Source organism: Pleurodeles waltl, chromosome 6 (genome assembly GCF_031143425.1).
Source record: "Pleurodeles waltl isolate 20211129_DDA chromosome 6, aPleWal1.hap1.20221129, whole genome shotgun sequence".
NCBI lineage: Eukaryota > Metazoa > Chordata > Amphibia > Caudata > Salamandridae > Pleurodeles > Pleurodeles waltl.
This window is the reverse complement of record NC_090445.1, coordinates 1,709,449,572-1,709,551,802: the sequence shown is the minus strand read 5'-3', so window position 1 is coordinate 1,709,551,802 and position 102,231 is coordinate 1,709,449,572. Positions and strand designations below refer to the sequence as shown.

At 48.9% G+C, this 102,231-nt stretch overlaps 1 protein-coding gene across 2 annotated transcripts; it reads left to right on the top strand.

Annotated features, from left to right (window-relative positions):
* The first annotated feature begins 10,165 nt into the window (after positions 1 to 10,165).
* On the top strand, positions 10,166 to 85,499 carry HSD17B8 (hydroxysteroid 17-beta dehydrogenase 8). Of its 2 annotated transcripts, XM_069241891.1 has the most exons (9): positions 10,166 to 10,297; positions 27,193 to 27,395; positions 31,258 to 31,374; positions 36,137 to 36,232; positions 40,511 to 40,596; positions 41,920 to 42,004; positions 51,849 to 51,891; positions 61,334 to 61,408; positions 85,135 to 85,499. In XM_069241891.1, the coding sequence occupies exons 1-9, from the start codon at positions 10,252 to 10,254 to the stop codon at positions 85,149 to 85,151; spliced, it is 768 nt and encodes a 255-aa protein (XP_069097992.1). In that variant the 5' UTR covers positions 10,166 to 10,251; the 3' UTR covers positions 85,152 to 85,499. The 2 variants fall into 2 exon arrangements, with proteins under 2 accessions (XP_069097992.1, XP_069097994.1); XM_069241893.1 differs by lacking the exon at positions 51,849 to 51,891.
* The last annotated feature ends 16,732 nt before the right edge of the window (positions 85,500 to 102,231 follow it).

The following is a 102,231-nucleotide window of genomic DNA, read 5'->3' as shown; positions in this document are numbered from 1 at the left end:
CTCCTGGCTTCAAGGATCACCCCAGATCTCCCTCCTGAGTGAGATCAAGACTCAAGAAAAGCAAGTAAACCTCAAAAGACCCAGAAACCAGTGAAGGACACTTCACTGAATCGCCGATATTGCCGCAAACGGAAGTCACAGCTGGACCCAGTGACACACAGACGACAGTCCTGAAGTGCCCCAAACTGTACCAAGTTTGGTGGTGCTGCGGCCCCCAGTGGCCGAGACAGGGCAATACCCTGGGTCCTGGTCAGCTGACTTCGGACCAGGAGAAAAACCAGCTCCCCCGGAGCTGACCAAGGATCAGGAGGAAGCCCCAGTTGAGGCACTTCAGGAACACCAGGGACCTCCGACCAGAGTGCCTCCATTTTCCTGCAAGCGACCCCCAAAGAGACTTACCGCCAGCTCCAGTGGACTTTGTTGCGCACAGCATCCACGACCTCCAAAACACCCTGCATCTGGCCGCTCTGGGCCTTGCATCACGGGTTCCGCTGTGTGCCCCAGGTCCCCAACCCCTTGTGACCTCAACTGCCAAAGGGGACTCCCAGGCACAACTCTGAATTTGCAAACCAGCTCCTTTTCCAAGTGGCCCATCCACGTGGCCCTGTGCCAAGAACTTTTCCAACACTGCTCCTGCCGGAACCAGGATCTGCCCAAAGCTCACCAGCTGGCACAAGGTGCCCACCGACCACTGTGGCCACCCTGCAAAAGAAGAGACTGGTAACTCAACCGTACGATTTTTAATGCATTTTTAAAGGTGACTGTTTATTGATTCCAATGGTGCGTGATTACGCATAGAAAGACTAACTTTGCTAAAACTTCAAAAAGTCATAACAAGAAAAGTACTTAATCTACTCTAAAGATTTTGGTCTTAAAAATTATATAAAAGTCTGAAGTATTTTTATCAATTCTGGTCTTGAGTTATTCATTGAGTGTGTGTGGTGCATGATTAGATTTGTGAGTACAGCAAATACTTAGCACATCTCCTGGATTAGCCTAACTTCCCGAACAGCTGCCTTCAAAATTAGAGCATTAGGTGGTCTGATTTTTACCCCTGGAAACTAACATGTGGTTGTCCGGACCCTCTGTATAGTGCACTTGGTTTTGTACACTACATAGAGGGCCAGCCTCCAACACTGTGCGCTGCCTAAGCTCGACCTAAAAAGGTCAAATGTATCCAATTTATGCCCCAGGTGCCATAAAATAAAAGTGGATATTTTACCATATGATGCAGGAGTGTGTTCAGATCAGGCAATTTTGGGTACATACACACTCATATAAAAAATAACAGGCAAAAGACTGGAGCATCCTCCGACGCTCTGCCTACTGGGCATAATGCATGGACCAAGGGGGACAAAATACTGAATAAATCTGTAAGTTCATCCTTTTGACACAAATTATAGTCAAAAGAAATATAGCTATGAACTGGAAAGCAACCAATGTGAAGAAATGGACTATGGCTGAAGTTACAACCATTAAAACACAGCAGGGGAATCAAGGTGAGGATACTGCTGGTGGTGAGTGGGAAGATGTTATATTAGCTATAACAGTTGCATTCAGTGAGCGCCCACCAGGATACAGGTAGGTAGTGTACATAACAAGAGCAGCCCCCCTTGATCTTACACACTTAAGAAGATGTTTTCTGATAAACAACGAGGGAAGACCCAGTGGGTATTGGGCACTAAAATGCAGGAATAAGATGGAAGTGAACAAGGGCTGAACTGATCCGACGGAGATGTACCTGTGAACAACCTAAGAGGCTTGGATATTGTTCAGCATTATTTGTTATAATGAAAAGAAAGAAATGCCTTGTCTGGATATAAAGCTGATTTATAATAACTCTAAAACCTAATACGAAGAAGGTAAAAAGGTATTGAGATACCAAGTCACCAGGTATGGGTCTGCTTCAAGAAGCATGTCTTACAGTCGAAAAATGGAAACGTATTATGGTCTTGGTTCTTCCCAGGCCGGTGATGGTCCCTTCATGCATCACAGACTCAAAAAAAGTGGAGTAGCCAACCTCTTTAACAAGACTCCACCTATTCAACTGACCCTGGATGGGAGGTTTGTGTTAGTCAAACTCAAGTCGCAGAAAACTACATTGGTGGTAGGATTGATCAACACCCTCGAATGCTGTAAAACTGGCTGCACGAGCGAGTTGACTGCTGGCTGAGTTTGCTAATAATATCATTGTCATAGAAGGGGACTGTAACTTGGTTGTCAACCACATCTTTAGTTGATCCAGTAAATTAACCCGTATAGAGACCGAGATAGGGGAACGTTACATACTTCCCGATCATGCTCTACCAGACCGATGGGGGCTAACTCATCCGCAAGATTGAGTATACTTTGTTCTCCTGTGTTGCTGGAACTAGCACAACAACTGATCAGTTCCTAACCTCAGATGCTTTGCTGCCTGAGTTACTATACTGCTTTATCGCGGTCTGAGGTATCTCAGATCACTCGCCCATTCTCTTCCAGTTAGTCATGGGCCTGGTGACACCTACGGTCAAATTTTAGAGAATGAAAATTTCCAAATATCGGCAACCAAAGGGAAAAGATCGATGCAACAACATATTGTCAAATTTCTAGACATGAACGAGAGCTTGGTGTCCTCTAGCCAAACCCGCGGGGCAGCAGCTGAGGCATCCATACGAGGAAATACGATGAGCGACTCACCGTTGGTGAATAAATCAGACTCACAAAAACAGAAGCACAGTCCGTCACTCTCATCCTTTGGTACCACAGAAAACCCTTCCTCGACAATCATCAAAAGCAAAATAAGACCTGAACTTATCTAAAGAGTACTAGGTTCTGTTTCTACTCAAATGGAGGAATTATGAGTAGGGTGAGGGGGCTGGTCGGCTGCGGGCACCGCAGCTGGACCAGAGGAAGTCCGTGACTGCACTGCTGTGATTTAGAATGACAAGGACATTTGTTTAATCACCAAACTCAAATCATGAAAGAAATCCCATCCTCTACTTCTCCTTGTACACGCCAGAAGCAGCTTCTTTATAGATCAGAGGAGGTACCTTTTTGAGAACTTATCTTAAATCTCATCTAATGCACATGCAGCCTGGCAAGTGAATTTATGGGGGAGGTGATCAACAAAACCATTAAATCAATGTTCAGCGGAGAGGATCGATGGATAGAAAAGTACCCTGTTTCTTGGCATGGTTACCCCCATTTTTTTGCCTGCTGTGAGTATGTTTGACTGTTAACCAGAACCCCAGTGGTTATGCTCCCTCCCTTAACAATTGGTAACTGTACCTTTTTCTCCCCACATTTGACATACTGATTCCTCCACGTATGTCCCTAGTATATGGTACCCATGTACCCAGGGCATTGGGGTACCAGGTGATCCTTATGGGCAGCAGCATATATTATGCCACCCATAGGGAGCCTATGAAAAGTGTTCTGCAGGCCTGACATGTCAGCCTGCGTGAAACGAGTGCACGCAACTGTTTTCACTACTGGTCAGTGCACCAGGTCACCGTAAGTCACCCCTATAGCAGGCCCTCTCAGCCCAAAGGGCAGGGTGCAGGTACCTGTGTATGAGGGCACCCCTGCACTAGCAGAGGTGCCCCCACAAACTCCAGCTCCATTTTCCTGGACTTCGTGAGTGCGGGGACAACTCATTACGCATGTACTGGACATAGGTGACTACCTATGTCCAGCTACAGAATGGTAACTCTGAACCTGGGCATGTTTGGTATCAAACATGTTGGAATCACACCCCAATTGGAAGTATGACTCCATGCTCTCTGGGGGCTCCTTAGAAGACCCCCCAGCATTGCTACCACCAGTCTTCTAGGGTTTTCTGGGCAGCATAGCTGCTGCCACCCTCGGACAGGTTTCTGCCCTCCTGCTGCTTGATCTGAACAAGCGCAGGAAGGCAGAACAAAGGATTTCCCTTTGGAAATAGGTGTGACTGGCTTTTGAAGGGGTAGCCTCCCCAAGCCACTGGTCTGCTTTGAAGGGCACATTTGGTGCCCTTTGAGCATTAACCAGTCCACACAGGTTCAGGGACCCCCAGTCCTTGCTCTGGCACGAAACTGGGCAATGGAAAAGGGAGTGACAACTCCCTGTCCATCACTACCCCAGGGGTGGTGCTCAGAGCTCCTCCAGAGGGTCCCTAGGTTCTACCATCTTGAATCCAAGATTGGCAGGGACCTCTGAGAGCATCTGAGTGGCCAGGCAAGGCATGTGATGTCAGAACCCCCTCCTGATAGGTGGTCACCTGGCTAGGTGACCAATCTCCCTTTCAGGGCTATTTAGGGTCTTTCTCTTGGGTGGGTCCTCAGATTCGGCTTGCAAGATTCTAGCAGGAATCCTCTGCAACTTTACTTCGACTTCTAACCACTGGAACTGCGACTAGAACCTCAAGGAACCAACAATCTGCATCCACGAAGAAGACTCTTCCTGCAACTTTGTTTCCACGGCTCCTTCCATCTTCTGCAACATTTCCCCGGCTGTGCATCCTCTGAGGGCGGTAAGTCTTCAGCCTGCACGAGAAGGAAAAAGGAATCTCCTTTGGAGTGAAGGAATCACTCCCCTGCATCTATGTCACTGAGAGCCCTCTGACTCCTCCTTCTGGGTTGAGTCCTCCTGGGCCTTGCTGGTCCCCGGCAGCTCCACTTTTCGCCAACCGTGAAATTTGGCTTTGCCAAGGCTTGTTGGTGGAATTCCAGCACCAACACCCGACTACAATTCTTCTTCCGTCATGGGACGTTGTCTACATTCCTCAGGAACTCTTCACCGACTCCAGGGCTGCAGTGCTGACCTTCACATCACCATCGACCAACTCCTGCATCCACCGCTGGGTGGGTAGTAGTTCCTACTTCTCCTGGACTCTTCTGTGACTTCTGGACTTGGTCCCCTTTTTCCACAGGTCTTCCTCTTCAGGAATACACAGCTGGCTTCTTGCAGTCTTGTCTGGTTGCTGCATTTTCTTCATTTTAGTTCTTTTGGGTGGTTTGGGAAAAAAGCAGTAACTTACTCCTTTCTTCTTGGTCGCTCGTACGTACCTTTGGGTTTCTCTAGTATCCCCAGCTCCCCTCTACACCTTCCACTTACCTGGGTGGGGGTCCTGTGCTCGCATTCCATTTTTTAGTATATGGTTTGGGCTCCCCCTAGGGTCACTATTGCCTAATTGCATTTGCACTGTTTTCTATCACTTTCTATGCCTATTTCTAATAACTGGTGTATATAATTAGTGTGTTACTTATCTCCTATTGGAGGGTTGCCTCTGTAGAACTTTTGGTATTGTGTCACTAAAATAAAGTAGCCTTGACTCCGCATCCACAGCCACCTCTAGAGAACCTGGCTTCTAGACTCTGCCTACATTTCACTGAAAGGGGAATCCTGGACCTAGTTTAAGGTGTAAGTACCATAGGTACCCACCACAAACTAGGCCAGCTTCCTACAGTGGGAACTGTGCAAAATGAAAGATGAAAAATCTCACCCTCCTGCTGAGTATAGTTTTTAAAAAAAGCTGAAACTGTTGTTTGGTTAGATCAGAATATAACAAGGATGTTACCTTACTTCCTCAATCTGGCAAAGAACCCCTGTTGTGCACTGGTTACGGGAAAATATTGCTGATAATTTCGGACATGCCAGACTCATTCTGGACCTCCCTCGCTGAGAACACATCTCCCGACACCTGAGGACCCTCCACTGGCTACCGGTCGAGACGCGAATCACCTTCAAGGTTCTCACCCACACGTACAAGGCCATACACAATGCAGGGCCAGCCTACCTGAACCACCGCGTCTCCTTCCACACCATCTCCAGATCCCTCCGCTCTGCCCAGATGGTCCTGGCCACCGTCCCTCGCATCCGCAAAACCACCACCGGAAAACGATCTCTTACCTACACTGCAGCGAAGAGCTGGAACAACCTCACACCGAACCTCGGACAAAGTCCGTTGCTCACCATCTACAGGAAGAACCTCAAGGCATGGCTCTTCGGATGAGACCCCTCACCTCCTCCCAGCACCTTGAGACCCTCACGGGTGAGTAGCTTTGCTCTACAAATACTGATTGATTGATTGACATGCAAATTCTGGCCGAGGGGCTGGCCAAAAGTGCTCACTGCATTGACCTGTGGATCGAAGTGGAATTTCAACATGACAGGTTGTCCACAAATCACCACCTCCGCTTACGGCAAATCTACAGTGAACTGAAGCATAAAGTGCTGCTCTCATTAAATACAGAAAAGGTGTTTGACCAGGTTGAGTGAGGGCACATCTGTAAGAATCTTTCCTGAGTTGCTATGGGCCCGGATTTTATCACAAAATTCAAATAGCTATATCAAGATCCCTAAACTGAAGCAGCTTCCTACCTGATAAATTTGTATCCACTGAGGAACGCACCTGAGATGTGTGGAGTTTCCACCTTATTTGTGTATTGGTCCTTAAGCCATTTGCAACTGCAACTATGGCATCTAGATCAGCCCATGGTACAGAAACATGGGCAGGAGAAATTAAACTGCTACTATATGCCAATTACATAAAGGATACTCTTTCCAAACCATCTGACTCCATCCCTCCCTTATGAGTCTGATCTCTGAATTGTTCTCTTTTACAGAATCAAGAAATAACTGGATGAAGAGTGAGGCATTACTGAGGTCCAAACAGAAATAAACAATTTATAGCGTAATAAAAAGTGAGATAAAAAGAATAAGAAATACTGAGATGCCCTTCTTAAGTCTTGTAATCAACAAGGTACAGCACAGATAGTCTCCTCTTACTCTAAGACTATAACAGATTCTACTAAATGGAAATTATTGCAACTTTCCCATTGGAGTCGGCACCAACTGTGAGATGGTTGTGGCACTGAGATTCCATTACCTGTTTCATATGTTACCACTGAAAACCCAGGCTCAGACTGCAGGTGTAGACACGACAACAGGTGGATCAGGCATGCGTCACATCCAATCATACCATGAGGCCCATCATTGTCTCAAGAGCATCCTTTGCTTGCCCTGCCATGGATGCACCGGGGTGAGTTCTTACTGAGAGGTGTTTCTCCACAGCTGGGTATCTTTTACTACAGGAATACCCCCCATAAGAAACTGATACCCCAGTAACGCATGCAGTGTTACAGACATTACATACATCCATGAAAATCCACATAGAGAAGAACCTTACGTGCCAACGGGGCACAACATGTCACTTCTTAATGGAGGTGGGGGACACAAGTTTCATTGGCCACCCTGGAAGACGCAAGGATTTCCTCACTGAAGTGCTGAAGAAGGGTCAGCTAAGTCATTTGAGTCACTGCAGCAAGAATGCAAGAATTCCACCTGCCGGATATTTAAAAAATGGGAATACCAACAGGGGCTACACTGCCTGCAGCCTTGGGTGGTCCCTGATGACGACATCCTACCACATGCTGCGATTCTTGCCCACCTAACAACATGGCACAACGCCAACAGGTGGCATCTGGACGTCAGGGTACTCTTATTAGAGAATATCACCCCAAGTCAGTGGAAACTGAACTGCACTTAGGGAAGCAAGATGTCATTCTCCGAAGAGGATTGGTCTGAACTGATGATACGGCATGATCTGAGAGATGCCCACTTGAAGCTGATGCAAAGGTGGTACTGGTCACCGCATCGACTGCCCTCGGCAGCAACCAGGCTGCGATATTGTACACATGTTGTGGTCTTGCACCACTCTGAACCTATACTGGAAAATGATCTGGAACTAAGGATTTCAAGCGAACTGACCATAATATCAAGTGCCCCCCTGGCACTTCTGAATGACTGTGATACAAGCCCCAACCAATCATACACCCAGAAGAAGTTGCAACGATTGGTGCTTTACACAGTGGAAATCCAGAACCCTTTCAATTGCAGGCTGGAGGTAGGAAATGGTAGCTGTAGCTGCACATGAAAACTTGATTTACTGACTAAATATCTAGTCGTAAAAATTTCACGACATTTGTGGAGCACGGATGGCTCGGCAGATTCCAGTGAAAAATTCTGAGGAAGGGTAAGTTGTTGTAATTCGATATACTGTTGTTGTTATGTACTCATTACTATTCTGGTGTGTCAGAAGTCTGTAGAATGTGGCGTCCTCTGTAGCTTACTCTGTGTTACTGAAAATTCATAAACTTTGACTCTGATATCCTTGGAGATGTTCAAGGACTGACTTTTTGACCTTCAGTTTACTAAGTAGGTTCCACAATCTTACACATTCAGCTTTACCTTCCTTGTGTGGAGAACACTACTCTGTATAATTATTTTAAATCAATTTGAACTAAAATCCTCATTCCATATATTTTGATAATTAATTGTTCCTGTTTGTGCCGCTCAGTGCTGATGGGAGTCACAACTGTCAGTCAGTGTCCTGGAGCTATCCCCTCCCTCGGCTGACAGTTATAATCCAATCAATAGGGCATTCTCCCTATCTTTTGCCTTCCCCAGACTGGATTCTGTACCATGGCTCGGTTTTGTGAGGATGAGACTACTTATAGCACCTAGAATTGTGTTCTAACCAAAATATAACCTCTTCACCACGTCCTCTTTCTCTCCTTTAACCTCCCTTACCTTCATCCCAAAAGTGCAGCCATCTTCAACAAGTACCTTGTGAGCTACTGGTATCTCTCCTGCTACCCGTAAGTAGCCCTCCTGTGTGCAACCCCGCCTACTAAATTGGAGGATTTGTCCCTGTTGAATTAATAAATATAGACCAAAACTGAAAAGTGTGCATTTCAGGCAAAAAAATTGCTTTTTTTTTTTTAGAACTGGTAAGCGGATGTTTGGAGAAAATGGTTGAATTTCTAAAATGTATTTAAAGCTGATATTAAAGTGATAAATAATGCAGCATTGGGGAGGCCTTTAACATTCATTTTTTTCAGGCTCACTGTAGTTATGGTTGTTATGTGTTATCTATGTAGAGGCATTCCACATTGACAAAACCTTTTTTGCATTACTGCTGGCAACCTAGCATGATAATCTGAGGTGACTAATGCTGGTAATCGTGCATATTGTGGCTACTAATGTAATCTTGTCTGATGTGGCTACGATTACAACATTACTAATATTAGTAGCTCGGAATGATTTTCTTTGAACGTAAATAGCTCTTTTTACAGTACAGGTTGGAGACCCTGGATTTGCCGCATTTTCCATATAATTCAACATCTGCTGCATAATCTGCAGATCTTAACACAAAATTTTTGTAGCTCACACAGACCAGATGTTACTAAAACCCAGCAACACATACAGCCCTGCCAAGTTTCCCAGGTCCATGCGTGATGTGCTGCTCCAGTCCGGGTTTTGTCTTTGAATTCTTGTAGTCTTGTTTATTGCATTATAAAACAGGACTACAAGTCTCCCAATTCAAAGACAAAAATCTGAACTGGGGCAGCACATCATGCATGGGACCTGGGGAGCTTGGCTGCTCTGCGCATATTGGCTGATAGTGGGAGGCTTTTCAAGGGTTGACTGGTCATCTTGCTGTTGTTTATTGTTGCATTTGGGTTCAGACTGGTACTAATGCATACATGGCAACAGACTTGATTCAGGCAATATACTCCAGGTGTTTTTAATCCTACAAGGGCATTATTTCAGTTGTCTCCTTCCTAAAATCTCTTCTCTCCTTCAATGTAAGTCCAAGAAGAAAATCTTAGACAAACATGACAACATTTTAGAAGAGAAAAGTGGGAGATTTACAAAAAGATAATCGAGAGAATATAGTTCTCACATTGACGTCTATTGAAGCAGAGGAAACTTCAGACGAGAGACAGCCAAATTAAAGCCAATTTTGGCTACAAAAATCAAAGTCAACCGTCTGGATGGGGTCTATTGGGATGTATGTGCCTAAAAAGTGAAACCTTATGGCCAGCCAGTAAAATAGTGAAAAGGGCAAGGTAATACTGTCACACAATGTGCCACATTATGCGCATAATTTGCCTTTTGTGGATGCATGATTTAGTAGACCTGCCACATAATTTGTCCTCCACTGCCCTATAATTTCAGGGGCCCTGGTTATAAACCCCCCAGTTATCAATGCCCCCTTTCCACTGCAGTGAATGAAGGTCACCCCGCTCCAAGATGGCGTCGCCTTTGCTGGTTGAAAGGCGGGGAGCAGAGTGTGACCTTTGCAGGGTGATCAGGGCTCCAAGATGGCCGCCTTCTGCGCGCCTCTCCCGAAAGTGAACGGGAATAGCCCCGATCCAAGATGGCCGCCCGCTGACCTGTGCAAACAAAACCTGAGTCCAAAGATACTTTTAGGAGCTCCCGGGGATGGCGGCGCCGCTGAGGCTCGCGTCCAGGCTGGCCCTGGTGACCGGTGAGGAGAAGGCATCAGTGTGTGCGGGGGCCTTCCCTCCGAGGGCTGTGTCTGTCCTTCATGACACCAGTCTCTTTCAAGGGGGCGTTCTCTCCCCCCCCCCTCCACGGCTTCTCTTTCCTTGGAGGAGGGAGGGGGGCAGCCCTGGCACTGAGGGCTGATCCCCGAGACTCCCCTGGGAGGGCCCATGAACCTGGAGCAGCCCGTCTGGGATCTTTATAAGTCAGACAGGTGCATTATGGGACATGTAGTTTAGTGCTGATGGCGTCACCGGTGGCATGGGGGCTACTCAGTAGCTCTGGGTGGGCAGACTGTCACTTTTTGAACGTTGTGGGTCACTCCCTGAGGGTTATTCCACCTCTTCCTGAGGCCACTCGATTATGTGCTCCATACCCTGTAGGGCAGTGGTCTCCAAACTTTTTGATGTCCCCCCTCTCCCCCCCGCCCCAAGTTGAAAAATAAAAATCATTGCCCCCCCTCAGAATTGTTCACATTTATTTTTATAAAGATATTGTTTAAATATGTCTAGACCTATTTAAACATTGCAGTTAAGTACTGTTACCTGTTTAAAAATGCAATAACATGCTTCTTCTTAAACCAGTTACCTGTATAATGCTTCTTTTGGCCAGAGCCTGGAGCCCCCCTGGGATCACTTGAGGCCCCCCTAGGGGGGTCCACCTCCCAGTTTGAAGACCTCTGCTCTAGGGTGAGGCCTGTCACCTGATTGTCCCACTTTGGGATACCATTTTCTGGTGGCTACTGGATCACTGCTTGAGGGATGCTCTGTTACCTTCTGAGGTCTATCACATCGCTTCCTATGTGATTTTCTGAAGGTTACATAAATGCCATAATTTGAAATAGGAGAGAGAGCTTAGAAAAATAAAACATCAGGGTAATTAATTTCCCCTATTGACTTACATTGAAGTTGGGGCAGTTTTAGATGGAAGGCAGTTAATAAATAAAACGTTTTTTTTCTTAAAAATCTGGAGTCTCCCACCTTAATCTGCGTGCTGACATCTCCAAGGCTACCCTAGCTCTTGCTTCATTAAATTATTATTTTGACTAACACCACAGCCAGGACACCATCAGACTGCAGACTACGAACTGTTAAAAACAAAAAATAAAAACAAGACCAAGCAGGTAGGGCCGGGCTGCGAACCAAAAGCTGCTTTGGTAAATGTTGTCAGACCAGCCCTTATACTGCGCAGTGCAAGTAAGCCTGACCCCTGCAAGAGGTCTTGTGGGAGCTCTGCCACCCCCGCAAAATAATTTAAAAAAGTTGCAAATATGATGCATTTTACAATACATTTTTTCAATTTTATATCCTTGTCTAATCATTGAATGGATGGAGATTGGAGACATGGCTGCATGGCTCACTAAATGAATGAATAGTTGGATGGGTGACAAGTGGATGAAATAAATATTCAAGAGATAAATTCAAGAATGGATATCAATGAATCAAGACTTTTAGCTATTGTAGTAAATGAGCTCAATGCACTGACCAGTCATAATTGCTCTGCTTTTCATTTTAGCTTCTGCATTAAAACACCACCCTGCCTAAACATTACTAACACCAATCCTTGGGAGACATGCATAGCCCGGGTGCACTCAACACGGTGCACTGATTTATTGCCACAAAGAAATAAACACAAAGATCCAGCTTTGATATAAGCGAGAGAGAGAATGAGATAACCATGCAGTGGCCGAATTGCACAACATGAAACCAGGAAACCTTGCCTCACTCCCGGCTACCACCTGACCACATTTTGTGATCCTAGACAATGACTTTTTTCACAGATACTCCTTTTGTTTCATCATTGCAAGAGCACATTTAAGTTCAGGGTGTGTGCTGCACAAAAACAGAGTACTGTGATGCAATTCCATCTATGGTAACACCCTAGGCCACATATAGGCAAAAAGCAACTGACTTCCCTCTTGATTCACTAATAGCATCGTCTTCACAGCAAAGGCAAAGGAGCTTGAAAGTTTCGGTGTGCATGACTGTAATCACTTCTACAATTGTCACTCCATTCAATGATATAATGTAATACTTTAAACTGAAATTAATCGCAACAGTTACATTATAAAAAAATGCATTGTTTTGAATGTTGAAGAGTCTTTCTCATATATGTAGTACTTTCTCTGCAATAGGCATCAGCTGACCTCTTAGCTACTTTTCCTAAAGCCCTGAAGGTCAGCTCTGCTCCCGATGAGCCTGCAGGAGACTGCAACCAACCAAAAGCAAATGATTTTAAAGTAGGCGTGATCTGACTGGCACCTTTAAAACAATTTGTCTTGCATTGTATGTAGATCACCGAAGCACTGCAGGCAGGAAAAAATGCCACCCAGCCCCTACCCTTCTAGACCACCAAGAAAACACCCTTGACCATTATGTCCAGTGCAGAGCTGACAACAGTCCTTTTGCATCTACCAAGCCAGGATCTGGAGCAGCATTCTCCTATCCATCATGGCCGCCCCAACAATTCTCCAATTTAGGAAATCGTTGAAGGCTCATCTCTTTAAAGAACTCTATATCACAATACATCAACCGTCCTCAACCCAGCTATGTCTCCTAGTACTTATTGGATTTATGCTTGTCTTTGACAATGTACAGCACTCATTTGCCTTTTGGGTACGTTTGCGCTATAGAAATACTATATACATACATATATTATCCCTAGAGCTCTCGTCCTAGTCATCACTTACAAGGTGTTCTCACCTCAGGACAGGAGAAGTGTGCTGGTGTTTAGCTTTGCACACCCACATTGGCACTATGTTATTTTATGCTAATATAACTTGGATCACCCCGGGAGGGGTATCTCAGCACCAGATTGATCACCAACCTAGCAACAAGCGGTTACGCCACAAACAGCTCAGTTTTCAAGATTTTCCTGAATTTAAGGTGGTCCTTGCATTAGTGCATAAGTGTATAGCTTATCTAGCATCGTTCCTATTCTTGCACGGTCTCATGACTGATACAAGGACCTGCTTTATATGATTTTTGGACAGCTGGGTTCCTCATGTTTGCACTCATCGTCTGCTCAGTGCCGGGCACATAGTGGGTTGGGTTGTTCAGTGCTTTGAGCTGCAAGGCAGGAGACACTATACTGATCCCTGTTGTGCCAGGATTTTACTGCCTCGAACCTCGCAGAGGAGTCGGTAGGCTGCAGCATGTGTGTGTTTTTCTCTCTGTACAATGCTTGCTTGCCTGAGGCTGTGCGGCTGTAAGTGGAGTATGTTGAATACAGGCGCCGTAGCAGATAAACAGTGCTCTCTGCCATCCAGTTTCTTTGTCCTGCCAAGTAAGAAGTGAAATACTTGTACTGCTAAAAAAAAATTGAACGAATATTTCTGATTTATTTGAATGAAACAACTGTTGAAGATTCTTCTTATTCGTGCTCCAGATCCCCCTCCTGGAAAGCACTCAAGGATGTCTGGGGATTATTGGGAGAAGGATTTCGAAGATAGAATCCAGTATATAATTTCTGACACAGTCTGCTGTGCAGATTCATGCCCCTCCTGCTTCAGTCAATCAATCAATCAATATTTGTAAAGCAAGGGTACTCACCCGTGAGGGTCTCAAGGCGCGGGGTGCATCATCCGAAGAGCCATGTCTTGAGGTTCTTCCTGAAGATGGTTAGCGTCCAGACGTGAAGAATAGAATCACTCTGATTCATTTGCCCCATAGATGTTTCTGTGGTCCAAGCCTTGTCTGACTACTGTTCATGAAATCAGTCACAGTGGATCTACAAAGTGTAGAAGTATCCTGGGCAAAGATCCAAGGGGTGTTTGTCTCTGAGACTGGTTGAGCAGCCACCTCTCCTCTTACTTTATGACCCTTATTGCATTCAGGCTTCTGGTTTGGACGGCTTCTTTTGACAGGTAGTTTTGAGTTACCTCCTGTCCTAACATTTCAACATAATTGGGTATGTGTTTAATTTTGGACTTATTCACCAAGAGATGATTTGGTTTGGTCCTATGGGTGGTATGATATGTTTCTTTCTTTCATGTGCAGCTCGAAGGCCAGCGTGGCTCTGGTATTCCTTATAAGTTACGACTAAAACAAGAGTGAAGTATGTAGGACTAATGTCTTGATTCCGTACCAATATTCTAAGGATTATCCTTAGTCCTACCCAACCTTGTAACAGTCATGACAACCCACCCACCTGGCTGCTGGCCTTCGATTGGTCTTGTTATGGTCAGGAAGGATGTGGGGTAAGCTATAGATTTATATCACCCACGAGAGTAGGCGTAACCAACATCACCATACTTCAGGTTCTTTTCTCCTGTCCCGAGGGGAGACCTTCTCGTAAGTAATGACTAGGAAGAGTAGAACTACAATAATAAGGGTTACCAGTAAATAGTTAAGACTTGACTTCCTGTAGGCTTCAATGTCAGCTATCCAAGTCTACTCTAGTTCATTGGACCCAGTCGTATCCCTTCCATGGGTATTTCATCATTACTTAGGCACTTATTATATTCCTATGATGGTATATTCTACTACAGACAGAGCAGCTGGTTGTATTTCATCTCAACGGGTATTTTATTGCATCCAAAAAGGAAGGTTGAATTTGTGCCTCCATGAAGGGGGCTATTCTAAATGTTCTAAAAGAGCTTTTATGTGTCTTCCTCAGTTTAATCTGTTTCAGGAGCTGGAGGGCTGTTCTCTCACACCCATGGAGGAGTTCTAGTTATGCACCTTGATCAATGGGCAATTGTCACTTCTTGACCGATGCACCATCATGTTTCAAAGGTTATTACTTCTTTCACTTCGGGGCTGTTTAATCCCAGGGACTATTCCATAGCTTCTTGCTGGCTATTCTCCCAGTTCCATAGCAAGAGGGCTACTGAGGGTCCTGCTGAGAATTTTTCTCCTCCTAAGCTCTACTCCATCATTTGCCTGTTGCTAATCTATCACTTTAATGGGAAGAAGCTTGTTTTATTATTTCCATATGGTTAGTCTATCACTTATGGAGGGTGCTTCAAATACTTCCAGAGGGCTCTTCGATCACTTTCCGAGGGCTCTTCGATCACTTTCCGAGGGCCCTTCCATCACTTTCCGAGGGCCCTTCCATCACTTTCCGAGGGCCCTTCCATCTCTTTCCGAGGGCTGTTCATCTCTTCCTGAGGGCTCTTCCATCTCTTCCTGAGAGCACTTCCATCTCTTCCTGAGGGCCCATCGATCACTTTCCGAGGACCCTTTGATCACTTTCCGAGGGCCCTTCCATCACTTTCCGAGGGCTGTTCATCTCTTCCTGAGGGCTCTTCCATCTCTTTCTGAGTGCTGTTCATCTCTTCCTGAGGGTCCTTCCATCACTTTCCGAGGCACCCTTCCATCACTTTCCGAGGCACCCTTCCATCACTTTCCGAGGGCCCTTCCATCACTTTTCTGAGGGCCCTTCCATCACTTTTCTGAGGGCCCTTCCATCACTTTTCTGAGGGCCCTTCCATCACTTTTCTGAGGGCCCTTACAGCACTTTTCTGAGGGCCCTTACAGCACTTTCCGAGGGCCCTCACAGCACTTTCCGAGGGCCCTCACAGCACTTTCCGAGGGCCCTTCCATCACTTTCCAAAGGCCCTTCCATCACTTTCTGAGGGCTGTTCATCTCTTCCTAAGGGCCCTTCCATCACTTTCCGAGGGCCCTTCCATCACTTTCTGAAGGCTGTTCACCTCTTCCTGAGGGCCCATCCATCATTTTCCGAGGGCCCTTCCATCACTTTCCAAGGGCCCTTCCATCACTTTCTGAAGGCTGTTCACGTCTTCCTGAGGGCCCTTCCATCACTTTCCGAGGGCCCTTCCATCACTTTCCGAGAGCCCTTCCATCACTTTCCGAAGGCCCTTCCGGCCCTTCCATCACTTTCCGAAGGCCCTTCCATCACTTTCCGAGGACCCTCCCAGCACATTCTGAGCGCCCTCCCAGCACATTCCGAGCGCCCTCCCAGCACATTCCGAGCGCCCTCCCAGCACTTTCCGAGGGCCCTCCCAGTACTTTCCGAGGGCCCTCCCAGTACTTTCCGAGGGCCCTCCCAGTACTTTCCGAGGGCCCTCCCAGTACTTTCCGAGGGCCCTCCCAGTACTTTCCGAGGGCCCTCCCAGTACATTCCGAGGGCCCTTCTAGTACTTTCCGAGGGCTCTTCCATCACTTTCCGAGGACCCTTCTAGCACTTTCCGAGGGCTCTTCATCACTTTCCGAGGGCCTTTCCAGCACTTTCCGAGGGCTGTTCATCTCTTCCTGAGGGCTCTTCCATCACTTTCTGAGGGCTGTTCCATCTCTTCCTGAGGGCTGTTCCATCTCTTCCTGAGGGCTCTTCCATCTGTTCCTGAGGGCTCTTCCATCACTTTCTGAGTGCTGTTCATATCTTCCTGAGGGCTCTTCCATCACTGTCGGAGTTGAGTTCCGTTCCATCATTCCTAGGGTTTTCTACTGCTCAAACCCTTTGTAGGGCTGTTACATCCCTTCTCAGCAGCTCTTACTTCACTTTACCAGGGGCCCTTCCATCACTTTCCAGAGGGGATCGTCCTTCACTTTCTTCCCATGTTCTCTAGTAGGTCTCTCTTTGTTTCTGCTGGGGGTCGTCCATCACCTTCTGGTAGAATAATTCCATCACTCGTCGTAGGACTTTTCATTGCTATTTTGTGGGGCTTTTCCATCACTTCCTGGGGGCTTTCCGGTCTCTTTGTGGAGCTTCTTCTCTCTTCCCACATAGAATCTAGAATTGTCTGAGGACTCTTCTGTCACTCCTTGGAATTTGTACCAATTCCTTGGTGTCCGGTACAGGAATATTATTCTGTGTCATTTCCTCCGGAGCGCTTTCTTCAGTTTTGGGGGCTAGGAGAACTAGCCTGTCTTCCTAGGGGCAATCTATGACTTCTCTAAGGGTCATTCCTACATCCTCTCACCTCTCTTTCTCCTTGCGCTCATAATCTGGTTATTTGACTCTTCCATTCACCTTTTATTGATTTATATAACTGTCTTGGTATGCAGATGTGAAGTTAGTAATATGCACTCTACATCTCTTGCTAGGTATGTTTAAATAAATGTTTCCCATGTTAAACACTTGGTGTTCTGTCGGATATCTGCCTTATGAGAAAAGAAAATCCTGTGAAACTTTCCTCCACAGCTAGACTTTCTCCTACATCCTATCAGTCCTCGCTGGCTGCTGTTGTCTTGTCTTATACTATGCAACTCCTTCTGCATTTTGCTTAAATGTGTCTTCTGTCTGGCTGCTCCTTGCCTCTCTTCTCTTTTCCATCTCTAGATTCCTTCCTGTTCCCTACAATACGCCTCTCTGTTTGGGCTGCTTTCCCCTCTTTAAGCACGCCTTCTCGATTTAAATCATTTTCCCTTCCTAGCCCGTGCCGTGGAATTCATCACCTTTCTGTCCTCTCCTCCTCTTCCCTGATTTTTAAAATTCTTTCTGAATGCCTATCTTGTAAAAGATGATTTGCCAACGCATTTTAATGTCATTATTCTGACATAGCTTAACCACCTTTTAAGTGCTCCCATACCATGTTCTTTATCAGAAAGTGGCTCATGTTTGCTTCCTGTTTCTCATGTACGGGTGAGCACCTGCTGGAGGTGGCTGACCTGGTGCGAAAGGCTTTTGCTCAGTTAAATATGGATCAACATTTTGCTTCATCCCGAGTCAATCCTCATTGTTTTCTTTGAGTGTTGTCATAAAACGCTCTACCTCGCCATTGCGTTGAGGCTAACAAGTGATGATACGTCAACATTTGATGTTTATTGTCCTTTATCTTTTCTTTGTGTTGCCAGTATCGTTTCCTGATTAGGAATGACATTCTAAGAACAAGTGGGTTCTACAATTTCCTACTTTCTGTAGGTGTCTGTCGGGGCCAGCAAGCTGGCCAACCAAGGATGGCACGCAAATCAGATACCATTTTCATCCACTGTTCTGAAAACCATTCCTTAATGCTGATTGTCACTTTGGGCTCAGAAATTCCACAGACTTGGCACATATGTCATTGAGACATCAAATCCATCAGTAGCATGGCAAACGTGGGAAAGTCTGAGTTCTGGCAGAGGCAATCTTGGGTACTGGCCATTCCCTGGTGGCTGTTGTGAATTAGTTCTTTAACTTGATAAAGTTTCTATTACAGTACAGATACCTCTGCGGATGACCTCGTTCTCTGCTTGACCTAGTTCATGCCTGAACCCCCACATTGTGCCTCTGGTGAAGGAATTGTGGTGTTACTGCCCTTATGGAAACCACTTTCATTTATTCAGATTTAGATTCTCATTGTGGTGTGCAGCCATTTCTTCACTCTGGAGGTATCCCAGAGCTGCTTGTGCGATTAAGTGCGTACTGCTTTAACGTGTTTTGCTTAAAGTTGTTTTGCTTTGACGTGTGTCAGAAAGGTGGTCCTTGGGTTTGTTGACGCCATGTCGGTATGGGATGAGACAAACATCATTAACAACGTGGTCAATGCAACGTTATGCATTGACCATGCAGCCATTACCACGCATATTCTTTTTAGCATGCATGCCTTTACCACACCTATGCGTGGTAACGGCAGAGGGAGCAGTCCGGGTGGAACAGGAAGGAGTAGCGACCAGAGGAGAGAGGTAAGTGGGGCCAGGTTTGGGTGGGAGGTTGGAGTAACAGGACAGGGTAGGGTTTAGGGTGGAGTGGGGAGTAGGGGTAGTTTCTAGGGCGGGGTATGTTTTAGGACAGGGCGGGGTTAGGGTTCAGGGCAGGGGGTGGAAGGGGCAGTTTTAAGGGCTTGGGCGGGTGCAGTATAGTGTAGGGGGCAGGGCGGGGGACATTTACAACATATGCTCCTTTTCCAAACATGCTTTTGTAACAAAATCAGTTGTAAAGGGGCAGTCGTTGTAGAGACTGCATTGTACATCATGTAGCATCACATTGTTTGAGGCCAGGAAAGTATTGTCATGAAACTCCATCGATGATCACTCTATCTTGTGTTTTGTTTGCTCAGACAAGAATTCTGTTGGTTTGACTGGGTTGGGGATGAATCTCTCACTGTATCATCGTAGCAAGTCGGTTTATCGCTGTGATCTTCTTAAATGCTCTTACTGGACAGATGTCCTTACCTTGTGTGGTCTACACACGCACCTTCATGGTTGTACTCATACCCAATATAACTCTAACGTGGGTTGTAGGAATGCTCACTTCTGTCATAGAAGCATCAGCCTGCTCTCTTACAGGCGCCCATGGTGTTCTGGGATGGTGGTGGTATACACAAGAATATCGTCACACACATTCATGAGTCCCATCAGTTCAGTCAGGGACTCTCTAATGGCATTCTGGAAGAACTTTGGATTTAATAAGTTGCCAAAACTGTGCTGTTTCTGTCTCCCTACTTGACGTGGCTAGAGAAAGTGGCGGTGTAGGAGATTTCTTTATCTCGTGGCAGCTGGTGGGATGCAGCATTTAAACCTAGTTTAGAGAACCACTCTCTTTACTTAGGTCAGCATGCAGGTCCTCAAAGGATGACATGTGGTGCCATTCCTGATGGTTTTACTGGGCTCTCATGGCTTATGGTTGCTTTGGTTTTCAAGCGACAAGCATACAACATACCCTCAGAGTGGTTCCTTCCATATTTTATGACTCTGGGTGTTTTATGTTTTCCTAGGTCCCCCTTTATTTGCTGCCTTAAAAAGAAAGCTGGTTACATGGCACTATCAGTTATATCATAAGATCAATGGGAGATGTTCTAAAGAATGCCCTCAGATCAGGTTCACTTGTGTGCATGTGGTGTGTGCAATGTGCCACAAATGTTGATTGGAATTCACTGGTCTCCTACCTACTGGACTGGATGGACCAGCTCGCTATCCCCATCACCCTGCTCACTGTCCAGCAAACTCACTGAGGTCAATCCAAACCAGAACAAACCTTCAGGTCCCTCAGTGACCTCCCTGTGGCCACCTAACACCCAGGCTCCTCTCCCGGTCTGCCACCTCCACGCGTGACGATCACCCTTTCAAGCCACTTCAGTGTATTTCTGGAAAACCACGTGAGCACCCATGCTTCAACTAAAACATGCAAATGTAAACTCAACCGTTCAGCATCCTGGTACACTGAAACCTCACTGACAACAAATGCTCCATCTACAGACAAAAAACAAAGGGGAAGGACGATAGAACCACAGAAAATACTGTTATCCCTCCACACAAGTAACTAATCACACAAACCGGAGCCAAGTCCTGAGCCAGAACCATTAATATGACTCCCAGCAGAAGCAGAATACTGTTCAAGGCAATCAAGCCCTGCATCGTCTCCCAGCCTGAACCCATCGTCCCACGCTCTACAGTCAAATTCAATGACACCAGCCTAGTCAGTGAAAACGTTTAGACGATCCAACAGCATGTCAACAACACCCGACCTGCTTCTCCTCTAGCACCCACCGTTCTGTGCTTCATCCTTAAAACCCCTCCCTCTCGCAGACCTCATCCCACTCAATGCAACTTCCTGTTGAGATGGTGTCTCACAGTTGTCCTTCTCACAGCGTTATCTAGAGACTCCTTCTCTCCCCCCGTACTCACTATCTCCAATGCCTCTCCTGCTCAAGACATCTTCCCAGAAGCTCACAAGAGAGGCCGGGTCCTCCCACTCTTGAAGAAATCCACACAAGACCTGGAAGGCCTTGCTAACTACCTGCCAATCACTCATCTACTCTCCATCCTCAAGATCATTGAAAAAGCTGTCTATGCACAACTCCACGATGAAACCGCTGCCAACCATCTCCTACAGGCCTTCTGATCTGGCTTCAGATCATGCTGCGGCACGGAAAGAGCTACATTACGAATCACAGACCATACCCTCATGACCACAGATAACGGTGATCCCTTGGCCCCCAGTGTTCCTCTACATGACAAATTTGATCATCACACACTCAGCCACAACCTGAGGTCTCAAACTGGATCCACTGGAGCTGCCCTTTACTGGTTCCCCTCTAACCTACCTATCAGTTTATTCTCCTTGTCCCAGATGATCTCCATCAACACCAGAGTCCCCAGGGTTCCTTCCTCTACACCATACTGTAAATCTCTCTCTCTTTAATATAAGCATCTTCTGAAGTCGCTCACATTCTAGATAATAGGCCTGTGTTCTAATCTGGTTCTTTTAATGTTTTTTACTTTGTGTAAATATTTATATCTGTACACTGTACGTTCTCTAACTTTTTTCCTTTTTGGTTTTAAATAGTCCTGGCCTGGATTTTGTAGATACACTTTCCTTGGTCTTCTGTAGTATATTATCATATTCTGTCTTCTTGTGTCTTGTAATCGATTTCTTGAGACACAGTTCTCCTAATCCTTAGCAGTAGAGCATGGGAGATAACTGTGGAAGTTATAACTAGATTTGGTGTACAAATTGTTTACTTGAGAAAGATGCCGTCTGTGAATCAGACATATGTTATTAGATTGCTTCTCCATATGTCTTCTCTTTGGATGTTGTTTTATTCAGATTTATCATAAAGATTTTTACATGGCTAGATGCTGCCTAAAGTCCCACAGCGGTCCTGCTAATGTGGAAGTAGAAATTCTTCACATTTGGAAAAACTGGACAAAATCAAATAACCCTAGCAAAAATAATTTGGGCTTCCAGATGTCCTGAATTGAGTAATGCCAACTTCACAGCATCTATTCTCTCATTACGTGGGTAGGTGTGGTATAGGTGTGTAAAGACCTCCCACATCCACAGTACACATTGTGATGTCACAACCCTTTTTATATGAATTTTGTCCAATTCTTTCAGAGGAAGTCACTGGTGTATTTAACGTATGATGTGCTGTATTTAGGTCTTGGCTACTCTCATGCTGTCTGTCTGCAAGAGTCATTTCATGGGCTTACCAAAAACATACAGTGGCTTACAGCCCAGCGATTGCCTACCATTGGTTGGCCATATTATTCTCATATGCCTGCTTCTTGTTCAGTGGCTTGCCTTCCTCTTCTTATGCCTGCCCTTCTCCTGGAGTCCAGCCTTTGACCTTCCTTTTGATTGGCTGATTTGTATTTTCCAATTCTCACTTTCAGGAATCTGCTTTTTTTCTTTATGGTGTAACCACTCCACAAGAATGCATATGTTCTTGAGTTCTATCCAGCGAGTGCTCTACCCTGCAGCCAGATATTCACCCCGCTCTGTGTCCATGTGCTGCTTACTCTCTCCTGCGTTTCTTTCTGGCCAAAGTACCCCACGCTCTCTGTTGCTCCTTCCCTTGTGTACTTGTCCCCTCATCCTCTTGTTGCCCTCTCCCTTGTGTACTTGTCCCCTCATCCTCTTGTTGTTCTCTCCCTTGTGTACATGTCCCCTCATCCTCTTGTTGCCCTCTCCCTTGTGTACTTGTCCCCTCATCCTCTTGTTGCTCTCTCCCTTGTGTACATGTCCCCTCATCCTCTTGTTGCTCTCTCCCTTGTGTACTTGTCCCTTCATCCCCTTGTTGCTGTCTCCCTTGGGTACTTGTCTCCTCATCCTCTTGTTGCTCTCTCCCTTGTGTACATGTCCCCTCATCCTCTTGTTGCTCTCTCCCTGGTGTACTTGTCCCTTCATCCCCTTGTTGCTCTCTCCCTTGTGTACTTGTCCCCTCATCCTCTTGTTGCTCTCTCCCTTGTGTACTTGTCCCTTCATCCTCTTGTTGCCCTCTCCCTTGTGTACATGTCCCCTCATCCTCTTGTTGCCCTCTCCCTTGTGTACTTGTTCCCTCATCCTCTTGTTGCTCTCTGTGTACTTCCTGCCCGCCTTGTCTCACCGGTTTTATTTTATTTCATCCCCATTGCTTTATGCCAACACATTCTACTCTGTGATCCTGCACCCTGCAGTCATTATTTTTTATATTTACATTTTTTGGAGGACCAGACAGCAAATTGCTGTTGGACCTCCCACCTTTAAAAAAGAGCCTTCATGCTAGTGAAAATTTTGTCTTTTCAAACACTGATCCATCAGTAAATTCTCATCAAATCTTTAAATAGCATATGTATAAATAGCATGTTATGTTCTTTTGAATTTGTATAGTGCACTAATACCAGCAGGTCCTAGGTACTTCTGAAGCGTGTAGGAGCAATCCTTAACAAGTCAGCCATATGCCCGAATGAACATCCAAGTGCAGATCCCTCATCTGAAATGCTGCAGAGGAGGATGGGCTTGCAGGCGGGCTGGAGTCTGCTTATACAACTTTGGAGCGATGACTGAAAAAGTGCGCTCACCAGCACTGACATTACAGTGCCTGGGAAGTTGACATAAATGGCCCTGAGCCCACCTCAACCTTCTTATTGGCCTGTAACGGGAAAGCCGCCTTTTAAGAAACAAACGAGCACTGTCGTAGAAGTATTCATGAGTAAGGCAAGAGCCTTGACCTGGGTTCTTTGCTTAATCATCAGCTAGTGTAGGGGCTTCAAAACAGATAAATATGGAGACACATGTTACAAAGTGGCTGCTGAATCCTGCACTATCTGTAGTCCCTGCGTCAACAATAGGGGCGGAGGTAGGTGGTTTTAGTTAGTATAGTCCAACCGAAACCCTATTAGTGTTTGGTAGACTAAATGTCTGCTTTGAAAATCTGGGTAAGAAAAATTGTTCACAAAATGCGAAGTTGGTGACAGCGGGCGGAAACGGTGGAAGTCACCTGCTCGGCCATTGTTACCTAGGTGTCAATCTTTACCCCAAACGTATTTTTCACCGCTAGTGGTGGGAAGGGAGAAGACCCCAAGTCAGCAGGCTTAGGGCCTTCCCCTGCCCCAAAGGCCACACCCGCCTGAACCTCCGTCTATTACGCATTCAACTGCAGCATGTTGTTTCCCATCCAACTCCAAGTCAATTGAAGATTTTGTTGAAAGGACAAATGGAACACTTGCCGGTTGTCCAATATCTGCATTATATGCACATCTCCTGCATACAAGTTGAGAGGCTACTGGCTTCATATAGATATTGAAAAGGTGGAGGGAGTACATGAACCTTGAGGGACACAACAAGTATTGCTGACTCCATGTCAGTGGCAAGGCGGACTGCATGACAGTGGTCCTTTAAAAATGATCTAAACCATTGCAAGGCTGATCATTGCATCGCTACAGCCGGCTGATCATTGCATGTTTGAAAAGTTTAGGGACTGCGGCAGTCTCTAATGTTTCAAATGTTAATTATTCAGAATTGAATATGATAGATATTACTTGAAAAAGTCATCTAAACACAATTTCCATCAAATATCTGAAAACCTAACTACTGAGTATAGTTATCCATCAGTCATAGTATCTCCAGGAGGTTCTCGAACCAGTTACCCACCTTCTCCCCTACCCCCCGTCAGCGGTCGCTATTGGCCTCATGGTCTCCAAGTATTGAGAAGAACGTTGTATTAACTTTGAATTAACAAGCAGAGTCTTTGAGGGAGATGCATGTAGGACTGACTCCTACTGCTAATGCTAGCACACTTTCTGGTCAGAAATGTTCCATACAGGAATTTGTGCCACTCCCTCAGTTCTTGCACTGATGTAGCCTCAGACACAATGATTTTGACTTTTAGAGATTTATTCTCAGGACCAGCTGTTCTCTGGTTTATTCCATGCACATATGTTTAAGACCTTTCTTCCCAAGGGTCTTCCAGTTATTTGCGAGGTTTCTACATACATTTAAGAGGTCAAGCTCTGGCTCTGATATTGGGATCAGTTTTTTGTGTATAGTGTCACCTCTCACGGTCCTTCAAGTCTGCCAAATTAGGTCTCCTGCCGGTGTACTGGTCTCTCCTCCTTCAACAGTGGCTGGTTAGTGACAACGTGCATCTTGAAGGTTTCTTACCAACCGTCGCCACCAACCCCATGTGCCTAGGACTCTACATCAGCCCTTGGCTATCATTTAACCAGAAGATGAAGGAGAAAGCTCAGCCGGCCTGGGGGCCACAGTCTCTCCTGCATCAGATGAAATCATTGGTGCTAACATACATTCTCTGTTCCATAGCAGACGCACTTGTCTCGCACATCAATGAAAACTCACTGCTATCCTAATATCACCATGAAAGAGGTTTTTATGCTTCTACATTTCTCATCCCTCTGTTGCCCACCAACTGTGGGGCGGTTTTCTATTGCAGGACAGGCCTAATAAAGTTTTTTATCAGCGTGTGACAACCATTTACCGTCAACTCATTCATTTTATTAGACCTTAATTGAAAATCCAGATCTAGGTCAGTACATAGTACACAGTAGGGATAACCTACAACTGCTTCCAAAATCATATCACTGATGGTGACAACCTTGTAATGTTGTTATAAAAGAAGACTTCTCTGCTCCTCACGTGGGTTTGTACTAACCACAGCCTCTGGCCTCTGGCTGACAGCTACGTGAAGACTGGTGGTTGCAGAGTTATCTGAAAATATATAAAATAATAATCACATGAAGGGAGACACCGCTCTTGAGATGATCATATGTTCTCTCTGGCTTAGCTGCAGAGATGGAGAGGGACCGAGAGGGAGGAGGTGAAAGCCGGGCCAATGATGTTGGATCTTTGAGATAAAGGGAGTGGTGCACTATCCAGGTTTTAATTGTTGGTAGATAAAAGGGTTCAAGGGGCTGAGCTGTGAGAGAAGGAAAGGAAGAGAAAATCTATGAATATGCTAGGAATCTCAAAAAAGTAATCACTTAAGCAAGTAGCTAAAGCTGCAAGAAGAGGGCTGAACGCTGAGCCTTGAAGGTCTCCACAGAAGTGAAAGAGAGGGAAATTGAGGTCTTTCGAACTGACGGTTAAGTGTGTCCGGATGGATCAGCCAAGCTGCATCCAGGTGGTACCCAAAATCTCAAAGCAAGAAAAAGCAGAAGAAGAGAGTTCAATCAACTACGACAAAAGCAGCTGCTGAATTGAAAAGAACCAGGAAGAAGCATCTGAGGAACCACTGGGCGAAGAATAACCAGAAGACACGCGTCTAAGTGAAAGCCTTCAGGTGGAGCGACACCGAAGACGAGAAATAAGGAAGAAGGTTAAGATAGAATTATTCTTTCCAAGATGCTGAGAACATAATGGGACAGTACCGAGAGATCTTCGAGGGATCTAGCAAACGTTTTTCAAAGAAGGAGATTTAAAAGATGCATAGAAGCCTTGAATCCATCTGACCTCAGGTGTGAGTGATTTGAGTACAGTTTTACATCGTATGATGCTGCTTCGAGTGAGACCTGCTCTGGACTTTTGCTGACCTGGGCTATGATTCTGCCCTACTGAAGCTGCCTCAAATGAGGCTTCTTCTGGCGACGTTTACTCGGTTGTGATTGTGAATCACGTGTAGCTTTTGGGATGAGATTCTACGTCATATGTGACTTATTCTAGTGGTATGGTTCTACTTATATGATGTTTTGGTGGGGGTTCTGCTACAGTGCTGACTTGCTCCAGTGTGATTCCACTGCAGGTATTGTTTGCCTGAGCGTGGTTCTACCTTAGCTGTGATTTGCTCAGATGTGAGTCCATATTTGATAAATTTTCTTTGGGGTGAGAGTATGTTGAGTATAACTTGTTTGAGTGTTTCTGTCCAAGTGCAATTTCGCATTTGACTACCACAATAATGTGACCAGTGTGACGTGTTTGTGTGTGATCATGCATTAGATGTCACTGTGTGTGTGATACTGTCTTCGTTGTGGGTTGTTTGCATGTGACTTGTAGTACAGCTTTGGAAATTGTACTTGACTTGTTCCATTGTGATACTTAGTCTCAAGTTATATGTTGCGAATGGGAAGTAGTGCACAGCAAGCGTGCAGCGTGTACTAATGCCGTGCACTGGTCTCTTGGTGTTTGTAGCTTTTGCTACCAGCATGACAGAAGACCACCCTGCTTAGGGACAGATGTGCTAGCGCTTTGTGTCACTGTCTGAGGCCTGCCCGGATCCGCTCCTGCTTGTTCTAGTCTCCCGGTAACTTTAGTCCTAAAGCATCATCTTGTCTTTCCAGGTGGTGGTAGCGGGATCGGTCGAGCTGTATGTCAGAGGTTCGCCCGAGAAGGTGCGTCTGTTGCAGTTGTGGACATCAATGAGTCAGCAGCCAATGACACTGTACAGGCGCTGACACGTGACCAGCAGGGGCAGGAGCACGTCGCCTTTCCAGCCGACATCAGTTCCTTGAAGCATGTGACGCGCCTCATGTCCAAGATTCAGGTGATAGCCAGAGTGGACAACTCAATGGGATCTGGGCAGAAGGAAGGCTGTGTGGGACATCAGGATGGATCCAATGAAGATGAGGGGGGGGAGGGTCTAAGGAGGCTGAAAGTTATATATAATGCGCCCTTTAAAACTTGTGTGTATGGTAGGATACTCATGATGAGGCAAGATGCACAGTTAAAGCTCTCAATTCTGCCTCATTGCCTCTCATATTGAAAGAAGCCTTGCTTGTTCTGCTGCTGAAAAAACCTTCAGTACACCCTGTTAATATTAAGTAACTACCATTCTATTTGTCTTCTTCCTTTCACTTCTCAGATCTTTGAAAAGTAAGTAATCGTGCAACTTTCAGCCTTCGGAAAGAGTGATCCCATCCTGGCCTCTTTGCAGGCTGAGCTCACACTCCATGTCACTAAGATGCCTCCAGTAGATGCCATGAATCATATATGCCTGATGCTAGACAGGGAAGAGAGCGCAGAAATGGTGTTCAGATCTTAGAGACACTTTGGATGCCGCCTCCCACTCCAGATGTTGCCAGTGGTTACATTCTGTAGGTTTGCAAGACGAGGCATTTGAGTCTCTCCTCCTTTCTGGAAGATCACTTCCAATCTGTTGCTCTGGGCCCGTCGCTTGTTCTAAGCCATTTGTTTGTCAGATGCCACAAGGCTTTTCATTGAGCCGGGCATCTGTTTTCTCTTGTGTCACTGCGTGGTACACACAGATTGTCACCTCTTTGGTAGATCAGTCTTCTGCCAGAAACATCCACGCTTATCGGCTGTGGCTTCTTGGATGAGAACGAACTCACTGAAATTAAATTAATGAGAGACAAACTGATCTGCCTAGTTTTGTTGGGGCCTCTCTTATCTGGTCTCACTCATAGTGGCCTATTCAACTTGACGCTTTCCCTTATGCATGGAATTTGGGAGTCACTCTCGATGTTTCCTTGCCCTTCATAAGGGATTCATTGTCTATACCATGTCTCACTTACGCATGTTACGCAAGACACTTTCTTTGGACTCTTGTGGTGAAGTGGTCCAAGCAGTTGTCCTATTGCACATTGATTACTTCAAGTCTTGCATGTAGATATTCCTCAAATGCTGATACACTGACTGCAGCTGGTCCTCGGTTTAGCAGGCCGGCTCCTACTGGGCCTCCTGCAACACTGCTCCATTTCTGTATATCTCAGGGAACCTCACTGGTTACCTGCGCAGAAGGACCTGGGGCGATCTGGCTAATGCATCTGTCGCGGATCCCCTCATAGTAGGTCCTGGTGTAAGTAAATCTACACCTTAAAATGGAAAACTGCCCTCTGCTGATGCTTCTTTGGCAGAAGCCTGTCAAGTTGATTAATCCCCACTGGGAGGGAAAACCTTTTACTGTTTTTCCCCCCTTAAGTAGTGGAATAACCTTCCCCTCGATCTTCAACAAGATCTGATATTACCTTAAGTTTTGCAAGGGCTGGAAGATGGGCCATCCCTTAGAAACTCCAGTGTCAGCGTGAGCACTCCCACCATTGGTTGGCTGTTTGCCCTTTTTAAATATTCATTATCATCAAAGCCTAGTGTAAAAACCTCAGCGTACTCAGTTATTTCTTTAAGGCCAGTAGAGTTTTGCTTGATGGATCTCATCATTCTTTGCTTAACCATGTCCTTATTGGCGTTATAGCCACACAAGTGATAAAGGGCAATCAGGAACGTAATTGTCCAGCCTCCAGTAAAACTAAATTTGTCATATTATGAAAAAATAACCAGAGTCTAGTCTGTTTCCTCAAGGATGGTGTGAGTGGTAGACAAGACTGCTCAGCAGGTCCCCTCCCACCACAGTAAGGGGGTGTATATGTCTGCCATGGCTTTTAGGAAACCTGGTATTAGTGGAGAGAGGTGATTAAAGGCTGGGCAGGATTTACTTAGATCACCAAATAAAGGGGGCGTAAGTGCATGAATGGGGCAATGGTGCAACAATAGAATCGGGCCTCCACGCCTGAAGCTGTTTGAAGGGTCGGTGGAACATGGGATTACTACTGTGGATGGATCGCATAATATCTAAGTAACAGCCATAGGTTCAATACTAATGTTGTTCCTCAAAGCCCCTCAGAGGGCATTTAAAATAGCCCAAACCAGTCAAAGGGCACACATGGTCCTTGAAAAAGTGATTGTTTCCTACAAATTGAAAAGGTTCAGGTTCACCAGCAGACTGGACTACGGCAACGCACTCTATGCCGGCATCACTAAACAACTCTTACAAAGACTCCAGACGCCACACCGGATTCATCTTCAGCATCCCATCAACGCACACATCACGCACCACCTGAGAAAGCTACTTTGGCTGCTAGTCGAGAAATGATGCAAATTCAAACTGGTCACCCACGCATACAAAGCCCTCCACAACATCCGACCTCCCTACCTCCCTACCTCTACCTCAACCACTTCCTCACATTCACCAACCCACCAGGCAACTGCGCAGGACAGACCCATTTGGTGTCCTGGATAAAGCAGTATGGGGCCAGTCTGTCCATGAAGACCCTGCCTCTGATTGAGGCATTGGGACATCCTGGACAGAATGACCCACTGCCTCGGTCAGGAGGACACGGACGGCAGGCCAAGGATTTGGATCCGTCAATCCAGGGAGAAATCTGCCATTGTCCTTATCAAGGCAGTGGGCCAGATTGTCCTCGGAGGCCTTAAGTCAGTGTCCTGCTGTTCAGGGCAGTGAACCAGTCTGTCCAACGAGATCTACTGCCGGTGCCCTGACCAAAGCAGCATGATCAGTCAGCACGATCAGCCTATCCAGGGAGACCACTTTACCAGTGTCCCCCTGGCCAAGGCAGCGGGTCAGCCTGTCCATGGAGATCACACTGCTAGTGTCTTCCTGACCACGCAAGAAAGATCAGTCTGTCCAGGGATCCCACTGCTGGAGTCCTCCTGACTAAGGAGCATGGTCATTCAGTACAGGGGTGGCCCCTCCAGTGTTCTTACCAAGGCAGAGTGTCGATCAGTGCATTGAGACCCCACTGTCAGTGTCTTCCTGACTAGGGATCTGTCTTGCGAGGGAGACCTGCTGCCGGTGTCCGGCCAAGGCATCGGGACATGTCTGTGCAATGAGATCTCCTGCTGGAGTCCTGCGAAGGACGGCCTACCAGAATCCAGCCCCGCTGCCTCGGAGAGCCCATCAGACACCACCTGCCTGCCCCTTTTTCATCCTCTCAGTGACTTTTGGCATTCAGAGACTTCTAGACACTATCTCTCCTGAGCCTACTAGCTGCACCAAAGAATGAGTGAGCTATGAAACCATGAGAAAAAGGACAACCATTTGTAGCCTGAAATTTCCCAGTTTCAAAAGCCTAGATACCATTCAGGACCATTCACAGCATTACAGAAGCTTCCCAGATAGAAGCAAAGGGTTCTAGAGCTGGCACTGGGCAGGTCTACTCTGTATTGCATCCTTTGCCTCCATTTCTTGGGTTTTTCATCCGCGGTGGTGAACCCTACAGGGGCCAGATTATTTTCCTTACATATGTGTTTTACAGTGTATGTTATTTTTAACATAATTATGTGCTTACTTCACATAGAAAGGCCTCTGAGGACCTTGACGATTTGGATCAAGGGAAGCAAACCACTACCACAACACCCAGAGTGCATTGCGTTGTCCCATGAGTCTAGTACTGGAACCAAGCTATTCTGACAACATGGAGCCAGGCCATAAGGGAGGAGTTACCCAGCTCTCACTTCTATTTGTAGGCGGTGACAGATCTCACCCTTCCTCTGTGTTTCTGTGCAGCACATGTCCCTTTACCCTCTCTGTGTCCCTTGGGCTCTCCTACCATCTCTGTATCCCTAAGGTCCTCTCTCTCTTCCTCTCTCAGGCCCAATACTCCCGCCCTCCCTGCATCTCGGTGAATAGTGCTGGCATCACCCGTGACGAGTTCCTGCTAAAACTCACAGAAGAGGCGCTTGACGCGGTCTTAAAGGTGAACGTGAAGGTAAAGTTGTGATCCTTGCACTCAATGATCATAGCTGTCTGCGCGCCAGGACCCTGCCTTTATATGCGTGGACTTTGTCTCAGCAAGGATGCTGGTTTTCGCTGGTTAGATTCTGGCTTTATCTAGCTGTATACTATCAATCGTCTGTGGTTCTCTCTCTGATGTGAATCTGATTCTTCTCTACCCCTGACTATCTTGTCTCTTGTCCTGACTAAGATGTGCCCCTGACTCTTGTCCTGATTGCAATGTGCCCTTGACACTCTTACCCTGATTCTAATGTGCCCCAGACTGTCTTATGCAGACTCTGATGTGCCCCTGACTCTCTTACCCTGACTCAGATGTGCTTCTGATTTTTATGTTCAGTCTGATGTGCCTCTGACTCTCTTACCCTGACTCTGATGTGTCCCTGACTCTCTTATCCTTACTCTGATGTGCCCCTGATTCTCTTACCCTGACTCTGATATACCCCTGATTCTCTTACCCTGACTCTGATGTGCCCCTGACTATATTACCCTGACTCTGATGTGACCCTGACTCTCTTATCCTTACTCTGATGTGCCTCTGACTCTGATGTGCCCCTTACTATATTACCCTGACTCTTATGTGCCCCTGACTCTCTTACCCTGACTCTGATGTCCCTCAGACTCTCTTACCCTGACTCTGATGTGCCCCTGACTCTGATGTGCCCCTGACTCTGATGTGCCCTTGACTCTCTTATCCTGACTGTGATGTCCCTCGGACTCTCTTACCCTGACACTGATGTGCCCATGACTCTGGTGTGGCGCTGACTATATTACCCTGACTCTGATATGCCTCTGACTCTCTTATCTGGACTCTGATGTGCCCCCTGACTCTCTAATATTGACTCTGATGTGCCTCTGACTCTGGTCCAGACTCTGATGTGCCCCTGACTCTCGTCTTTGGTCCTGACTCTGATGTGCCCGTGACTCTCTTATCCCAACTCTGATGTGCCCCTTACTCTCTTATCCTGACTTAATGTGCTTCTGACTCTCGTCATTGGTCCTGCCTCTGATGTGCCCCTTACTCTCTTATCCTGACTGTAATGTGCCCCTGACACTTGTCTTTGGTCCTGACGTACATGTGCCTTTGACTCTCTTAACCTGATGCAGATGTGGCCCTGTCTCTCTTACCCTGACTCTGATGTGCCACTGACTCTCCTACCCTGACGTGCCCCTGAATCTCTCACTCTGACGTGCCCCCGACTCCCTAATACTGACTCTGATGTGCCTCTGACTCTGGTCTTTGGTCCTGACTCTGATGTGCCCCTGGCTCTTACCCTGACTCTGATTTGCCCCTGACTCTCGTCTTTGGTCCTGACTCTGATGTGCCACTGACTCTCTTACCCTGACGTGCCTCTGACTCTCTTACCCTGCCTCCTATGTGTCCCTGTCTCTCTTACCCTGACTTGGATGTGCCCCTAACTCTCCTACCCTGATGTGCCCCTGACTCGCGCATCCTGACTCTGATGTGCCCTAACTTTCTTACCCTGACTCTGATGTGGCCCTGACTCTCTTACCCTGACTTTGATGTGCTCCTCACTCTCTTACCCTGACTTTGATGTGCTCCTCACTCTCTTACCTTGACTCTGATGTGCTCCTGAATCTCTTACCCTGACTCTGATGTGCCCCTGACTCCGATGTGCCTCTGACTCACTTATCCTGACTCTCATTTGCTCCTGAATCTCTTACCCTGACTTTGATGTGCCCCTGACTCTTGTCCTGACTCTGTGCCCCTGTCTCTGATGTGCTCCTGACTCTCTTACCCTGACTCTGATGTGATCCTGAATCTCTTACCCTGACTCTGATGTGCCCCTGACTCTGGTGTGCCTCTGACTCACTTATCCTGACACTCATGTCCCCTTGACTCTCTTATCCTGACTCTGATGTGCTTCTGACTCTCTTACCCTGACTCTGATGTGCTCCTGACTATGTGCCCCTGACTCTGATGTGCCTCTGACTCTCTTACTCTGACTCTGATGTGCCCCTGACTCTGATGTGCCTCTGACTATCTTACCCTGACTCTGATGTTCCTCTGACTCACTTATCCTGACTCTCATGTGCCCTCGACTCTCTTATCCTGACTCTCATGTGCCCTTGACTCTCTTATCCTGACTCGGATGTAGCCCTGACTCTCTTACCCTGATTCTGATGTGCCTCTGACTCTCTCATACTGACTCTGATGTGCCTCTGATTCTCTTACCCTGACTCTGATGTGCTCCTGAATCTCTTACCCTGACTCTGATGTGCCCCTGACTTTGATGTGCCTCTGACTCACTTATTCTGACTCTCATGTGCCCTTGACTCTCTTATCCTGACTCTGATGTGCTTCTGACTCTCTTACCCTGACTCTGATGTGCTCCTGAATCTCTTCCTGACTCTGATGTGCCCCTGATTCTGATGTGCCTCTGACTCTCTTACCCTGACTCTGATGTGCCTCTGACTTTCTTACCCTGACTCTGATGTGCCTCTGACTCACTTATCCTGACTCTCATGCGTCTTCGACTCTCTTATACTGACTCGGATGTAGCCCTTACTCTCTTACCCTGATTCTGATGTGCCTCTGACTCTCTAATACTGACTCTGATGTGCCTCTGATTCTCTTACCCTGACTCTGATGTGCCCCTGACTCTTGTCTTTGGTCCCAACTCTTTTGTGCTCCTGACTCTCTTATCCTCACTCTGATTTGCTGTTCCCCAGCTTTGATGTGCCCATGACTCGCTTATCCTGATTCTCTTACCCTGACTCTGATGTCCCCATGACTCTTACTCTGATGTGCCCCTGACTCTGTTATCCTGACTCTGATGTGCCCCTGACTCTGTTATCCTGACTCTAATGTGCCCCTGACTCTGTTATCCTGACACTGATGTGCCCCCTGGCTCTCTTATCCTCACTCTGATGTGCCCCTGACTATCTCACCCTGACTCTGATGTGCCACTGACTCTCCTACCCTGACATGCCCCTGACTCTTGTATCCGGACTCTGGTGTGCACCTGACTCTCGTATCTTGACTGTCTTATCCCTGGTTCTGACTCCAGTGTGCACTTGACCCTTTTCCTGGATGCAATGCATCTCTGACTGTCTTTTCCTGACTCTGATGTGCCTCTAACTCCCTTATCTCTTGGTCTGATTTTAACTCCAGTGTCTCTGGGTCTGTCTCTGACATGCCCCTGGCTTCAGTCTTTCTGGTTCTTGTTCTGACTCTGACATGTCCCTGATTACAGTGACTCTGGTTCTGACTGTGACATGACCCGGACTCCAGTGTCTCTGGTTCTGACTCTGACATGCCCCTGGCTTCAGTGTCTCTGGTTCTGACTCTGACATGCCCCTGATTCCAATGTCTCTGGTTCTGACATGCCCCTGACTCCAGTGTCTCTGGTTGTGACATGCCCCTGACCGCAATGTCTCTAGTTCTGACTGTGACATGTTTCTGACTCTCTTGTCTCTGGTTCTGTCACTGACATGCCTATGGCTCACGTGTCTCTGGTTCTGGCATGCCCCTGACCCCAATGTCTCTGGTTCTGATGTGCCCCTGACCCCCATGTCTCAGGTTCTGACGTGCCCTTACCCCAATGTCTCTGGTTCTGACAAGCCCATGACTCCTGTGTCTCTAATTCTGACTCTGGCATGGCTCTTACGCCCTTGTCTCTGACTCTGACATGCCCCTAACTTCAGTGACTCTGTTTCTGACTCTGACATGCCTCTGACTCCTTTGTCTCTGGATCTGACTCAGCATGCCCCTGACTCAAGGGTCTCTGGTTCGGACTCTCACATGCCTCTGACCCCAGTGTCTGTGGTTCTGACTCTTACATGTCTCTGACTCCCTTGTCTCTGGTTCTGACAAGCCCCTACCCCCAATGTCTCTAGTTCTGACTGCGAAATGTTTCTGACTCCCTTGTCTCTGACCCTGATATGCCCCTGACTCCTGTGTCTCTGGTTCTGACTGTGACATGACCTGGACTCCAGTGTCTCTGGTTCTGACTCTGACATGCCCCTGAGCCCAATGTCTCTGGTTCTGACATGCCCCTGACTCCAGTGTCTCTGGTTGTGACATGCCCCTGACCGCAATGTCTCTAGTTCTGACTGTGACATGGTTCTGACTCCCTTGTCTCTGGTTCTGACTCTGACATGCCTATGGCTCACGTGTCTCTGGTTCTGATGTGCCCCTGACCCCAATGTCTCTGGTTCTGATGTGCCCCTGACCCCCATGTCTCTGGTTCTGACGTGCCCTGACCCCAATGTCTCTGGTTCTGACAAGCCCATGACTCCTGTGTCTCTAATTCTGACTCTGACATGGCTCTTACGCCCTTGTCTCTGACTCTGACATGCCCCTAACTTCAGTGACTCTGGTTCTGACTCTGACATGCCTCTGACTCCTTTGTCTCTGGTTCTGACAGGCCTCTGACCCCAGTGTCTCTAGTTCTGACTGTGACATGTTTCTGACTCCCTTGTCTCTGGTTCTTGCATGCTCCTGACCCCAATGCCCCTGGCTCTGCCTCTGACCTGCCTCTGACTCCCTTGTCACTGATCCTGACCCCCTCTGCTCCTGGCTCTCTTATCTCTTGTTCAGACTCTGACATGCTCCTGACCCCAATGCCCCTGGCTCTGCCTCTGACATGCCTCTGACTCCCTTGTCGCTGGTACTGACCCCCTCTGCTCCTGGCTCTCTTGTCTCTGGTTCTGGTTTTGGTTTGGATCCTAAGGTAATTAGTACTTGATTTCATTTTTTTCATCCTCTCTCCTAGGGCACATTCTTCATCACACAAGCCGTGGCCAGGGCACTTGTTGCCAGCGGTGCCAGCAGTGGTTCCATCATCAACATGGGCAGCATTGTAGGAAAGGTAAGCTCAGAGGTCACGTGGAATGTCAGAGGTAACCAGAAATGGAAGGTGGTGGGTGCTCGTGCTGCAGAGGGACTGGTGCAGTCCAAGGGCAGGCCACCCTTTCATGGGTTCAAATGTGAGGGGAGACAGTACCCCCTAAGTTACTGTACATCATAGATCAGGGGGTTCAGATCAGGCAAGGTCAGAGGTGAAAGTTCAAGAGGTCACAGTCAATATAGGCTAGAAATGGCACCTTGTCCTGGTTTTCAGTTTTTGACAATTAGCGAATGATTCCTGTTTGATGCAACTTAAGAAGTATCTTCATTGCAGCAGGCGAGGGACTGCTTTACATAGGAAAGGTCGCCGCTCATCCCACTTGTCACATTTAGTTCTTTACTCATGCAGTCATTTGTCTAAAAAGTTTTATTTTTTATTTTTTGACTGCAAGACACCCTGATTCACTTTACAGCCACACCAATGAATTGCTGTGGGTGCCAAGGGCTGTTTATCTAATTATTTGCACTAGGGAAAGTCCTTAGAGGAGTCAAAGTGAAACAAAATCTTTATTCAGCCAATATTTTGTAACCATTAAAAATGGCATAAAATACCATAAAAGACATTCAGACTATAAATATAAAATCAAATACAAGCGGCTTGCGAAGTTGGCAAAAAAATCCTAACTCTCACAGCATCATTTACAAAACTGACCACAGCTTGGCAAGCAGGTAAGGACTGCAGAGACTGTAAATATAGGAGCCCAGGTCTGCATTGTTTAAAATGTAGTAAGAATTGTTTTTAAAAACGAGATCGTGGATATTTATAGAACTTGCAAAAAAACAGTGTGTAAAGTGCTTTGTGCAGACAATCCATCACATGGGCACACTCTAGGATCCTTGAACCAGAGCCCTGGTGTGGGATGAGCCGACATAAAATGGATTGTACGAGAACGAGTTAAAATACTTCATTGATGTTAAAATCATAAAAAGATAAAACTGTAAGGGAGTAAGGCGTGGACTTTCACAGAGCTCTTGACAATTCCACGATGGTCTCTAGCCAGAGTCATCTTGGCTATCAAATTCTCCTTAAGCTGGGTTTTTGTACGTTTCATAACCGTGGGGAAAATGCTTTCTTGCGAATAACCTGGCATCAAGCTCAAAAATTGATCGGTCGATCTAATAAGTTCCAACCATGGAATTTTGTAAAAACAGTCAAGTGATAGACAAACTGCAATTAAAGCTCTATTTAGGGGGGTTTCGTCGTCACCCTAGAGTGCCATGGCTGCACCTGGTTCCCATCGTCCACAATGTCCGTAGACCCAGCTCCTTGTCACACACAAGCCTGGGGACTTACCAAGAGCCTACTAATGGATTTATGTTCAGCCGTTGAAAGCACCAGTCGCGAGCCCCAGATGCCAGCTCTGTAGGCGGCACATGAGATGCTGTTCCCATGACATATTGTAAGCATCTCTTTAAAAGGCCTGGACCCTGGTTTAGAAGCATCTCCGACTACAGAGGTAGCCAGAAGAGCTGCATCGTCTGCAAATAGCAAGGCAGGTATGAGTCGAGATCTCATCAGTGGGCTGCAAAGAGGGCTTTTCCAGGCTGTTTATATACAGAATAAATAACAATGGGGCCAGAACACACCCCAGAATCCCTACTTCACACAAAAAGGACTAGGACACCCCCCGCCCCCCAAGGCTGATCTGGACCCTCTCAGTGACTTTCTGATTAAGGTGGCCAAGTAAACTAATTACCTGAACATCAGCACCCATTGTATACATAATTTGCCACCATTTAGTATGGTCAGTACAGTCAGACACAGTGCCAAGGTCTACGAAGGCCATAAATACGAAGCCTTCCTTAACCTTTGTGCTCGCGGGCAGTTCCAGAGTCAGGCTCAGCTGTGAAGTTCCTAGCCACTTCCTAAACCCAGATTGCAGATCAGAAATAATAGAATGTTCCTCTGCCCATTTTGAAACCTCTGCAGTACCCAGACCTTTAACCGACCTGTCGGGCAAGGATATTGGCCCGTAGCATTGAGGGTCAGTTCTAGCCCCTGTTTAAAAATGGGGACATCGTTGTCACTGACCAGGTAGAATGGAAATCACCCCTACTAATGATATTAAACACATTAATTAAAGGAGTAGCCCAGGGTGTAAGGTTGTATTAAACTAATCATCAGGTACAGCATCAGGGCCTACCTCCTCAGCCATGTGACCTCTCCCCACAGCCCTTAGAGGAGTCACTTAGCAACCACATTCAGTCACCATAGCTCTGACAAGATTCAGTGTGTCTGACAGCTTTCCTGATCCTGCCACCGAGTGCTGCAGAATACAAGTTTGGCTAACCAAGTAAATCTGGGTCTCGACTGAAATTAGAAGCCAATCCTATTGACTTTGCCATTGCTTGCTTGATCAAATCACCTCCTGCAACGCTTTCTACAAGAGATAAAATTATATTTACAGTACTCAGGAACCTAGTATACCATAGTTCTAAGACAGGAAGGACAGAGGGTAAAAAAAACAAAGAGAAAGGATTTCTTAGGTCAGCGCTTCCCAAACTTTTTAGAACCACGACTTGCTTTGTAGAACGCCAGACTGTTGCTACCCTCCTAGCTCTAATGGACACGAAACAAGCGTTCTTGTTTTTTAATGTAACTAAAGCATTGTGGGGTTGCATTTGGTCGTTTATACAGCAGACTCTTCATTGAAATGGCCACTACATTTGCACAAACCTACAGTTTTATAGATAACACAATATGGTGCAGAAATGATAATGTGTGGAAATCAGGTTTCATTTCAGTTAATATTATTTGTTTTTCAACAAGGAAAGTGTCTCGATTTGTTTTGATCCCTCTCCATCTTTGTCTCTCTCACGATAAAGAATTAAAAAAAAATCTGCTACATTTGTTTTCCCGACCGCTGAATGTGTACAGTTCGTTTAAAGTTTGTTGTGCCTTAAAAAAATCACATCCTACAGCCTTTCCTTTCACACTCCCTGTGCCCCACCAAGATTGTGACAAAATCCACTTTACTTTTCTTTCTCTGGCTGCAAAGTGAGAGGAGTTGTAAACACCAGTCCCCATGTTAATAAAATAAGCAGCAGGAGACATAGCTTGATATTTGACCCTTATCTTTCAAGTGCAGCAAATGTGACGAGATAAATACAGAATTTAAAGGCATCTTTATTTATTGCTTGGACTTCAGAATCCCGTTCCCAACCCCACCCAGAAAAACAGCTCATGACCCACAGTCTGGGAAACGCTGCCTTAGAGAAGAGATTTAATGAAACCTTAGACTGGTTATATTCCAGTCTTGTGAATCAAAGAATGCCGCAGTGTTTTGGAAGTCCACAGTAAGTGACTATCATGACCACATACGCTCGGCGCCAGTACGGTGTGTATTGCAAGCTCCAGGCTGGTTCAGTTATGATGCAGAAATGGCAGGTGTCATGTTCCATTTCATTTCTATTCAGTATGAACCAAACTCAGATGATGGTTCTGCTCTTGGGAAAGCCATTCCTGCTTTTACCCCAATTGGTCATTTAATCTCAAGCAGACTGAAGTCTAAACTGCGCTATCGGTATACCTCTAAATGTATAAAATCTTATTATTGAAGGGTTAGCAATCCTAAAAGAGGCAATTACCAAACACAGGAAGGATGGGCGAGTCCTGGAGGACGCGACGTGCTACGAGGATAATAGTATCCTGTCCAAGAAACTCCCCAAGCTGAAGAGGCGTCTTTAAAGGAAACTTTCTGTTGCTTGTCGTCTCTATTAAATTACAGTACGTTTCATTAATTTTTAACATAGCACGTTAGGGTTTACTAGTGAAGTTCAGAGGTTACAGTGGAGGTCGGGAGGTACTTTAAACGGAGGGCTCTAACTTAAAGTGCTGTGGAGCTTCCCTTTGACCGTGTACAGCGATACGCCGCCTTTTGGCTCGGTTCGCACTATAGAAATACCGTATACATACAGGAGGTCCCAGTAGCTTCAGTGCATCCTTCCTCTTCTACCCATCCCATGTAGTCCACTCATCTCCTACATGTTCTTGTGAGATGTTCTACAGGGAAGGGCAGAGGTTTGTCTCCCGCCACATTCTACTCTTCCTGTTGACGCTCCTCTCGTGTGATGGTCCCCAGGGTTCCGTGCAGGTTATGAAACAGGTAGGCCGAAGGTTCTGTCTCTTGTGCAGTCATTCATCTTCCTTAACCACCTTCCTGATGAAATACTGTCAAAGGAGTGGTCAATACGCTGAAGGTCTCACTTATGTTTTTTTCGCTCTTGTTTCCATCCCTAGGTGGGGAACCTTGGGCAGGCGAACTATGCAGCATCCAAAGCAGCTGTAGAAGGGTTAACGAAGACGGCGGCAAAGGAGCTGGCCAAGTATGAACAGGGAGGAGTCATTTTTGGAGTATGGGACTCTTGAATATGTGTTGTGGACCAGGGAAAGGTGTCTTTGCCCTATGCAGCAGGGATTTGTGGTGGTTTTAGAGGGTCTTCACAGGGCACCTCAGGGATTCATGGTGGTTTTAGGTCTTTGCAGGAAACCGTGGGATTTGGTGTTGGTTTCAAGAGGTGATCTGAGGACACAGCAGAATTGGTGGTAGTTTTAGGTCTTCACAGGACACTGCAGAGATTGGCGGTGGTTTCAGGAGGTCTTCACAGTACACCCCACTTTCCTACAGGGCCACACTTTTGATGCGTGTGGCAATGAGTCCACCGGAACTTAGTGCAGGCTCTTGGTATGCGTCAGGACTTGTGCTACTCAGCTTCTGAAGACCGGTCAGATCACCCAAGCATACGCATGCTTGTCCTGCAGCAGGGCAGGTCGTTACTTGTCACTGAGAAGTCTGAGAGATAGAAGCCTGGAGTCCTCTTCTTGCCATCCTCCTCTGTCCTCCTTCTCTACCAGTGTCTCACTTGCACCCCTTCTGTCTGCTCTCTGACCTCCCCAGTTGGAGACCTCCATTACAGGCAGCCCCTCTCCTTGCCCCCAACCGCTTCTAGTCCCCCCCACGTATGTCTGGCTGTCCGTCCTGTAAGGACCAGTCTGCTCCAAACGATTCAGGTTTGACTCTTCAGACACCTGCCTGGAAATATTGTTTGCTCTTTCAGCCTCCCACAGCTGGGCTCTCTGGCCTTCAGGAAGTCTCCGCTGCTTCATAGCGCATGTTCTGTGTAGGGAAAGGGTATTTAAGCCGCACTTGCATTGATTGCATTTTCCCGGTGCGAGCAAGGATTCATGATGCAGGGAGTTGGCCAGTCAGGGGTCCTGCGGTTACCTGCTCAGTCTTTGGAGTGTGAGGTCTTGGAAGGGGCAATACATTGATATGGGGAGTCGTGGGGATGTCTTAGCATACTTGTGGTAGAGAGCTACGGATCGTAATGTATGGAGGTCGTATGTCCTGGAGTAGGGGCAACTCTAGAATTTTGGATGGTGTGTGTCGGAGTTAGAATTGGAGATAGCCCATCAGGCATTGGGCAAAGGTCTTCTGTGTTGTGAGCAGAGGGGGTCATTTGGTGGGGGCAGAGGTTCAGTGACTGGGAGCCACAGAGTAGAGGTCCAGGTTAGTGGAATGTGAGGGCGATAGTGAGCTGGAGGGAGGGAGGGATAGGCAAATTTGGGGCTGCATCACTAAGTGCAGGTGACCTCTGACCCCTCTCTACTACCTGACATTCTCTCTTGTGCTTTCTTTCTCTCCACAGGTTCGGGATTCGCTGTAACACTGTCATCCCTGGGTTCATTGCTACTCCAATGACTGCCGCCGTCCCACAGAAGGTTCTAGACAAGGTACTTGATGTGTCGGATGGTGTGGTCAGGCCCTAGCATAGTGCTGAATAAATGCACTTGCACATTGCATTGTGTCTGGGGCTGCATGAGTGCTTGTGGACATGCACTGCATCTTTTATTAGACTCATGGCTTAGCATCAGGTCAAACCACTATAACCACAAACTAAGCGGGGAACCCCCGGGACGTGCCAGTTACCGTCATGCATGTCTGTCACTACAGTAACCCGGGCTTCTTAGCTAGTGGAATCTGCCCCCTTCCCCCCACAAGTCCTGAGGCAAGCCAGCTCTGTGCCGCAATGTATCCCTGTGGTGGAAACTGCACCTCATTCCTTCCCCAGGGCTGTAACTGATCCCTGTGGTGGAAACTGCACCTCACCCCCTTCCCCCAGGGCTGTTACTGATCCCTGCGGGTAAACTGCACCTCGCCCCCTCCCCCAGGGCTGTTACTGATCCCTGCGTGTAAACTGCACCTCGCCCCCTCCCCCAGGGCTGTTACTGATCCCTGTGGTGTAAACTGCACCTCGCCCCCTCCCCCAGGGCTGTAACTGATCCCTGTGGTGGAAACTGCACCTCACCCCTACTCCAGGGCTGTTACTGATCCCTGTGGTATAAACTGCACCTCGCCCCCTTCCCCCAGGGCTGTAACTGATCCCTGCGGTGTAAACTGCACCTCGCCCCCTCCCCCAGGACTGTAACTGATCCCTGCGGTGTAAACTGCACCTCGCCCCCTCCCCCAGGGCTGTTACTGATCCCTGTGGTGTAAACTGCACCTCGCCCCCTCCCCCAGGGCTGTTACTGATCCCTGTGGTGTAAACTGAACCTCACCCTCTTCCCCAGGGCTGTTACTGATCCCTGTGGTGTAAACTGCACCTCGCCCCCTCCCCAGGGCTGTTACTGATCCCTGTGGTGTAAACTGCACCTCGCCCCCTCCCCCCAGGGCTGTAACTGATCCCTGTGGTGTAAACTGCACCTCGCCCCCTCCCCAGGGCTGTTACTGATCCCTGTGGTGTAAACTGCACCTCGCCCCCTCCCCCAGGGCTGTAACTGATCCCTGTGGTGTAAACTGCACCTCGCCCCCTTCCCCAGGGCTGTAACTGATCCCTGTGGTGTAAACTGCACCTCGCCCCCTCCCCCGGGGCTGTAACTGATCCCTGTGGTGTAAACTGCACCTCCCCCCCACTCCAGGGCTGTAACTGATCCCTGTGGTGTAAACTGCACCTCGCCCCCTCCCCCAGGGCTGTAACTGATCCCTGCTGCACCTCCCCCCCTCCCCCCAGGGCTGTTACTGATCCCTGTGGTGTAAACTGCACCTCCCCCCTCCCCCCAGGGCTGTTACTGATCCCTGTGGTGTAAACTGCACCTCGCCCCCTCCCCCAGGGTTGTTACTGATCCCTGTGGTGTAAACTGCACCTCGCCCCCTTCCCCAGGGCTGTAACTGATCCCTGTGGTGTAAACTGCACCTCCCCCCTCCCCCCAGGGCTGTTACTGATCCCTGTGGTGTAAACTGCACCTCCCCCCTCCCCCCAGGGCTGTTACTGATCCCTGCGGTGTAAACTGCACCTCGCCCCTCCCCCAGGGCTGTTACTGATCCCTGTGGTGTAAACTGCACCTCCCCCCTCCCCCCAGGGCTGTAACTGATCCCTGTGGTGTAAACTGCACCTCGCCCCCTCCCCCAGGGTTGTTACTGATCCCTGTGGTGTAAACTGCACCTCACCCCTACTCCAGGGCTGTTACTGATCCCTGTGGTGTAAACTGCACCTCCCCCCCTCCCCCCAGGGCTGTAACTGATCCCTGTGGTGTAAACTGCACCTCGCCCCCTCCCCCAGGGCTGTTACTGATCCCTGTGGTGTAAACTGCACCTCGCCCCCTTCCCCAGGGCTGTAACTGATCCCTGTGGTATAAACTGCACCTCGCCCCCTTCCCCAGGGCTGTAACTGATCCCTGTGGTGTAAACTGCACCTCGCCCCCTCCCCCAGGGCTGTTACTGATCCCTGTGGTGTAAACTGCACCTCGCCCCCTCCCCCAGGGCTGTAACTGATCCCTGTGGTGTAAACCGCACCTCGCCCCTCCCCCCAGGGCTGTAACTGATCCCTGTGGTGTAAACTGCACCTCGCCCCCTCCCCCAGGGCTGTAACTGATCCCTGTGGTGTAAACTGCACCTCCCCCCCTTCCCCAGGGCTGTAACTGATCCCTGTGGTGTAAACTGCACCTCCCCCCCTCCCCCCAGGGCTGTAACTGATCCCTGTGGTGTAAACTGCACCTCGCCCCCTCCCCCAGGGCTGTAACTGATCCCTGTGGTGTAAACTGCACCTCGCCCCCTCCCCCAGGGCTGTTACTGATCCCTGTGGTGTAAACTGCACCTCGCCCCCTCCCCCAGGGCTGTAACTGATCCCTGTGGTGTAAACTGCACCTCGCCCCCTCCCCCAGGGCTGTAACTGATCCCTGTGGTGGAAACTGCACCTCACGCCCTTCTCCCAGGGCTGTAACTGATCCCTGTGGTGTAAACTGCACCTCGCCCCCTCCCCAGGGCTGTAACTGATCCCTGTGGTGTAAACTGCACCTCGCCCCCTCCCCAGGGCTGTTACTGATCCCTGTGGTGTAAACTACACCTCGCCCCCTTCCCCCAGGGCTGTAACTGATCCCTGTGGTGTAAACTGCACCTCCCCCCTCCCCCCAGGGCTGTAACTGATCCCTGTGGTGTAAACTGCACCTCGCCCCCTCCCCCAGGGCTGTAACTGATCCCTGTGGTGTAAACTGCACCTCGCCCCCTCCCCCAGGGCTGTGTCTGATCCCTGTGGTGTAAACTGCACCTCATTCCTTCCCCCAGGGCTGTTACTGATCCCTGTGGTGTAAACTGCACCTCGCCCCCTCCCCCAGGGCTGTTACTGATCCCTGTGGTGTAAACTGCACCTCATTCCTTCCTCCAGGGGTGTTACTGATCCCTGTGGTGTAAACTGCACCTCGCCCCCTTCCCCAGGGCTGTAACTGATCCCTGTGGTGTAAACTGCACCTCGCCCCCTTCCCCCAGGGCTGTAACTGATCCCTGTGGTGTAAACTGCACCTCGCCCCCTTCCCCCAGGGCTGTAACTGATCCCTGTGGTGTAAACTGCACCTCGCCCCCTCCCCCAGGGCTGTAACTGATCCCTGTGGTGTAAACTGCACCTCCCCCAGGGCTGTAACTGATCCCTGTGGTGTAAACTGCACCTCGCCCCCTCCCCCAGGGCTGTAACTGATCCCTGTGGTGTAAACTGCACCTCGCCCCCTCCCCCAGGGCTGTTACTGATCCCTGCGGTGTAAACTGCACCTCGCCCCTCCCCCAGGGCTGTTACTGATCCCTGTGGTGTAAACTGCACCTCACCCCCTCCCCCAGGGCTGTTACTGATCCCTGTGGTGTAAACTGCACCTCGCCCCCTTCCCCAGGGCTGTAACTGATCCCTGTGGTGTAAACTGCACCTCGCCCCCTCCCCCAGGGCTGTAACTGATCCCTGCGGTGTAAACTGCACCTCGCCCCCTCCCCAGGGCTGTTACTGATCCCTGTGGTGTAAACTGCACCTCGCCCCCTCCCCCAGGGCTGTTACTGATCCCTGGGGTGTAAACTGCACCTCGCCACCTCCCCCAGGGCTGTTACTGATCCCTGTGGTGTAAACTGCACCTCACGCCCTTCCCCCAGGGCTGTAACTGATCCCTGTGGTGTAAACTGCACCTCGCCCCCTCCCCCCAGGGCTGTTACTGATCCCTGTGGTGTAAACTGCACCTCGCCCCCTCCCCCAGGGCTGTTACTGATCCCTGTGGTGTAAACTGCACCTCGCCCCCTCCCCCAGGGCTGTAACTGATCCCTGTGGTGGAAACTGCACCTCGCCCCCTCCCCCAGGGTTGTAACTGATCCCTGTGGTGTAAACTGCACCTCCCCCCTCCCCCAGGGCTGTAACTGATCCCTGTGGTGTAAACTGCACCTCCCCCCCTTCCCCCAGGGCTGTAACTGATCCCTGTGGTGGAAACTGCACCTCGCCCCCTCCCCCAGGGTTGTAACTGATCCCTGTGGTGTAAACTGCACCTCCCCCCTCCCCCAGGGCTGTAACTGATCCCTGTGGTGTAAACTGCACCTCGCCCCCTCCCCCCAGGGCTGTAACTGATCCCTGTGGTGTAAACCGCACCTCACCCCTACTCCAGGGCTGTTACTGATTCCTGTGGTGTAAACTGCACCTCGCCCCCTCCCCCCAGGGCTGTAACTGATCCCTGTGGTGTAAACTGCACCTCGCCCCCTCCCCCAGGGCTGTTACTGATCCCTGTGGTGTAAACTGCACCTCGCCCCCTTCCCCAGGGTTGTAACTGATCCCTGTGGTGTAAACTGCACCTCCCCCCTCCCCCAGGGCTGTAACTGATCCCTGTGGTGGAAACTGCACCTCGCCCCCTCCCCCCAGGGCTGTAACTGATCCCTGTGGTGTAAACCGCACCTCACCCCTACTCCAGGGCTGTTACTGATCCCTGTGGTGTAAACTGCACCTCGCCCCCTCCCCCCAGGGCTGTAACTGATCCCTGTGGTGTAAACTGCACCTCGCCCCCTCCCCCAGGGCTGTTACTGATCCCTGCAGTGTAAACTGCACCTCGCCCCCTCCCCCAGGGCTGTTACTGATCCCTGTGGTGTAAACTGCACCTCGCCCCCTTCCCCAGGGCTGTAACTGATCCCTGTGTTATAAACTGCACCTCGCCCCTTCCCCCAGGGCTGTAACTGATCCCTGTGGTGTAAACTGCACCTCACGCCCTTCCCCCAGGGCTGTTACTGATCCCTGTGGTGTAAACTGCACCTCGCCCCCTCCCCCAGGGCTGTTACTGATCCCTGTGGTGGAAACTGCACCTCCCCCCCTCCCCCAGGGTTGTAACTGATCCCTGTGGTGTAAACTGCACCTCCCCCCTCCCCCAGGGCTGTTACTGATCCCTGCGGTGTAAACTGTACCTCGCCCCCTCCCCCAGGGCTGTTACTGATCCTTGTGGTGTAAACTGCACCTCGCCCCCTTCCCCAGGGCTGTAACTGATCCCTGTGGTATAAACTGCACCTCGCCCCTTCCCCCAGGGCTGTAACTGATCCCTGCGGTGTAAACTGCACCTCGCCCCCTCCCCCAGGGCTGTTACTGATCCCTGTGGTGTAAACTGCACCTCGCCCCCTTCCCCCAGGGCTGTTACTGATCCCTGTGGTGGAAACTGCACCTCCCCCCCCTCCCCCAGGGTTGTAACTGATCCCTGTGGTGTAAACTGCACCTCCCCCCTCCCCCAGGGCTGATACTGATCCCTGTGGTGTAAACTGCACCTCGCCCCTCCCCCAGGGCTGATACTGATCCCTGTGGTGTAAACTGCACCTCACCCCCTCCTCCAGGGCTGTAACTGATCCCTGTGGTGTAAACTGCACCTCGCCCCCTCCCCCAGGGCTGTAACTGATCCCTGTGGTGTAAACTGCACCTCCCCCCTCCCCCAGGGCTGTTACTGATCCCTGTGGTGTAAACTGCACCTCGCCCCCTCCCCCAGGGCTGTAACTGATCCCTGTGGTGTAAACTGCACCTCACCCCCTCCCCCAGGGCTGTTACTGATCCCTGCGGTGTAAACTGCACCTCGTCCCCTCCCCCAGGGCTGTAACTGATCCCTGTGGTGTAAACTGCACCTCGCCCCCTCCCCCAGGGCTGTAACTGATCCCTGTGGTGTAAACTGCACCTCGCCCCCTCCCCAGGGCTGTAACTGATCCCTGTGGTGTAAACTGCACCTCGCCCCCTCCCCCCAGGGCTGTAACTGATCCCTGTGGTGTAAACTGCACCTCGCCCCCTCCCCCCAGGGCTGTTACTGATCCCTGTGGTGTAAACTACACCTCGCCCCCTTCCCCCAGGGCTGTAACTGATCCCTGTGGTGTAAACTGCACCTCGCCCCCCTCCCCCAGGGCTGTAACTGATCCCTGTGGTGTAAACTGCACCTCCCCCCCTCCCCCAGGGCTGTAACTGATCCCTGTGGTGTAAACTACACCTCGCCCCCTCCCCCAGGGCTGTAACTGATCCCTGTGGTGTAAACTGCACCTCGCCCCTTCCCCAGGGCTGTAACTGATCCCTGTGGTGTAAACTGCACCTCGCCCCCTTCCCCAGGGCTGTAACTGATCCCTGTGGTGTAAACTGCACCTCCCCCCCTCCCCCCAGGGCTGTAACTGATCCCTGTGGTGTAAACTGCACCTCGCCCCTTCCCCAGGGCTGTAACTGATCCCTGTGGTGTAAACTGCACCTCGCCCCCTCCCCCCAGGGCTGTTACTGATCCCTGCGGTGTAAACTGCACCTCGCCCCCTTCCCCAGGGCTGTAACTGATCCCTGTGGTGTACAGTACACCTCGCCCCCTCCCCCAGGGCTGTAACTGATCCCTGTGGTGTAAACTGCACCTCGCCCCCTCCCCCAGGGCTGTAACTGATCCCTGTGGTGGAAACTGCACCTCGCCCCTTCCCCCAGGGCTGTAACTGATCCCTGCGGTGTAAACTGCACCTCGCCCCCTCCCCCCAGGGCTGTAACTGATCCCTGTGGTGTAAACTGCACCTCGCCCCCTCCCCCCAGGGCTGTAACTGATCCCTGTGGTGTAAACTACACCTCGCCCCCTTCCCCAGGGTTGTAACTGATCCCTGTGGTGTAAACTGCACCTCCCCCCCACTCCAGGGCTGTAACTGATCCCTGTGGTGTAAACTGCACCTCACCCCCTCCCCCCAGGGCTGTAGCTGATCCCTGTGGTGTAAACTGCACCTCACCCCCTCCCCCCAGGGCTGTAACTGATCCCTGTGGTGTAAACTACACCTCGCCCCCTCCCCCAGGGCTGTTACTGATCCCTGTGGTGTAAACTGCACCTCGCCCCCTCCCCCCAGGGCTGTAACTGATCCCTGTGGTGTAAACTGCACCTCACCCCCTCCTCCAGGGCTGTAACTGATCCCTGTGGTGTAAACTGCACCTCGCCCCCTCCCCCCAGGGCTGTAACTGATCCCTGTGGTGTAAACTGCACCTCTCCCCCTCCCCCAGGGCTGTTACTGATCCCTGTGGTGTAAACTGCACCTCGCCCCCTCCCCCAGGGCTGTAACTGATCCCTGTGGTGTAAACTGCACCTCGCCCCCTTCCCCAGGGCTGTAACTGATCCCTGTGGTGTAAACTGCACCTCGCCCCCTCCCCCAGGGCTGTTACTGATCCCTGTGGTGTAAACTGCACCTCCCCCCCTACTCCAGGGCTGTAACTGATCCCTGTGGTGTAAACTGCACCTCACCCCCTCCCCCAGGGCTGTAACTGATCCCTGTGGTGTAAACTGCACCTCGCCCCCTCCCCCAGGGCTGTTACTGATCCCTGCGTGTAAACTGCACCTCGCCCCCTCCCCCAGGGCTGTTACTGATCCCTGTGGTGTAAACTGCACCTCGCCCCCTCCCCCAGGGCTGTTACTGATCCCTGCGTGTAAACTGCACCTCACCCCCTCCCCCAGGGCTGTAACTGATCCCTGTGGTGTAAACTACACCTCGCCCCCTCCCCCAGGGCTGTAACTGATCCCTGTGGTGTAAACTGCACCTCGCCCCTTCCCCAGGGCTGTAACTGATCCCTGTGGTGTAAACTGCACCTCGCCCCCTTCCCCAGGGCTGTAACTGATCCCTGTGGTGTAAACTGCACCTCCCCCCCTCCCCCCCAGGGCTGTAACTGATCCCTGTGGTGTAAACTGCACCTCGCCCCTTCCCCAGGGCTGTAACTGATCCCTGTGGTGTAAACTGCACCTCGCCCCCTCCCCCCAGGGCTGTTACTGATCCCTGCGGTGTAAACTGCACCTCGCCCCCTTCCCCAGCGCTGTAACTGATCCCTGTGGTGTACAGTACACCTCGCCCCCTCCCCCAGGGCTGTAACTGATCCCTGTGGTGTAAACTGCACCTCGCCCCCTCCCCCAGGGCTGTAACTGATCCCTGTGGTGGAAACTGCACCTCGCCCCTTCCCCCAGGGCTGTAACTGATCCCTGCGGTGTAAACTGCACCTCGCCCCCTCCCCCCAGGGCTGTAACTGATCCCTGTGGTGTAAACTGCACCTCGCCCCCCTCCCCCCAGGGCTGTAACTGATCCCTGTGGTGTAAACTACACCTCGCCCCCTTCCCCAGGGTTGTAACTGATCCCTGTGGTGTAAACTGCACCTCCCCCCCACTCCAGGGCTGTAACTGATCCCTGTGGTGTAAACTGCACCTCCCCCCCTCCCCCCAGGGCTGTAACTGATCCCTGTGGTGTAAACTGCACCTCACCCCCTCCCCCCAGGGCTGTAACTGATCCCTGTGGTGTAAACTACACCTCGCCCCCTCCCCCAGGGCTGTTACTGATCCCTGTGGTGTAAACTGCACCTCGCCCCCTCCCCCCAGGGCTGTAACTGATCCCTGTGGTGTAAACTGCACCTCACCCCCTCCTCCAGGGCTGTAACTGATCCCTGCGGTGTAAACTGCACCTCACCCCCTCCCCCAGGGCTGTAACTGATCCCTGTGGTGTAAACTGCACCTCGCCCCCTCCCCCAGGGCTGTTACTGATCCCTGCGTGTAAACTGCACCTCGCCCCCTCCCCCAGGGCTGTTACTGATCCCTGTGGTGTAAACTGCACCTCGCCCCCTCCCCCAGGGCTGTTACTGATCCCTGCGGTGTAAACTGCACCTCGCCCCCTCCCCCAGGGCTGTAACTGATCCCTGTGGTGTAAACTGCACCTCGCCCCCTCCCCCAGGGCTGTTATTGACTCCTGTGCCTCATACCTGCCTCCGCCACACAGTAGTGGACCTCTCTGCAATGTATCTGCCACCCTCATGCTGTTTCTCATCTTCACCCCTGTTCTCTACCCCCAGTGGTCTCCTCTTTCCTCAGCTGTTACTGTCACCCGCACTCCCTCTGGCTGTTGCTTGCAGCTCCTGTCTGTGCCCTGCTCCTCTTCTAAACTACCTTCACCACAGACTATAACATTTCCACGGGCTTTACGTTCCCGCCCGCTTTCAGCCTCTTCACCTCGGGCTAGAATCCTCTTACTCTGGAGAGAACATGTTCCTTCAACATGCAATTTGACCCTCACTCTTACTTAGTAACCCTATAACTTATATTTCAGACCCCTTTTCCCCTCCCCCTGGCCCTCACACACTGACTCTGATTTTCTCTTCTAAGCTCTAACGTTCCCCTCTGGCCCCAACCTGCTGTTCTGATCTGTAAATAGCCCCCGGCAACTCATTTGTCCCTGTAGGCTCTCACCTGCCCCACAGGTATCTTCACCGCCTGTCTACACTCTACTTGCCTTCCCCAGCTCATTTTCTGTGCCACCCACTCTGACTTGTTTCTCTAGACTGGATAGTAACTTACTTCCTTTCGACTGCAACTTGCTCCCCTAGCCTGCATCTTACTCATTTTATTTGTAACCTGTCTCTTTGTTGCCCCTTCGGGCTGTAATATGCCCCTCTCTCCCCACCAGTATCTTAGGTGCCCTTCTAGAATCTAACTTGCCTTCCCTCGCTCTTTTTTTGTGCCTCTTGCTCTGACTTGTCCCTCTAGACTGGGTTGTAACTTACCTCCTTTCACTGTAACTTACCTCTCTACCCTGAGTCTTATCCCTCCTATTTGTAACCTGGCTCCGTGTTGCCCCTCTGGGCTGTAATTTGCCCCTCCAGGCCTGTCTGCCCCCCTTACCTTGCCACTGAGGGAACCATGTTGTCTGCTGTGGTCAGATCTGGCAGGTGCCAGGTGGCAGTGGGGAGGGTGTAGCAGTCGCTCTGTAGTTGGCACACTAGTTGGCACACTCCCAGCAGCTCTGATCCATGCTCCTGTTCCTGGCGCTCACTCTCGTCTCTTCTATTAGTTTGCAGGGATGGTGCCTCTGGGACGTCTCGGGGACCCCTCAGGTGAGTGAGGTGCTCATAGGGTCTTAAAACCTCTGATGCTGGATGAGTGTGAGGGGTATGAGATGTTATAAGAAACGGTATGTGTTATGTTGTGTTATGTCATGCTGAATGTTATGTCAAATGTATATTATGTATTGATAGTTCCTTGTTAACCACTTGCCGTAGCTCTCAGTCCTTCAAAGTGCCCCGGGAGGCTGAATGGAGAGCGAAGGGGCTATGGGAGATGGAATGCATTATGGGAAACCAATCTGATTCACAGAATTGGACCCTTTACAAATGCAAAAGGGCTTTTTCCAATTTATCAAACCCTTATTGGGTTTCCGTAGCAATACGAAGTTGCAATTTGGGTTTGCACCCAAATACCGATACAGGATTTGGAAGGAACGTGTTTAGGGCATCCTTTCCAAATAGCAAATTGTAGTGGTATGTATTAATGTTTTGCGACTAAAATGCAGTCACAAAATATTCGTATTTTATTGATACCTCAAAGGAGATGGAACCCTTTCCCTTTGAGAATGTTAAAAAAACAAAACAAAAAAAAAACATTTTTAAGAGCAGGCAGTGGTCCCGCGGGCCAGTCCCTACTCATACAAACTGAAAGTTAAACATTTAAATTTCCTTTTTTTACCTCATTCCTTTAAGGAAAACAGGCAGCATTTAAAAAAAAAAAAAAATTATCCATACGAAATCACAGCAGGCCAGCGTCCTTGTGATAGCCATCATTCCTTATGGGTTGCAAAGTACGACGTACCTCATTAATATTCATGAGGTTAGTCGATTTGCATCCCAGTAGGAATCGCTAATAAGAAAAGAAAGGTTTCATACATTAGAAATAGCGCTCTCCGGACTGTGATTCGCAGAAAATTGCAATTGAAAAATCGCTGTTGCCAGTGCTAGTCCATGTGGCCCGTTGCTCCCTAATTCTCATGGTTTTCAGGGCGCTACGCTTTCACTGCAATATCTTTGTATAGCTCTTAAAGCAAGAATGCCCTATGAATTCATGAAGGAGGGGCTAACAGAACTAAGATCACACGACTGTGCCTAATTCTGGTCCTGCTCGGCTGACTCTTGCTCTGCAGGGCATTATCTTTTCAACGCTTTGCACAGATCCTCATCATATGTGGGACCCTCTTGAGTTTGTTGACAGGGGCCCCACAAAAACATCAGAAAAGCTTGACCAACAGTTTGGAGCTGTTGCAGGTTTTCTAAGTGTTCTGCACGCAACTTAGTGAGGTTTTGTGTAAAAACTTTGCAGACTTTCTTTTAAGTCATCCACAAAGCAGCAACTTGTGAACAGAAGTCTACACCAGTTATAACCTTACGGTTGTGAAGTTTAGTGACCATTGTGCCAAGTTTTCATACTTTAAAACACATTTGTTTAAATATGCTCTACATATGCTGCCTCCTGCCAGCCTCCTCTCCAGTAATGATCTGGCTGATCGTGCCTCCCATCATATGCCATGGTGCCAGTGGGCCAGGGTGGGGAGGTAGGCCGAGCCAGAGTCTGCGCCTTGGCCTTGCGTCAACATCATGGTGTGCACAACTGCGTCGGGAAACGGAGCTGAACGGGCTTGTCTGCACCCCCTTCCCTGTCTCACCTGTCACTTTTGCCTTCCACCAGCAATAGCTGTCCTGGCACAAGCCATGGACAGACAGGACCTAACTGGGCCTTGGTTCCCCGACCACGAAGGTCCCAAAGGATGCTGCACCTGAAGGCATGAAGCACCCCTGCTTCCCCTGAGCCGGAGGAACCACCCTGCACTCTGTGTGCCAACGCACCTTCATCTGTCTTCAGGCAACGGTGATAGGTGAGGACCAAAGATCTGGTCCTCTGCAACACAGAGGAGACGCGCCAGCTGCTGCTCCTTCTCCTCCCTGGACCACATTAAACCACAGAGAAGACGCGCCAGCCGCTGCTCCTGCTCCTCCCAGGACCACATTAAACCACAGACAAGACGCGCCAGCCGCTGCTCCTTCTCCTCCCTGGACCACATTAAACCACAGAGGAGATGCGCCAGCCGCTGCTCCTTCTCCTTTCTGGACCACATTACACCACAGAGGAGATGCGCCAGCCGCTGCTCCTTCTGCTCCCTGGACCACATTAAACCACAGACAAGACGCGCCAGCCGCTGCTCCTTCTCCTCTCTGGACCACATTAAACCACAGAGGAGCCGCGCCAGTCGCTGCTCCTTCTACTCCCTGGACCGCATTAAACCACAGAGAAGACACGCCAGCCGCTGCTCCTTCTCCTTTCTGGACCACATTACACCACAGAGGAGACGCGCCAGCTGCTGCTCCTTCTCCTCCCTGGACCACATTACACCACAGAGCAGACGCGCCAGCCGCTGCTCCTTCTACTCCCCGGACCGCATTAAACCACAGAGAAGACGCGCCAGGCGCTTCTCCTTCTTCTTTCTGGACCACATTACACCACAGAGGAGACGCGCCAGCCGCTGCTCCTTCTCCTCCCTGGACCACATTAAACCACAGACAAGACGCGCCTGCCGCTGCTCCTTCTCCTCTCTGGACCACATTACACCACAGAGGAGACGCGCCAGCCGCTGCTCCATCTCCTCCCTGGACCACATTAAACCACAGAGGAGACGTGCCAGACCCTGCTCCTTCTCCTCTCCGGACCGCAGTAAACCACAGAGGAGACGCGCCAGCCGCTGCTCCTCCTCCTCCTCCTCCCCAGACCGCATTAAACCACAGAGGGGACGCGCCAGCCGCTTCTCCTCCCTGGACCACATTAAACCACAGAGGAGATGCACCAGCCGCTGCTCCTTCTCCTCTCCGGACCGCATTAAACCACAGAGGAGACGCGCCAGCCGCTGCTCCTCCTCCCCAGACCCCATTAAACCACAGAGGGGATGCGCCAGCTGCTGCTCCTTCTCCTCCCTTGACCGCATTAAACCACCGAGGAGACGTGTGAGAAAGTAGCCTCTTTCTAGCCTTGTTACCCCCACTTTTGGCCTGTTTGTGAGTATATGTCAGGGTGTTTTCACTGTCTCACTGGGATCCTGCTAGCCAGGGCCCAGTGCTCATAGTGAAAACCCTATGTTTTCAGTATGTTTGTTATGTGTCACTGGGACCCTGCTAGTCAGGACCCCAGTGCTCATAAGTTTGCGGCCTATATGTATGTGTTCCCTGTGTGGTGCCTAACTGTCTCACTGAGGCTCTGCTAACCAGAACCTCAGTGGTTATGCTCTCTCATTTCTTTCAATTTGTCACTAACAGGCTAGTGACCAATTTTACCAATTTACATTGGCTTACTGGAACACCCTTATAATTCCCTAGTATATGGTACTGAGGTACCCAGGGTATTGGGGTTCCAGGAGATCCCTATGGGCTGCAGCATTTCTTTTGCCACCCATAGGGAGCTCTGACAATTCTTACACAGGCCTGCCACTGCAGCCTGAGTGAAATAACGTCCACGTTATTTTACAGCCATTTTACACTGCACTTAAGTAACTTATAAGTCACCTATATGTCTAACCTTTACCTGGTAAAGGTTAGGTGCAAAGTTACTTAGTGTGAGGGCACCCTGGCACTAGCCAAGGTGCCCCCACATTGTTCAGGGCCAATTCCCCGGACTTTGTGAGTGCGGGGACACCATTACATGCGTGCACTACATATAGGTCACTACCTATAAGTAGCTTCACAATGGTAACTCCGAATATGGCCATGTAACATGTCTATGATCATGGAATTGCCCCCTCTATGCCATCCTGGCATAGTTGGCACAATCCCATGATCCCAGTGGTCTGTAGCACAGACCCTGGTACTGCCAAACTGCCTTTCCTGGGGTTTCACTGCAGCTGCTGCCAACCCCTCAGACAGGTTTCTGCCCCCCTGGGGTCAAGCCAGGCTTGTCCCAGGATGGCAGAACAAAGGACTTCCTCTGAGAGAGGGTGTTACACCCTCTCCCTTTGGAAAATGGTGTGAAGGCAGGGGAGGAGTAGCCTCCCCCAGCCTCTGGAAATGCTTTCATGGGCACAGATGTGCCCAATTCTGCATAAGCTAGTCTACACCGGTTCAGAGGAACCCTTAGCCCTGCTCTGGAGCGAAACTGGACAAAGGAAAGGGGAGTGACCACTCTCCTGACCTGCACCTTCCCTGGAAGGTGTCCAGAGCTCCTCCAGTGTGCTCCAGACCTCTGCCATCTTGGAAACAGAGGTGCTGCTGGCACACTGGACTGCTCTGAGTGGCCAGTGCCACCAGGTGACGTCAGAGACTCCTTCTGATAGGCTCCTTCAGGTGTTGCTAGCCTATCCTCTCTCCTAGGTAGCCAAACCCTCTTTTCTGGCTATTTAGGGTCTCTGTCTCTGGGGAAACTTTAGATAACGAATGCAAGAGCTCATCAGAGTTCCTCTGCATCTCTCTCTTCACCTTCTGCCAAGGAATCGACTGCTGATCGCGCTGGAAGCCTGCAAAACTGCAACATAGTAGCAAAGACGACTACTGCAACTCTGTAACACTGATCCTGCCGCCTTCTCGACTGTTTTCCTGGTGGTGCATGCTGTGGGGGTAGTCTGCCTCCTCTCTGCACTAGAAGCTCCGAAGAAATCTCCCGTGGGTCGACGGAATCTTCCCCCTGCAACCACAGGCACCAAAAAGCTGCATTACCGGTCCCTTGGGTCTCCTCTCAGCACGACGAGCGAGGTCCCTCGAATCCAGCAACTGTGTCCAAGTGACCCCCACAGTCCAGTGACTCTTCAGTCCAAGTTTGGTGGAGGTAAGTCCTTGCCTCCCCACGCCAGACTGCATTGCTGGGAACTGCGACTTTTGCAGCTACTCTGGCCCCTGTGCACTTCCGGCGGAAATCCTTTGTGCACAGCCAAGCCTGGGTCCACAGCACTCTAACCTGCATTGCTCGACTTTCTAAGTTGGTCTCCGGCGACGTGGGACTCCTTTGTGTAACTTCGGGTGAGCACCGTTTCACGCATCCTCGTAGTGCCTGTTTCTGGCACTTCTCCGGGTGCTACCTGCTGCTGAGAGGGCTCCTTGTCTTGCTCGACGTCCCCTCTCTCTCCTGACGCAATTTGCGACATCCTGGTCCCTCCTGGGCCATAGCAGCATCCAAAAACGCTTACCGCACGATTTGCAGCTAGCAAGGCTTGTTGGCGGTCTTTCGGCGGGAAAACACTTCTGCACGACTCTCCACGGCGTGAGGGATCCGTCCTCCAAAGGGGAAGTCTCTAGCCCTTGTCGTTCTTGCTGAAACCTCAGCTTCTTCTGTCCAGTAGAAGCTTCTTTGCACCCACAGCTGGCATTTCCTGGGCATCTGCCCATCTCCGACTTGCTTGTGACTTTTGGAGTTGGTCCCCTTGTTCCACAGGTACCCTCGACTGGAAATCCATAGTTGTTGCATTGCTGGTTTGTGTCTTTCCTGCAGTATTCCCCTATCACGACTTCTTTGTCCTTTGGGGAACTTTAGTGCACTTTGCACTCACTTCTCAGGGTCTTGGGGTGGGCTATTTTTCTAACCCTCACTATTTTCTAATAGTCCCAGCGACCCTCTACAAGGTCACATAGGTTTGGGGTCCATTCGTGGTTCGCATTCCACTTTTGGAGTATATGGTTTGTGTTGCCCCTATCCCTATGTGTCCCCATTGCATCCTATTGTAACTATACATTGTTTGCACTGTTTTCTAAGACTATACTGCATATTTTTTGGTATTGTGTACATATAACTTGTGTATATTTGCTATCCTCACTCTGAGGGTACACTCTGAGATACTTTGGCATATTGTCATAAAAATAAAGTACCTTTATTTTTAGTATATCTGTGTATTGTGTTTTCTTATGATAGTGTGCATATGACACTAGTGGTACTGTAGGAGCTTCACGCGTCTCCTAGTTCAGCCTAAGCTGCTCTGCTAAGCTACCATTATCTATCAGCCTAAGTTGCTAGACACCCTATACACTAATAAGGGATACCTGGGCCTGGTGCACGGTGCAAGTACCCCTTGGTACTCACTACAAGCCAGTCCAGCCTCCTACAAGACGCGCCAGCCGCTGCTCCTTCTCCTCCCTGGACCGCATTAAACCACAGAGGAGACGCGCCAGCCGCTGCTCCTTGTCCCTGGACCACATTACACCACAGAGGAGCCGCGCCAGCCGCTGCTCCATCTCCTCCCTGGACCACATTACACCATTGAGGAGACGCGCCAGCCGCTGCTCCTTCTCCTCCCTGGACCACATTAAACCACTGAGGAGACGCGCCAGCCGCTGCTCCATCTCCTCCCTGGACCACATTACACCACTGAGGAGACGCGCCAGCCACTGCTCCTTCTCCTCCCTGGACCACATTACACCACAGAGCAGCTGCTGTGGGGCCCGGGGACTCCTCTGGTTATCCTCATTGTCCCATCTGGTGCCACAGTCCCACGGGTGAGGCGGGTTCTGCCTGGAGCTTGTCAGGAGCTGCACCTTGGACATCTAGACAGATTTTGTGAAATAAACCTCCCGCTTTAGCAGCACCCATGACCCCGGGAGGTTGTTTCCTTCTGTGAAGAGATTGACTCCTCTTCGTCAAGTAAAGTTACTCTCCAGGTAATCCTCTCATTCTGGGTGGCTCTGAAGGTAACAACCATGTCGGCCTTTAAGTGACACGTTCGCACAACGGCGCCAACAGTCATAGACGCACAAACTCACATTTCACACGTGAGGATACAGTCACTCATTTGTAGTCACTGCAGACACCTGTGGCCTTGAAAGAGCGCAGACGGCGAAGGCAGGCCGTGGCCATCTCTGTATTTTGTGGGTTCCCTCAGGGGTGGACGTGGGTCTTCCAGAGCACTTCTTGGAACGGTAGCTATGACCTTTCACCCCGAAAGCGACCATATCCTCAAACCTTCTGGTGGAGTCTGCCTACCGAGCCCCCTCCCAGAAGACCTCCCCCGGGCAGTACCCAGACCCATTAGTGCCAAACTACAAAGGCAAGACGCGAACCTAAAAATAACCTGTGAGCTCTCAGTCACGGCTCGCGGCGTAAAATGAGTTTCCGTGAGTGAACTAGACCGGCCTAAGTGCAGCGGAAGTCACCAGTGGACATCAGAGGCAAGCTCGGTTCGTGGAGCTCTGCTACATGGTCCTGTAACCTGGTAAACTGAAAGCCGTACGTCAGTGCAAGCCCTCCCGCCCCGACCCCCTGGGGGCAGCGTTGGAAGGGGAGGACCCACCTCTGAATCCACCCTGGTGCTGGTCTGAGCCTCTCCAGACCCATGGCACAGCCCTAGGGCACAGAGACATGCTGGCCAGGCGTTGGCAGGGGTGGACCCACCTCTGAATCCACCCTGTACCATTGGAGGAACCATGGTGATGGCCTGAGCCTCTCCAGGCCCATGGCACAGCCCTAGGGCACAGAGCCATGCTGGCCAGGCGTTGGCAGGGGTGGGCTCATCCTCTGGATCCACCCTGGTGTTCCAGGCCCATGGCACAGCCCTAGGGCACAGAGACATGCTGGCCAGGCGTTGGCAGGGGTGGACCCACCTCTGAATCCACCCTGTACCATTGGAGGAACCATGGTGATGGCCTGAGCCTCTCCAGGCCCATGGCACAGCCCTAGGGCACAGAGCCATGCTGGCCAGGCGTTGGCAGGGGTGGGCTCATCCTCTGGATCCACCCTGGTGTTCCAGGCCCATGGCACAGCCCTAGGGCACAGAGACATGCTGGCCAGGCGTTGGCAGGGGTGGACCCACCTCTGAATCCACCCTGTACCATTGGAGGAACCATGGTGATGGCCTGAGCCTCTCCAGGCCCATGGCACAGCCCTAGGGCACAGAGCCATGCTGGCCAGGCGTTGGCAGGGGTGGGCTCATCCTCTGGATCCACCCTGGTGTTCCAGGCCCATGGCACAGCCCTAGGGCACAGAGACATGCTGGCCAGGCGTTGGCAGGGGTGGACCCACCTCTGAATCCACCCTGTACCATTGGAGGAACCATGGTGATGGCCTGAGCCTCTCCAGGCCCATGGCACAGCCCTAGGGCACAGAGCCATGCTGGCCAGGCGTCGGCAGGGTGAGACCTCGTGTGCCCGGTCCATCTCTGGGTTTGGTTTTATTTCTGGAGGGGCCCAGGGTGTCTTTGTAAGGACTCTGACTGCTCAGCTGCCTCCATGGTGGACTGTCCCAGGACTGTGGAGAGATGGAATTATACAGACACCACCCTTAGGCAGCATGGTTTGTGTAAGTTACTGTGATGGTGCCCGTTACACACGAGTATGTTTTCCAGTGGGCGGGGCACACCCTCGCCGAGCCCCCTTCCGGGGCTGTTGTTTACTCGGGCGCTGTCCTGATCACGGTTCTGGATTCCTCCATTTCTAGGACCTCGTCTTGTGGCCCCTGCATTGGGCTGTCGTGAGGGCCCCGGAGACCTGTTTATGTCCCATTTCTTGGCCACTTTCTTGATGCTGTGTGAGATGCGCGTCAATAAATCAGTGTACACGGAATGCACTGGTGCAGTCAGTGCACAGGGCTCTCGGGCTCCCTCCCCAGACCGGGATGTGATCATAGGCTGCATCGCATGTGCCACATATGACCTCCAGCAGGACTCACTCCGGCCCCGTCTGGGCTTCAGAGATAGGTGGTCGTCCCCGAAATATCCGAAAGATGCCTCCGTGATGGGGGCGTGAGCTCTCCACGCCCTCCGCCCGCCGCCCTCCTGCCCGGCGCTACAGTAAAGCAAGTCAAGGCAGCTGCCTTACTGCACCGCGCTATCAGTCGCCACAAGGGGGCGCCATACTGCGAGCCGCTCCTCGCTTTGGAAATCACAGGTGCCTGGAGCTGCCAAGTTTCCCAGACCCACCCCTGATGTGCTGCTCCAGCCCAGGTGAATTATGGGACTTGTAGTTATTTTTTTATTTTATTTTATCAAGCTACAAGTCCCAGAATTCAAAGAAAAAATGACTTGGGCTGTAGCAGCACAAAGTGCTTGGACCCGGGAGCGTTGGCAGCGCTGCCTGATTGGCACGTGTGCCCTGGTGGGCACAGCTCTCTTGCACTGGAGGCAGCGCGTGGGATCAGCTGCTTTGCCCACGTGCCCGAGCCACGGGGGATACAGTATTTCAAAGAAATCACAAGGTAGACGCATGCAGACTTCTAGCGCTGGTGCGCTTCGGAGCGCTTCACTCGTGACGGTGGGGGCCTAAAGGACTGCAGTGGGCACTGACACGAAAATACCTTCAAACAACTCTGCTTTAAAGCAGGGGGTGCAGGAGTAAAGCTTCTCACAGCTCTTGTGTATGTGAGGTGACTGTGTGTGGGGGGGTGGGGGGGGTACATTTATGTGACACAATCATGCCAATGGCTGCTTCAGTGTTTCCAAAGTTAGAAAGTCTGATAGATGTGAACTTTGCCAACGAAGATGCCACTTTACCGCGACTATAGCGCGTCTCCTGTACCCTCGCACCAGCACTTACCCATGATCCTCTCTGCCTCCAGATGTGGCCGATGTCTGCGCCTTCCTGGCCTCCGATGACAGCGCCTACATCACGGGCGCCTGCATAGAAGTCACAGGTACGTAGGCGCACTCCCGCGGTGGCCACCGGGGGGCGGCAGAGCTCCGCGGAAGGGGCCGCACCGGCTTCAGGGGGGTTGCATCAGGATGGGGGTGATGTGACCGCATTTCTGCACTCCTTGGATGGGCCATGGTGCCGCATGTAGGGTGCCCTTCCTTAAGGGTCGGCCATCTGGACACCATAGAGCAGGGTGTTACCGCCCCCAGACGCGAGTGCAAGGGCTTAAACAGCGCTTCCGAGGCACTTTCTGGAAGCAACTCTTCCACTCTCTGTACAAGAGAGAGTCTTGCATTTTTGGCAGCCTCTGTTCTTTGAGGGTGAAGTTGCTGTTCAGGAAGAATCTAAGTGACTTTGCATTGAGTGAAAGTTGAGGTTTGAAGCCGTCAAGGTTCAGGTCATTGTGTCAAGTTTGGATTACCTCCTGTTTGTTGCTGTTAACAAATGAAACAGATTGTCTTGGTTGGGCTCAGCTCCAAGTGGGGGCCAGATATCCAGCTCTAGATTATGTGCAGGTACTGCCTGAGGTGTGGGTGTCTATCAGAGGAGACTTTCAAGCAGAGGTCTGTATTCACATCATATCAATCAGTGGGTATTTGTATAGCGCTGCTAATCACCCGAGAGGGTATCCAGGAGCTCAGTAGCAGGGCTCAGTGGAAAAGACAAGTCTGAAGTCTGTTCCTCAATTCTTCTTACGAGGGTGATGTCCGCAGGTGGAGATGAAGGCTGTTCCAGGACTTGGCAGTGAGATGGGGGGAGGAATGGCCTCTGCTGTGACTTCAGCATATGCACAGTTTTCAGTTTTCTGGACTGTGAGGAATAGGTGGGTCAAGCATGGGGCTGAGGCAGTGCTTGATTGTCTTGAAAAATTATGTTCTTCTGTTGGCTGTTATGTTAACGGACTTGGCAAGGGGTGCAAAGGGGGATGAGGCGAGATGAGTTCTCTCTATGTTGCATGGAGGGATTTTAGCATCATGAGATCTTCAGAAGTTCTGTGTTTGTTCCATTTTCTTTCCTGTCTTTGGACGGATCATTTATTGTCAGCAAGCTCTTTAGAGTGCCAGGCTGCTGCAAGTTTTGAGTTGCCCTTGTACATTTTTGTTGGACCATGGATGTTAGCATAGTTTTCCAAAAAACAGTTGAAGTTGTTTAAAAAGGTGTTGGTGCTGGATGTGGAGTTGATAGGGTGAGGGAAGTGTTCAGCGTTAGGTTGTTGATGAAGAGGGCTTTGAAGGATCTGATGGTTTTGAATTCCTTTTTGAGTTGACATTGGTTTGCTGGAGGACGTTAAGCAGGGAAATAGGGATGCCAAGGTGGTTGGTTAAATCCAGGAGTCTGGTGGTTTGCATTGCTTTGTTGGTGATGATGAGAAGATGTGGTTGAGAATGCAGCCTTTGGGATGCGTTGGTTTGGTGGCTTTGAGTGCGCTCCTGACATCGAGGAGGGTGCGCTTGTGTTGTTTGGGAGGTTGAAGTCACCCAAGATGGTGGCGTAGGCCTGTCAGATGGATGAGGTGGCAAGAAGATCCGAGAATTCACAAATGAAGTCATTGTTCTGCCCAGGAGGCCTACAGGTGAGATGGAAGGTGGCGATCTGAGTTGCAGAGAGTGGGAAATGGCACGCCAGCATCTCTGCAGATGTGAGTGTTACTTGCTTGCCTATGGTATAGGACAAGGAGGACGTATGGATGACACTAAGACCTCCTTCCTTCTTATCCACAGTCCACACGGTGCATGATGTTGCCTGTGGGAAGGACAGCTAGATCGTGGGAGTGATCACTGTGGATGTAGTGATGAGTGCTTCAAGCTTGCGGTAGGTGATGAGGTCTGGAGCGCAGGGTGCTGTGAAGTGAGCACTAAAGGGCACGAGTCTGTGGTAGTTAGAGACATGTATGTGAGATTGGATGTTTGTGTTGTGAGGATGCAATTTGTGAGATCTAGGTCTTTGTGTGATTGTGGGTTTATGTGAAACGGTTCTAGCCAAAGGCACTTCCTGGCCCTAACAGGCCCGGACTGGCAGTAGCTTTGCTTGTGTCCATGCGTAGCTGGGGATGGCCGGGCAGTGGGACACCCTTACAGAGCTGATTGAAGTGAGTACAGGCATGAAGACATGTTAGTTCCTGTGCAGATGGATGCTAGGAAGTGCAGTAATGTCACTTCCTGTGGAGATGGATGACAGGGAATGAAGTCAGCTTGTCTGGAGTATTTTAAAAATGGTTTTGGTGGGAAATCATTAATGGCACTTTCAGTGCAGATGGCTTCTGAGAAATAAAGTGGTGTCATGAGGAAACATATCACCGCTCCCATGAGTATGAGTAACATTTCTCTACACAGTCAAGAATATGGAGTTGTCCTCTTCCACAACCAGGTTTATCTCTAGTTCCATCCCCACAGCCGGGAGCATGGTTTCTTGTTCTCGCCACAGCCTGATTTATTGATTGCCTTTCTTTCTTCAACCAGGATTATGGGTCATAGCCCTCTCCACAGCCAAATTAAAGGGCAGGATTGCCCTGCACAGCGAGTATTACTAGTGAGCCCGCTCTACACAGCCTGGTTTATGGTGGTATCTCCCTCCACAGCGAGTATTTCTGGTGAGCTCGCTCTCCACAGCTAGGTTTACGAGTTGTATTCCTCCCCCCCCCCCCCCAGCCAGTATTTCTGGTTAGCCCCCTCTTCACAGCCGGGGTTATGGGCTGTACCCCTCTCCACAGCTAGTATACTGGTGAGCTCCCTCTCCAAAGCCAGGATTGTGGGCTGTATCCCTCTCCACAGCTAGCATTACTGGTGAGCTCCCTCTCCAGAGCCAGGATTGTGGGCTGTATCCCTCTCCACAGCTGGTATTACTGGTGAGCTCCTCTTCACAGCCAGGGTTATGGGCTGTATCCCTCTCCACAGCTGGTATACTGGTGAGCTCCCTCTCCAAAGCCAGGGTTATGGGCTGTATCCCTCTCCAAAGCCAGGGTTATGGGCTGTATCCCTCTCCACAGCTATTATTACTGCTGAGCTCCCTCTCCAAAGCCAGGAATGTGGGTTGTATCCCTCTCCACAGCTAGTATTACTGGTGAGCTCCCTCCCCACATCCAGGGTTATGGGCTGTATCCCTCTCCAAAGCCAGGAGTGTGGTCTGTATCCCTCTCCACAGCTGGTATTACTGGTGAGCTCCCTCTCCAGAGCCAGGATTGTGGGTTGTATCTCTCTCCACAGCTAGTATACTGGTAAGCTCCCTCTCCAAAGCCAGGATTGTGGGTTGTATCCCTCTCCACAGCTAGTATACTGGTGAGCTCCCTTTCCAGAGCCAGGATTGTGGGCTGTATCCCTCTCCACAGCTAGTATACTGGTGAGCTCCCGCTCCAAAGCCAGGATTGTGGGCTGTATCCCTCTCCACAGCTAGTATACTGGTGAGCTCCTCTTCACAGCCAGGGTTATGGGCTGTATCCCTCTCCACAGCTAGCATTACTGGTGAGCTCCCTCTCCAGAGCCAGGATTGTGGGTTGTATCCCTCTCCACAGCTATTATTACTGCTGAGCTCCCTCTCCAGAGCCAGGATTGTGGGTTGTATCCCTCTCCACAGCTATTATTACTGCTGAGCTCCCTCTCCAAAGCCAGGATTATTGGTAAAATCCCTCTCCACACCATGATTACGGTTAAAATCCCTGTCCACAGCCAGGAGTGCGGGGAACCCCCATTTCCAGAGGCAGGATTGTGGGTGAGCTCCCTCTCCAAAGCCAGGATTATGGGCTGTATCCCTCTCCACAGCTAGTATACTGGTGAGCTCCCGCTCCAGAGCCAGGATTGTGGGTTGTAACCCTCTCCACAGCTAGTATACTGGTGAGCTCCTCTTCACAGCCAGGGTTATGGGCTGTATCCCTCTCCACAGCTGGTATACTGGTGAGCTCCCTCTCCAGAGCCAGGATTGTGGGTTGTATCCCTCTCCACAGCTGGTATACTGGTGAGCTCCCGCTCCAAAGCCAGGATTATTGGTAAAATCCCTCCCCACAGCCAGGAGTGTGGGGAACCCCCTTTCCAGAGGCAGGATTGTGGGTGAGCTCCTCCTCCAAAGCCGCCAGGATTGTGGGTAGGCCCCCTCTCCACAGCCAAGCTTTAGTTGGTCCCAGTTCTCAGGTGGAAGCGGTGTCTGTCAGGAGGTTTTGAAGCCTGTGGCTTGGTTTCCTCAGTGAAGCTTGGGGATTGCTGGACCCACCTGTACTTGGAGCATGTTGTGTGAGGCTCAGGGTACGGGGTGAGGTATAGCGCGTTCAGAGAGGAGCAGCGCACAGCAACACAGGGCCATATCACTTATGTTAACATTTCATTTATAGAGCCTGGTTGTACCAGAGGCTCCTTAGTGCTTTAGAGAAACCGATAGAAAACCTTTGAGGCGAGTGGTTTAAATATAGAGTAGAAGTTGCAGCTACCGGGTCTGGAGAGGGCAGACACAGTGTACACGCGGAGCAGTGTGTACAGCAAGATCTAGTGAGCAGGGACTGGAGAGGACAATGTGAGGGCCCTTGTAATATGGCTCAAGGGATGGCAAGGCTCACCCCACCGCCCCGGCCCCTTACAGGTAGTCCAACTCCCTGTATCGGAATCCACAAACATAGGGAGCACCTAGTGGCACTCAGGGGAAGAGGTGCGAAGGGGCGAGCGAGAGGGACTGGAAGGCCCCTGTGTCCTGCACGAATGATATTAGAAGATGTGGACTGGCCCCTGTGAGGTACAGGATGGCACAGGATTGCAGAGGTGTAATGTGACTGTCGATAAGAGAAACGAAGAGGGAGTGAAGATTTCCGTAACTGTACAGAACTCTGTAAGAAGTAAGTGTATTGTGTGATGGGTGAGCGGCTTATCCGGGATGTGAAGCTCCATTGCTGTGACGAGCCACCAGGCAAGCCAGGAAACTTGCCCGAGAACCGAAGATGAAATGCACATCCTTCTACTGTAAGGTAGAGTCCGAATTCCCAAAGCCAGAAAGGGGAGTTTTTTTTAGCAAGGTACCTATAACCTGGTGTGGGTAGTCAAGCATAATCGCAGGAGAAGTCTGGAGTCTGTGAAAGGCTCTAGCTAAGTTGAAAACCAATCCTCAGACTGAGATAAAAACAAGGGAAGTACAGGGAGCAGTTAGGAGAGAAGCCAAGGGAACCAATAAAGTGGCAAAACAGAGGTGAGGGTTTGGAGGCACGGGTGAGCTGTGAAACGTAGAGAGAGAGTCAGATCAGCCAGTGTTGTTAGACAGAGTTTTCAACTTTCACTAACTGTTAATGGTGCTCTGCCCTCTCTGACCTGGAAGTCAAATCCTGGTCCTCAGGGGGCTGGGGCGGGTATATCGGACCCCATCCTGGAAGTTGTTGTCATCCGTGTTTGTAGTCTTGACCTCAGTCTCCTCAATACGGTACTCTTCCGGGCACTCCTGTGGTTTTATGTCGAAACGTGGCAGTGCCCCCTCCCAAAGGCCTACCCTCCTCTTAAGGCTGGACTTGTGAGTAAACGTTCTGGGAAGCATCGCTGGCAGTTTGGTGGCTTGGGCAAAAGCTGGTGGTTCCCAAGAGTTATCTGATGCATCCGATCCCTTCAGTGTCACTAGGTGCTGCAGTTGCCCTCTGATATCGTGAGTCAAGTGCATCATCTACTTCATACTCAGTTGTTCCAGCTACTAAAGGAGAAGGCCCAGAAGTAGTCGGGGTAGTCTTATTTATTCTGAGATTTGAACAAATGGAAGCATCTTCCAGGGATGTGTGAGTCTTACTTGTAATGCAGCTTTTACAAGTAATCTGATTGATTATGGAAACAAGTCCTAAACCTTTTGGTGCAAACATGGGATGAGCCGCCCAGATAAACAAGTAATCTGTCTACAATGACTTCATTTCCCCTGTCAGAGATACTGGCCCAGCACTGCCCTTCCTATCTGCAAACATTTTCTACTGAATCCTGGCCCTTCCCAGGTGAGTGAATGCTGAATCTTCGACCTTACCTGCGTCTTGGACAGAGTGTGAACTGATGGATCACAGGAGGAGGACGATGTAGGTGGCCAAATGTACAAAGGAAATCCTGTAGAGCAAGAAAACAGAGAATACCCCCGGGCGCACGTCAGGTGTTATTGTGTGAGAATCCCGAGTAGGATTCCACTACACACATTTTCTAAATGAGTCTTCATAAACCTAACCAATATTGTTCAAGGGTCCGAACACCTCAGATATTGTTCAACTGTCTTATTTAGGGCCTGATCTAGATATCGGTGGGCAGGTTACTCCATCTCAAAGATGACAGATGGCCCATCCGCTGAATTCTGAATCCCATTAAATCCTATATGGGACTTCCATTCCATCACAGGTGTGAGAGAGTAACCCGTCCGCCGATATCTAAATCAGGCCCTTTTAGTCTCTCCAGGGATGATAACTTGTCGATATAAAACACAGTATCCCAGCTCGTTGCAGCAATGTTTTCCAAAAAAGAAGCCATGAATTTAAATTCAAGTCTGTAATAATGACATGGGATATCCACGCAATCTGTTGACTTCTTGAGAAACTCTGATGCAAGGGTGGATGTGATGGGACCTTTTCCAACGGAATAAAGTGCCCTGTTTTAGTGAGACAGTCAACTGTTACTAGTAGCTCAGACCTTCCTTCTGACCAGGGTAAATCTGTAGTAAGGTCCCTTGATATCTGTGACCGTGATTGTTGCGGGGTTGACAATGGTTGCACCAGTCCCTTCTGTTTTTGTTGACAGATCTTACTCTGCGCAAATATGCTGCATTGTTTTACACATTTTTCAATGTCTCTCCTCATTTGTGACCCCCCAAAAGTGGCAGATTATCAAGTCTTGTGTCTTATCTATTTCCTGCTACTGGGGATGCATGTCCACATCTTAAGATTTATTAACTGGGTCTTTAAGTGAACATGTAGTTGAATCTGGAAAAAGAATAATGGAGACCACTTAGCCTGCCATGGGTTAACGCCTTCATTGACTCTGGATAGATTTTCCTTGAAGTAATCACATGAACCGTGTCCTCTTTTCCTGTTACTGTATAGATTTGCCCATGAGGAATTTTAGCTTCTGGCATCTTTCATCAGTCGGGCAGTCTTATGGGCACTGAGGTGGTTACTTGTCTGCCCCTTTCTTACTGAACACATGTTTAGAGCCTGAAGTCTTCACGTGATTCTTTGAAAGGGGTTCAGGGAGATTCCCTCTTCAGGGCTCCATGTTACGAACATTTCATGTCTCAGACCTTGATGTGGATACACTTCCTGTCGTCACATTGGGGAAAAAACAAGCTTCTGTGCCTTCCAGTTGATCTGAGGATTATGCTTGCAAAGCAATTGGTTCCTAAACTCACCCAGAAGGTATTAAGATCAACGTAATCAAAATATATCTTACCTATATGTTCTTTTTCTAGCCATTATCAAATCTGTCATTTTCCAACAAACACCTTCCTTTAGCAGAGCATTACTATCAATTTCCAAATTCGCATCTGGTTTCTTCTTTTCCTGTTTGCGAAGTCTGTGCACAGTATGAAATGACTGGTCCATAAAACATCCGAGCAGCCCATAAGGTGTTAAGATTTGTGTGAGTATCTGGAAATGGGATGTTGTTATTTCTGTAGGTCAAACCGCATGTCTTGGAAGGAACCGACCGGGGTTTGTCGCCTATTGTCAGGCCCTTCAGTTTCCTGCTAAACGTTTTCAAAGTGCCACGCGTTTCCATAGTACATACATAGCCCACGTTGCCATCTTTGTAATTTCTTCTTGGAAATGACAGTATTTTGGATATTCCTGATCTGCGTCAGATCTTCAGGAGACTTCACCAAATTTTCTGCATTAACCACTGGATTCTTTCTAAAGATGTTTTGGGTCAGAATAGTCTTTTTAGACATCTTTGCTTTTCCTGAATGCCGAGTTGCAGTGTTAAATCTATCAGTGCCACTGAGCTGGTGGGTCCTTTCACCTCCATAGCTAAAGCCGCCTTTTGTTCCTCTCTCATTCTTTGATAAAGTTCTGGCCTCAGCCACTAACTGCTGGTAACTGGTGGTACAAGCATTGGTCTATCCGCAACCTTGTACAGAGGGACCAGCCTAATATGTGCAGATAGTCTGTTTTCTGCCAAAAATCATTGCTATTGTTGTACAGATCCCTGCGGACTGGAAGGCCAGGGTCTTCGATTCATGGTTAGACGTGTGGCCCATGCTAATGCATCTTTAATCAATTACGATAACATGCGACATTGGGCTGCTATGAAGTGAACTGCAGTTCTTTACCCGGAAACGAAGATTACATTGGGCTGTCAAAGATTAAAACCAGTGAGGATGCCTGAGATTTTTTCAGTTGCTAGTACAGCTGGGTTAAGAGACAAAATATAGTAAAATACTGGTATGGAACTTCCAGGAACCTCTGGTTCTCTCCCTGGAGCTTCCAGCATTGCCGGCGGTGAGAGTACGGCCCCGTTGCCGGTGGAGTTGCCGCTAGTGATGCACTAGTTTGGTTTTCACCAAATAACTTAAAGGCCTCATTTAGAAGTCTGCGGACAGGTTACTCGTCACAACTGTGACGCATATCCCGTCCCCCGAAATGTAAATCTCATTATGTCCTATGGGATTTAGATTTTGGCGGACGGGATATCCATCAGCGTTGTGACAACGTAACCCATTCGCCGAGTTCTAAATCCTTAGTTTGTGCTGAGCTCTTCCCCATGAATTTTGTTCACTGCTTGTGCCCCCGCCTGTAGAGGGCTCGCGGGATAGTGACGCTCGTCCCCCCTTCTCCCCTTAGAAGAGGTCACCTCCCGGTGTTAGTATCCAGGAGAGACGTCGGGGGAAGAAGGGGTAAGGGATGATAGAGGGAGACAGGGAGACCATGGTTTCCCGCAGGATGGATGCTAGAAGGCCTCTCTGAGGTACAGGAGGGCACAGTGTTGGCGAGGCGTACTGTGGCGCACTGTCAAGAAGGAAAATGGAGGGAGAGTGAGAATTGGGGGGAACTGTAGCAAACTCGAGAATAGGTAAACTTATGGCCAGAAGTGTGAGCATCTTACTCGGTGTGTGAGGCAGCATCGTTGTAACAGGTCACTAGGCAAACCAGGAAACTTGCCTGAGAACCAAAGAAATGCAGGAGATGGCTCCAAGTCGCCAAAGCTAAAAAGGGCGTTTTATAGCAAGGTACAAAAGGCAGGTTCCAGGTAGTCAACCCTAATCACAGAGGAAGACTGGAGTCCATACAAAACTGCAGCTAAGTCGAAAAGCAGTGATCAGTCCAAGACAGAAGTAAGGGTGCGTACAGGGGGATGAAGGAAAACTGGGGAGCTGATAGAGAGAAAAAAACAACAAAGATGAAGGTATGGCGATACAGGTGCAAACTAAAGTGTCAAACAACAGGGTGTAAAAGAACCGATGCTGCCAGACGGAGCCTTCGGTGTCCACTAATGACTTCTAGTCCTCTGTCCTCTCTGACCTGGGAATGAAGACCTTGTCCTCAGGTGGGTGCGGTGGCATTTATCGGACCAGATACTGGAAGTGGTTGGTCTCTATGAATATAGTCCCCACTGCCCCTTCTCCATCTACTCCACAGGGTCCTCCTCCTGACCCTCTTATATGGTGTCTTATGTTGAAATACTACCGACTGATGTGCTGTACAGGTTGAGGCGGTGTGTCCAAGGAGACCTAGTGAGCAAAGGCGAGAGGGGATTGGTACACTGTACAGGCTGATGTGCTGTGTCCAGGGAGATCTGGTGAGCAAAGGTGAGAGAGGACAGATACACTGTACAGGCTGCGGTGCTGTGTCCAGGGAGATCTGGTGGGCAAAGGTGAGAGAGGACGGATACACTGTACAGGCTGAGGTGCTGTGTCCAGGGAGATCTAGGGCCGGATGTAGGAAATAATTTGCGACTCGCAAACGGCAAAAATTGCCGTTTGCGAGTCGCAAATCGGAGTTTCCAATGCAGAAATGCATTTTGCGAGTCGGGACCGACTCGCAAAATGCATTTCCGACTCACAAATAGGAAGGGGTGTTCCCTTCCTATTTGCGACTCGCAGTGGTATGCAATTCCATTTGCGACCGCGTATGCGGTCGCAAATGGAGTCGCAGTTACCATCCACTTGAAGTGGATGGTAACCCACTCGCAAATTGGAAGGGGTCCCCTAGGGACCCCTTCCCCTTTGTGAATGGACCACAAAATATTTTTTCAGGGCAGGTAGTGGTCCAAGGGCCCACTACCTGCCCTGAAAAAATACCGAAACAAAAGGTTTCGGATTTTTTTTTACGCACAGCACGTTTTCCTTTAAGGAAAACGGGCTACACTTGAAAAAAAAAAACTGCTTTATTTAGAAGCAGTCACGGACATGGAGGTCTGCTGTCTCCAGCAGGCCACCATATCTGCGAGTGCCCATAGTCGCTATGGGGCGGCAATTTGCGACCCACCTCATTAATATTAATGTGGTGGGTCTTTGCGACCCCATAGCGACTCGCAGACGGTGTCTGAGACACCTTTCTGCATTGCAAATTGCGAGTTGCAATTTGCAATATTGCTACATCTGGCCCCTAGTGAGCAAAGGTGAGAGAGGACGGATACACTGTACAGGCTGCAGTGCTGTGTCCAGGGAGATCTGGTGAGCAAAGGTGAGAGAGGACGGATACACTGTACAGGCTGAGGTGATGTGTCCATGGTGATCTGGTGAGCAAAGGTGAGAGAGGACGGATACACTGTACAGGCTGAGGTGCTGTGTCAGGGAGATCTAGTGAGCAAAGGTGAGAGAGGACGGATACACTGTACAGGCTGCGGTGCTGTGTCCAGAGAGATCTGGTGAGCAAAGGTGAGAGAGGACGGATACACTGTACAGGCTGAGGTGATGTGTCCAGGGAGATCTGGTGAGCAAAGGTGAGAGAGGACGGATACACTGTACAGGCTGAGGTGCTGTGTCCAGGGAGATCTGGTGAGCAAAGGTGAGAGAGGACGGATACACTGTACAGGCTGAGGTGCTGTGTCCAGGGAGATCTGGTGAGCAAAGGTGAGAGAGGACGGATACACTGTACAGGCTGAGGTGATGTGTCCAGGGAGATCTGGTGAGCAAAGGTGAGAGAGGACGGATACACTGTACAGGCTGAGGTGCTGTGTCCAGGGAGATCTGGTGAGCAAAGGTGAGAGAGGACGGATACACTGTACAGGCTGAGGTGCTGTGTCCAGGGAGATCTGGTGAGCAAAGGTGAGAGAGGACGGATACACTGTACAGGCTGAGGTGCTGTGTCCAGGGAGATCTGGTGAGCAAAGGTGAGAGAGGACGGATACACTGTACAGGCTGAGGTGCTGTGTCAAGGGAGACCTGGTGAGCAAAGGTGAGAGAGGACGGATACACTGTACAGGCTGAGGTGCTGTGTCCATGGAGATCTGGTGAGCAAAGGTGAGAGAGGACGGATACACTGTACAGGCTGAGGTGCTGTGTCCAGGGAGATCTGGTGAGCAAAGGTGAGAGAGGACGGATACACTGTACAGGCTGAGGTGCTGTGTCCAGGGAGATCTGGTGAGCAAAGGTGAGAGAGGACGGATACACTGTACAGGCTGCGGTGCTGTGTCCAGGGAGATCTAGTGAGCAAAGGTGAGAGAGATGCTGTGTCCAGGGAGATCTAGTGAGCAAAGGTGAGAGAGGACGGATACACTATACAGGCTGAGGTGCTGTGTCCATGGAGATCTAGTGAGCAAAGGTGAGAGAGGACGGATACACTGTACAGGCTGCGGTGCTGTGTCCAGGGAGATCTGGTGAGCAAAGGTGAGAGAGGACGGATACACTGTACAGGCTGCGGTGCTGTGTCCAGGGAGATCTGGTGAGCAAAGGTGAGAGAGGACGGATACACTGTACAGGCTGAGGTGATGTGTCCAGGGAGATCTAGTGAGCAAAGGCGAGAGAGGACGGATACACTGTACAGGCTGCGGTGCTGTGTCCAGGGAGATCTGGTGAGCAAAGGCGAGAGAGGACGGATACACTGTACAGGCTGAGGTGATGTGTCCAGGGAGATCTAGTGAGCAAAGGCGAGAGAGGACAGATACACTGTACAGGCTGCGGTGCTGTGTCCAGGGAGATCTAGTGAGCAAAGGTGAGAGAGGACGGATACACTGTACAGGCTGCGGTGCTGTGTCCAGGGAGATCTGGTGAGCAAAGGTGAGAGAGGACGGATACACTGTACAGGCTGCGGTGCTGTGTCCAGGGAGATCTGGTGAGCAAAGGTGAGAGAGGACGGATACACTGTACAGGCTGCGGTGCTGTGTCCAGGGAGATCTAGTGAGCAAAGGTAAGAGAGGAGGGATACACTGTACAGGCTGAGGTGCTGTGTCCAGGGAGATCTGGTGGGCAAAGTTGAGAGAGGACGTATACACTGTACAGGCTGAGGTGCTGTGTCCATGGAGATCTAGTGAGCAAAGGTGAGAGAGGACGGATACACTGTACAGGCTGCGGTGCTGTGTCCAGGGAGATCTAGTGAGCAAAGGTGAGAGAGGACGGATACACTGTACAGGCTGAGGTGCTGTGTCCAGGGAGATCTGGTGAGCAAAGGTGAGAGAGGACGGATACACTGTACAGGCTGAGGTGCTGTGTCCATGGAGATCTGGTGAGCAAAGGTGAGAGAGGACGGATACACTGTACAGGCTGCGGTGCTGTGTCCAGGGAGATCTGGTGAGCAAAGGTGAGAGAGGACGGATACACTGTACAGGCTGAGGTGCTGTGTCCATGGAGATCTAGTGAGCAAAGGTGAGAGAGGACGGATACACTGTACAGGCTGAGGTGATGTGTCCAGGGAGATCTAGTGAGCAAAGGCGAGAGAGGACAGATACACTGTACAGGCTGCGGTGCTGTGTCCAGAGAGATCTGGTGAGCAAAGGTGAGAGAGGACGGATACACTGTACAGGCTGCGGTGCTGTGTCCAGGGAGATCTGGTGGGCAAAGGTGAGAGAGGACGGATACACTGTACAGGCTGAGGTGCTGTGTCCAGGGAGATCTAGGGCCGGATGTAGGAAATAATTTGCGACTCGCAAACGGCAAAAATTGCCGTTTGCGAGTCGCAAATCGGAGTTTCCAATGCAGAAATGCATTTTGCGAGTCGGGACCGACTCGCAAAATGCATTTCCGACTCACAAATAGGAAGGGGTGTTCCCTTCCTATTTGCGACTCGCAGTGGTATGCAATTCCATTTGCGACCGCGTATGCGGTCGCAAATGGAGTCGCAGTTACCATCCACTTGAAGTGGATGGTAACCCACTCGCAAATTGGAAGGGGTCCCCTAGGGACCCCTTCCCCTTTGTGAATGGACCACAAAATATTTTTTCAGGGCAGGTAGTGGTCCAAGGGCCCACTACCTGCCCTGAAAAAATACCGAAACAAAAGGTTTCGGATTTTTTTTTACGCACAGCACGTTTTCCTTTAAGGAAAACGGGCTACACTTGAAAAAAAAAAACTGCTTTATTTAGAAGCAGTCACGGACATGGAGGTCTGCTGTCTCCAGCAGGCCACCATATCTGCGAGTGCCCATAGTCGCTATGGGGCCGCAATTTGCGACCCACCTCATTAATATTAATGTGGTGGGTCTTTGCGACCCCATAGCGACTCGCAGACGGTGTCTGAGACACCTTTCTGCATTGCAAATTGCGAGTTGCAATTTGCAATATTGCTACATCTGGCCCCTAGTGAGCAAAGGTGAGAGAGGACGGATACACTGTACAGGCTGCGGTGCTGTGTCCAGGGAGATCTGGTGAGCAAAGGTGAGAGAGGACGGATACACTGTACAGGCTGAGGTGATGTGTCCATGGAGATCTGGTGAGCAAAGGTGAGAGAGGACGGATACACTGTACAGGCTGAGGTGATGTGTCCATGGAGATCTGGTGAGCAAAGGTGAGAGAGGACGGATACACTGTACAGGCTGAGGTGATGTGTCCATGGAGATCTGGTGAGCAAAGGTGAGAGAGGACGGATACACTGTACAGGCTGAGGTGCTGTGTCAGGGAGATCTAGTGAGCAAAGGTGAGAGAGGACGGATACACTGTACAGGCTGCGGTGCTGTGTCCAGAGAGATCTGGTGAGCAAAGGTGAGAGAGGACGGATACACTGTACAGGCTGAGGTGATGTGTCCAGGGAGATCTGGTGAGCAAAGGTGAGAGAGGACGGATACACTGTACAGGCTGAGGTGCTGTGTCCAGGGAGATCTGGTGAGCAAAGGTGAGAGAGGACGGATACACTGTACAGGCTGAGGTGCTGTGTCCAGGGAGATCTGGTGAGCAAAGGTGAGAGAGGACGGATACACTGTACAGGCTGAGGTGATGTGTCCAGGGAGATCTGGTGAGCAAAGGTGAGAGAGGACGGATACACTGTACAGGCTGAAGTGCTGTGTCCAGGGAGATCTGGTGAGCAAAGGTGAGAGAGGACGGATACACTGTACAGGCTGAGGTGCTGTGTCCAGGGAGATCTGGTGAGCAAAGGTGAGAGAGGACGGATACACTGTACAGGCTGAGGTGCTGTGTCCAGGGAGATCTGGTGAGCAAAGGTGAGAGAGGACGGATACACTGTACAGGCTGAGGTGCTGTGTCCAGGGAGACCTGGTGAGCAAAGGTGAGAGAGGACGGATACACTGTACAGGCTGAGGTGCTGTGTCCAGGGAGATCTGGTGAGCAAAGGTGAGAGAGGACGGATACACTGTACAGGCTGAGGTGCTGTGTCCAGGGAGATCTGGTGAGCAAAGGTGAGAGAGGACGGATACACTGTACAGGCTGCGGTGCTGTGTCCAGGGAGATCTAGTGAGCAAAGGTGAGAGAGATGCTGTGTCCAGGGAGATCTAGTGAGCAAAGGTGAGAGAGGACGGATACACTGTACAGGCTGAGGTGCTGTGTCCATGGAGATCTAGTGAGCAAAGGTGAGAGAGGACGGATACACTGTACAGGCTGCGGTGCTGTGTCCAGGGAGATCTGGTGAGCAAAGGTGAGAGAGGACGGATACACTGTACAGGCTGCGGTGCTGTGTCCAGGGAGATCTGGTGAGCAAAGGTGAGAGAGGACGGATACACTGTACAGGCTGAGGTGATGTGTCCAGGGAGATCTAGTGAGCAAAGGCGAGAGAGGACGGATACACTGTACAGGCTGCGGTGCTGTGTCCAGGGAGATCTGGTGAGCAAAGGCGAGAGAGGACGGATACACTGTACAGGCTGAGGTGATGTGTCCAGGGAGATCTAGTGAGCAAAGGCGAGAGAGGACGGATACACTGTACAGGCTGCGGTGCTGTGTCCAGGGAGATCTAGTGAGCAAAGGTGAGAGAGGACGGATACACTGTACAGGCTGCGGTGCTGTGTCCAGGGAGATCTGGTGAGCAAAGGTGAGAGAGGACGGATACACTGTACAGGCTGCGGTGCTGTGTCCAGGGAGATCTGGTGAGCAAAGGTGAGAGAGGACGGATACACTGTACAGGCTGCGGTGCTGTGTCCAGGGAGATCTAGTGAGCAAAGGTAAGAGAGGACGGATACACTGTACAGGCTGAGGTGCTGTGTCCAGGGAGATCTGGTGGGCAAAGTTGAGAGAGGACGTATACACTGTACAGGCTGAGGTGCTGTGTCCATGGAGATCTAGTGAGCAAAGGTGAGAGAGGACGGATACACTGTACAGGCTGCGGTGCTGTGTCCAGGGAGATCTAGTGAGCAAAGGTGAGAGAGGACGGATACACTGTACAGGCTGAGGTGCTGTGTCCAGGGAGATCTAGTGAGCAAAGGTGAGAGAGATGCTGTGTCCAGGGAGATCTAGTGAGCAAAGGTGAGAGAGGACGGATACACTGTACAGGCTGAGGTGCTGTGTCCATGGAGATCTAGTGAGCAAAGGTGAGAGAGGACGGATACACTGTACAGGCTGAGGTGATGTGTCCAGGGAGATCTAGTGAGCAAAGGCGAGAGAGGACAGATACACTGTACAGGCTGCGGTGCTGTGTCCAGAGAGATCTGGTGAGCAAAGGTGAGAGAGGACGGATACACTGTACAGGCTGCGGTGCTGTGTCCAGGGAGATCTGGTGAGCAAAGGCGAGAGAGGACGGATACACTGTACAGGCTGAGGTGATGTGTCCAGGGAGATCTAGTGAGCAAAGGTGAGAGAGGACGGATACACTGTACAGGCTGCGGTGCTGTGTCCAGGGAGATCTGGTGAGCAAAGGTGAGAGAGGACGGATACACTGTACAGGCTGCGGTGCTGTGTCCAGGGAGATCTGGTGAGCAAAGGTGAGAGAGGACGGATACACTGTACAGGCTGCGGTGCTGTGTCCAGGGAGATCTGGTGAGCAAAGGTGAGAGAGGACGGATACACTGTACAGGCTGCGGTGCTGTGTCCAGGGAGATCTAGTGAGCAAAGGTGAGAGAGGACGGATACACTGTACAGGCTGAGGTGCTGTGTCCAGGGAGATCTGGTGGGCAAAGTTGAGAGAGGACGTATACACTGTACAGGCTGAGGTGCTGTGTCCATGGAGATCTAGTGAGCAAAGGTGAGAGAGGACGGATACACTGTACAGGCTGCGGTGCTGTGTCCAGGGAGATCTAGTGAGCAAAGGTGAGAGAGGACGGATACACTGTACAGGCTGAGGTGCTGTGTCCAGGGAGATCTAGTGAGCAAAGGTGAGAGAGATGCTGTGTCCATGGAGATCTAGTGAGCAAAGGTGAGAGAGGACGGATACACTGTACAGGCTGCGGTGCTGTGTCCAGGGAGATCCAGTGAGCAAAGGTGAGAGAGGACGGATACACTGTACAGGCTGCGGTGCTGTGTCCAGGGAGATCTAGTGAGCAAAGGTGAGAGAGGACGGATACACTGTACAGGCTGCGGTGCTGTGTCCAGGGAGATCTAGTGAGCAAAGGTGAGAGAGATGCTGTGTCCAGGGAGATCTAGTGAGCAAAGGTGAGAGAGGACGGATACACTGTACAGGCTGAGGTGCTGTGTCCATGGAGATCTAGTGAGCAAAGGTGAGAGAGGACGGATACACTGTACAGGCTGCGGTGCTGTGTCCAGGGAGATCTGGTGAGCAAAGGTGAGAGAGGACGGATACACTGTACAGGCTGCGGTGCTGTGTCCAGGGAGATCTGGTGAGCAAAGGTGAGAGAGGACGGATACACTGTACAGGCTGAGGTGATGTGTCCAGGGAGATCTAGTGAGCAAAGGCGAGAGAGGACGGATACACTGTACAGGCTGCGGTGCTGTGTCCAGGGAGATCTGGTGAGCAAAGGCGAGAGAGGACGGATACACTGTACAGGCTGAGGTGATGTGTCCAGGGAGATCTAGTGAGCAAAGGTGAGAGAGGACGGATACACTGTACAGGCTGCGGTGCTGTGTCCAGGGAGATCTAGTGAGCAAAGGTGAGAGAGGACGGATACACTGTACAGGCTGCGGTGCTGTGTCCAGGGAGATCTGGTGAGCAAAGGTGAGAGAGGACGGATACACTGTACAGGCTGCGGTGCTGTGTCCAGGGAGATCTGGTGAGCAAAGGTGAGAGAGGACGGATACACTGTACAGGCTGCGGTGCTGTGTCCAGGGAGATCTGGTGAGCAAAGGTAGGAGAGGACGGATACACTGTACAGGCTGAGGTGCTGTGTCCAGGGAGATCTGGTGGGCAAAGTTGAGAGAGGACGTATACACTGTACAGGCTGAGGTGCTGTGTCCATGGAGATCTAGTGAGCAAAGGTGAGAGAGGACGGATACACTGTACAGGCTGCGGTGCTGTGTCCAGGGAGATCTAGTGAGCAAAGGTGAGAGAGGACGGATACACTGTACAGGCTGAGGTGCTGTGTCCAGGGAGATCTAATGAGCAAAGGTGAGAGAGATGCTGTGTCCAGGGAGATCTAGTGAGCAAAGGTGAGAGAGGACGGATACACTGTACAGGCTGAGGTGCTGTGTCCATGGAGATCTAGTGAGCAAAGGTGAGAGAGGACGGATACACTGTACAGGCTGAGGTGATGTGTCCAGGGAGATCTAGTGAGCAAAGGCGAGAGAGGACAGATACACTGTACAGGCTGCGGTGCTGTGTCCAGAGAGATCTGGTGAGCAAAGGTGAGAGAGGACGGATACACTGTACAGGCTGAGGTGATGTGTCCAGGGAGATCTAGTGAGCAAAGGCGAGAGAGGACGGATACACTGTACAGGCTGCGGTGCTGTGTCCAGGGAGATCTGGTGAGCAAAGGTGAGAGAGGACGGATACACTGTACAGGCTGAGGTGATGTGTCCAGGGAGATCTAGTGAGCAAAGGTGAGAGAGGACGGATACACTGTACAGGCTGCGGTGCTGTGTCCAGGGAGATCTGGTGAGCAAAGGTGAGAGAGGACGGATACACTGTACAGGCTGCGGTGCTGTGTCCAGGGAGATCTGGTGAGCAAAGGTGAGAGAGGACGGATACACTGTACAGGCTGCGGTGCTGTGTCCAGGGAGATCTGGTGAGCAAAGGTGAGAGAGGACGGATACACTGTACAGGCTGCGGTGCTGTGTCCAGGGAGATCTAGTGAGCAAAGGTGAGAGAGGACGGATACACTGTACAGGCTGAGGTGCTGTGTCCAGGGAGATCTGGTGGGCAAAGTTGAGAGAGGACGTATACACTGTACAGGCTGAGGTGCTGTGTCCATGGAGATCTAGTGAGCAAAGGTGAGAGAGGACGGATACACTGTACAGGCTGCGGTGCTGTGTCCAGGGAGATCTAGTGAGCAAAGGTGAGAGAGGACGGATACACTGTACAGGCTGAGGTGCTGTGTCCAGGGAGATCTAGTGAGCAAAGGTGAGAGAGATGCTGTGTCCAGGGAGATCTAGTGAGCAAAGGTGAGAGAGGACGGATACACTGTACAGGCTGAGGTGCTGTGTCCATGGAGATCTAGTGAGCAAAGGTGAGAGAGGACGGATACACTGTACAGGCTGAGGTGATGTGTCCAGGGAGATCTAGTGAGCAAAGGCGAGAGAGGACAGATACACTGTACAGGCTGCGGTGCTGTGTCCAGGGAGATCTAGTGAGCAAAGGCGAGAGAGGACGGATACACTGTACAGGCTGCGGTGTTGTGTCCAGGGAGATCTAGTGATCAAAGGCGAGAGAGGACGGATACACTGTACAGGCTGCGGTGCTGTGTCCAGGGAGATCTGGTGAGCAAAGGTGAGAGAGGACGGATACACTGTACAGGCTGCGGTGCTGTGTCCAGGGAGATCTAGTGAGCAAAGGTGAGAGAGGACGTATACACTGTACAGGCTGCGGTGCTGTGTCCAGGGAGATCTAGTGAGCAAAGGTGAGAGAGGACGGATACACTGTACAGGCTGAGGTGGTGTGTCCAGGGAGATCTAGTGAGCAAACGCGAGAGAGGACGGATACACTGTACAGGCTGAGGTGGTGTGTCCAGGGAGATCTAGTGAGCAAAGGTGAGAGAGGACAGATACACTGTACAGGCTGCGGTGCTGTGTCCAGGGAGATCTAGTGAGCAAAGGCGAGAGAGGACGGATACACTGTACAGGCTGCGGTGCTGTGTCCATGGAGATCTGGTGAGCAAAGGTGAGAGAGGACGGATACACTGTACAGGCTGAGGTGATGTGTCCATGGAGATCTGGTGAGCAAAGGTGAGAGAGGACGGATACACTGTACAGGCTGAGGTGATGTGTCCAGGGAGATCTAGTGAGCAAAGGCGAGAGAGGACAGATACACTGTACAGGCTGCGGTGCTGTGTCCAGGGAGATCTAGTGAGCAAAGGTGAGAGAGGACGGATACACTGTACAGGCTGAGGTGATGTGTCCATGGAGATCTGGTGAGCAAAGGTGAGAGAGGACGGATACACTGTACAGGCTGAGGTGGTGTGTCCAGGGAGATCTAGTGAGCAAAGGCGAGAGAGGACAGATACACTGTACAGGCTGCGGTGCTGTGTCCAGGGAGATCTAGTGAGCAAAGGTGAGAGAGGACGGATACACTGTACAGGCTGAGGTGGTGTGTCCAGGGAGATCTAGTGAGCAAAGGCGAGAGAGGACGGATACACTGTACAGGCTGAGGTGGTGTGTCCAGGGAGATCTAGTGAGCAAAGGTGAGAGAGGACAGATACACTGTACAGGCTGCGGTGCTGTGTCCATGGAGATCTGGTGAGCAAAGGTGAGAGAGGACGGATACACTGTACAGGCTGAGGTGGTGTGTCCAGGGAGATCTAGTGAGCAAAGGCGAGAGAGGACGGATACACTGTACAGGCTGAGGTGGTGTGTCCAGGGAGATCTAGTGAGCAAAGGTGAGAGAGGACAGATACACTGTACAGGCTGCGGTGCTGTGTCCATGGAAATCTGGTGAGCAAAGGTGAGAGAGGACGGATACACTGTACAGGCTTAGGTGATGTGTCCAGGGAGATCTAGTGAGCAAAGGCGAGAGAGGACAGATACACTGTACAGGCTGAGGTGATGTGTCCATGGAGATCTGGTGAGCAAAGGTGAGAGAGGACGGATACACTGTACAGGCTGAGGTGATGTGTCCATGGAGATCTAGTGAGCAAAGGTGAGAGAGGACGGATACACTGTACAGGCTGAGGTGCTGTGTCCAGGGAGATCTAGTGAGCAAAGGTGAGAGAGGACGGATACACTGTACAGGCTGAGGTGATGTGTCCATGGAGATCTGGTGAGCAAAGGTGAGAGAGGACGGATACACTGTACAGGCTGAGGTGATGTGTCCATGGAGATCTGGTGAGCAAAGGTGAGAGAGGACGGATACACTGTACAGGCTGAGGTGCTGTGTCCAGGGAGATCTAGTGAGCAAAGGTGAGAGAGGACGGATACACTGTACAGGCTGCGGTGCTGTGTCCATGGAGATCTGGTGAGCAAAGGTGAGAGAGATGCTGTGTCCAGGGAGATCTAGTGAGCAAAGGTGAGAGAGGACGGATACACTGTACAGGCTGAGGTGATGTGTCCAGGGAGATCTGGTGGGCAAAGGCGAGAGAGGACGGATACACTGTATAGGCTGAGGTGATGTGTCCAGGGAGATCTAGTGAGCAAAGGCGAGAGAGGACAGATACACTGTACAGGCTGCGGTGCTGTGTCCATGGAGATCTGGTGAGCAAAGGTGAGAGAGGACGGATACACTGTACAGGCTGAGGTGGTGTGTCCAGGGAGATCTAGTGAGCAAAGGTGAGAGAGGACGGATACACTGTACAGGCTGAGGTGCTGTGTCCAGGGAGATCTAGTGAGCAAAGGTGAGAGAGATGCTGTGTCCAGGGAGATCTAGTGAGCAAAGGTGAGAGAGGACGGATACACTGTACAGGCTGAGGTAATGTGTCCAGGGAGATAGGATGAGCAGGGACACTTGACATTGTGAATGATGAGGTGAAGTTTGCAGGGAGATGGCGTGAGCAGAGGTTGGTGTATAGAAAGAGGTGTGTGCCACAAGTTCTTACCCTGCTGCTAACTCTTTGCACTGTCCATGTGCTTCATGGTCTTCCCAATATTGGTTGCAAACTTGAACACTTAAAAAAATATATTTGTCATTAGAATATGTTTAAACATAAAAATAAATAATCACTGACTTGAACAGAGATGGCACTGGAATGATCTCAGCAACCTCCTTTGCACCAGGCCAGCCTCCCAGTAATGCTCTCTGGAACCAAGACTCTTCACAGCGCCTTCTTACTCTGATTTATAACTGCCCCTTTCTCCTTGTTTTTTTTAAACCAAGGCTTGAAATGTGTAAATTTTACAACATGTAAAAGAATCTGCTTTGTTCCTGCTAGCACATCTCCTCTTTGGAAATGCGCCAAGTGCGGAATAATGGTTGGTGCCTCTTCTCACTGGTCATTGGTTCTGTCTGTCGTGAAAAGACAACTCTGTCCTCTTGTATTGATCTAACGAGATGATGTGTACGAAACTGAAATACTGAGACAGCTGGCTTTATGGAAGGTGTTGATGCATTTAGTAAGAGGGTGTTCTTCTCTGTCATTTTGGCATTGAGGTCCCTGAACTTGGTGTGTCTGCTTGGGTGCTGCAGGCATGCCCTCTGGAATATGGCCAGTGAGATCCTGCTGGCCATTCTGGGAGAATTCAGGAATGTTTTTGCACAGACAATCCATGATGTACCACAGATTGTGTGACTCATCAGCCCAACATCCCCATCTCCGAGAACTAAACGCGGTCTGCCCGGGGTGGTGCAGAGCGCTGAGAGTGCTGGGGTAGGTAGGTGTAAAGGGCTGGCATTTCCTGTGCAGCCTCCATGACTCCTATCAATGAAACAAATACATTGATTTTATTTTTAACTGGAGCTTATTCATGTATACAATTATTAAAACTGCCTTCTAATCCTGTAGGGCCCAAAGGAACACCCTGCCTTTTAGGAAGATGATGATGAAACTTGTGGTTTTTACAGATAAGAAACAGCTTGTGAAGGCGCGGATAGCAAGCCCGGTGTAGACGAACTGGTACTAAGAGAACACAAATCCAAATGTTGGATCCTGAACTGCAGGGGTAGACTTGTGACACAAGAAAGGAACTTGGAGAGGAGGAAAGAGCAAGCTGGAGAACACTGTGTAGCTGGGGACACAACAAGTCAAAGATCAGGATGGGAGCAAGAAATGGGGAGATAAAGCTTGGAGCAGTAAGCCTGGGACAGATTGAAATATATATAAAGTCAGAGAGTGGCAGACAGTGCAGCTCAGGAGAGTCCAACAGGCCCAGTCACATAAGTAGCACCTGAGATAGTGAGAGAAGGTAGATCAGAGAGACTTTGTAGGAAGTGGCAATGGGAGGAAGCAAGACCGGAGCACAAAGTCTGGGATTTTAAGTAGATGCCGAAGGCAAGATTTTTGTCAACAAATACTAGAAGCCATGGTAAGGAAGTCTAGGACAAGGAGAGTGAAAGAGGCAAAAATGATGTCTGGTGATGGACAGGTAAGCAAAGGAGAGAACTGCAGGAAGTCAGGGTTGGCAAACAGGAGCAATCTGGTGACGAAGAGGTAAAGCAAGGAGAAAACTACAGGAAGTCAGGGTTAGACACACTGGAACAGTTTGGAGGTCTGGTGGTGAGAGAGGTAAATAAGGAGAGAGCTGCAGGAGGCCAGGTGTAGAGAAACAGGAACACTCTGAAAGTCTGGTGGCGGGAAAGGTCAACACGAGCATGTCGCTGGAAGTCAGGGTTAGAGGAACACTGAAGGTTTGGTGATAGAAGAGGTAAAGAAGGAAGAGAGCTGCAGAAATGCAGAAAATCAGGCTGAAGAATCAGGAACAGCCTGGAACTTTGGCGATGGAAGAGGTAACTTTGGAGTGTGTTGCAGGAAATCAGGGTTAGAGAAACAGGAGCAGCCTAGACGTCTGGTGATGGAAGAGGTTAACAAAGTAGCGTGTTACGGGAAATCAGGGTTAGAGAAACAGTAGCAGCCTAGAAGTCTGGTGATGGAAGAGGTTAACAAAGTGGAGTGTCACATGAAGTCATGGTTAGACATACAGCAGTTTTGAGCAATATGTTCAGGACAGACCAGGCATGCACAAACACAAACCCAATAACAGAAGATAGTTGTGCACAGAAAAGGAAGTTGAGGAAAGTTCCAGCTAGCACTGGACAGATCTTTAGGAAATGGTATTCCAGGAAGCTAAAGTGAGAGAGGGATGGATGGGGGGGGAGGGCTAGAGAAACAGGAAATTTAAGAGGGTGGTGAACAACAAAAATGGATCAGGCTTAGAGAAACAGCAAGTTGAAGGAAACCACATTTCCCCCAGTGTGCTATGTCCAGGACTCTTACTGAAGGCAATTCTCTGTCCTTGCTTCACACAGGTGGCCTCTACATGTAGCCAGGTCCTGACTGTGCAGAAGGTGCATCGTGACCCCGCGTGGACACCAGGAGATGCGGGTAATGATCATTGGTTGGATGCTGAGCCTGTGGCCTCAAGCTTTGGTAGAAGAGTAGAATACACTCGAGGGGTCCACGTCTGCTCCTACGATGACTCCGGGACATGGGTATGGAATGACTTGGATCAGACTCACCAAGAGGGGGTGCTAAGAGAACCAGAAGCCCCTCCTCGAAGTCCATCAATGCCATAGGGAACAGACAACCAGGAAATGTGTGAATTAATAAAGGACGTTTACACACACCAACTCCTAATCTGTCATGCAAATTAAACAGATTTTTGGAACTCTCACTGTGTGTATGCTTGCGTGTCTGTGTCCAAGTATGTATTTCTTTCTATGTGTCACTGGATGTGTTTGAGAGTACATATGTTCATATCTACCTTTGACAAGGACCTTACTTTGTATGCGTCTGCGAAAGGGCCTTTGCAGTGATGCTCATTCATAAAGAGCCTTGTCAGAAGAATTAATGCCGACCTCACAGTTTACTTGTCCAGCAAAGTACTTTATCCATACCAAAGAGCAACTCCAAGCTGAGACGGTCACCACCTTACTACTGGGTCCAAGAACAACAGACGGACAGTAAGGGTACCCCTCCAGCAGCAGGACTTCAAGTAGTGAAGATAATACACACGCGTCTTGAAGGAGTGCAGAGATCAATGGACCACCAAGCTGTTCGCATGGACCCTGCTTTATTGGTTCATGACCCTTCAGAGGCTCTTGCGAGGACCAAGTGTGGCACCACCGGATGTTCTTATCGTTGATGAACAGCGAGGATCTTCTCCAGTGCTGCCTGACTCTGACGTGGGTGGTCATCAGATCAGAAGAAGGGAGTCACTTGCACCTATGTCCTTGTGGCTTGATGCTATTGGATGTTCTAGAGGATTTTCCACTTTGAGGGTGTCTTGCTACTCATAAACCTGGAAACGCTCACTCTTTCTCTCCATGTGCAGAGGAGTGGCCAGAAAATTAACTGGAGCCTGGAACATAATCCTCGGGTGTCCTCCTCGGGTGTGACTTCTGTATGGCTGGTATGCTGCAGTCTTCAATGAAACCAGTTTCCAACAGTTAGATCTGGATCCCCACCGAGACAAGAAGGACAGTCACCCACGCTCTTGCCAGCAGCAAGTTGGACTACGGTACACACTCTATGCCAGAATCACAAAGAAGCTACAAGCAAGACTTCAGAGAATCCAGAACACAGCAGCCAGACATTCGGTCGACAAACACATCACTTTCAAGCTACTGACACACACCTACAAGGCACTCCATAGGGACTGGCCTACCTCAACCACCGCCTGATCTTCTACATCCCGCCGGGCAAACCCCCCCACCTCCAGAATCAGGAAGCGCACAGCTGGAGGCAGATCCTTCCCTTTCCTCGCAGCCTGAACATGAAACACACTCCCACTCAACCTCAGAGAGTTCAGGAAGGATCTCAAGACCTGACTTTTCAAGTGATTACCACACCCAAGACAGCACATTGAGACCCCATGGGCGATAAGCCGTGCTTTGCAATTGTCTGATTGATTATAGGGTTCAACCCTTTTCTGCACCTCTATGGTGAGGTGTACTTACCCTACCTTCTGAAGTCCAGAATAGACCACCCTACTGAGGGGTGGGTGGGGGGGGTTGTGTGTGTGTGTGTGTATATGTTTGATGGCATGTGTACCTGCAGATACACATGCTAAGCATTATTCCACCATCTAGTGTTGGGCCTGGAGTGTTACCAGTTGTTTTTCTTCCAAGAAGTCTTTTTGGAGTCACAGGAGCGAGTGAGTCATAATGCTCATGGGCATCGACTCCGTTGTTAGATTGTTTTCTTTTCACTGTTGGGTTCGGACGTGTTTCCTCTCGCTCTGAGATTTCAAACTAGCCGTGAACCAATAGTACAGTCGAAAACTAAATTTCACCCTTCTGGGCGCGTGTGCCCGACTCGGGCCTACCGCGTCGAAGCATGATGAATCGGACTCCATTTCGATTTTGTCCCCGATGCCACGTGAAATTTCCATACACAGACCAACACCCTGTATGTGATCAGTGTCTTTCTCACAATCACAAAGAAGTGGATTGCGAGGCCTGTCGATCATTTCGATCCAAGAAAACCCTGCGTGATCGGAGAGCCAGAAGATTGGAAATGGCATTGAAGAGTACGGAACATCCCAACACCATGGAGGAAGAACAGGCGCAGACGGCGGTTTCCATCAGAGACACTGACTCCGAAGAAGAATCGGAAAAAGATAGGCCTATCACTGCTGGTCAGCACGTGAATACGTCTGCCTCTATGCCCACTTATAAAAAGTCCTCGAGGGCCTTGGGTACACCACTGCCAGAGAGCCATGGTTTGACCTGAAAAAGGACTGGTCGACTGACCTTCGGGTTCGGCGTCGAAAAAGGCCACTCCTCCGTCTGTATCAGAGTCGAGTAAGTCCATCAAAAGTTCAACTTCTGACTCGAGCAAGCGTCCTCTCTCCTCTGAGTCAAAGCCTCGACACCCTGCTTCGGAGCCGAAACAACCAGCTGTTTTTTCGGGCCTGAAAAAACTACCATCTTCGGAGCCGAAAATGTCTTCTTATTCAGAAGAGCAAGGACTTTCGAGCCATCTTAAACAGAGCTCATATTCACTGGATGAACAGTCTTATAGACCTTCTGATCATGTTTCTGAGAACACTGAGATCCAACCTATCCTTGAGATCATGGATGAAAGACAAGAATTCACATCCACAAAGAGACTGGCAGAATATTTACTGCACCTCCTCTACAGATTAAGAGAAAGTTGGCCTTTCAAGAACATTTGGACACTGCTCCACCACCAGCAAAGATTTATAAACAGAAGAAGCCATTACCTATCCGTACTTCTCCCCCTCATTCAACACAACTTTCTTTTTCGCCACCACCCACTAGCTCGCCACCTTTGCCTTCACCAACTCATTCACAATATTCTCATGGTGATACGGTTGATCCTTGGGATCTCTATGATCCAGATCCTATTCCTGACAAATACCCTTCTATGCTTTCTCCAACAGAAGACACTACTGCATACACACGCAGGTTATTTCCAGGGCAGCAGCGTACCATGGGGTGCTTATGCACACTGAGCCCCTAGAAGAGGATTTTCTCTTTAACACATTATCCTCCACGCACTCCCAATATCAATGCCTCCCAATGCTACCTGGCATGATTAAACCTGCAGATCAAATATTCAGTGACCCAGTCAAAGCTAGGGTTATAACACCACGCACTGACAAACAATATAAACATGCACCTACAGACCCTGATTATATTACCCCCCAAGTACATCCAGACTCAGTGGTAGTGAGTGTTGCTAGAAAGACAAGGAGAGTAGAAAATTTGATTCTGCTGGCAGGAGGGTAGAAACACAAGCTGCTAACCAATGGTGAATTGCAAACTCGCAAGCTTTGCTAGCAAGGTATGATAGAGCCCACTGGGACAAGATGCAGGAACTCATAACAGCATCTGCCAAAAGAGCACCAGAAGAGAGCACAACAGGTTGTAGAAGAGGGTCAGGCCATAAGTAACAACCAAATACGGTCTGCTCTTGATGCTGCAGATACAGCAGCTAGAAGGGTGAATACTGCCATCACTATACGCAGACATACATGGCTACTTTCCTCTGGTTTCAAACCAGAAATACAGCAGGCAGTGCTGAATATACCTTTTAATAAAAAGCACCTGTTTGGCCCTGAAGTCGACACTGCCATAGAAAAACTGAGTAATGACTCAGACACTGCCAAAGCAATGGGAGCCTTATACACAACACCCTATAGAGGCTCCTTTCGCAGACAATTCAGAGGAGGATTCAAGCCACAATCCACTGAGGCTCCTGCCTCCCAGGCAAAACAAGGGCAACAGAAACAGCAGTACCAAAGAGGGTGATTTAGAGGGTCTTACAGAGGCCAATACTTTAGAAATAGAGGCAAGTTCCAGGCTTCAAAACAAGCCACTGACCCATCTAAACAGTGACTTATTTATCATCCCCCAACCCCACACATCTCCTGTGGGGGGCAGACTGCAGCAATTCCACTCCCATTTGCAAAATATCACTACAAACCATTGGGTATTGTCAATTATCCGCAATGGATATTGCCTAGAATTGATTTCTACCCCTCCAAACAATCCTCCATGTTACCACAAGCTGCCCCCAGAACACCACGTTCCATCACAGCAAGAAGTATAATCGCTACTACTAAAACAGGCAATAGAATTGGTCCCACATTCTCAACAAGGAACAGGAGTATACTCACTATACATCCTCATTCCCAAAAAGGATGGCACACTCGGGCCCATCCTAGACCTCAGATCCCTAAATCTATATATCCTGTCAGAACACTTTCACATGGTAACTCTGCAGGAAGTCATCACACTACTACAGGAACAAGATTACATGACTGGATTAGACCTCAAAGATGCGTATTTCCATATACCTATCCATCCAGCTCACAGAAAATACCTAAGGTTTGTGATAGTAGGAAAATATTATCAATTCAAAGTTCTATCATTCGGCATAACAACAGCTCCAAGGGTATTCACAAAATGTCTTGCAGTAGTAGCAGCCTACCTAAGAAGACAACACATACATGTCTTTCCATATCTAGACGACTGGCAATAAAATCAAGCAATTTTATACAATGCCAACAACACACTCAATACGTAATAGAGACCCTACATACACTAGGGTTCACTCTCAACTACCAAAAATCCCATCTTCAGCCGGCACAGGTGCAACCTTACCTGGGTGCTATTTTAAATACGCAAACAGCCTTATCCTATCCAAACACACAAAGGATGCAAGCTTTCTAAAATCTCATACCACAACTGCAGCCAAATCAACCATACACTGTAATATTTATCATGAAACTATTAGGAATGATGGCATCCTGCATAGCAATAGTACCGCATGCAAGACTAATCATGAGGGCACTACAGCCGTGCCTCTCACAGCAATGGTCTCAAGCACAGGGCTAATAGCAAGATCTAATGCTGTTGGACCGCCAAACGCACAAGTCCCTTCAATGGGGAATCTCAGCAATTTAATGAAGGGGCGGTCATTTCAAGACCCTGTGCCTCAGACCACAATAACAACAGATGCCTCAACGATAAGTTGGGGAGCTCATCTCAACAACCTTACAATTCAAGGGGAATGGGATTCAAAACAGCAACATTTTCACATAAACCATTTAGAATTATTAGCTGTGTTCCTTGCCCTAAAAGAGTTTCTACCCCTTCTCAAACACAAGATTGTTCTGATAAAAACAGACAATATGACAACCATGCATTACCTGAAGAAACAGGGCAGGACACATTCATCTCAACTGTCCCATCTAGCCCAAACAATGTGGAAATGGGCAATTCACAGTCTCATTCATCTATTAGCAGAATACATTCCAGGAATACACAATCAGCTAGCGGATCTCCTAACCAGGACACACCAACAGACACACAAAAGGAAGATTCACTTTCAGGTACTTCAACAGTACTTTCAAAAGTGGGGAACACCAGAAATTGACCTATTCGCAACAAGCGAAAACACAAAATGACAAAACTTTGCATCCAGACACTCACATCCCCTATCCAAAGGCAATGCTCTATGGATCAACTGGTCAGGTATATTTGCTTACGCTTTTCCCCCTCTCCCACTACTTCCCTTTCTGGTCAACAAACTACGTCAGACTCCTCTTACCATGATACTTATAGCCCCAACGTGAGCACTACAATATTGGTACACAACACTCCTAGACCTGTCAGTAGTACCTCACTCCAAACTTCCAAACAGACTGGATTTGTTAACACAAAACAAAGGACAACTCAGACATCCAAATCCCAGTGCTCTTAACTTAGCGATTTGGCTCCTGAAGTCATAGAATTTAGATACTTAAAACTTCCATTAGAATGCATGGAAGTTCTGAAACAACCATGTAAGCCTACAACTAGGCAATGGTATGCTAACAAATGGAAAAGATTTATTTACTACTGTCAATCTAAAAATACTAATCCACTTACAGCATCATTACAAGATATGGTATGCTATCTACTTCATTGGCAAAAGTCAAATCTAGCTTTCTCATCCATTAAAATCCACATTACTGCAATATCAGCATACTTGCAAACTATTCAACATACCTCTCTCTTTGGAGTCCCAGTTATAAAAGCCTTCATAAAAGGACTAAAACGTATTATTCCCCCTAGAACACTACCTGTTCCTACTTGGAATCTAAATATTGTACTCACCAGACTGATGGGCCCACCTTTTGAACCCATGCATTCTTGTGAGATTCTATTCTTAACATGGAAAGTTGCGTTCTTAGTGGCCATTACTTCACTGCGAAGAGTTTGTGAAATACAAGCATTCACTCTTGAAGAACTATTTTCTTAGTACACAAATATAAAGTTTTACTAAGAACAAATCCCAAATTTTTGCCAAAAGTGGTATCACCTTTTCACATAAACCTGGGCTGCCCAGACCCCAGGAGGGCAGAAGCCTGTCTGTGGGTTGGCAGCAGCGGTAGTTGCAGTGAAAACCCCAGAGGACTAGTTTAGCAGTACCCGGGGTCCAGGCTGGAGCCCCGGGGATGCATGGGATTGGCACCCCAATACCATATTTGGCATGGGGGGGGGGGACAATTCCATGATCTTAGACATGTTACATGGCCATATTCGGAGTTACCATTGTGAAGATACATATAGGTATTGACCTATATGTAGTGCACTCGTGTAATGGTGTCCCTGCACTCACAAAGTCCGGGGAAATTGCCCTGAACAATGTGGGGGCACCTTGGCTAGTGCCAGGGTGCCCTCACACTTACTAACTTTGCACCTAACCTTCACTAGGTGAGGGTTAGACATATAGTTGACTTATAAGTTACTTAAGTGCGGTGTAAAATGGCTGTGAAATAACGTGGACGTTATTTCACTCAGGCTGCATTGGCAGTCCTGTGTAAGAATTGTCTGAGCTCCCTATGGGTGGCAAAAGAAATGCTGCAACCCATAGGGATCTCCTGGAACCCCAATATCCTGGGTACCTAGGTATCATAATCTAGGGAATTATAAGGGTGTTCCAGTGTGCCAATCAGAATTGGTGAAAATTGTCACTAGCCTGCAGTGACAATTTTAAAAGCAGAGAGAGCATAAACACTGAGGTTCTGGTTAGCAGAGCCTCAGTGACACAGTTAGGCACCACACAAGGACACACATTTAGGCCACAAACTATGAGCACTGGGGTCCTGGCTAGCAGGATCCAAGTGACACAGGCAATAACAAACTGACATACATGTAAAAATGGGGGTATCATGCCAGGCAAGGTGGTACTTTCCTACACCACCCCTCCAAACACTCCGCCAAGATATCACAAGTTGTCCCCCAAACATACAGTTCTGTTACAACAAGAAGTACAATCTCTACTGTTACAGCAAGCAATAGAATTAGTTCCAAAGTCCCAAAAAGGAACAGAAGCATACTCATTGTACTTCCTAATTCCCCAAAAAGATTGCACCCTCAGGCCCATATTAGACCTCAGGCCCCTCAATCTATATATCTTGTCAGAGCATTTTCACATGGTAACTCTGCAAGATGTTATTCCACGACTGCAAAAACAAGATTTTATGACTGTTCTAGACCTTAAGGAGGCATATTTCCACATACCCATCCACCCAGTTCACAGAAAATACCTCAGGTTTGTCATATCAAGAAAACACTTCCAGTTCAAAGTGTTGCCATTTGGCCTAACAACAGCTCCAAGGGTGTTCACAAAGGGCCTCATTACGACCCTGGCGGCCGGCGGTAAGCTGCCGGTAACACCGCCAACAGGCTGGTGGTGTTCCGCCAGCTATTATGACCATGGTGCATTAGCCACAGCCATATTGCTGGCCCCTCCAACATACTGCCAGGCTTCTGCCTGGAGGTCATAATCCCGAACCGCCATTAGAATGTATGGAAGTAATTACACAAGCACGAAAACCTACTACTAGACAGTGCTACCGAACAAGTGGAAAGATTTGTCTAATATTGTCAATCTAAAACCATAGATCCACTTACAGCATCTATACAAGATATTGTATGCTATTTACTTAATTTACAGAAATCAAATTTGGCTTTTTCATCCATTAAAATACACCTTACTGCATTATCTACATACTTGCAAACTATTCAACATACTTCTCTTTTCAGAGTTCCTGTTATCAAAGCCTTCATGGAAGGATTAAAATGCATCATTCCACCCAGAACACCACCTGTTCCATCATGGAATTTAAATATCGTACTTACCAGACTCATGGGACCACCTTTTGAACTATTGCACTCTTGCCAAATTTAATTATTAACATTGAAAGTTGCCTTCCTTGTGGCTATTACTTCTTTAAGAAGAGTTAGTGAAATACAAGCATTCACTCTTGAAGAACCCTTTTTTGAGGTGCACAAACATAAGGTTGTACTAAGAACAAATCCAACATTTTTACCAAAAGTAGTGTCTCTTTTTCACATCAATCAAACAGTGGAATTGCCAATTTCTTTCCACAGCCAGATTCTGTAGCAGAAAGAGCTCTTATGTACTACATAGACAGAACTGAAGATTTTAGGAAAACAAAGCAACATTTTGTTGCTTTCCAACAGCCACATACAGGCAATACTATATCAAAACAAGGTTTAGCAAGATGGATTGTTAGATGTATATAAACATGTTATATCAAAGCAAAGGGACAACGTTTGATCACTCCTAAAGCATATTCTACAAGAAAGAAAGTTGCAACAATGGCTTTTTTAGGAAACATACCAATGGTTGATATATGCAAAGCAGCTACATGGTCTACTCCTCATACATTTAAAAAACACTACTGTGTTGATGTGTTCTAACAGCAGCAAGCCACCGTAGGCCAAGCTAGCCACCACCTTTATGGCAGGACTAACTGCTTTGTAGTCTATGCATAGCATGTGTATCTGCAGCTACACATGCCATCGAACGTAAAATGCCACTTACCCAGTGTATATCTGTTTGTGGCATGTAGTGCTGCAGATTCACATGCACCCTCCCTCCTCCCAGAAGCCTGTAGTCCTTTAAGTTTTACATTTGTACATATGTATATACATTTACATTTGCATGGACGTCTCTTTGTATTCCTATACTCTGTCACTCCTTCCTTCACCCTCAGCGGGAAAACAATCTAACAATGGAGTTGATGCCCATGCGCACTGTAACCGAGAGGAGGAGTCACTCGATCCTGTTACTCTGAAAAGACTTCTTAAAAAAAAAAAAACTTGTAACACTCCGAGCCCAACACTAGATGTCGGAAGAGCTATGCATAGCATGTGAATCTGCAGCACTACATGCCACGAACAGATGTACACTGGGTAAGTGACATTTTCCATATATATATATGTATATGCATACACACACAACACAAGCGTGCATGGGTATATCAGTTTTCTTTATCAAGGATTTTTTTTTGTATTTGTTATCCTACCCCCACATGCTACTGGAAAGGTACCTTTGCCCTTGATGGAAGTCTTACTCAGCTCAGTCTGTAAAACACCAGTTTGAACCAGGTGCCCTGTACCTGCCTTGGAGAGTGTCTGCGAACAGGTCCTACTTGGTCAGGTGGCAGGACAGCATTTGAAGTAAGCATTTCATCTTTTTGCAGCCAGTCCGTGCTCCTCTCCTAAAAGTAAATGAAAACAAAAAAGAAAACAAAAAAGTGAAGGATGGAATGGTTGAATCAACCTCAGCCACTGGTAGTTACTCGGGCCGTATCCCAATCCATTGTTATTTTGCGACACAGAACCTGTTTTGCCCTGATTGGCGCTTGTGGTGCAGCACAGGACCCGCGTCTGGGCATACCCATCACTCCTAGGGTGTTGCACTGAAGATTACAAAAGAGTGATGGAATGGTTACATTAATCTCAACCACTGGTAATTACTCGGGCCACATCCCAATCCATCGTTATTTTGTGCACCATACCACCTTGGTGTTGACCCAGACATATTTATATCGCTCTCGACCATGCAGCAGTAGAAACTGTCCAAGCCAGAATCTCTCTGAACCGCAACACAGGTAAGCCATAAAAGCAAGGCCGATGGGAATATACTTTGATGGGTGGCCAGACTCCAGGACCGAGATGGAACTGCCCACTGCCGTCTCTTCCTTCAGCCCTAGTCTCAAACCTGGGGACCTGCTGGAAGAATTCTGCATGCGTGAATGCTGAAGAGCTGTGCAAATAACCAGTAGTGCCCCTGGCAGGAGTCAGTGATGAGTCCTAGTCCAGAGCATCCACTGTGCCACCGAGACTGGTTTCTGACCAGGAAAGAGGAACAAGCCACGGTGGAGGGATGGATCTAGTGGTCAGAGGTGCATGACAGAAGTTAGAAACTCTGGAATACTTGGAGACCTTGATTCCCTGCATTGATCTGACTTTACTTCTCACTGGGTGACCAAGGTCTTGCAAACAGGATCTGTCGAGCTGACACAGACTGGAGCATGGCATTTCCCGTGGTGAGCACTGAAGGTGCTTGGAGGCTCCTGAGACTTTCTAATGATCTCTGCTAAGAGAGACATATAAGGTCTAAGCATCAATATAAGAAACCCTGAAAGAGCCCAGTTGCCACCCATAACTTGTCCTACCTCAGGTTACTGGACTTTGTTAGAGCTTCCTTTCTGTTGTGCCAATCTCGGCTGCCCCCTCTGAGCACTGTGTGCCCTTCATTGACTGGCTGTTAGTAACCACAGCAGTATCTCCCAAAGCCCTTTGCCCTATGTCTGCTGATGTTCTTAATCCCCCCCATAGGGTAAGCATATACAGTCTTGGAGGTTTTAATCTTATGTGACAAACCTGCTTGTGGTAAGTGCCTGTCAGTGGAGCAATGACGGTCCTATTAGCCAGTTGAGGTATTAAACATGAATTCTGCTTCAGAACAACACCTTTGAGTCATCCTGATAAACCTCAAGGCTGCCTCCTCTGAGTAAGGTTTGAAGTGCCTGGATACCCTCTTGGGTGATGAGCACTATAAAAATACTACTAACGTAAACGAAATAAGGCTCCCGGTTTTATGGTATTTTGTTTTTTTTTAACATTTCCGACTATATACAGATTTATTTTGTGTTTCTGAATACATTAAGTTGTAAAATGGTATAGCTCCACATTTATTTAACTGATAAACGTGCACTCATACTTTGATGCCTGTCGTATTTTAGCAAATTAAGCAAAACACTACACACACAGGTAAATATTAGCATTACTCTGCAAATGTCTGTTGATATGTTGACATGACGGTATTTAATGACATTTCATCCTGTGTATTTTAACCCCCCGTGGTGTGTGTCTGCTCAGCTGTTGGCCTGGATTTCATGAAAGGCAGCAGGGAGAGGCTTTTAAAAGAAGCTCAATTTTCTGTATTTTTTGTTTCTAATAAATAAATACCGACTGAAAACGCATTTTTTTCTGTCTGTATTTATATGTAGAAATCAGGAAATACGGAAAAACAAAAAAACGGGTGCCTTGAACATAAGAACTTGGCCAAGTTGCTGCTGGGGAGGCTGGCGAAGTGCTGTAAGCAAGACTGAGTGACCTGGGACAGTGAGGAGACAGAATGAGATAACTGAATAACAAACACTGATCCAGCCCAGGTCTGGCATTGCCGACACAGTAAGCACTGTTACCACATTTAATGCAGCCCTACACGAGCACATGCCCATGATAACGCGTCCAGCCCTTATAAATTACCTGTACCTGGACACGTTGGAGGTCGGTGAATCTTTTAACCGAGTCGGGCTCTCCTCATCCTCAATAGTCGAGTCACTCAGATCATTAATCAATAACTGTTGTAATCGGTTATCAGCACTCACTTAATAGATCGATATAACACATCAGAGATCAATAACAGTTGGTATTTCGGCGCACCATGACCTTTCAGTCATGAATAACCACACCAGTTTATTAAAAGTTAGTGAATTTATTTCCCTATATTAACAAAGCTAGCACGATATATGTGTCTCAAAACCAATTGATATATGTAAATGAACATTACTAGCTGTCCATAACGGCGGAAGAAACGTAATCTACGCAAAATCTGAATAATGATACACTCTGTTATAGCAATGCAAATCACCAATGTGACTAACTGTATTTGACTAATTGCATACATTCGGTCAGCATAACAAGATTTCAATTCTTCATGATACATTGAATGAATACCTCGACTAACCTCTAATTAGCATTGGCATGTGGGACTTCATGCAAAACGAATTTAGTCAACACAAATTTGGAAAAGTTCTAGCTAGGATCCTATCAAAATAGCAGTTGGTACCTAAAAGGAAAAAAAAACACAATGCATAATACATTTATCCTTTCATATTTACCAAATACAATCAGCATTCAAGAAAAGTCTTCGTCCTTCAGGTACCGGTTGATCAGCATGGGGCAAATTTCAAAGGGTAAAGTTAAGGGCAAGCTTCCTTGCAACGGCAAGGAGAATAGGGCAAAGTTACTGCATGGGCAAGACGGGGCAAATCAAAGTTAAAGTCTCTAGGGTGAGAATTGTCAAAGTCTCTTTCTCTCAGATAGGGAAAAGGGCATCAGGGTATCGTCCAAAATGGAGTCTGGCATCAGGCTTCAAACTGGCATCGAGGAAAATGGCTGACTTCTCTTTGTCCGGTGGGTTTAAGTAAGAAACATTCCAAATTCTGTAGGGTCTTCCATTGGAGGGTTCATAGGTTGGCTTCAAATTGTCCAATCAAAAATTGTCTTTTGCTAGCGCCCATTTATGCATACACTGTCCTTGGTGCCTTGGAACACAAATTGTATCATGGTTTGCCAATTATTTTACTATCTGTACCTTCATTGTCCGCACCTGCAGAGACTGACCTTCTATCAAAAGGGATGTAACCGGCCTAGCACGAAACCTTGGAGATAAGTGTACCAGCCAGTTTCTACTGGAAAAATACAACTTCAAGCAAGAATATATTTCATTAATTCAAGGAAAAAAAGAATCACGCAGTTAGAATTTGAAACCAAGCAACTAGGCCAAAGCCTGTACTAAATTTAAGCTAAGCAAAACAGTTTTCAAACAAGAAATCATGGCATACATTTGCGATTATGACGGATTAATACATTTTTAATACTTCATGATTAATAAAGCTCGTTTATAATGATGGCGCACTGCCCCGAGGGCACAATTTCCCTCGTACATTATTTTTTTTTCTTAAAATCACACTTCAATATGTATGTCGGTTACACAGTGTACATGAATATATGTCGAACCCTCTTTTTCTGCGTCATCTATCCCTCCTCTGATGACTAATTATGTCATCACATCAAATCTACCCACAAATTTTATTCCATTAAAATTCTGTATAGTAATTTGGCACTTCAGTCAATTCCCTTTTTCTCTTAGTCCCTTTTGACTTCTCCCTATAAATTTCCACCATTTTGTTCTCTATTTTCTCTTCTCTTTTTCTTTTGTTCCTTGCTTTTAATATTTTGAAAGCTTTCCATATTCCCCAAGAACCTAATAGACAAATTAATATTATTAATATTCCCTTTACTATTTTTAGTAACAATCCGTTCCAAACGTTGCTGAGCCAATTTCCCACAGAAGCAAATCCTTTTCCAATTTTCTCCCAAACTCCGGGTTCTTTCAATTCCTTTAAATCTACACTTTCTCTAGTTAAATTTGTAAGCATTGTTCTAATTTTTCCACTGTTGTCGGGTATATAGGTACAACAGTGACGCGTGCCAAGCATTTTGCAAACGCCGCCATCCTTTGCTAAAAGAATGTCTAAGGCAAGCCGATTTTGAAGAGTCATAGCTCTTTCTGCAGCGAGTTCAGCATCCATCAGGATTATAGCTCCCGAAAACTTCGTCAACATGTTATCCACAATAGTAGACAACTTTCGTATTTTGATTGAATTCAATATGACTCCTACTGAAGGAATCATAGCTCCAAATATATCTCCTACCACACCAGCAGCTGTCTCCCTTTTCTGAACATGATGTGATTCAGACAGCCTTGGAAATTTCTTTAAGTCATCTAACTGGTAAACCTTTGGGAACAATATTCCCAAATAACACCTCCCATACCATCCTTTAGGAAGACGATAATAGGCGTTGAGTCCACAAATATAATATACTCCAGGAATAACTGGGTCTTGTCCATTCAGCATGAACGTCCACTTTTGTTGAAATGCGTATGTGTGTTTACATTCACTCGTTCCCACAAAAACTGTGTCATAATATGATGGAAATCTATGTATACAAAATCTTCCCACATGCAATGTATCTAAGGCTATTTTCCCTTGTGTCTTTATTGCGGCAAAAGCATAATTATCTACAGACGTCCTTTCGTGCAACTCCTTCTCTAATTTCTCCTTCATTTAGTTCTTTCTGTCGTCAGTGCGGTCTAAAAATTCTATTTCTATTGGTGAAAGCAAGCATGTAAGGTTCTCCCTATGTGCGTGAGCTGTGTGGAAAGGGGACATTGGTTCGAAAAATTCCCTCATTAATTTGGCAGACCAATCTCTAGCTATCTTACTTAGGTGCCCTATTATGGGGACATATGCAAATGTAACATCGTAATTAGTATAGAAATAATGAATGTCTTTTTGAGCATAAAATCTGGAAGCTACTATACTACATGTAATTCCATACGTAAGAGGCATGCTGTGATACGTTACCCCCTCCACTACTGAGGTAGGTATTTGTGTACACACATAACAATCTTTCGCATCCATGGTCTCAACATACTCACTCAGTAAGCGATAGAAAACGTTAGATGAAAGTTCCTTCTTATCATGCAAGTGTCTCTCGTCTTGCTCGAGTCTCTTCAGAGCTGTTAGTTCAGTAACGATAATAGGTTTAGAAGTAGAAGCATCATTCGTCTCACTCTCGCCTTTACCATGCATTCCAAGAACTATTGTTACAATTATTAGTACGCATGCGATCAGTAAGCCTATACACATGTATTTACAACACTTCATTTTACGCCCCTGTGTAGTGAAGCTAGTCATGATCTGTATAGAATCAGAAAGCTGAAGACACTTTATCAAAGCGTATTTGCAGGGTTTTATTTTTATTTTTTATTTTTTTCTCTAAGTTGCAGGTATTTACAAAGCTGAACGAGTTCAATGTTCACACAGTTTCTTTAGCAGCTTAGTCTCTTATCGGTTAGCAGCGTTGTCTCAAAATCGGTTTCAAAGTCAATCAAGTTAGCAATGTCTTAGCCGGTTGAAAAGTCAATCAGGTTAGCAATGTCAAGTTAGCAATGTCTTGGCCGGTAAAAGAAAATCAATCAAGTGATCAATGGTTTCAATCAACAGAGTCCATAAAGTTTTTATTTCCAAAATGAAGTTCTGCCTCTTCGTTCTCAAGGCTGAGGGATACGAATTCGTCTGACCAATCGTTATTGGCTACGTATGCCCACTCCGGACCGGAATACCTCCTGCTCGGTATCCTTTTTCTTTTCAGTTTTGCATCTCTCTTTGATTCTGTCTCACTGGTACTTTCCTCTTTGGCCAAGTCCTTTTCTTCACTTGATGTTGGTACCACGACAGACACTTCCTTTCTTTTCTCTTTCACTCTTGGCCCTTCACTGTCGTTCAACGTTTCTCTAGTTCTCAGTTTCACTGGTGATATACTTGGTCTTCTTTTTGCACTAGGTCCACTTGATGGACCTGCGATCTCTTCTGAAGAAGTTTGAGCAGTTTCGTTCTGTTCTGCCTTGTCCTCTCCTTCTGGGGAGTCAGTCAGGTTTTTCTTTTCTTTTTCTGTACCGTCTGCTTCTGGGAAAGCCCTCCTCTGATCAGGCTCTCCTGCTTCTTCACCTCTTTCGAGCCCTTTGTCACCATTGCTTTCTTCAGGCTCTTTGTCACTTTCAGCTGCTTCAGGCTCTTTGTTACCTTCAGCTGCTTCGTCGCTGTCTGAGGCTCCTCCTTGGTCTTCCCCAAGTGAATCGGTTGTTTCGTCCTCAGAGAATATTTCTCCCTCCTCTATTTCTGCCTGTTCGCTTCTAGCTCTGTTTTGCTCTGCCTCAGCGCTCGGCACTTTGTTATCAGGTACTGGCAGTTTCAGCGCTTCAACTTCCTCATCTGTGGGACACAACACCCTCTTTGTGTGACTGGCGTGAATCCAGTTGGGAACTCCCGCACACTTCACAGCGGTGGTAGTCGTCAAAATCACTTGGAAAGGTCCTTTCCAACGGGGTTCCAAACACGACTTCCTCACGTGCTTCTTTATCACGACCCAGTCACCTGCTTTCAGGGTGTGTCCTGGACCTTGGATCGGTGGCAAGGTGGTTGCCTCCACCTGGTGAGAGAAAGATCGAACCACATCAGCTAGACCTTTGCAGTAGTCTAACACCATATCATCTGTAATATTCAAAAGCGCATTTGCAGGAACTGCTGGAAGCCTCATAGCTCTGCCCATGAGAATCTCGTGTGGGGACAATCCAGTCTTTCTGTCAGGGGTGTTTCTCATTGACATTAGTACCAAAGGCAATGCGTCAGGCCATTTCAAATTTGTCGATGCACATATTTTCGCCATTCTCGATTTCAATGTGCCATTCATTTGCTCCACTAGACCTGATGCTTCAGGGCGGTAGCTACAATGCAGCTTTTGCTCAATGTTCAGTGCTGCACAAAGCAATTTTATTACTTCATTATTGAAGTGACTTCCCCTATCTGATTCTAAAGAGATCGGGAATCCGAAACGTGGTATTAACTCTCTCAAGAGTAGTTTTGCAACTGTGAGACTGTCATTTCTGCGTGTAGGGTATGCTTCAATCCAGTGACTAAAAATGCACACAATCACCAACACATACTTCAAGCCTCCATGCACAGGCATCTCAATGAAGTCCATATGCATCCTGCTGAATGGACCCCCTGCTCTTCCAATGTGGCTCAAATTTACTACTGTTCCCTTTCCTGCGTTCATCTGTTGGCAAATGACGCAGCGGTGGCAAACTGCTTCAGCAACTTGACGGAATTTGGGGTTAAACCAATCAGTTTTAAACAACCTAATCATGGCATC

Excerpts from the sequence above, each read along its gene's own strand:
- HSD17B8 (XM_069241891.1), top strand. The coding sequence starts at position 10,252 with ATGGCGGCGCCGCTGAGGCTCGCGTCCAGGCTGGCCCTGGTGACCG. Across the intron at positions 10,298-27,192 it reads CAGGCTGGCCCTGGTGACCG|GTGGTGGTAGCGGGATCGGT; the intron begins GTGAGGAGAAGG and ends TTGTCTTTCCAG. Across the intron at positions 36,233-40,510 it reads TGGGCAGCATTGTAGGAAAG|GTGGGGAACCTTGGGCAGGC; the intron begins GTAAGCTCAGAG and ends TTCCATCCCTAG.